The sequence below is a fragment of the Chiroxiphia lanceolata genome, chromosome 16 (assembly GCF_009829145.1).
Source record: "Chiroxiphia lanceolata isolate bChiLan1 chromosome 16, bChiLan1.pri, whole genome shotgun sequence".
Lineage (NCBI taxonomy): Eukaryota > Metazoa > Chordata > Aves > Passeriformes > Pipridae > Chiroxiphia > Chiroxiphia lanceolata.
Genome location: NC_045652.1, coordinates 2,112,263 through 2,229,174, shown reverse-complemented (window position 1 = coordinate 2,229,174; position 116,912 = coordinate 2,112,263). Strand labels below are relative to the sequence as shown.

The 116,912-nt window shown below is 60.6% G+C and overlaps 7 protein-coding genes across 14 annotated transcripts; 3 read left to right on the top strand and 4 right to left on the bottom strand.

Annotated features, from left to right (window-relative positions):
• Positions 1 to 7,312: 7,312 nt before the first annotated feature.
• Positions 7,313 to 33,066, bottom strand: SRL (sarcalumenin). 2 transcript variants are annotated; one of them, XM_032704243.1, is made up of 6 exons: positions 32,960 to 33,066; positions 22,382 to 22,480; positions 21,324 to 21,419; positions 13,087 to 13,203; positions 12,174 to 12,407; positions 7,313 to 11,001 (listed from the first exon to the last, which is right to left on the bottom strand). In XM_032704243.1, the coding sequence occupies exons 1-6, from the start codon at positions 33,018 to 33,020 to the stop codon at positions 10,190 to 10,192; spliced, it is 1,419 nt and encodes a 472-aa protein (XP_032560134.1). In that variant the 5' UTR covers positions 33,021 to 33,066; the 3' UTR covers positions 7,313 to 10,189. The 2 variants fall into 2 exon arrangements, with proteins under 2 accessions (XP_032560134.1, XP_032560133.1); XM_032704242.1 differs by lacking the exon at positions 32,960 to 33,066 and adding an exon at positions 24,391 to 25,108.
• Positions 33,067 to 34,477: 1,411 nt separating this feature from the next.
• TFAP4 (transcription factor AP-4) lies at positions 34,478 to 42,751 on the bottom strand. The gene is given in 8 exon segments (XM_032704441.1): positions 34,478 to 35,796; positions 35,907 to 36,034; positions 36,037 to 36,061; positions 37,101 to 37,238; positions 37,466 to 37,636; positions 38,140 to 38,238; positions 38,721 to 38,886; positions 42,508 to 42,751. Coding segments are annotated over 8 exon segments (1,011 nt in total). The 5' UTR covers positions 42,597 to 42,751; the 3' UTR covers positions 34,478 to 35,601.
• Positions 42,752 to 46,420: 3,669 nt separating this feature from the next.
• On the top strand, positions 46,421 to 54,614 carry GLIS2 (GLIS family zinc finger 2). The gene is given in 7 exon segments (XM_032703932.1): positions 46,421 to 46,460; positions 50,178 to 50,371; positions 50,374 to 50,555; positions 50,992 to 51,168; positions 51,546 to 51,679; positions 52,276 to 52,394; positions 52,503 to 54,614. Coding segments are annotated over 6 exon segments (1,578 nt in total). The 5' UTR covers positions 46,421 to 46,460; positions 50,178 to 50,193; the 3' UTR covers positions 53,291 to 54,614.
• LOC116794824 (mitochondrial import inner membrane translocase subunit TIM16-like) lies at positions 54,556 to 93,597 on the bottom strand. 4 transcript variants are annotated; one of them, XM_032703928.1, is made up of 31 exons: positions 93,482 to 93,597; positions 90,279 to 90,375; positions 89,912 to 89,986; positions 88,309 to 88,379; positions 87,777 to 87,960; positions 87,208 to 87,284; positions 86,054 to 86,104; positions 78,242 to 78,328; positions 77,929 to 78,011; positions 62,138 to 62,192; positions 61,743 to 61,800; positions 61,501 to 61,646; positions 60,967 to 61,062; positions 60,733 to 60,891; positions 60,476 to 60,609; positions 60,220 to 60,394; positions 60,038 to 60,146; positions 59,852 to 59,938; positions 59,616 to 59,758; positions 59,435 to 59,539; positions 59,228 to 59,313; positions 59,011 to 59,152; positions 58,812 to 58,901; positions 58,618 to 58,734; positions 58,395 to 58,530; positions 58,199 to 58,290; positions 58,027 to 58,113; positions 56,543 to 56,627; positions 55,870 to 56,009; positions 55,421 to 55,486; positions 54,556 to 55,275 (listed from the first exon to the last, which is right to left on the bottom strand). In XM_032703928.1, the coding sequence occupies exons 1-31, from the start codon at positions 93,539 to 93,541 to the stop codon at positions 55,189 to 55,191; spliced, it is 3,180 nt and encodes a 1,059-aa protein (XP_032559819.1). In that variant the 5' UTR covers positions 93,542 to 93,597; the 3' UTR covers positions 54,556 to 55,188. The 4 variants fall into 4 exon arrangements, with proteins under 4 accessions (XP_032559819.1, XP_032559818.1, XP_032559816.1 ...); XM_032703925.1 differs by lacking the exons at positions 54,556 to 55,275; positions 55,421 to 55,486; positions 55,870 to 56,009; positions 56,543 to 56,627 and adding an exon at positions 57,715 to 57,935; XM_032703926.1 differs by lacking the exons at positions 54,556 to 55,275; positions 55,421 to 55,486; positions 55,870 to 56,009; ... (6 more) ...; positions 90,279 to 90,375; positions 93,482 to 93,597 and adding exons at positions 57,715 to 57,935; positions 83,454 to 83,525.
• Positions 64,739 to 71,971, top strand: VASN (vasorin). 2 transcript variants are annotated; one of them, XM_032703931.1, is made up of 3 exons: positions 64,739 to 64,821; positions 69,325 to 71,357; positions 71,408 to 71,971. In XM_032703931.1, exon 2 carries the CDS (start codon positions 69,335 to 69,337, stop codon positions 71,342 to 71,344), a length of 2,010 nt encoding a protein of 669 aa, XP_032559822.1. In that variant the 5' UTR covers positions 64,739 to 64,821; positions 69,325 to 69,334; the 3' UTR covers positions 71,345 to 71,357; positions 71,408 to 71,971. The 2 variants fall into 2 exon arrangements, with proteins under 2 accessions (XP_032559822.1, XP_032559821.1); XM_032703930.1 differs by having other exon boundaries at positions 69,325 to 71,971.
• A 624-nt stretch (positions 93,598 to 94,221) lies between the features above and the next one.
• On the top strand, positions 94,222 to 105,998 carry DNAJA3 (DnaJ heat shock protein family (Hsp40) member A3). The gene is made up of 13 exons (XM_032704299.1): positions 94,222 to 94,466; positions 95,326 to 95,507; positions 95,630 to 95,757; positions 96,158 to 96,241; positions 96,867 to 97,079; positions 98,173 to 98,325; positions 99,152 to 99,299; positions 100,049 to 100,113; positions 101,007 to 101,135; positions 101,559 to 101,674; positions 102,022 to 102,119; positions 104,121 to 104,237; positions 104,942 to 105,998. Exons 1-12 carry the CDS (start codon positions 94,222 to 94,224, stop codon positions 104,222 to 104,224), a joined length of 1,665 nt encoding a protein of 554 aa, XP_032560190.1. The 3' UTR covers positions 104,225 to 104,237; positions 104,942 to 105,998.
• On the bottom strand, positions 101,826 to 110,701 carry NMRAL1 (NmrA like redox sensor 1). Of its 3 annotated transcripts, none has more exons than XR_004359930.1 (6): positions 110,306 to 110,539; positions 109,871 to 110,057; positions 108,812 to 109,061; positions 108,152 to 108,342; positions 106,383 to 107,086; positions 101,826 to 101,835 (listed from the first exon to the last, which is right to left on the bottom strand). XR_004359930.1 is itself a non-coding variant. In XM_032704237.1 (6 exons), the coding sequence occupies exons 2-6, from the start codon at positions 110,343 to 110,345 to the stop codon at positions 106,916 to 106,918; spliced, it is 891 nt and encodes a 296-aa protein (XP_032560128.1). In that variant the 5' UTR covers positions 110,346 to 110,371; positions 110,548 to 110,701; the 3' UTR covers positions 105,658 to 106,915. The 3 variants fall into 3 exon arrangements, 2 of the variants coding, with proteins under 2 accessions (XP_032560128.1, XP_032560127.1); XM_032704237.1 differs by lacking the exon at positions 101,826 to 101,835 and adding an exon at positions 110,548 to 110,701 and having other exon boundaries at positions 105,658 to 107,086; positions 109,871 to 110,109; positions 110,306 to 110,371; XM_032704236.1 differs by lacking the exon at positions 101,826 to 101,835 and having other exon boundaries at positions 105,658 to 107,086.
• Positions 110,702 to 116,912: the final 6,211 nt, after the last annotated feature.

Below are 116,912 nucleotides of genomic sequence, written 5' to 3'. Positions count from 1 at the left end.
GGGAATGCCTGCTTCCACAGGGAAGGGGGAATAACAGTTCTGGGAACTGAAAACACAGCCAGTGTTTGGTAAAAAGGGCACATAGAACACAGTGAAAGGTCGAGGAGGGAGAAATGCTACAATCCAGCATTTATTGGCTAAGTGTAACCAGGCTTTAGGAATGGGGCCCTAATCCTTTTATAAACCAGGAATCTCCTTGAATTGGGTTAAGGGGAGTCACTGTTGATAGGCAAAAATCAAATAACCCTCGTGCTTCGTGGCACATGTTAAACTCTTAGTGACACAGGCAGGAAAAATCCCATGACAGGCTTTTCTGCAGTTTCCCACCAGAGGTTCCCTCCAGCTTCCAGAGGCTCTGCGTGGTTTGTCCCTGCGAGAACTGCTCGGAGATTGTGGTGGTGGATTCAGAGAGATGAGTTATTTACCAAGGATGCCTCAAAAAGGGAATTTGATGCAGGCCATGCTACTGTGTGTGACCCCATCTTGTCACCTCACACCTGAAACTGTTCCACATCTTGTCTGTTAATTTGGGAATTCCCAGAACACTTGGGAAAACAAACCAGGAGCTGAAATTTCTTCAGTACGAACAAACAAACAAACAAGCAGATTGTGTTTCCTTATGCATCCAGTCAAAAACATCTCAGTTATTAATGTTAAATTCCTGTGTGCCTGAAGAACCTGCTCCTAAATAGCTACAAAGCTGAAAAAATTAAAGTAAAATATGCCACCATCTCAGCTGAAGGATGTTCTACACTTCTGTGAGTCCCTTCCATGATTTGGGAGACAGAGACGTGTGTTTCAGAGAAAGAGAAAAGGCCTCCAGCCAAGCACCAGGGAAGTGAGGGCTGAGAAGCAGATTTATTGTGCTAAGTGGCTTTTTCCTGTCTTCTCCTTTCTCCTCTTTTGCCATCCTTGTTTCACTTCCTTCCTCAGCTTTGGCCTGTGGACAACCAGGAAAATATTCCATTCCCCTTTACACGGTTGTAACAAGCTTGTTCTATTACAGCTCCAAACAATGATTGCCATGTTTGCTTTTTTTATGTGGACCAGTAAACCCTTAAAGAAGGATTGTTCCTAATCTGGGTCTCTCGCTTCCTTTTGTCATTGTGTTCAGTTCACAGTCAAGGCCTGTGGACTACTCTAGAGACACTTGGAGTGGAGGTTGTGTTGATTTTTAACCAGGTCTTTCCTCCTGCCCCTGTCTTACCCACCAGAGCAGGAGGCACTGAGTCCATCACTTTGCTGCAACCTCAAACTCCTTTTTCCAAGCCGGAAATGTGGGCAGGGCTCTCGGAGATAATGTCATGTTCCTGACCTCCTCCTGACTGCAAACCAGCCCAGAAACCCACCTCTTCCCCTAGACAAGAAACTAACCATGGAAATTTCAGCGACACGGAATTACAGCCTTGATTTTGTCCAGAAAGGCGACACACGGCAGTGAGAGCTGAGTGGGAGAATCTCTCTCTCCTCAACAGGACAAAGCTTCAGGTGGTCACTGCCTGGAGCCCACCACCTCTGCCTGCTCAGCATCCTAGAAGAGTATGAAGAGGTCGAGTTTTTGGCCCGAAGTCTTATTTCAATTTTATTTTAGGCTGAAAAATGAACACCCAGGAATGCAGGATGCTCCCAGTGCCTTTGTTGCTGACAGCAGGGATGGTCTGGGCTGCCCCCATCCACCTCCTGCATCTCAAGGCAAAGATGTGGCAAACACTGTGTGCTGAAAAATCTCCCTTTTTTTAAAACCTGAAATATTAAAGAAAATGCAAGCAGGGCTGAAGAAACCTCTTAGTAAGCTGATAATTGTTGTATTTAGTGTTTCTGCAGCATAGGGAGAGCTCAAAGCTTCACTTAGCAAAAGCAGCCAACTACTGGAGGTTGGAGGACTTTTATGTCCAGCAAGTAATACTGTCTTTAATTAGCTTATTTACACAATAGATGTCGATGTTGAGTTCTTCTCAATGAAAAGGGCAGAATGTCCCTAGTGGGAAATGGGATTTTTGAAGCCTGACAACTTAAACCAGTGGGAAGGTTTGTGCTCAGGCTGCCTGGGGAGGGAAAAAATCACCTTTGGCTCAACAAAACAGGAAGGATTTCAAGTCCACAGCAGAACTTTTTCAATAAACTAATGAAATGGAGGATTATAGTTTAAACTGTTTGCAATCACTGGCCTCAATCCTGCAGACACTTTTCACATGTGCCTTGCTTTATATCCATGGTTGGCTTGCTGACCCTCATGGGATTATTCACACCTGGAGATAAAAGTGAAGGCCAGAGTGTTTACAGAGCAGAGTCCAAACTATATCATTTTATCAGAAAAATAACATCATGTCAAGATCTCCTTAATTGGTTCATTGGATCCTTTACGTTTGAAAAAAAAAAAAAAGTTGAGAATTCAGGAATTAAGATTCCTGAGGGCAGTCTCAGATCTGCTCCCCTGTGTGAATAGGACCTTTTGTTGTGCTGGATCACAGCACTGGGCCATGAACTTTTTCAGCAGCTATAAAACCCCCCACCACCTTATATAATTTGAATCTACTGCTCACCTGGAAACACTGCCTGCATTTCTTTCTGCTCTCTGATGTATGTCAAAGCTAAAAGTATGTTTGGCCACTTGCTGAGACTGAAAGGTATCCCCTCATCAACAGGAAGCAACTAATTGAAAAAAAATCGTTTTATAAGTTTTTTAAATTTTTTAAAACTATTTTTCATGTATATCACTGGTGTATATTGAACCTGCCATGAAACTACTTGTTGAAACCTCTGAAACAAGAGTAACCTCCCCTTCAAACTCTCTTTCCACCATTTCTCAGGCTGTTCTTGCACAGGAGCCAAACTGCCCTTGTGCTGACTCACATCTTGGCATTTTCTGTTTATATACGTGACGACGATGTTTGCAAGCAAAAGGGAAAAACCCCCTGTGTCCCTGTGGTCCTGGAGAAACCTTTCCCTCCTCGGCTGCATCGGCAGAGCCCGGGGCCGTGGCCAGAGCCGCGGTGTGGGCACTGCTGTCATCGCTGGTTTGCCGCCCAGCGCGGGGCATTCCTGCAATCCCCACATTCCATCCCACTGCTCGGCCATCCCCATCTGCCCTGTCCTCAGCTGGCCGGGCTCTGTGGCTGCCAGAGCCCCAGATCTACCCCAAATTTAGGCAGGCCTAGTGCCCCCCCCCATCCCTCCTGACCCTCTGTAATTCTACACACATCCTTCACAGCTCTGGGCACCTTTCACATGATCCCACCAGGTCCAAATTTTCAATGTATTATTCCTGGCACCAGTATTGTCCTTGCCACAGGGTTTATTTTTCCTTGCTGCCCATTTGTATCTCCAGCTCCCTGCCCTGAGTCTTACCTGGGATTTTTTCCCTTTCCCCAGGCAATGTCTGGGCTTTAAGGACTTTCTGTGTAAGGAACAGCAACACAGGACGTGCCATGACCTGACATACCTGGCTTTTCATTGCTATCACTCCCACCTGCCTCTCTTGGCATTACCTAAATTTCAGCCACAGCTTCTGGTCACTTTGCAATGTCACTTTGTGGGAGAGGCAGAAGAGGGTCTCCCTTCAGCTCCCCCCACCACAGCTCCTCTTGGTGTCCTCTGGCTCGGGCTGACCCATCTCAGCTGCTGAAAGTCCCATCCAGACCCACTGCAAGGTGGGAAATAGTTGTTATTGGGGCAATGGCACCTGTTCATCACACAGAAAGCACCAAGCATTTGGATTTCTGCCCATGGAAAGGAGCAAAAGGAGCATTGGGTCCAACTAGGTGAGCAGGTACCCAGTGCACAGCCTGGATTTTGGCCAGGGCTGAGGCTGCAGCTGCAGCTGACATGAACTTTCCATCAGTGGCAATGGGTCAGAGGCGGCTGAGGCTCCTTTCCTCCCTGCTCTGGCCCTCACTGTTGGGAGCTGTGGGCAGGATTAAGAGAAAAAGCAACATATGGGTCATGGGAAGAGGGAAAACAGAAGCGGCTCGTCCAGCCGAAGAGGAAAAGGGGGACACAGATGTCCATGGAAAGCTGGAAGCCACTACAGAGGATGCGTTTACTTGTATTTCCTTCCACTAGAGCTTAATTGCAGTGTTTTTAATGACAGGTAGGACAGGAGCTGGGCTTCTGCCTAAGCACTTCTGCGTCCTGCATAAAAGTGCTGAATTTAATATTAACAACAATTAATCACAGCTACTGGGAAGGAGCCGGCAGCGTTCCCTGCCCGGGAGCACTTGGTTCTCATGTTCAGCCCATTAACTCCCATCTCCAGGCCAGTGGCACTGGAGAGTGCAAAGAAGCAAAGGGCTTCCCTGTGCTGCTAAATTTCGATCCGGAGCTGAAGTGGTGGTGGCACTGGCACTCACTTCCCATTGCCTCTGGCAGCCTTTGCTGGGAATATGGGTGGGTTTGGACACCCCACGTTGCTCCCAGGGGTAGGAAACGGCCACTCACCACCAGCTCACTCACCCACATGCCATTTTCTCCTCCCTCCGCCCCAAAAGCTGCTGGGATGATTCCAGGTCACAGCAGGCCGGCTGGGTTAGGGTGGGTCGCAGGATTGCTGGGAGACTGGTGGATTTCTCCTGTTACTGGTACCACAACTCCTCTCTCATTAGCAGCACTGATTGCTCATTACATGTTCTCTATAGGTATAGGAGTGTTTTGGAACAGCTTGATTTTGCATCCTGTAATTAAATACCACTAATGAGTGTGTTAGAGAAGGAGCAGCTGAATGCACTACCCCATGTGGGAATGCTGGATATCCATATAATAACTGACAGGAATTCACTGGCTGCCCCAGCTCCTGGCTGGTGACAGCAGCATGTCAGCACCCTGCCATCCCTCTGGCCTCTTGTCCACTTTGAGGGAAACTCCAGGCCCTGGCTCACCAGCCCTCCACCCCCCCATTTTGCAGGAATAACATATTCTGGATGCCCCATGGGTTGAAAATCCCCTTCCTGGGGTGAAAATCCCCTTCCCAGGGCTCTGGGCTGCCCTGGCTCCTCTCCTCTTGCCCTGAATGTCACCCAGGTGTACTAAAGTGAATGGTGACCCCTTGGGGCCGATGTCCAGGCTTTACCCATCTCCTTCAAGCAGACAATCCTTTGGGACATCCTGTTCCCCAGCCCAAGGCTCTTCCAAGGCAGGCAGCCCCAGAAGTGGGCTCGCTCCCCATCCCTCACCCTGTCTCCTCTGGGAAGCACTGATGTCACATGCAAACCCAATTTTGGGTGTGCAAATCCTCCTCCAGTGGAGGATTGTGGAGATGTGTGGGTGTGGCACTTGGGGACACGGTTTAGTGGTGGCTTTGGGAGTGCTGGGGGAACTGTTGGACTTGATGATCTTAGAGAGCTTTTCCAACATTAATGATTCCACATTTCTCTGGGATCGTGGGAGGAGGGCAGGGGGTCCAAAGCCCCTGCATGTTCTTCAAGACACAGCTTTTACTGATTTACCTCCCTGATTTTACCTCCCTGGTTCAGTGTCCTACACATACACATCTGGGGAAAAGTGTGCATTTTGGGGCTCTCTGCAGACACAACGGGCTGCAGTGCTCTGGTTTGAGGTGGGACGTGTCCTAAAGGCACACTCTGCACATCCACGCTCAGTGTTGCAACTCTTCTGACTCTGAGCAGGGAAGTGGTGGTGGAACTGAGCCCAGCCTCTGTTTTGGGAGGGATGCTGGAGGGCTGGGGTCAGGGCGAGCCAGGGAGTTCTCGGTGCTGCACAAAGCTCCAAAGTCCCAAAAAGGAGGGACTTGCAGGGAAAGGGTGTTTTGTTTGCTCTGGGAGCTGTGTCAAGCATCTGCTGCCAGCAGGGAAGGTGGCAGCCCCAGCTCTGGGGTAGACAAGCAGATGGGCAGATTTTTGTGACCATCTGGGGAGGGATGTGAGTGGCTCATAAACATGCCATGGTTACTGGGGTCTTGCAATTGCAGCACGGGACATTTTTGGGTGGGGGTCGGCCCCAGCCTTGGGTGCATGGGGACAGCAGGGGTCAGGCTGGATGGGGATGGTGGCAAGGGTCACCTCCAGCATGCAGCAGGCAGAGCACCAGGGCTGCCTCCAACTCCCAGCAGACCTTTCCAAAGGGTTTTGCTCCTTTTCTGATGATTGGATACGGGTTATTTTCATCCCTGAAATGCAGGGATGCCGCCGAGGGGTTGATGTTGTGGAGGACAACCAAAAGGGACTGTAAACCCCTTGGCTGGTGTTTGAGGAGCTTTGGAGACCTTTGGAAAACCTGCAGGATGCTGCCCTTGGCAGGAGCACCCTGGGCACAGGCAGAATCCCGGCCACCACGGGGCTCTCGGCAGCACCAGCAGCTCTCCCCCAGCAGTGTCACGATGACAAATGTTTGTCTTTTCCGTCCAAGAGATTACAGCGGAGCCGCTGCCAGCCCCACGTCTCAGTGGAATTGGTGTGTGCTCTGCCAGCAGCGTTACCGGCTCATGATCACATCTTTGCAGCAGCTTTGGAAGGAAATGTGCTTCGCGCCAGGCAGACCTTCACGCACATCGAGATGCCACGGTTTTTCCAGACTTTCCGAAGGAAGCCAAGTGAGACATTCCTTCTCTTCTTCCAGCTTTCTTGGAACAATCTTCTTTGATTAGTGAGCGAGACAGATAGTTGGAAAGACAGACACACAGGCCAGGAATAGGGTTGTAATGAGCAGTTCACATGAGCCCCAGTTGCCAGTGGGAGGGGAGGGTCCCTCCCTCTGCCCCTCGCTGGGTGGTTGGTGAGAGCCCCTCCTGTTCTCTGTGGTCCCCCACCCCTGCCCTCCTCCATGGTCCCCAAATCCCTGCCCTCTTCCATGGTCCCCAAGTCCCTGTCCTCCTCCATGCTCCACAACCTCTTGTCGTCCCCCATGGTCCCCAACCCCCCACCCTCCTTCATGATCCCCAAATCCCTGCCTTCCTTCATGGTCCCCAACCCCCTGCCCTCTGCTGTGGACCCCATCCTCTGTTTCCCTCCATGGTCCCTGACCTCTTCCTTCTGCCCTGGTCCCCAGCCAGCATCTCCTGGGGCGAATTGGAGCAAGGATTTGCCTCACCAGGAGGATCACTCTGCCCTGAGGCACAAAGCAAGAGCTGGTGTTTGCTTTGCCTGTCGGGCCTAAGGCACAGGAAGCCAGGTTGGAAAAGCAGCACAATGATTGAGGCATGGCTGGCAGATCCGTGCAAGGGATGGGGATAAGGCTGGGGTTCAGGGAAGGAGGTGGGACTCCCTGCCTTGCTCCCTGCAGCTGCACCCCCCTCAGCCTCCCCAGCCCTGGCGCTCACTCCCACACCAGCAGGAGAAACAAAACAAGCATCTCCAGGGAAGTGTTTGGAAAATACCAGGTTTTATTAGACAGGTTGATGTTCAAGCTGACAGTTTTATCCCAATGCACACGATCATGGGCAGCTACACAGGCCTGTGTTCCAGCTCCCTCCCTCCCGCAGTGCTCTTGGGTGAGATGCTCACCGCCCCAGTGCTGTGGGTGCTTGGGGTTTCTTAGCAGAACGAAAAGGCCTCCTTGCTCCCCATTTTCAGTCCCACATTCCCAGAGATCTCCCAGGAAAGCTCAGCAAGAGCTGGGCTGGGAACTACAATCCTCTTGGGACTGACAGCCACTTGGAGCCACGGGAGAGGAAGCATTGCAGTGGTGTCATCTCCCCGAGCCAGCACGGAGCAGAGTCATCGTGCATGGCGGGGAGCAGGGAACAGACCACCACTGCTGAAGCCACTGATTCAGAAAGAGAACCCAAGCACACTGTATTAGAGGGGAAAAAAGGTTTTTGCTGTCACAGAGGAGGCACATCCAAGACATGGGCACAGGGCTTTGCACGGGGCATGCAGGTGCCGAAGGGCAGAGGAAGGGAGGAGAAGAGGCGATGAGGGCTGGAAAATAAAACAAGAGAAAAGGAAACCAGAGAAAGGATGGGGAGAACAATGGGAGCAGCCTGAGAACAGAGCAACAGTGCCTTCAGGATCAATCCTCCTTCTGGGGTGGGGGGCCTTTCCCTGGCTACCCCACGGGCTTTAGGAGGACAGGGCAACAAGGACAGAGATGGTGCGATACAAACCTCGCAAATAGAAATGTTTGATGGCCTTTGCTCAATGTGACAGTGACACACAGTGCAACAGCAGGAACAGTGGCAGCATTAGCCTGTTTCTGTCAGTGTTTCAATTCCATTACCTCTGAGAAAACCATGCAGACCAGCCGAGCGGAGGGGACTGAGCAGTGAGGTGGAGAGGGACACCGATGGGCAGCAGGACCATGTACAGGAAAGAAGGACAGCAGTGGAGGGGCAGCAGCGCTTGGGCAGGTTGAAACATCACTTTGAGCTCATGCACTGACTCATGAGCACATCATTTCTCTCCAGGCTGCTCTGGCTGCTGCTCTCTCTGACATTCTGCTCGCCTTCCCTTGCACCTCCAGTCCCTCTGCACTGCAGGCAAAATCCCTCTGCCTGCGCTGTGCCCCTTCCCATGCTTGGAAGTAGATTTGGATCTTGGCTTCATTAGTTCAAAAGTAAAGTCCTACCTCAAGCAGAGGTCAGCAGCATGGAAGTCCCTGGGGCAGCGTCCCCCCAAAACTCACCTGGACTCAAGGAGACCTTTTCTTTGCAGCACATGGGGAATGTGAGCTCCCACAGTTCTCCTGCCTTAGCTCACATCCCGCTGCACAGGTGGAGATGTGGGTGCTGCCCTTCACACCCTTCCCATCACAACACAGCCTTCCATTCCCAGCTTTCTCTTTCCCTCTTTCATTCCTTTTGCCTTTTTCTTGCCTCAGCCAGCCACCTCCATGTCCTCTTGTTTCTGTCAAAGGTAAGTCCTTCAGCTCCAGAGGTTTCACCATGGACGTTTGGCAGGAGGAAGGACAAGGATGTCAGCAGGTCCAGGGTGGGCTTGAAGGTGCCAGTCTCCATCCAGGACAAAAAAATCTACCTCCTGGTTGGTTTGGGCTCGGGTCAGCAGCCAGCTGTGCTGTCCATGAGGGCCAGGTTTCAAGGTCAGCTGTCCATGGGGAACCTCACCCTGCTCGGGTGCTTCCAAAGCAATACTCCTTCAGGACTGAGCAGCGATGCTCAGAAATGAGCCAACAAATGGCTAAAATGGGAGGAGTTTGGAAAACAAACCCCAGAAACCTGCCTGGACTGTCCTGGGGAGGGCAGAGCAGCAGGTGGGCAAAAGGGATGTGACCTTTTTCACTTCACAGCTAGTGACCCCCCGTTCCTGCCTCCCTCCATGGAGCACAAAAACATGGGGGTCTGACTGAGAAATCATCAACATGGACTTGAACAAGGTCAAACTGCCAAATCCTCACCCTCAGAGCCCTGCTGGTCCACAGGTAGGACTTGCCAGTGTGGATTTTGAGTTAATGACACTCACAGGCACAAAGTGCCCTCTCCTGTGCTGACACAGGGGAAGAAAATCCTGCTCACAGCTCCTTGTGGGACCATCTGCTCCTCCTCCAGCACAGCTCAGCAAGTGCTGGCCGCTCCTTTCCAACCCACTTCCTCCTCTGACATGGACTTCCAAATCCCATCATGGCTACTTGTCTGGAGCTAAAAACACCCCTGCAAATGCCCCTCCTTAAGGTGAACACCCAGGTGAAGGCTGCAGAGGATCAACTCAGCTGTTAAATGGAAGGAGAACTCACCAGGTGACCTAGAAGTCTTGGAAAGAAAAACAAGATCAATATTTGCCGAGATTTGTAGCGTTTTTGTGCGAGAAAACAACAGCTGGGTCCTGGCCTCTCTTTCCTTGAGCAACACTTTGTCCCGGGGCTCCCGGTGGTGCCTGGGTTAGTGTGTCACTGCTCTCCCCTGTGCTCTCACGCCGTGCCCTTGTGCTCACTCCCTCGTGTCTTCAGGGATGCAGAGGCTGAAATTCCTCTTCACGCACTCTTGGCATCAGTGGAAAAGCAGCTGCTGCTCTAGCTCCCCGTGCATTGCTCATACTTACAGCTTAAACATTGCCTTCTACTCGAAAGAACAAAGGTAAAATGTCAGGAATTCACAGTTTTTATTCTCTTTCTTATGCCCACCCATCTTCCCCTGCCATCGAGGTCAACGACTCAAAGTCCTCATCGTACGGCAGCCTTTGCCAGCGCGGCACTCAAAGGGTTAACAAACCATGGCTTTTTGGACAGATAAGACATAAGCTCATTCACCAGTAGGAACATGTGGACGGTTGGGTTACGGATCACCTTAGGGTTTCCTGTAGCGATTCTTTGGGGTTTCACCACAGCCAGTGACGTCGCAGGAGAGGACATTGGGCTTCTTCCCCAAGCCGATGCTTCCCAAGAGATCGGGAAGTTCGCGGGTGATGGCCTTCTCAATCTTCTCCAGGAAACACCCTCCCATGTAGGAACACTGCTGAGACAGCAGCTTAAAACTGGTGATGGGGTTGATGCCAAAGAAGTCCTTGTAAGCCTCACGGTTGGGGAGGTCAAATTTGCTGACATTGGTCTTTGCCAGAATGGACTTAAAGATAAAGTACCTGTCAGGATCTTCCACAATGTCCCTGAACACCAGTTCTCCATCGCTAAAGAAGGTCATTTTGTCCTTGTAGGTCTGTAGGTAGCGATCGACCAGGAGGGCGTGGATGCGCACCCGGATGGCGTGCTGCCGGATGAAGGCGATCTTGTTTTCCATCCTGTTCTCAATCACCTGGTTGAGATCCTCCAGGAGTGATATCTCTTCCTTGAGGAACAGGTCTCTGTGGGTTTCCGGGTGGTAGTCGTGGGGCCAGAAGGAGCTAACGTACACCCTGGGTGGCTCTGTGACGTTGATGAGAGGAGCCAGGCTCCAGAATAAGGCGCCGTAGACTCTCATCAGCTCCTGGGTGGCCAGGCTGTCGGCTTTGTTCAAGATGATTCGGATCTGAGACTCGCGGCCCTTCAGCTGGCGAAACAGCATCTCCAGCTCCAAGCCCACGTCCAGCTTCGTGGGGTCAAAGACAACGAAGATGAGATCGGCTCTGTCAATGAACCACTGGCACACATCGTTGAACGGGTAACCTTTAGGAGAGGAAAGAGAGAAATCCAGCAGTAGTGGCCAGCACAGGGTGAGTCCCTTCATCAAGAGATAGATAAACCTTGAGCCTGTCGTGCCTTGTGCCTCATTCAGGTTGGATGGGGTGTGAGGCACAGCAGACTTCCCCTGCAGCCTAGAAACTGTTTCTCACGTGCTAAAACACTTCAGAGATGTAAAAATCCATCTCTGGATGTCTGAGGCTGTGACTACCTGTCTCCCTCAGCTCCCCTTTGAAACCTTTCTCCCTTATGTAGGCCACAGGTTCCTGCTGCTCCTGTGAGCAGATATTGAATCAGAGGATCACAGAATCCTTAAGATTGGAAAACCTCTCTGAGATCATCAAGTCCAGCCATTCCCCCAGCACTACCAAGGCCACCACTAAACCATGTCCCCAAGTGCCACATTCACATAGCTTTTAAATCCCTCCAAGGGTGGTAACTATGCCACCGCCCTGGGCAGCCTGTGCTGGTGCCTGACCACCCCTTCAGCGAAGAAATTTTCCCAAATAGCCAACCTAAACCTTCCCTGGCACAACTTGAGGCCATTGTCCTGTCCCTTGTTCCTGGGAGCAGAGCCTGACCCCCCCCGGTTCCCCCCTCCTGTCAGAGGGTTGCAGAGCAAGAAGGTCCCCCCTGAGCCTCCTTTTCTCCAGGTTGAACCCCCCCCAGCTCCACCAGCTGCTCCTCATCAGACTCGCGCTCCAGCCCCTTCCCCAGCCCTGTTCCCTTCTCTGGACACGCTCATCAGCCACGTCACTGCAGATATCCAGGTCAAGGAGCACTGCTGATCTGTCCTGGCACCCCAAGTACTCTGGGAACAGACTGCTGCCTCTCTGGGCTCCACTGGAGCACCAGCCATTGGCCAAGCCTGGCTCCAGGGGTGATAAACAGGGCATTAACCGGTGAGCTGAGGTGGACAATCAGCAGCCCAAGGAGTTCTGAGGAAATAACAGCAGAAGTGTCTGCTCTGTGTATGTTCCCCAGGTCCGAACTGCTGCTGCCACAGCCATGGGCATACAAACGCCACCATCCCCTCCAGTGCAAGACCCCTTTTGTGGCCCAGGGCTCTTCCCCATTGTGCTTCAGCCACCTTTGTCACCTCAGATCATTATGGCATCTTTTCTGGGGTCCCCCAGATGAACCCAGTGAACCCCCACCTCGTTCTTGCTGCTTGCGGTTTTCGATGATGCCCGGGGTGTCCACAAAGGTGACTCGCTCCAGCAGTTTGTGGGGCACCTCGATCCCTATCAGCTTCTCCAAGAAGTTCTGCCCGAACTTCTCCAGGGGCGAGAAGGATCGGGCGCTGTCAGCAGCCATCACGATGCCCTCGATGGTCTTCAGCTTGGGGCCGTGCATGATGACAGTGAACTCGGAGGTGGTGGGTTCTGCCCCTGTGCAACAACGAGAGGAGCAGCAGAGGTGTGAGATCCATGCTAGGTTATGGACACAGCAGGGCTGGCCTGAGACTGGGAGCATCACGAGCATCAGGAGCATTGTGTGCTTTCCAAGAGATGGGGCAGGGCTGTGAAATTCCTGCCCAAACTTCTTGGGAAAATGCCAGTAGGGCTTTTCTGTTTTCTGTGGAGGGTGGTTGCTCTGGAAGTGGCCTGACTGCATAAGGTGCCCTGGGAAACCACCTCCCAGGAGCCTTATTACCTCAGTGCTGAGGTGGCCATGGGCATCTGCTCTCGGCTGTGAGAGGACATCTGTGGGAGAAGGGAGGAGGGGAATGACTTTTCTCCTGGGAGGGTGCATTATCTGGCTCCATGTGAGGAGGGATGGGGGGAAGAAAAAGGCAACTTGCCTTTGTGATGTGACCGCTGCTGTAGGGGTTGGGAGCCTCATCCCTGCACTGCAGGATGAGGATGATGTGGGAGAGACACCTTCCTCCACCCTGGGGAGTGGGACAGGCCCTGGGCTGCGATGGGGAACCTCTCCCTCCACATGGCACCGCAGCCAGGTGGGATGGAACAGATCCCAACCTCCCTGCTGTAACAAGGGGGATCAAAGGCACGTGGCTGGGAATTGTTGGCCACAAGGTGTGGAAATGCAGAGCAGTGAGCGTGGTACCTGTGTACAGCTGGTAGGGAGTGTTGTCCAGCCCCAGGAGGTAGTTTATCATGGAGGATTTGCCGACGCTCCACGGTCCCAGGAATAGCACCATAGGCTTGGAAGTGATCTCCCCATCTGCGGAGAGGGGAAATAACAAGAGGAAGTGAAGGAACAATAGCGGCCGCCGCCGTGCGATTAACTCCCGGCTGTAACGAGCATCCCATCCGAGCAGCGCGGTGATGCTGCCGGGGCAACAGCCGGCCCTCGGGGGCCACCAGCCATTCACCAGCCAAGGCACTGCCCAGCGCCGGCCCCGGGACGTCCCCGTGCTCTGCGGCAGAGCCCACCTCGCTGCCTGGCGTTCCCCGAGGTTGGCCCTTCTACTGCGGAGGACTGGACGGTCTTTTTTAAACCTCGTCTCGGTTCAGTCCTGGTTTAGCCGGGGTGAGTCCGGGGCTGGCTGCGGGGCGGGGGTGTTGTTCGAAGGCAGCCGCCGCAAAGCACGGGACGTGCCGAGGAGGAGGCCATGCCTGAGCCGGGAGAGCACCTCGTGCAGAGGGAGCTGCTGTGGTTTCGGGAGCTTCGGGGCTCGGTAAGCGCGGTGCAAGCCCGGTGTCAGCTGCCTGCAAGCCTTTCTTCCGTATCCTCACAGGGATCTGCCCCCGGGCCGTGGCTCCCAACCCTCTGGCCAAACAGGAGGTCACACTGGGTGTGAGCCGGGTGTGGGGAGGGCAGGCCGGGCAAACAGCCCCACTTTGGGCTTGGGAGAAAGACAGGAGGAGAGTGAATTATAGTCCCTATCCCACACTCTTCAAGTCCAGCAGTTTTCCCCAGGAGCCTGGTGATGCACCCACAAAGACCTGTCCTCATGCCATGTGTCCAGGAGCACGGAGGTCCCTGGACACACACAGCCAGTGCCTTCCCCAGGAGCAATCCCTGCTCAAATGGGACTCTTGCAATCAGCCTGTGCCCACAGTGCCCAGCCCTCCCAGCCCCCAGGACACCGAGCAGGCAGTCAGCAGAGCCGGAGGAGGCCCCGGCCCATGCCAGCCCCCGAGCTGTGCCCAGGATAGCCAGGAGACTGATGGTCGGCTCAGGTCCAAATCAGGCCAGGAATGGAAGTAAAAACTGGGTGAGTGAGTTCCCATTGGTGGGAGCCAACCCCATCCTACACTCAGGATGGGAGAGGGTCCATCCCATTGCTGCCAGCAGGACTCCAGCCAGACAATGGGCTGGAGGACACCAGAGGGGCTGGGAGCTGCTGTCTCAACCAGAGCTGAGCCTTCCACCATGACCCAAGGCAAGGAGATGCCCTTGAGCTGTGCTGGCCTCAGCACCTTCTCTTCATCCCTACACCTAAGGCAGAGCTATTTTCCCTGGGGTAGCTGAGAGACCCTGCTCCTCCATGGCTGCTGCCCACACAGGAGCCAGCAGCTTTCCATAAAGCCAGGGATCCATCTTCGGTGTGGGGGAAGCCACGAAGTCCCCATGGTGCTGAGCTCCTACCCCGAGGGCACTGGAGGGCACTGCATGGCAGCTCCACACTGAACCCATCTGACCATGGGCACAGGAGCTGGGCAGAGTGTTCCAGTCTTCTCCTGCCCTCCTGCCCACTGCAGAGCCACCATGTCACCACCAGGCAAGGGAATGGGCTGGGGACATCTCTCCACAGGGCACTGCTGCATCCATGCAGCTCAGCCCTCCACCCCAAAGCAGAGCAGCACCTCCAAAGCAGGGGATGGACGGCCTTTTTTGCTGCCTAATCCCTGCCTGCAAGCCATGGGGATCCAACCTTGTCATCTCACACAGGACCAAACCAAATGTTGAAACCTCAGACTTTCATTATTAATCATTCCTTTGCCTCTCTGTCGCCGCTGCTCTGCTTGCTTGCCAGCTGTAATCGGGTTTCAGATGGTTGTTAGTATTATTATTATTCCCCTGTGATGTTGTGCCAGAGGTTTGGGGTGGGTCCCCGTGTGCTCTTTCATAACACGTCCCTGGCCAGGTGTGGCTGTGTGAACGTGGGCACCCGTGAGCTGCGGCTCCCTGCACGTCCACCCCTCTGCCAAGGGCATCCCCTCTGCCAGGTCACCCGCAGCTTGTGGAGCCCACCTCTACCCCCGTGGGCCATGTGGGCAGTGCCAGGCACTGGGTCCTTGCAGCTCTGCAGGGAGCACAGCAGCTCCCAGGACACGGGGCCATGTGTGGATTCTCCTGCTGCTGCCCAGAGTCTGCGAGAGCAGGGAGCATCTCCCACCCGGGAGGGTGTTGGCCTGGCATCTGTCCCTGCTATGTCCCCGTGCCGTGTCTGTCAGCAGCAATTTGGGTCACCTTGATGGTCTGGACAGCCGAAAAGAGCCAGAGCTCGCCGGAGGCTGTGCTGGGACGGCGGCAGCTCCAGCACGGCGGCTCTCTCCAGCCACCCTGTGGCTGCTCGCTCCCAGCTCAAGCTCAGACGAGCCTCCAGCTCATCCCCCCGCAGAGCCTGTGTCTGCTTGTGCTGCTCAGCTCTGGGGGTTGCAGAAAATTGCAATTCCAATTTGCCTGCCCAGGTAGTTTTTCTTTCCTAGAGCAGTGGCTTTCTGGGAGGTTTTTCCCTGTGGCAATGCCAGGCTGCCCTTTGTTAGGAGCATTGCTGCTCTGGGGCAGGAGAATAGATAGCTCTGGGGAGACCTTAGAGCCCCTTCCAGTGGCTAAAGGGGCTCCAGGAGAGCTGGAGAGGGACTGAGGACAAGGGCCTGGAGTGAGAGGACAAGGAGGAATGGCTTCCCACTGACAGGGGCAAGGTTAGATGGGACATTGGGAAGGAATTCTTGGCTGTGAGGGCAGTGAGGCCCTGGCACAGGTTGCCCAGAGAAGCTGTGGCTGCCCCTGGATCCCTGGAAGTGTCCAAGGCCAGGTTGGACGGGGCTTGGAGCAACCTGGGCTAGTGGAAGGTGTCCCTGCCCATGGCAGGGGGTGGAAGGAGATATCTTTAAGGTCCCTTCCAACCCAAACCATTCCATGATTAACACTGGGCCAGGTGTTCCCTCTCCTTGTCCTCAAGCCCAGCAGAAGGGCCTGGTGCCAGCTCATCCCCCACGTGCAAGTCTGTCCTGAGGATTCTGGGCAAAGCAGAGGACCTGGCAAAACCTCCTTCCTCTCCTAGTTGAGACTGAGCCACAGACACAAAGGTCTTCTCTGTTTTCAAACCACCCAGGAAGGCTGAAACACCTGGAGAGACTCTCCCAGCATCACCCACGCTGCCACCCCATCCTTGAACCACAAACACCACCAGCCCCCCCTGCCCATGGCACGGATCCAGCAGCCCTTGGAGGGCTGGCCAGCTCGCTCCCAAAGATTCAAAATTCATGAGTATCTTCAAGACACATGTGCCCACAGATGGAGGGATGAGCCAGTGTGGCTGCAGATGGCCTGTGCCTCCTCCACACCGTGCCCCCCTGTGCCCACGCCCACCCAGGCAACCTGCAAGTGCCCGAACCAGAGATGCAGATAAGGCAGCTATCGGAATATGCTATAATACCTACAGCCCTCTCTGCTGCTGGCACACTGGCACAACAGGGAGCCAGAGGCTCTCCAGGCCCTGGCAGGGCTCTGCCAGAGCTGTATCCATGTCCAAAGGAGCCCAGTTCAGCAGGGTCTGGCAAGTGTGGCCATGGGGCAGGACAGGAGGGACAGAAGATGGGATTCCCCTGCTTGTATCTCAGCAGGAACATTGTCCCCGTGGTGCGGCACGGGGACTCCGGGAAGGGCTGGGTGTTGGCTGGCATTTCTTGGACAGTCTCCCATCTCCTGCTTCTCCAGCACACCCAGAGCAGGATAGGCAGGGAGAGGAGCCAGCTCAGGGGGGCTGAGGCCGCCAGCAGGGGCCAGCCCGAGTTACTGGGACAGCTGCGGCTTAACTGCAGCCAGGAGGGATCAAGGGTGGACACTCACTAAAGCTTCTGTGTGCAGGAAGATGAAGGGTGGGAAGAGGTCCCCACTATAGTGTGGGCTACTGGCTGGGCTCCTCCAGTTATGCAATGGATGAGAAATCAACCTATAGGTCCAACACACAGAATCATGGGAATTGTTTAGGTTGGAAAAGACCTCTAGGATTACCAAATCCAACTACTACCCCAGCACTGCCAAGGCACCACTAAACCGTGTCCCCAAGTTCCACATCCACATGGCTTTTAAATCTCTCCAGAGATGGGGACTCCACCTCTGTCCTAGGCAGCCTGTGCCAGGGCTGACCACCCTTCCAGTGAAGAAATTTTCCCAGATATACAACCTAAACCTCCCCTGGCACGCTTGAGGCCATTTCTTCTTGTTCTGTTCCCTTGTTCCCTGGGAGCAGAGCCCGACCCACCTGGCTCCCCCTCCTGTCAGGGAGTTGCAGAGAGCAAGAAGGTCCCCCTGAGCCTCCTTTTCTCCAGCTGAGCCCCCCCAGCTCCTCAGCCAATTCCCATAGGAACACCACAAACTGCCATGGCCAGAGGAATATACCCAAGAGGGAAAGGGCCGGGGCGAGAGTGGGAATTTCAGGAAGGAGGGGGCTGTTGGGACGTGGAGTCGGGCTGGGATAAGTGCAGCAACACAGGTACCAAGGCTCTGGAAGGCTGGAACACCGGCCCCAGTAGGTGCCACGGCATGGTGGGTGCTGGGTCTGCTCGGTGCCAGGGAAGCGTGGCTGTGCTGAGACAGCTGCCTGGGGAGCCGGAGGGCAGCGGGAGCTGAGGCAGCACCGCAGCATGCAGGGAACAGGGCAGCGATACCAACCTGTGGCCGAGGAGCCCAGGGTGCGTCCGGGGTAAGCTGTTAGCAGGGGACACGGGGAGAGAGAAAAGGAAATGTGAGTCCGAGGAGGGAGGCAGCAGCCTGGGTCTGGCCCAGGACAAGGAGGGAGCTGGCGGCCACATTCCCAGCAGGAGAGATGGAGTTACAGCCTGTGAGCGACCTGCGGCTCCCAGAGTAAGCGCTGAACTCATCTTCCTGCACGACGGGGATGTGGCTCGGGGTGTTCCTGCACCCCAACCCTGTGCTGCTCAGAGGGTTTATTGCCTTCCCCAGAGGGGTTCAGCCGAGCACACAGAGCCCAGCCAGCCAGGGCTAGGACAGCCACCAACCTGGCAAGTGTCCTGGGGTCATCTGTACCCCACCCCCCCCTGGCTGGTGATGGCAACTGGGAGGTCACTCCTTACAGGGGGACACTTGCTAATTAGCACATATCAGTAATTAGGTCCACCAGCATGCACCACAACCTGGCATGACCTCACAGCAAGCTTTCCTTTGCCGGACTGGGAGATTCCCTGACCCTCAGCTAGGGACAGTCCCTCCAAGCACACAGTTGGACCCAGCTGGAGCGTGCCTGCATCCACGTGGGATGACTGAGCGGAGAGGCGGGAGGGTGGCAGGCAGGGAGAAGGAGATGGCATCTGCCAGGCTTAAGCAGAGGGTGTGTGGGAGCTCTCTGGGATGCACCCTGACAATTCAGAATTGATGGTGACAGTCACAACTCCCCCAGGACAGGTGACACTCAATTCCATGGGTGTTTTCACATGTTGTGGGGAGCAGAGGGGCTCCTTGGACTACACTGCTGTGAACAGAGCCGATGGGAAGGGAGACAAAATGGAAGGCTGCTGTGTAATGGAGGGTGAGGGTGCCTGCGATGGCACCCCTCTATATTGGCTTACAGCTCCAAAGGTCACACATATTCCGTGACAGTCCTGCCTTGCTGCTCTTCCAGCTTGTCCCACTCTTCCCGACCAGCTGAGCCAGCAGCTCTGCAACCTCCAGCCTCCCCCCTTTATTGGGTGGCACAGGGGTGGGGGCACCTCCTCCCTGCAGGGACACCAGTGACAGAATGAACCCGCTCGGGACAGGGGCACTGTGCAGAGTAAGGGCTGAGAGGCCTCCAGGGCATCCTCACCTGCCATGCAAGGGCCAAGAGGGCTTCCCTGGGCCAACCCTGTAACTGAATGTGCAGGTTTCTCTAATTACACTGCTAATGAGGGACTGGGACAAGCTTGGATCCGTGGGTATGAAAGGCAAACTGCTGAGTGCTGGAGGTTTCCAGGATTGGGTTGTGCATGCCAGGGTATGGCTGAGCTGTCGAGATCCTCAGGAGTTTGGTGGCCGCTGAAATATTTTGGAGGGGAGGTATGTCTCGCAGCTGAAAAAAGGACCTGCAGGCAAGCGCAGCATCCCTGTGGTCCTGCCCTGAGGCAGCACTGGGGTGGCATCTGCACCATGAGGGTGGCCGTGAAGGGCACAGGGGTGTGTGCGGGGAGCTGACCTGAGAACGGTCAGCCCAAGGGTGGCTGTTCCTCATGGTGAGGTGGAACAGACCACGGAGCATTGAGGTGAGGCACACCAGGACCTGCTGTCTGAGGTGAGTCCTGCCCGAGAGCTGGGTTTGAGAAGGGCTGGGAGAGACACAAGGGTTAGTGGTTGTTTCCTCAGGAACTGAGAGGGAGGAGGCAGCAGAACCCAAGAAATGACTGCTTCCTCCCCAAAAGGGAGCAGGGAGGTTGGCTGCTTGGGCGATGAAGGTGCAGGGTTGGATGTCCTGAGGGCTGGAACTGAGGCTGGGGGCTGTGTCCTCTGGCTGTGAACAGCAGAGTAATAGGGTCAGAGTAGCCCATCAGCTGCCCGTGTAACCCAATTGTCCTCCTAAACTGTGTCCCAGGTTGAACAATGCCACCAGCAGGAACCAGAGCACCTTGGAGAGGAGTTTGGGATGTTGCTGGACTTGTGAGCTCCAGGATGGAGACAGGAGCAGGCTGTGGGGGTGCGTGCTGGGATGCCAGCCCTGTGTTCCTGGTGCTCCTTTCCCAGACATGTGGCAGTGTTGTGCTGGCTGTGCCAGGGGACAATCCAGCAGCTGTGGGGTGACAGTCAGGCTGCAGCAGGATATGTTGCTGTGACCCTCAGTTACTCTCTCACATGGCAAGTGAATCGTGGTCCCCAGCCACTGGCACCAGCACAGAGCAAGGCAGGTGAGGGCACAGCTCCTGTTCTATGAGACCCACTCCTTCCAGAACCCCATGGGTGGGTGGTGGGTGATGTCCAGCATGCTCTGTGTCTTGAGGGGCAGGATCTGGGCTGGTGGTGAGGACTCTACAGCCCTGTAGAGCTGGCTCCATGCTGGAGATGGGCTGGCTGGGTATGGAGGTGTTCAAGCCTGTTTATGGAATGTCTGACCCAGGTTTAGGAGCTGCAGTGAGGATGCTTGGAAAACAGGGGTTCTGCCCTACAGGGATGTATCCATGGATTTGTCCAGCTGAATGTAGGACCTCTGTGCTGGTGGAGCAAGTCCAGCTGTAAAAGGCAGATCTGTGGGGGGGAGGGGTGTACCCTGGTCCTGCCTCACCAGGAGAGAGGGCATGGCTTCAGGTGGTTGGGCCTGGAAAGCTGGGGATGCAGACAGAGCTGCAGGACATGGAGGACAGCTTGAGGACCTTGACAGGGGGTGGATGTGGGCATGAAGCCCTGGGTCCCAGCAGCTGGAGTCCCTCCAGCATCCCCTGGATGATCAGAGGACATCTGGCCTTGGCTCAGGACAGGGGTTGGGTAGGGGTTCATAGGAGAGCTACCCCAGTGAACACGGAGCTCAGATTTAGGATTGAGCCCTCTGTGCTTGGAAAGTGAGGCTGCCTGTAGTCACAAGAGCTTTTATACCTTGTGAGCACCTTGGGGCAGAGTTTCCTCTTCTGGAGGGACACGTGTGTGGCTGGGCTGAGCCACAGGAGCCACAGGGACCTGCTCACCCATCCAACGTGCCTGAGATTGCCAAGGGGTGGAAACTCCAGCACTCAGGATGAGTGAAGGCTGTGGAGCTTGAGGGACACCGTGCCCACATGGCTGCGTCCTGTACCATCAGGAAGGATGCCAGCTCCAGCCACCCCCAGAAGGCTCATCCCCAGCCTTGAGAGGTCCTGAGCTTCCTTGCCAAGGCTGTTTCGTTGGGCCGTGATCTCTGCTTGGCAGGGGACAGGGCATTGATGTTGAGCAGGTGGGGGACCCAGAACAGGCAGGGCTCAATGCTCAGCCCACACAGATGGCCCTGACAGCAGATGGGCTAAGGCAGATGCAGGAAACCCCGCCACTGGGTTCACTAGGGCATGGCCTCTAAGCCCAGATTGTGCATGGACTTCTTGGGAAGCTGCAAAGGAAGACACACTATCCGAGGCTTTCCATGATCTGCTCTCTGCGCTGTTATCTGCATCCCAGGGACCTGGTGGTGCTGGAGACCCCAGTGCCCGTGGCATTACCTGTGATCTCGTGCTGCCTCAGCTCATTGTATCTGTAGGAGTGCTCCAGGGGCTTGATGGAGGAGTGGTAGATCTTCCTCAGCCGCTGCAGTACTCCTGGGGGGGGGAAACACGTGGGCAGGTGAAAAGCAAACCCCACGGCCCAGGGGGAGTCCCTCCCTGGGGCATTCCCTGCAGGAGGGACATTCCTTGCAGGTCCTGAGGGTGGCTCAGCTGTGGATCAAGAGACTTGGCTCACAGCTGAAATCTTGGCCAAACTGATCCCAGTCACACATTTTGCCCAGGGAAGCTGTGGCTGCCCCATCCCTGGAAGTGTCCAAGGCCAGAATGGATAGGCCTTGGAGCAACCTGGGCTAGTGAAAGGTATCCCTGCCCATGGCAAGGGTTTGGAACGGAATGCTCTTCAAGGTCTCTCCCAACCCAAATCATTTTAAGATTCTACAATTTTGATGCCTGCTAATGTTTCCTGCTGGGCACTGTCCCCATCTGCTGCCAGCAGCTGATGGAAGGAACATCCCTCCTAAGTGCTGTTTAGCACTCAACACCCACGATCCCAAAAACCCCTCCACCAACGTGCCAGGGCTCCCTGGCATGGTCCTTAACTGCTCACTGGAAAAAAAGGAGGACCTTTTTCTACAGTATCTCTTATCACTGTCTTACCAGCCCAGACCACTCACGGGGCCTGCAGAAGAAATCCTTAGAGTAGCAAAACCCCAAAAAATTGGAATAAAAATCCCAGCCCTTTGTTATGAGCTGCCCCAGGTTTCTTTGGGCAGAGATGTGTCTGATTCGCCAGTTGCATCTTCCAACCTCTCTACCCTCCTAATTCTTTTACACCCATGGGGCTGTCTTTAAAACACCTAAAATACGCTAACCCAAGAGCAGCCAAAGGGCAGTTATTGAAGATGTGGCATTACTGGACCTGGAAGAAGGAAGGTTAAAATCAAAACACTCTAGGGAAGGAAAATCCCCTCCATGCTCTTAGTGCAGGGTGGTGAGGAGCCTGTCCTGCAGGGATGGTGTGGGCTGAAGGAGCAGGGTGTGCATGGCCCCCTCACCTGAGACATCATCGGCAGGTTTTTCCTCGTTCAGCTTGAGGGTGTTCTCCAAGTGGGACCGGTCACGCTTGGTCGGCTCGCTGGCATCTTCAACCTCTTCTGGAGGAGAAAAGCAAGAGACCTGTTACTGCTGGAGGGAGAATGCACACAGCAGCTCACGCAAGCGACCACCGGGGAGAGGGCGGGGGAGCACACACCCCCCGAGCCCACGGCATGGGGAGCACACACCCTGAGCCCGCAGCGTGGGGAGCACACACCCCCCGAGCCCACGGGAGTGGGGAGCACACACACCCCGAGCCCACGGCATGGGGAGCACACACACACCTCGAGCCCACGGTGTGGGGAGCACACACCCCGATCCCACGGGAATGGGGAGAACACACCCCGAGCCCATGGCATGGGAGCACACACCCCCCGAGCCCACGGCGTGGGGAGCACACACCCCCCGAGCCCACGGTGTGGGAGCACACGCACCCCGATCCCGCGAGAGTTGGGGAGCACACACCCCGAGCCCGCGGGAGTGGGAGCACACACACCCCGAGCCCGCGGGCGCGCCGTGCACCGCAGCAGCCGCTGTCACCCTCGACATGCCGCGTGCCTCCCCTGCTGCACAGGCTCCTGTGCTGCCAGGGCTGTGCCTGCTGGGGAAGCATCGTGGGCAACTGCTTGGCTCCGAGGAGGGGCCGGCCGCTCCCGGGGAATGCGAAGGACGTGCCTGGGAGGTACTCCCAGGGTTGGGACGCGGAACGAGCGCGTGGCAGCTGCTGCCCGACGGGGCCCTGGCGCTTCCCCCGGCGCTGTGGCTCCCCGGGGGCTCAGCCCTGAGTGCAGACTCTACGCTGACATCTCTCTTTGCCCATTCCCCGCAAAAACTACACGTTGAGCCGGGATTCGCGAGGCTGGGGCTGGCTCTGGCTCCTGGGGGACAGCCCAGCCTGACACGTCCTGGCTGCCTCGCCTTTGCCAGCAGGACCATTCCCTCCCAGTTCTCCCACCTCTGCCTCCATATCACCCCGGAGCCCTCTGCGTGGTGCCCTGTGCCTTGTGGCTCTGTCCCAGATGTGGGGAGCATGAGGCAGCTGCCTCCATCCAGGGAAGGCACCTCAGTTCCCCAAAACTTGGAGACAGAGGTGTCCTCACCATGGAGGTGCTGGCACACCAAGAGCCTCCAAGAGTTTTTCAGTAAGGGAGCTGGGCTGGGCTGTAAGGAGGGTTTGGGGACAGGGCTGGGGACACCAGGGCCAAGGGGCACCACCAAGCCACGGGACTGTGTTGAGCATCTACAGCATTGGGCTGAGGAAGACCTTTTGACTCGCCAAGTGAAGCCACAGAGACCAAACTGGGCTTGCCTTTTGGGAAAAATGGGAGGTTTTTTGAGCTGGCACGTTAGTAGATGAAAGAGAAAAAAAGACTCAGCTGGGTCCGAAGGTCGCTGCCCAACCTGTGGGCCAAAGTCTACAAGTATTTCTAGGAAATCATGGTGGGGGGTGTCCCTTTTCCTTAGTTAGCCTTTCACTGATCGAGCGGGGCCAGTGCATTGATAACTCATTGGCCTGGATTAGCTCTTCACACCTTCCCTATGAGCCAAGAGCTGGTGGAGAAGAGACCCACCATCCCGGGAGCATCCTGCCCCTGCACCGAGCTGAGGGTCCAGAGGACTCTGCAGGTGGAGAATAAAGAGCCTTTAAGATGTCTGTGGGTGCTGGAAGGGGCCTGGGGCTTAAAATCTTATCCATGTCCACATCCCTGAGAAGACATCATGGCCTTAAAGTGGAGCGAGGGGAACATCAGCCAGTTTTGGTACTGCTGTGCCGAGCGCCCCACGACGGGGACCTGCGGGCTCCTGCTGCACCCTGGCTGCCCACGGCTGTGTTAGGGGCAGGTGGGGAAGCACAAGCGTTAGGACAGGGCCATGCACTAGGCGAGGTTTAATGTGCCAAGCTCAGCTCCACCGGGGTTGATGGTGGGTCACTCTTGCCGCTAGAGCACACCCAAGAAAAGATTCCAACCTATCTGGCTGTGCCGGGGCTCGGCAGCGGCTGGGGGGGTGATGGGGACCTCTGTTTCTGCCAGTGGGGGATTGTCTGCAGGGGGTCTTCTGCCACTGCTGGGGGGTCTTCTTTTGCTGGTGGATCTTCCACTGCTGGAGGATCTTCTGCTGCTGCTGGTGGATCTGCTGCTGGCGGTCTTCTTCTTTGTCCCCACAGGGTGGGTGATGGCAGCTGGCAGGACCATCCCTGGCTTTTCCCGTGCCAGCAGCTGCTGGTTTGCCATGGCTCTCTTTGTCGGAAGTGCTGGCTGCTTCCTTGTCACCCTCTTCACTTTCATTCTCTGACCTCTCACCATCTTCCTCAGATTCTTTCTCCTCCTTAGAGTCTCCCTCCTCCTCAGACTCTCCCTTGCCTCCATCTTCCTCACGCCCCGTCTGACCTTTGTCAGACTCTCCTTGTTCATCATCTTCCTCCGAGCTCTGCTCATCCCCTTCTTCTCCCCCCCCAGAGCAGACACTCCTCTTGGCTCCTCTGTTTCCTCTTCCCCAGGCTGCCCTTGCTCCTCAGAGCCTCCTTTCTCCATGCCGGGCTCCTCATCTTCCTGGGCATGGTTGGCAACTTGTGTGCCAGACCCGTGGATCCCTCTGTGATGTGCTGCCATGGCATCCTCCCCTGAGCTCTGTCCCTCCTGGCCCTTCTCCTCGGTGGTCTCCTCTGTCCGGCTGTCCCCTGGCCCCAGGCCCCTGCTCAGGCTCCGCGCCGGTTCTTCCTCCCCCTCTCCACGTCCCTCCTCAGCGGTGCCGGGCAAGGAGGCGTTGGCAGTGCCACTGTCTTGCTCCTCCTCAGGGCTGCCATCAGCCACCTTCTCCTCCAGCCGGGGCTCTGTGGCTGGCAGGGGGCTTTCGGCAGCACCGTGGTCCGTGCCGGGGACGCGCGGCTCTAAACGATGAGAACAGCTCGGTCAGTCTCACCCGCGCCGGCACGCGGCTACTGGGGCACCCACCGACCCCTGCCAGCACGGGGGGGCCCTGAGGGAGGAGTTGTGCCTGTTACCAAGAGGTTTAAACTCAACCCCAAACCTTCTCTAGTCCCAGCTCAATTTTCTGTCCCCGTCGCAAGAGGTTGGGTGCAAAGATGTGTTTGTGGGGCACAAAGCCGAGCCAGCAGGGAGCTCTGTGGCTGTGCTGGCTGGGGCTGCCACCCACCACAAAGCACTGCAGGAGGGTGGCAAAGCAGCCCTAAAAAAACACAGGGGAAAGCAGTAAAAATAACAATTCTGATGGGGGCTGTGGGCACTTGGCAGGTTAAAAGGGTCCTTCCCCAGCCCTGACTCGGGAGAGCATCACACCAGCCATGGTGAGTGGCAGGGCGAGAGGGAGGAGGAGGAAGGAGATTCCTGGCACAAGGGGCTTCCCAGCACGGGGTCCTGCCTTTCCCCAGGCAGGGATTGACCCTGGCTGCAGGGCTCGGGAGCTATTTATTGTGAGTGTCCCTTCACTAGGAAAGCATCTCCCTCGCCGTGCCGCTGGCGGGGACACAATGAGTTTGTTCTGTGGCCCGGGAGAATCCATCCGTATTTTCCATAGGCTCCAACTGCAATTTAACATTAGTCAACGGGTGCCAAAAATAAAAGATCATGGCTATACTGTCTCCATTACAAACAGTTGCTGCTAGTCTAAATAATCCCCCCAAACGCCCAGTGCCAGGGGAGCATTTCAGAGGAAAGTAATTCCTTTGTACACCAGCTGGCAAGCAGATGCCAAGCAAGAAAAAATACCATCTCCACCCAGGCTGCGGGAGGAGAGTGGGCAGTGCTGGGCACAGACAGCCCTCTGCTCCAGCTCCCACGCCGTGTCCGTGCAGGAGCCGTGGGACAGTGTCCAGTGGAGCATCAGCAGGACCTCAGCAAAGCTGGGGCACAGTGGCTGAGTACGGGAGGCTCAGGGCTGGGCAGCACGGTGCCGCCCCAGAGCACTCAGCCCAGTTTGTCCTGGCTGGGATGCTGGGTGGGTGGTTGTATCCCCATTGTGCCCGTGGGGCTGTTATCTGGGATCGGGTTGCACTGGGAGGCTCGTGCCATGCCAGCAGCGGGCACTGGGAAGGACAGGCTGCCCCCAGCCTGCCTGCATTCCCAGCGGCTCTCGGCTCCCTGGCACGACAGAGCCGCCGCCACCGCCACGGCTCCTCACCGTGCCCAGACCGGATGCGTGGGTCACCCTGTCCCTGCCCTCACTGACCTCCCTCTGCTTTGCTGGCACATGACCTGCAGGTGCATCTGGGCTCCCAGTTCAGCTCCCAGATGGAAGGGATGGGTGGTGTGGGTAGCTCCCACCTCCTCCCTCCTGCCCTTGTCTTTCAGGCAGCACCTTCCTGCGGGACCCTGCAGGTGCTGCTTGAAGGGGAACATCTTAGGTTTGACCTGCAAAACCTGGGTGACTGAGGGCCAACATGCCCCTGCCTGGCCCTGGTGGTCTGGAACCAGCCTGGGTCACTGGAGGGTCCTCTAATCTGATGGGAATGGGGATATTGTAAGCTTGGGCCCAAAATAGCTGCTGACCTGGAGGGCGGGAAGAGGAGTGATGGTCAAAGTGGAGAAGGGGGGCAGGACCAGGCAGAGGAGACCCTGAATGTCCTGAGGGCTTTGTCTGGGGTCTGTGTGTCTCCTCTGACCCAGAGGGGCCATCACCCACCATGGCCAGGTGCAACTGCAACCCCAGTGCCCACCCAGCCATCCCTTGCAGAGAAAGGGAAATATCCCCAGGCGCTCTGACGGGGATGTCCTGCCATGTGCTGGTCATGGCTTTTTGTCTTGTGACCTTCAATGTCTTACACAAAGTCCCTGTCCCCTTTGCACCTCCTTCTCCCTCCTGTTTCCCCTACATGGTCTCCCAGTCCCTGGTGGGGTGAGTTGTGCTGACCTGCAGATGGCCGGGCAACGAGCGTGAAATGGGCCGAAGGTTACGGGCTTAACACCCTCCGTGCACCCGCCGGGGGCTAAAAAGGGCAACAGCAACTGTACGTGGGGATCAGGAGGAGCAGTGGCAAAGCCCCAGCCCCCTCGGCCGCTGGCCCTGGCCCCTCACCCTGCTGTCAGCCAAGGGTGACGTCTGCCCCTGGGGGCCCCCGTGGGCTCCGGGAGGGGACAGCCACGGTGTAAAGTGACACTGGGGCTCCCTGAGTTCACACCTTGCATTGTGCCAAGCAGATGGGTGGCATAGGAGAGGAGCCCTCGCCCTGCTCCCCTCAGGGACCTGACCTCCCAGAGGATCCTTGTCCTGCACTGCCCTGCCACCCCCAGTCTCGTCCTGGGGGGCTGTCAGCTGCCTGGGGACCCTTTTCCCGGCAGGGACAGCAGGGATGGAGAGCTCACAATGGGACTCTGCGTGCCACAGGGTGCCACAGCTTGTTTGCACCCGGGAAAAGCCCATGAGGGAAGGATAGGGATGGCTGCTGGAGGCTGAACACCACGGAGTCCCCTCTGTCCCTGCACAGGGATGTACAGAATGGCACAGACCTGGTGCCGAAATGGATCCTCCAGGAGGACAGTGAGGAGGGACTGATGGGCACAGGTGGCCCTGGAGGGACAATCTCCCCCCCAGCAGAAATCAGAGCCTCGAGCGTGGGGCCAGTGATGGCAGGGAATGGCTTTTCACACGCCCCTTCCCCTGCCTGGATCCCAGCCCCTGCAGCCCTGGGGTATTATCCACTGGCTCTGCTAGTCCTGTACTCCCCACATCCTCCCTGTGGGATCCTGGGGGGACCTTGCATTGTCCATCCCTGCCTTTGTTCTGACAAAGCTCTTTGAAACCTCATGGAGAATGACAGGGCACAAAGTCTGGGACTTCCTGAGATTTTCCACCTGGACCTGCTGCAGATCCCCCCCCCTTTCCACAAGATCCCATTTCATGATGATGTCCTTGCCCACTGGACTCTATGAGGTCCCCATAGTTTCTACTTGGGATTGAACCCTGGTGCTCCTCTGGCTTGTGGCCCAGCACCAGTTTGGAGCCAGCCAGGTCAACACCTTCAGAGGGAAGTGTCCCACAAGGGCTCAAGCAGCCAAGAGGACACAAAACCCTTGTGCACCTCAAAAACCAGGATGCCCAGACACATCATCACATCCCAGAGTCTTCATGATCCCAAATCACCAGCATAAAGCAAATATATTCCATTTTTTCAATGCAGAGAGAGGTCTAGGAAACAGCTTTGTCGTACTAATTGGCTTCATCTGTGCAGGAGATTTTAAGTTTAGTTGAAAAAAGTTAAAGTTGATTGATTTCTATGAAGAGTTGGATAGAACCGCATGATATTTTGATTAGAAAATGGTAAAAAAACCTCGCCAGGATCTACCAAAGGGATTAAAACCAGGCTTGAAGCTTTCTAAATACAGAGATGAAAATGGGGAGTGAATGCTGCGGGGTGTTTGTTCCAGTCTCCCCACCCTAAGGATCTGGAAGGAACCCTGAACCCCTGACTTGCAGAAGACAGGAAGATGAGGGAGGTGGGGGATGAAGCACCCGCTGCTTCCTGGCCGAGGAGATCTGGGTCTGTTGGTGAGAAGACAGCCCGGAAGCATCAGGTATTTTGGCACGGGCAGATGTCACGCTGTACATCGAGGAACATCAACCCTTGCAGGGTCTGCAGCCCAGGGAAATGCTGAGGGACCTGAGGGACATGCTGTGGTATGGCTGGGGCTGGAGGAGGGACTTCCAAGTTGTCACACTGGGCCTGTCCCCTGGCCTCCAACCACGGGAGGCTTCACCAACCCATCCCAGGAGTGTCCTGTGAGGAACACGCTCCATGCACTCAGGGCGAGCCTTCCTGAGTGAAGGAAGGCTCCCCATCCCTCTTTGGGTCATCCCAAGCATTCTTGGTCACCTGGGTAGCCCTTGGACTTGCCAAATTGGATTCTAATGCATGATGACCCATTTTCCCAAAGGATCCTCAATCCATGGGAATGTCTGGGCAGACACTGCCTGCCGGAGCCAAGCAGGGATACCCAGCCCTGGGGGTCTGACCCGGCAGCAAGGGGGACTCCAGTACAGAGACGGGGTCACACAGCTCTGAGCCTGTCCCATGGCATGCCCCATGTGTGGGGAGGGCTGACCCACGTGCCTGGCTGGCACCAGGGTTGTGCTGGCACTGCCAATGCCCCATCCTGGCTCGGGGTGCCCGCCCGGAGCCTCCCCGGCCCCTCCGGCAGCCCCCACCGGCACACGGGCTCACGGCTTCCTCCAGCTATCACTTACAAGGGAAATGTCCCGTGGGCTGAAAATAGCCCAGCAGAGCCCTGCTGTTCCTGCAGAGCCCAGGGAACAGGCAATTCCATGAGTGATCTGGTCACCCCCGACCTGCTGCCGGCTGGGGTTTTGATGCCCCGGGTTGGTGAGTGGGACACGGTGGGAACGTGGAAAGAGTGTTTCCCTGGGCACAGCACGGCCCTCCCAGACCAGTGCCACCTCACAGAGACCTGCTGATGTCCCTGTGCCATCAAGGCCATGCACAGGGAGCCTTCTTGCTCAGCTGAGTCAAAAGTGGCTGATGGAGACAGTGTCCCAGCACAGCCAACCTGCCCAACATCTGCTTTGGTTTGTTCAACCAACAGCTTGGGAGTGAGATGGGGCACTCACAGGGACCAGGGTCTCCTCCAGGTGTGGCACCAGGGGTGTGACAGGGATGCAGATGGCACAAGCACCCAAAATCCATGGGTGCCTAATGCACCCCCAGCCCCTTGTCTCACTGCAGCCACCCAACGGCAGTGGTGTCCATGGCTGTGCCAATGCTGGGGAGTGGAGTGAGTCCACTGGGGTGTCACTGGGACACCTCTGGGGACACTAGTTGTCACAGGCAGCATTGGCCTGGGATGGTCAGGGTGGAGGGTCTCCATGGGTACTGTACCTGGGTCCCACAGTCCCACTCCCAAGATGTTCTGTCCTGGGAAGTGAAGCCCACTGTGAAGTGACACATTCCATGGTGGAGGACACCCCAAGTTGACACATTCCATGAGAAGGTGTGATGTCCTGGGTGATGGGGAACAGCCCAAGATGCCATGAGGATGTGGTGATGGAGCTCATCCCGAGGTGACCCAGCTGATGAGGCTGAGGCGGGATGAGGACTCCCAGGGTGATGGCCCATGCTTGCTGTCTGTGCCGCCCCACAGTGCCTTGCAGGAGGACACCATCATGCCAGGGCTTTCCCCAGTCCCTCTCCCAGCTTGAAGGTGGTGATGGCATTGCCATCCCACTCAATCTGTGCTGGCTGTGGGGCCAAAGACTCCCCAGAGCAAAGCTGCCAAGCGTGGTCTGGGCACTGTCCTGCCAGCATCCTGGTGGCCACGGGGTCACCCGGCCTGGGATGGCCAAACTCTGCCCAAGGTGTGAGTGCAGGAGGAGGAGACCTTCCTGGAGGCAAGAGTGGATGGAGCAGTGGGTGAGTGCTCTCAGCACGAGCCACCACCCAGCCCTGCAGTGGGTGCTGGTCCCTGCTGGGGCTTCTGGCCACACTGGGGAGCTTTACCAGCCCTGGTCATGTGGGCCATGGGTCATTTTGGCTGGGACTGTAGGAGCACAGGCACAGAGCAGTTCCCACACCTGGCCTCTGGGAATGGTGACAGGGTCCCAGTTGCCCCAGGCATCACTAAATCCCGAGGACCACGCCTTGCCATGATGCCTCAATGAAGGCCTTGGTTCCCCATTGGACTCCCACACCCTTCTCTTCACCAGACAGGGTTGAATGGAAAGACATGGCCCAGAAACAGAAGAAACACCCCCCAAGCCACTTCTTGCACCCCAAAGGAGCTGGGTCCAAGAGCCTGGCTTGGCACCAAAGGAAAAGCACAACTCATCCTGCAGATACCACCAGTCCCTGTGGAGCAGAACCATGGGCAGGTGCCACTGCTTACAGTTTTTTTTCCAAACCTACAGGATCAGAATAAATTATGGGACCCCTCAATAAGCAGGAGATGCCAAGTGTGGGGACTTGAGGGGCTTCAGCCACCCCTTGGGGACCTCAGGGGCCTCCTTTGAGAGGGCCATGCCAGCCTCCATGCCAGCCTCAGCACAACCAAGACCTGGGCTGGTGGTCACCCACCATGGTGACAGCCCCCAGATGTCCCACAGGGCCACCAGCCCAGCAGAGGTGGCACCTGCCACCAGCTATGCCCATAGAGGTCCTTTCCAACCCCCACCCACAGGCCTACCGGTGGCCCCATGGAGGTCACCCCAGCACTGTCGGGGTGTGTCACTGGCCCCCAAGCCATTCATTCCCAAGAATGGCCCAAGATGCCCTTAAAAGGCCAGAACTCGGCGGGGCGGGGGTGCCGGGTGCTGGAAGGCGGCAGCTGCGGGTACTCGAGCGCGGGGCTGCGGCGGCGCGGGGCGGGGGGGGGCGGCCGGGGGGGCTGCGGGGAGCGCAGTGTCCCCTTACACGGCTGTTTCCATACATAGCCGCCCCCCTCTCCCGCTGCGCGGCCGCCGGAGCCCGGCCAGGCAGAGAACCAGCCCAAATTAACTCAAGGGCAAGCAAGGGTACCGGCGATGCCGCCCCACCACGCGGCCCCAGGGATACCCGGCCGCGGATCGGGGTGCTGAGCGGGGATGGGACAGCCGGGAAGGGGTCCGGGGTCATCAGAGATCCCCAGCGCCCTGGCAGCCCCCCAAGTCCTCACGGTCCAAAATCAAGCCACCACGGCACCCACGGGTGACACTTGCCCCCAGGGCGTGGTAGCAGCAGCACAGCCCGTGCGCCCACCCTGACTCCATAGGAGGGACCCCAGTCTGCACCCCTTGCCATCCCCTCCTGTCCCTGGCCCTACAGCACGTTTTGGGATGACTCTGCAGCCCTGGCAGAGCTGCCAGGGAGCCCAGCCGGCTGTACCCCTGCTGCCCTGCCCTGCCCAGCCCCTGGGGACAGGCTGGGCTCACCAGGCACCCCAGAGCCTCATCTGCACCCTCAGCCCCACAGACACCCACAGTTCTTCCTGCACCTGCAGCCCCACAGGTACCTGCAACCCTGCAGGACACCCACAGCCCCACACAGGCACCTGCAGCCCTGTGGGGACCCCACAGCCCCCTTGGGGACCCCCAGCCCCATGGACACCTGCAGCCTCACAGACCCCCAGCCCCATGGGATCCAGCATCCCTGTGGGGACCCACAGCCCTGTGAGGACCCCATAGTCCTGCAGGAATTCACAGTCCCATTGGGACCCACAGCCCATGGGATCCCCACAGCCCCACAGGCACCAACAGCCCCTTGGGAACCCTATAGCCCTGCAGGCACCCACAGCCCTGCAGGACCCTCCACCCAACCCTGGATGACCCCACAGCCCTGCTGGTATCCACAACCCCATGGGTTCCCCAAAGCCCCATGGGGTCCCCACAGCTCCAAGGGCACCCACAGCCCATGGGGACCCCATAACCCCACGGGCACCCAGACCCCCATAGGTACCCACAGCCCCGTGGGGTCTCCACAGCCCCAAGGGCACCAGCAGCTTTGTGGGAACCCCATAGCCCTGCCAGCTCCCACAGCCCCACGGGCACCCCACGGGTGCTCCAGCCCCCAGGAGCCCCCCGGCCGCTGTGTGCCGTACCTGCGGTGCTGAGGAGCAGGAGCGAGGCCACGCAGCAGCAGAGCAGGTTGAGACCCTTCATGGTGGCTGCCAGGAGCTCCCTGACGCTCGCTGCCTCTATTTATACGGCGTCGGCGCGGGCAGGCAGGCAGGGCACAGGGCAGGCAGCTGCCCGCACAGATGCTGCCGCCGCCGTTCTTCCGCTCCCAGGGGCCCTGGGAATGGGGACAGGGACGGGGATGGGGCACAGCAGCAGGACTGCAGCGCTGGGAATGGCTCGTGTCGGGATGCGATGGCACAGGACACCTCCTGGCGTGGGTCCCTGGGGTGGCATGCCCATGTGGGGTCACTGTCCCTGTCACGGTGTCCTGCTGGCGTGGTGTGCGGAGCTCCTTGGGCTGCCTCAGCTGCAGCCCCTTTTGGGCTGAAGCAGGATTTTAGGAGGGGAAGTGCTGAGCAGCACAGCACTGCAGTGTCCCCGAACGGGGGTGTCCCCAGGCACCTCGTCCTGGGCTGATTTGATGTCCCCTCAAGGCACCACAGGTCACAACCCGATGCCACACACCCCTAGGTGAGGCATGTCCCTTCCACCCTGACAGTGCCCCCACTGTCACTGGCACTGTGCTGGCAGCGTGGCACGGTGGGCAGTGTCCCCTCCCCACAGCCAGAAGCACAGGGTCACCAGCTCCTGGCACCTTTGTATGGCCAGTCTTCGCAACGAAGATTTGGGAAGGGTCTTTGCCCTTCGAGCCTGCGCAGTGGATTTTTTAGGTGAGACACAGTGTGCGCTGAGCTGAGCCCACCCTTTAATCCTAAGGTTCATCTGCCTCACTTGTAGGAAAAGCCACCCAGTGCTGTCCCCAAAGTCTGGCTGTAGCAGAGTGGCCACTGGCTCCATCACTGCAGGAGCCGCTTCTGGGGGCTGTGACCCAGCTTTTCCTTGGGGAAGAGGCCGAGTGTGGGAGCAGAGGGAGCCCCTGACCCCGAGATGGGGGTGGGAGGGAGGGGGTGATGGTAGGGAGCAGGCAAGACCTAGCCCTTAGCTGGACACCATGGATGGCCACAGCATGGAGGGAGAGACCCACAGCTATGGGGGGATGCAGAGAGGTGGGAAAAATGGGTGCCCCCCCAAAAAAAAAAAAAAGCCACAGAGGTGGGTACCTCCCACATCCTGGTACAGGGACACCAGAGGTGCCATCCCTGAAGCAGGGGGACACTGACCCTGCCCCAGCTGTGGTGTGTTTAAATCCAGCCCCAGCCCTTCCTGCCATCTCAGCAGTGAGCTGAGCCCTGAGGTGCTCATCACACATGTGGGCAGCTCCGGCAGGGCTGAGCCTTTAAATTTAGCCCGGCTGCTCAGCGGGAAACCTCGCCAGGGGCACCATCCTCTGCCTCCTGCCTGTGATTCCCAAGGCAGGCAACACTCCCCTGTCCTCCCCACCCTTCCTCCTGGAGGGACCAGTGCCATGAAGGTGGGATCCATCCCTGTCCTGTCCCCAGCCCTGCCACAAATTAACACCGAGGACCGAGCTTCTAAAAAACCAAGTACAAACTTTATTTTGTTTCTTTACAAAGGCACGAGCCTCTTTTTTTTTTCAACTTTCTTAACAAAATAGAATAGCTTCTCATCAACACAAAGACCTGAAAATCGTAAAAAAAAAAATACAAAAAAACCCCAAAACAAAACAAACAAAACGAAAAAAAAGGGGAAAGGAACCGAGAAACAGCTGCGGCTGGGGGGAACTTACCAAATACCACCGAGGCTCTACACACGACTGGCCTAAAACCCTACAGCCGGGAGGGGGGAGGCAGGGCGAGGGGGGGATCCACAAACAGGGGCCCCCCCACCCCCCACGACAGACCCAAGCGACACAATCACGAAATAGAAAAGCTCTTCGGAGCTGATGGACCCCACAACTGATTAAGTGCTTAAAGGAGGGATGGGAGCAGAGTTGGGGGACAGGGATGGATACAGGGATAGGGGTGGCGTTGGAAAAAATCAGCCCCCAACCCGCCACACCCGTGCCAAGGAAACGAGGGTTGGAAATACCAGGGAGGGGTGGCACGTGCCGACCCTCCTGCCTGTGCTCCAATGGCATCATCCTGGGATTATTTTACTATCCAAAGGGGTTATTCCTGCCCCACGTGGAGTGTGGAGCCGTGGTGGGGCTCGTCGTACCCTGAAGCCAGGGGTCCCTGTCCCACCTTTGCTGCCGTGCCACTTGGCATCTCCCCCCTGCTTCAAAAATGAACATTTAATTAAACACACAACAACAAAAAAAAAAACACAAAAGAGAAGAAAAAACAAATTAATCCCAACCAAAGGCCCTGTCCCAAGGGAACACCATCAGGAACAGCGGGGCTGCTGCTGGCTTGGCAGGATTCCCTGTGGGTTGGCAGGTGGGGGAGTGATAAAAAAAGGGTGGGGAGCTGTGACTCCCATCCCAAAGCCCCCCCCCCATGCCCCAAGCCCCCTGCATCCCCCAGTGGCTGCCCCCCGGGAGCTGAAGGGTGACCTTTGCCTGCCTCTGGCGCTCTGCGTTACAGTATTGGAAAAAGGTCATAAAAGAGACCCAAATCGTGTATTTTTTAAAAATTTCAGCATATTCTCTGACATTTCCCCCCCCGCCCCGGCTCCCCTCCTTGGCTGCCGGCTGGGGGTGTCAGGGCAGCTCCCCATCCCCCGAGGGCTCTTCTTTGCTCTGGTCCATGGAGTCACTGTCGTTGCCCTCGGTGTCGGAGGCGGTGTCGGAGGCAGAGGGCTCGGGGCAGGCGCGCACCGGCGTCACGATGACGGCGCGTCTCTGCTCCTCTTCCTGCAGCTGCTTCTCCTGCGTCCCCTCGATGTGCTGGATCGCCTGCCGAGGGCAACCACCCGCCATCAGGACGTGGTCTGTGTCCCCTCCGACACAACCCCGGGGGTTAGGGACTCTCTGAAGCCCCCCCGCTGCCACCCTCCCCGACTCACCTGAACGATGGTGTCCAGGTTTTGCCGGGATGTGGAGACTGTGTTGATGACCGAGGACGGGCCCATGGTGACCACGGTGACGTGATGGGAGGGAGGCGGTGCTGGAACGATCACGGTGGGGTGGTGGGGGGCGCTGGGGGAGCATGTGATGGCAGCTGGGGAGAGAAGCAAAACCCCCCCGTGAGCAGGGACCCGAGCAGTGGGGAGAGCATCGTGCTTGTTCACTGAGCCCAAACTCCATAAAAGCTGAAGCACCACTTGGCTGCTCCAGTTCTCCATCCCAGTGGACGCAGGAGGATGCCAGCTGAACGCTGCTGCCACCTCAGCTTTGGCAGAGTGGAATGTGAGTATTCCCGTATCCCAAGAGGGAATGATTTGGGCTTTGAAGCCAGGAGAGGCAAGTGCCAGGCCTCCCTTCACCCTGACCTGCATGGCCAGGAACCCCCCCATGCCCCTGGGGATCCTCGCTTGAACAGTGGATGGGAAGATCCGCCCAAGCAGGAGGCTACGTAGAGTTCACCTAAAAATAGGCTGAGCTTCCCCAGGAGGCAGCCAGCGGGGACTCTGTGGGGATACGGCTTCTGAGAAGCCCAAGGAGGGTGGAAGCTGGTGTTCCTCTCTCCTTTTGAAGCTCCCAGAGCGGTGTGGCCATGGGCTGGGCTCGGGGGTGGCAGTGCACAGGTGCTGGCACAGCGCTCGCCTTCTCCCTGCACCTGTGGCAAATCCAACTGTGCTGGAGGAAAGGCTGAAGGCTCCCATCCCCACTGCCTGCCTGCTCACTGCTCCCCTTTCCCAGCCTGGTGGGTCACAGGGAGTGGTTTGGGGGTCCCTAAAGCTCAGTGGGAGTCACTCAGTGAGAGGAACCCCCAGGAATGAATCCCTGCCCACCAGCAAGCCGACCTTCCCTGTACAGAGCCCTCCGTGACGGGGAGACGAGTTGCTTGGAAGCCACCACAGGTGGTCCAAGCCATAGTCCTGCTGTGAAACAAGGGGTGCACACAAGTACAGCCCCCTGAGCACTGGGGGGACTTTGGGCCGACCCTTTCCCAATTCGCCAAGGGTGAGAGCTTTGCTGGGACATCACTGCCCAGAGGAGGGGCCAAGCCCATCACTAAACTGCCCCAACCTCCTGTATTTCACCACCTGGGGGGATCATGGGTGGGCTATGGGCAGGATGGGCTGGGGTGCACTCACCTGGGTTCGGATCTGCTGCTCACGCTCGAGCTTCTCCTGGTGCAGCAACCTCACCTGCTCCTGCTGCTGCTGGAGCTGCACCTGCTGAGCGATCACCTTCAGCTTCTCGGGGTACATGTGGGCCTCCAGGGAGCGAACCTGCGGGCGAGAGAACCCTGACATCAGTGAGGGGACGGGCACAGCACCCCTGAACCACGGCTGTGGGCTGTGCCCTGCATGGGGTGGGCACAGCAGAGCCAGGGAGCCCTGATGGAGCGTGGAGCAGTGGTGGCCAGAGCAGATGTCTGGTGGTCCCGTGGCAGTGCCGGTGTCCCGGGGATCTGCTGGGGCCGTGGCAGAGCCTGCTCGAGGGCACCCAGCCTCACCTGCTCCTCCAGCATCATGCGGACTGAGCGCTCCTTGTCCAGCTGCTGCCGGAGCTCGATCATCTCCCGACGCAGATCCTCGGCCTTCTCATCTTCCCAGATGTCCGGCGAGCCGATCCCCTCGTCTTTGTCCTCTGCCCGTCGCCGTTTCGGGGAGGAACCACTGAATTCCTGCCGTGGGAATGTGGTGTCAGGGGACAGGGACTAGCCTGGATGGCCTCCCCACCATCCAGACCACACTCGGGTGATGCCATCCCCCACCACAGCTCCCTGCTGGGAAGGGTCTCTGCAGGGTTGTCCTTGATGCCTGGGGATGGACAGGCTCCTCCATCTGCCCCCCATCCTGGTCCTCACCCCCCCAGCCTTGTGCCAACCCAGGTCTCACACTGTGATACCCAGAACAGTTCAAGCTGGGCACCTCAGCACCAGAATTGCCACCGGGCCGTACCCCAACACCCCAATTGGAAAGTGGGACCCCAGCCCTTCTTCCCCTGCCAGGTAAGGGATGCCAGGTTGAACGGGGCTCCCTGCCCTGCCAGGAGGGTGGAAACATCTCTGTTCCCCGGCTGATTAGTGTAGAGGGTCTTGCCCTGACCCCAAGAAACAGTGATGATGTCCCCTCCCTGGCCAGCTGGGACTGTCCCATCTCCTCCATCCCATCCCCGGGGCACTACCTGGATGAACCGCTTGAGCTGGGTGTTCTGCTGCAGCAGCCGAGTCTTTTCCTGCTCCAGGGAGAATATGTACTCGGCTGTCTGCTGAAGGATGGCTGCCTGTGGGAGAGCCAGGAGGGGCATGCTGAGGCAGGAGACATACTGTCCCCCCAAACCTCCTCTTGCTGAGCTCCCTCCCTGCCCGGGAGGCAGCACTGCTCCATACCCGGCCCTGGCACCTCCCTTCAGGGTCTGCTTCACCCGCAGGTCCCCTCTGGGATTTCCACCACAGTGAAATCCTCCAGTTCCATTTCAGGAACCTGCCTGGCTGCCGAGCACCTCCTCAGCCCACTCCCCTCTGCAGCAGGGTCTCCTCCTCACCTGGGCACAATACCCTGTTCCTGGGGCACCGGGGGCTGCCACACGCACTCAGCCACTCCAGGTTGGTGATGCAAACCCACTCCCACAGGGAAAACACCCCAGGAGAGACCTTGATCACTGAATTAACATATGCAAATATCCCCAATTACACTTTCAGCCCCTCCCCGTGAAGGACCAGTGCTGCACCCACACCACCACAGCCCTGGTGACATCCTGCTCACCTTGCTGAGCTTCTCCCCGTCCGTGTGTGGGATGAGGGTTTTCAGGGACTGGAAGCCAGCATTGATGCTCTGCATCCGCCGTCTCTCGTTGCTGTTGGCGATTTCCCTGCGTATCCGCCGCTCCTGGTCCCGCTGGGTCTCCGGAGTCAACGGGATGTTGGCCAAGCTGCGAGAGAGTCGTGGGGTTAGGGAGGAGGGGGCTGCACCCCTGCTGCCAGCTCACCCCGCTGCGTCCCCCCTTGCTTTGCAATGATGATTCCAGCCATCAAGAGGATTGCCGACGCAGGTGGGTGGGTTTCTCCAGCCCTGTATCCGAAGCTTTGGGGGATGAGTTGACCAAACGGTGGCCCCACTGCAGCCCCCCAACTCCGCTGGGCTCGGACACGCTGCCCAGTGCCAAGCCCGGGCGAGGGGAGCCGGGGACCCCCGGGCGGGTGAGGGAGGCTGCGGGCCGGCCGGCTGTGTCCCCATGGGGCCGGCCGGCGTGTGTGGCCCTGGGAAGGCGGCTCCCTCCCTCCCGCCCCGCTGATGGCTTCCAGATGACAGCTCCCAGCAGAGAAGCCCCTGTCCACCCCAAGCCGCAGCTCCTGCCTGCTTCCTGCCGCTGCCTCCGCGCCCCCCACGCCCTTGCCCCGCAGATGTGCAGGGGAATGCCTCCGGAGCCAGCGATGACACCGGCGTGGAGGGCTCTGGACAGGCAACACCCGAGGGTCCAGGGCACCGGACCCCAAGCAAAGCCCACCACTGCAGGGTCCAGCTTCTTCACCCACCCTGCTCCTTCCCCTAGGGAAGTGGGTAGGGGGTTTGGATCACAGGGATGGTGAGCCTGCTGGGCTGTCATACCAGCTGGCCATCCTGCCATGCCAAAGCCACAGGCAGCCACACCCAGCACCCGCTGTCGCCGGGGATGTTGCAAGGCACCAAAGACTAAACACAGGAGCCAGGCTGCCGCCACAAGGAGAGATAAGACGGGCTCCAGTCACCCATCCAGGTGCCCGGTGGCTCCGGGACAGAAATGGGAATATTCCACCCAGAGCCTTGCCAATGCCAGGCCGGGAAGAAAAGCCCAGCATCCTGCCCTCACTGCCCTCCTGGTGAGGCCGTGGAGGAACCAGAGAGATTTGGAACCCAGAGGTCTAAGCGATACTTGAGGTACCACTGTGTGCCCAGGCAGTGCCTGGAGGCTCCCAGGCAACCCATCATTGCTTGTTGTGACCTGGGAATGCACCACAACTCCTCAAAGATATACAGGGATGGGGAAAGACCCAGTTCATCTCAGAGGGGTGGGGAATGATCGTAACTCAGCCCAAGGGGAAGGGAATGGATCCCAGCTCAGCCCAATAAGATAGAGAAGAATCGCAGCTCATCTGAAGCAAACAGGGAAGGATCCTAGATTACCCCAGATGGATGGGGAAGGATCCCAGCTCAACCCAGAGGGACAGGGAAAGATCTCAGTGCATCTCAAGGGTATGGGGAAAGGCCCCAGCTCAGCCCAAGGAGCCAGAAAGACATTTGTCCCCAGCCTCCAAGGCAGCATCCCAGCACAGGCTGACACTGGGTGTGCCAAGAACCCACCACACTGGTTCCCTCACGTGCAGTTCCCAATGGATGTCCCGGGGTTGTGGATCTGGGATGGGTGCCCAGGGGTCTGCCTCTCTCACTGGGAGCAGCCATCTGTCACATGGACCAAGAGCTGTTTGCAGTGGGATCATGGCACAGGGCTCCCATCTGGTGGTGGCTGTCACCCACCTCCCTGCTCCTGCCGAAACCAGCCCCAAACTTGTTCCTAAAACATGCCAAACCCTGCAGGTCTTGGGGGCAACGTCCCTCGTGGGGACGTGGCCAGAATGCTGCTCCGGGATGTTGGACCACCAGACACATAAGGGGAACGGGACAGAGAGGCCCAGGACTGGGCAGCACGGAAGCAGCTTCTTAAATACCGGGGAAGGAGGAAGAGCCTGCTTCCTTACCGACAGACCTCCCGCAACCTGCCCCAGCTGCTCTTCCTGGGAAGAGACCTGAGAAATGACAGAGAGATACAGAGAGGGCAAAAATCCATGGATTCAGAAGCCATCCAGGAACCCAGCATGACCAGGGATGGGGCAGGACAGAGGTAGGGGGAGCAGGGGACAGCCATCAGACCCCTCAGGGTATCCCCAGCCTGGTGCTGGTGCTGTGGGGTTTGGGTCAGGTAAGCAGAATTTGGTCCTTCCCACCCTGGTGAGAACATCCCACATGCCTGGACCTCCAAGGAAACAAACCCACGGGGGTGTCAGAGCAGGGCGCATGTCCCATGGCAGATGTCCCCACTGCCCACTCACGTCCACCACTGCCCACTGGTGCTGAGGGTTGTGCTGGTGGGCAGGGGAGGCACAGGCACGTGGGCAGGATGTCTCTGAGCTCCCTGGGGTCACAGGTAGGGTGTCCCTGAGCTTGCAGGCAGGGCGTCCCCACACTTTCATGAAGGGCATCCCCATGCTGACTGAGCTCAGGATCAGGGTATACCTGAGCATACAAGTAGGGTATAGGCAATCCCACATGTAGAATGTCCCCCAGTACCCCAGTTCACAGGCAGGGTATCCCCCAGAACCCTAAGCTTGCAAGCAGGATGTCCCTGAGCTACTTGAGGTCACAGGTAGGATGTCCCTGAGCTCTCAGGCAGGGCAGTCCCCAGCACCCCAAGCTCCATGCAAGGTGTCACCCAGCACCCTGAGCTCGCAGGTAGGGTGTTCTCCAGCTTCTGGAGCTCCACATAGGGCATCTTCTAACACCCCAAGCTTGCAGGCAAGGGGTTCCCCAGCACCCCAATCTCGTAGGTCCCCCAGCACCCTGAGCTCCACGCAGGGTGTCTCAGATCTCGGGGCAGTGGGAAAGCTGCGCAGCTCCCCGAGCTCTGCCCCGTGCCGGGGCTAGTGAGGGACCACGCAGCCCCCCATCCCCGGGCAGGACAGCCGCATCGCCCTGCCCATGCCGCCACCCCCCCCCCAACCCACGGGCCCGCAGTGACTACCGCGGGGGACCCCAGCGAAGGCAGCCCCCGCCCCGTGTCCCTGCTCCACCGCTGCACCCCCGGGAGAGCTCAGTGTGGGCACCCCCCGAGATCACCGTTACCGGAGCCCCTCACCCCGTGGGCAGAGACAGCACCCCGAGGGGCCGGGCCCCCAGCACGTGCCGTGGGGCCCGGGCTGCCCCACAGGGACTTCACGGGGCCGCCGCACGGAGGGCCGGGCCTGGTGGGGGATCGGAGCCCCCGGGGGGCTCAAGGCCCGGGGCGGGGGCGGGGGGGAGCTCAGGGCCGCCCCGCGTGGCCCCGGGCTCGCACCGCCCCCCCACCCGCCGCCCCCCGCAGCCCCGCGGGCACAGCCCCCATCCCCGGCCGCCCCTCCGCTCCCCGGGGCTCCCCGCGTGCCCGCGGGCTTTGTGCCGCCGCTCCCGCACTACATGTCCCGGCAGCCCCGGCCGCGACCCGCCTCCTCCGGGCGGCTGCAGAGTCACGGCCAGGCCCGGCGGTAAACACACACCCCCGCGCCCCGGGTGCCCGGACCCCCCGCCCCCCGCCCCGGGCGCCCCCCGCCGCCCCGCGGGGGCCGGGCCGGGCTGCGGGGCCGGCGCTCCCCGCCCGGGCCACGCGCGGCCGCCGGCCCCATGTGCGCGGCCGGGACCACGTGCGGGCGGTGGGGCCGCGGCGGCCGCGCCGCTCCCCCAGCTCCCCGTGCGCCCCTTCCCCGCCATCCCCCCGCGGCTCCCCCGGCGCCCCCGATCCCGGGGTCTCCCGGCGCCCCCCCACCTGCAGAGCCCGCCGATGACCTCCTTCTCGGATTTCCTGAAGTGCTGCAGGGCCGGCACCTTGGGGGCCGGCACCATGAAGTACTCCATAACGGGGGCGGGGGGCCCGGTTCAGCCCAGCCCGGCTGGTCCCGGCCCGGTTCAGCCCCTCCCGGCCTGGCTCCGGCCTCTGCCCGCGGCCCAAGGCGGGAAACAGCTGGAGCGAGCGCGGCTCCCGCCCGCCGCCGCCGCTCCCCCGCCCGCCCGCCCGCCCGGCGCCGCCCCCGCCCGCACCGGCCCCGCGTAAACAAAGGCGGCGGGAGGGGCCGCGGCGCGGCCGGAGCGGGACCGGGACACGGCGGCGGGACGCGGTGGAACACGGCGGGGTGGGGGGAGACCGGAGCGGCCGGGACGGTACCGACCCGTGCTGGCACTGGCCCGTCACAGCGCGTCCCGCCCTGACCTGGCTCTATCCTATCTTATCGTGTCCTGCTCTATCCCTATCCTACTCTATCCTCTCCTATCCTATCACCATCCTGTCCTGTCCCCATCCCATCCCACCCCATCCCACCCGGCCCTGTCTCCATCCAATCTTATCTCGCCCTACCTGACCTGTCCCCATCCCACCCCATACCCATCACATCATATCCTCATCCCATGCTACCTCATCCCATCTCGCCCTAGACCTATCCTATTCCATCCTATCCTATCCTATCCTATCATACCCTACCTGACACCATCCTGTCCCATCCTGACCTGTCTCCATTCCATCCCACCTCATCCTATTCTGCCCTAGCTCCATCCCATCCTACCCTATCCTATCCTACTCTATGCTATCCCACCCTGACCTGTCTCCATTCCATCCCACCTCATCCCATCCTGCCCTAGCTCCATCCCATCCTACCTTATCCTATCCTACCCTATCCTGCTCTATCCTATCCCATCCTGACCTGTCTTGTCTCCATCCCATACAGCCCTCAGCACATCCTGTCTTCATCCCATCCTAACTCATCCCATAGCCCTAGTCCTATATCCCATCCTGACCTGTCTTGTCCCCATCACATTCAGCCCTGTCCCCATCCAATCTTATCCCATCCAATCCTAACCCATCCTACCCTGACCTGACTTGTCCCCATCCCATCTCCATCCCATTCTCCTCACTCCATCATAACTCAACTCATCCTGCCCTAGTCCTATCCTACCTCAACCCATCCTGACTTGTCTTGTTCCCATCCCATCTCATCCTGTCCCATCCTATCCCCATCCCATCATCTTCCATACTTTCCAACCTCATCTGATCCTGTCCCATTCCATCCCATTCTGTCTTGTTCCCATCCTATCCTGCCTTATCCCACTCCTGTCCCCTCATTTGCCCTATCTCTATCTTATCTCTACCCTATCTCTATCTTATCTCTATCTCTATCCTGACCTGTCTTGTCCCTATTCCATCCTGTCCTATCCTATCCTGTCGCCATCCAATCCTCCCCTATATCCAGCTTATGCCCCCTCATTCTGCCCTATCCCCACCCCACTCCATCCTATCCTACCCCATCCTGGCCTGTCCCATCCTGTTCTACCTCATCTGATCCCATTGCCATCCCACCCCATCCCCATTCCTGTCTCCACCAGGCTGTGGGAGGGCTCAGGGAGCTGCCAGGGGCTGGGGGGGGGGTGTGCACCACAGCAGCCTTGGGGCTCAGGGGGTGGGGGTGACAGGGGTCATGTGTCTGGCAGGTGGCTTTTGGGGGGGGGCTCTAGGGGCTGGAGGGGTGGTGGGGGGCTTGAGGAGCTGATGGGAGGGTCTGAGGGCTGGCAGAGGCTGTGGGGGCTGGTAGGAGGGCACAGGCCTTGTGGGGGGCTTTGGGGGCTGGCAGGGGCACAGAGCTCACAGCAGCGTTGAGGTTCAGGGGTTAAGCGGTTACAGGGGTCATATGGCTGGCAGGAGGCTTTGAGAGGCCTCTGGGAGGCTGCAAGAGGGGCTCTGGGGGCTGATGAGGGTCTCTGTGGCTGGCGAGGGCTTGGAAGCTGATGGGGGTCTGGGGGGATGACAGATGCCATGGGGGGCTGGCAGGAGGGTCTGGGGGTTGGCAGGGGGACACAGAACTGGCAGGGCCATGGGGGGCTGGCAGGGGGGCACAGGGCTATCAGGAGGGTCTGGGAGCTGACAGGGGGCACAGGGCTGGCAGGGGTCATGGGGGGCTGGCAGGAGCCATGTGGTACCTGAGGGACCCGCCTGTGGGGTCGGGGCCATCAGAGCAGGGACAACAGGGGGGCCGGGTGGTGGCCTGTCACCCGGAGGGGCAGGACCCGGCCCTGCAGAGCAGGGTGGGCTCAGCTCTGCCTCTCAAGTCCCCCCGGCCCGGCCCCGCCAGGAGCTGCAGGACAGGTTCTGCCGGGCTGTCCCCTGGGCCCCCTGCCCCGTCCCCCGCGGGGGCCCACTGCAGGGGCTGCACATCCCCCCACGGCACAGGGACCACCGTGTCCCCCCTGTTTTGTAGTGGGACTGTTAGGGACACAACAGCCTCCCCCGCAAAAAAACCACGGGTAGGATGGGATTTCTGTCACCTGCGTGGGACAGTGCTGCCCTCCCGTGTCTCCCCCCACTTGTGGCAGGGATGTAGGGGACACAGCAGCTCTCCCCGCCTCCCCCCAAAAAAACCCCAAACCACGGGTAGGATGTGGCTTCAGCCACTAGCATGGGTCAGGTCTGCTCCCCAGTTCGTGTCCCCCTTCTGGGGTGTGGACGCTGGGGACACGGCAGTGCCCCTCCCAAAAAAACACCAAACCACGTGTGTGGTTTGACTTCAGCCGCCCGCGGGGGACAATTCTGCCTCCCACTCGCGTCCGACCTTTTGGGGTGGGGCCGTTGGGGACACAGCAGCTTTCTCTCCACCAAAAACCTGTGTGGGACAGTGCAGCCCTCCCGTGACACCCGCCCCTCCCCTTTCCTAATGGCCTGTTGGGGACACAGCAGCCCCCCCCCGCAAAGAAAAACCAAGGGTGGGGTGTGACTTCTGCCACCCGCCTGGGGCAGTGCTGTCTCCCACTCGTGCGCCTCTTGTTACACAGCGGGGCTGCTGGGGACACCGCAGATCTCCCCGCCAAACAAAAAACCCGCGTGGGGGCAAGGGTTCCCCCCCCCATTTTGGGTGGGGGGGCCCTTGGGGACGCCGCAGCTGCATTCCGTCCCTCAAACAAAATCACGGGTGGGGTGTGACCAGCCACCCGCGTGGGCCCCGGGGGAGGGACCCCCCCCGGCGAGGCTGCAGCATCCGGGCCGGCCCCGCCACATCCTGCCGCCGGAAGGAGCCGCGGCCCCGGGACAACCCCCCGCCGGTGACGTCATGCGGGGGCCCCCGCCAGGCGTGACGCCAGCCTCGCTCTGTGACGTCACGCGGCGGGCGGGCGGCGCCGCTCCTGCAGGGAGGGGATCCCCCCACCCCCTTTTTCCCCGGTGTGACCCCCCCCTTCCCCCTCGAGCCGCCCCGGCGCGGGGTGTGGGCTCCGGGGGGTGCCGCCCCCCCGCCCCGCCACGTCCCCGGTGGGGACACGGACACGCGGGGGGCGGGGGTCGGCTGTGCCGCAGCGCCGGGTGACCTTGTGCGGGGGGGTGGCGGGTGTCCCCCCGCGGGTCCCCCCCGGGGCGGGGCTCGGTGCCCCCCAGTGCCCCCCGCGGAGGCGGGGAGGGGCCGCCGCCGCCCCCGCCCCCGCCCAGCGCCGCCCGCAGCCGGGGCCGGGCCGCTCGGTGCGGGGCGGCCATAAATCACGGCGGGCAGAGCCCCCGCCCCGCCGCCGCCCCCGGGACCGGGCAGGGGGGCCCAGCCCCGCCGCCGCCACCCCCGCCCCAGCCCCTGCGGATGTGGCGGAGCGGCTCGGCCGCCCCGCACCGGCCCCGGCACCGGCCCCGGGGGGCCCCGCTCCGCCGAGCCCCGCACCCCGCCCCGCTCCCCGCCTGGCTCTGAGCCCCCACCGCAGGTACGATCGCGCTCCGGGCGCCGCGGAGGGGAGGAGGATGAGGATGATGAGGATGCTGCCACCGCCGGGGGAGGGGGAACCCTCCGGGGAGCCCCTTCCTCGCCACCCCGTGGGGTGTGGGGGGTCCCTTGGCACCTGCAGCCCCCCCGCCCTGGGAGCGGGTCGGGAGGGGACGTGGCCCCGCTGCACCCCCGGGGAGGTGAGGAGAGGGGACCCTCTGCTGCCCGGTGGGTGCCGGGGGGGTGGCCGCTACCCGCTGTCCCCCCGCACCCCAGGCGGGTGTCCTGACCTTGGCCGTGGGGCGGGGGCTGCGGCGGGGACGTGTTGGGTGCCTCTGCCCGGCTGCGGCCACTCCCGGGGACACACCAGTGTCCCCACGGTGCGGGGAGGGCGAAGGGTTGGTGTCGGGTGGGGGGCACAGGGCGGCCCCATCGCTGTCCCACCCTGACGGTGCCACCGCCCGAGCAGCCACCCGTCACCCCCGTCCTCTTCGCGGGGTAAACTGGTCCCAGTCATGGAAGGTGACAGTCCAATCACTGGGGGTGACGGCTCGTGGGGCTGAGTTGTGGGGTGGCCAAGCCAGGCTGTGCCGTTGAGGGGGGTTTTGAGAACTAGGTTGGGTGACCCCCTCCCTGAGGTGCCAGCAGCAGGGACCAGGAAATTGTCCCCCCAGGTCCCTGGGTACTGCTGCAGGGACTCGTTCCAGCCCAGCATGGAGAAACCCTGTGCTAGTGGCCACTCCTCTTCTCCATGCCTTGTCACCCTGCCTGATTACCACCCTCACCCCCCCAGCCAGGGTCCCCAGGTCCCCCCATCCCCACGCTGCTGCCGCACCCAGGGTGCTGATTTGCTGGCACTGGGGACCACCCTGCTCTGTCACCCGCGTGCTCCAGCCGTGTCCACCAGGCAGACGGTAGCAGGGTCCTTGCTGCTGGTGGCACTGCTGTGGGCTGGCCTCCTGGAGGGTGGGTGGTGTCAGCCCCACTGCCAGGATCCACACGAACTCCACATGCCTGGGGAAGGGGGGACCTGGCACTGGCTCGGCTTGTGGACTGCAAACCGTGGCACTCCTGGGGAAAGCTCTGGGGGCTGCCCATCAGCCCAGATGGCAGGGCGGGGACGGGTGCTGGGACCCACAGTGACAAGCTGGAGCACCAAGCCAGGATGTGACCTCTCCCAGACCCGGCGTGGCACCGGCGGGGCTCCAGTGAGGAGTGGCAGTGCCAGCACCGTCCGCAGTGGGACAAGGAGGGATGCGGGTCCCACGGTGGCAGCCGTGGGGACAATGACCCACATCCTGCCAACCCACCCACGCTGCCCCGGCACGGGGGGCTTCGGGAGCTGCCTCCCGTCGCGGCGGTGCCAGTCTGCCGCTGCCAAGTGCCACGGCGGCGGGGACCGAGCCTTGCCTGCAGCGCTGGCGCCGTTCCACTCCCCGAGCCCCAGGGTCACCGTCCCCTGGCCGCGGCACTCGGCATCCCTCGCCGCCGCCATCCCCGAGCCCACTGCGCTGCGGGAGCCTCTGCCCCGCGGCCCTTCTGTGCTATTCCTGGCGGGTTTGGGGCTGGGGGGGACACACGACACCCCGGCAATGCCAGCAGCAGGGAGACCTGGCACCCTGCCGGCTGCACCAGGGTCACCCCGGGTCCCCCAGCCGTGCCGGCGGCCAGGCAGTGTGGGGGTCCCAGAGGACCCCCAGCCCGGCCAGCAGAGATGGGGGACTCCCCCACGCCTGGGCTCCATCCCAACGGCCCCCACCCGGACTGGGAAGCCCCTGGGCCCAGCGCCGCGCCGGACTGGTTTGAACTGGTGTGGCGGGGGGGAAGCTGGGCTGGGGCTGGGCTGGCAGCGCCTGGCGCGGGCAGGAGAGGCCGTGGGGGGAGAGCCGGCAGGAGCGGCCAGGGGCCGCTGCGCGGGGGCCGCAGGTGCCGGGGCGTCCGGCCAAGCCACCCTAGGGCTCGTCCCCGTCCCCATCCCGGCGAGGCCCCGCGGCGCCCCGTTCCCGAGGCCGCGTGGTTTGGCAGCTGCCTGCCCGCCCGCCCGCGGCCCGCGCTGGGAGCCCTGGCGTCAGCGGCTGGAGGCCCCTTTCCCACCCGTCCCGCCCGGGGATGGCTGCCGTCCCCACCCAGCACCGCCCGCGCCGGGACCCCCCCAAACTCCCAGCCCGGAGGACGTGGGGAGCGCGGCCGCCACGGGTGGGACCAGCCCTGATGTCTTGCCTGGCCCCACTGTGGGACCCCCATCGCTGGAGGGCTGCCAGCGCCCTGTCCCACCTCCCTCGGCTGGGGGTTCCACTGTGGAACCCCAGCTGTGGTGCAGCACCCCACAATCTGTCCGTCTGTCCTCGAGCTGTGCCACCAGGCTGTGGGGCACATGGGAAGCCGCTGTAGCCTGAAAACCTCGGGGGGCTCAGGGTGGGGACACCCCATGGGCAGGTCCGGCAGTGGGGCTCAGGCTGAAGACCCCCAGAGTGCAGGGACCCTACTATGGGGCAGGCACCGTGGTCGGAGGGGCTCAGGAGGGTGCCTTGCCCCAGGGGAAGGGTCAGCCCCCACAGCGGGTGGGAGGAGGCGGATGCTTAGGCATGGACCCCCCACTGGGAGAGGAGGGACCCCGCTATGGGGCCGGGGGTGGGGGCTCAGAGTGATGCGATGCTGTGGGCAGCTCCTCCCTCCGTGGGAGCCTGGGACAGGAACCCCCCCTGGGGCCGGCCCCTCAGCCAGCACGGGGGTGCAGGCAAGGGGTCCCCCGCCCCGCCGCCCGGGCCCCATGCCCCCCGCGGCTCCTCCGCATTCCTCAGTGTCTGAGCCGGGCTGGACCCCCGCCAGCGCGGGGGGCCCCTCCGGCGGGGCAGGGCGGGGGACGGGCCCCCCGGGGCGGGGTGGGGATGGAGGGGGGGCCCCCCGCTGCCACGTGTGCTGGGTGCGCCGTGCCCCCCGACACGGCCCCTCGGCCGCCCCCACCCTGCCCTGGGCGATGCGGGTGGCCGCGGGGGCACAGCCGGGGGACCGCAGGGGCTCTGGTTCGGGCGCTCACTGCTGCACCGAGCTGCCGGTTCTCAGCTGCCTGCCAGATGTGTGGCGGCCGAGCCACGAGGGTGGCATTGTGTTGTGCCATTCCATGCCGTTCCATGCCACGCCGTGCGGCCGGCAAGCCCCTGCCCGGCCCCGGCAGCAACGGCGTTGGCCAGCGGGGAAGGGGCCCCGACGGGGGAGGAAGCTCTGCCGCCTCCGGGCTGGGGCCAGCGGGCTCGGCTACCCGGGTCACCGCCGGGCTGGTGGCCGCCACGCCCTCCTCTGCCGCTGGGAAAGGCCTCGCTGGGGCAGGCCCGCGGGGACGGGACGGACGGATGGATGGACGGACGGGCCGGGGGGCGGAATGGGGACACCGCGCTCCCGCGCCGCGGGTGCTCGGGGGATTTGGCAATCCCCGGCAGGGTTTGGTCGGGGCCAAGGGGCTGTGCCGGCGACACGAAGAGGACATGCTGGGGACACCGAGGGGCCGGGGTGGGGGGGGCAGTGCCATGCGCTGCCCTTTGCCCGCTGGCTGGGAGGGGGGCCGCTGCAGGGTGCTGGAAGGGACGGCACAGTCCCTGTGCCAGCACCGTGGCCTCCGGACCGGAGCAGAGCTGGGCATCGCCATGGGGCCGGGCTGGGGCGAGCTCCGGGTGGCACGGGTGCCCCCCACCCCTGCGGTGACCCCCGGCTGTCCCCGCAGAGTCCACCCCGGCACCATGCATTCCCTGGAGGAGCCCCTGGACCTCAAGCTGAGCATCTCCAAGCTGCGAGCTGCCCGGGAGAAGCGCGGTCCCTCCGGGCCCCGACCCCGCGCTCCCCAGCGCCCGGACACCCCGCCGGTCGGGGATGGCCGAGGGGGCAGCCGAGGGGGTCGCCGTGCTGTGCCGGCCTCGCCGTCCCCGGGCTCCTGGCACACTCCAGGCTGGTGGAGCCGCGGGATGGGCGCTTCCCGGCTGCCGTGCCGGTGGTGGACCTCAGCCTCTCGCCCCGCTCCGGGGGGGAGTCTCCGGCTGGCAGCACTTCGCTGTCCCCTGAGCGCCAGGGCAGCGGGACCTGCCCGGCCCCCCTCACCCCCCACGTAAGTATGGCCGTGACCCCCCGTGAGGTGTCCCAGCCATGGGGACTGTGCCCAGACGGCGTTCCCAGCCTCGGCAGCGTGCCCAGTGCTGCCGGTGTACACACACCCTGGGGTCAATGTCCTGCCTGCCCTCCCCCCCTGCCCCCTGACTCCAGTGGCATCCCCAGGGTGCCTCCTGGAAGCTCTCTCGGGGGGTATCTGTGAGGTTTTGGGATCCCTGGGGTGGGGGAGCAGGAGGCTTAGGGGGGGTTCTGGGGAGCATGAGGGGATCTCTGGGGGGGCTGTGGGGGATCTTCAGCATCTCTGGGAGGCTTTGGGGTCTCAGGGGGGGCTGGGGGATCTCTGAGGATCTCTCTGTAGGGTTCTGGGGTCTCCTGGAGTCTCTATCCAGCTTGGCCCCGTCCCCTACCGGCTCCTCATCCGGGCTCTGCTCCAGGATTTCCAGTCCCTGCGCTACATCGATGGCCTCCCCAGCTCCTTCCAGTTCTTCCTGCCACTGGGGGCTGGGGGGGGCCCTGCATCTGCCCCCCACTGCCTTCCTGCCCCCAGCAAGGAGAAACGCCTCGCCCCTGAGCTGCCCCTGCCCAAGCAGCTCATCTGCCGCTGGTCCAAGGTCAGCAGGAATGGATGGGAGGGAACCATGGAGGGTTGTGGGGCTGGTGGGGTTGTGTGGAAGCTTTGAGGTGGGGCTGGAAGGCCATGGCAGAGCTCTGTGGGACTGGGGCGAGGTTGGGGGCTGGAGGGCCGTGCAGGAACAATGTAGGACTGGAGGGGGAGTCATGGGGAGCTGGGGGCTGTGCAGGGTGATACAAGGCTGGAGTGGTCATGCAAAGGGCCATTTCCATCTCCCCAAATGGTGGTCCTGCTCTGCATGTGGTCCAGGTGGGAGCTGGGGTGGGATGGGGAGCAGGGGCTGGCCCTGCTGGGTGTCTTGGCCACCCCTAGTGCCCACCCCACCAGGCCTCCTCACCCCCAGCCTTCTGCCCACAGTGTAACCAGTTCTTTGACCTCCTGCAAGACCTTGTGGACCATGTCAATGACTTCCATGTCAAACCCGAGAAGGATGCAGGGTACTGCTGCCACTGGGAGGGCTGTGCCCGCCATGGCAGGGGCTTCAATGCCAGGTGGGCATGGGCAGCTCCGGGGGATCTCTGGGTCCCTGGGGAGGGTGTTATGGGAGGCAGGAGCCCAGCACTGGGCCTGTGCAGGGGGAGTGTCCATCTCTCCCTCCTCTCATCCCTCCTTCCCTCCCCTCATCCCTCCCTTCCTCCCTCCCTCCCTTCCTCTGGTGCAGGGTGTGAGGTCCTGGCAGGCTGGATGACCGTTCTGGCCTGGATGTCCCTGTTCCCACACCCCATAGCCAGGGTACGGGGACAAGGACATGCCCTGGAAGTCAGGGCTGACCCCCTCCCTGACATTCCCTTACTGATACTTCCACAGGCAGACAGTGATAGATCAAGGGGAAATGGTTTTAAACTAAAAGAGGAGAGATTTAGATTAGATCTTGAAGAAATCCTTCCCTGTGGGGGTGGTGAGGCCCTGGCACAGGTTGCCCAGAGAAACTGTGGCTGCCCCATCCCTGGAAGTGTTGGTGCTTGGAGCAACCTGGGCTAGTGGAAAGTGTCCCTGCCCACAGCAGGTGTGTTGGGATGAGATGAGCTTTAAGCTCCCTTTCAAATCAAACGATTCCATGATTCTGTGATTCCCCTGATCCCGGCAGGTACAAGATGCTGATCCACATCCGGACACACACCAATGAGAAGCCACACCGCTGCCCCACCTGCAACAAGAGCTTCTCCCGCCTGGAGAACCTGAAAATCCACAACCGCTCGCACACAGGTCAGTGCAGCCCCCACACAGCGCTCACCGGGGAGCAGCGGGGCCCAGGGGGACACAGGGGACCCAGCAGGGCTGGTGCCCCCCGGCAGACCCGGTGCTGTCCCGCAGGTGAGAAGCCCTACATCTGCCCCTACGAAGGCTGCAACAAGCGTTACTCCAACTCCAGCGACCGCTTCAAGCACACCCGCACCCACTACGTGGAGAAGCCCTACTCCTGCAAGATGCCGGGCTGCCACAAGCGCTACACTGACCCCAGCTCCCTCCGCAAGCACATCAAAGCCCACGGGCATTTTGTCTCCCCCGAGCACCCAGAGATGCTCAAGGTCCATCCGCCTCCCAAAACGCCCCTGGGCTCGCCAGAGGTGCCCTATGTTAATGGGGCACAGCTCGTCATCCCCAACCCCGCTGCCCTCTTCGCTCCCCCGGGGCTGCCGGCGCTGCCCATCCCCTTGGCACCGGCACCTCTCGACCTCAGCGCCCTGGGCTGCGGGGCTGCGGGTACCCTGCCCGCCCTGCCCGGCCCCGTCCTACCCCTCAATGGCGGCCCCCTGAACTTGGCCAAGAGCCCGCTGCTGCCCTCGCCCTTCGCGGCGGGGCTGGGGCTGCCTGTCATGTCGCTGCTGGCCGGCGGGGCCAAGGCCGAGGGGGAGAAGGGCAGCGGGGCTGAGGGGCGGCCTCCCAAGGCAGGCAAGGGACCGGACACCCGGAAGGAGAGGGGAGAAAGGACGGAGCCGGGGCGGCCGCGGGTGCTCCCTGAGAGCCTGGCACTGCTGCCGGGGGCTGTGCTCGACCTCTCAGCCGGTGTCAGCTCAGGGGGCAGCCCCGAGGCGCTGCCCCCTGGCTGGGTGCTCATCCCCCCCGGCTCCCTGCTGCTCAAACCCGCCGCAGTCAACTGAGGGGCTCGACGATGCCCAGGGCCAGCCGCCGGCCCCGTGGGCAGATCCTGCTCCTGGGGACGGAGGGGCATCGCTCCCTCCTCCCCCCCTGCAGCCCCGGCGGGGCCTCGCTCGTGCTTTTAACTGTCACGAAAGAAGAACGGACTCTTCTGAGAAAAGCAATAATCCCTTGGCGGCCAGAGCCGGCTTGCAACCCTGCGCTGGGGGCACAGGGGGGTCCCCCTGCCCTCTCGGCCTGGACAGCCGGATACGCCGCTATTTATTTCTTGACCAGCCCCTTGCTCTGACAGGGCCCTGCTTGGGCTCTCCTGCTTCTGCTGACACGGCGTCTCCCTGCCCGAAGCCTTGGCGCTGCCGTGGGGGGCTGCAGCCCCCCGGGCTCCCGCCGCACAGACAGCGGGGTGACAGCTTGGGGACCGCCCGCTCCCGCCGCCCCGAGCTGTGCCCGGCCGTGCCATCCCACCCCGCACGGCTGGCATGGCCACGGGCAGTGCCGCGGCCATGGCCCCTCGTGCCAGGCCCAGCTGGCTGGGCACACGCCGGCCTGGCGCCTGCCCACACCCTCCCGCCGCCTCCCCGGCCCTCCCGTGACAAGGCACACGGCCGCGTGTGCCGCTCGCCGCGCCGGCTCCGCGCCGGGCACAGACCCCTCTAGCTACGTTCATACCTAACCACGCACCGTGAGCGCATGCGGGCGGTGCGGGCACGGCTCCGGGCACTGCCGGCACCGGCTGGCGGGGCACCCGCTCCTCGGGATGCACCGGTGGGATGCTCCCAGGTGAGCCCCCAGCCACGGGGCAGTGGTGGGGCGGGCAGCGTGCCCAGCCTCAGCGTGGGCACAGCTCAAAGCCTCTCCCGGGGGTCATATGTACGTCCCACTGCCGGGCAGGACCCCCACCCACGACCCGCTCCGAACCGTGGGGGTCTCCCCAGTGCTGCCCCTCCATGCTGAGGAGCCCCGGCCACGTGTGCCCCGCAGGGAGCCGGTCTCCCTGCTCTCACCGGCGGCCGCCCGGCGCTGCCCCAGCCCAGCATGGCCGCGGGCCATCGACCAGGCCACCCCGGCCGGTGTAACGTCTCCTCGCTCCTCGTCGGTTTGTTGTTGCACATTCCAGGACATCAGTATTTTAACGGTCTCGAAGTGCCTTTCTATCGTAGTTTCTGGGTTGTTTTTATTTTCCTCCTGTTGGGCTCCATCGCTGTTAGCGTAGCGTGTAAGGACTGCACAAGTACGAGATAAGCTAACGACTGTAACACTATATTCGTCCAGGGGAGAGGAAGTTTATTAAGAAAACAATAAAGTTGAAGTAAGTTCCTGTTTCAATGCCGCGGGTGTGGTGACAGCAGTGAAGAGCCCATGCTGGGGGCAGAGGAGTGCTGGAGAGGGTGGGTGTGACCTGGGGGGGGAACAGCTGGCCCTGACTGACCCCTGGCTGTGTCCCCACACTCCAGCTCAGGGAGCCTTGGCACCAGTGAAGCCGTGCAGCAGGATGAGCTGCAGGTGGGGACAGCCACAGCATGTGTCCCCCCCTCAACCCAGCAGTCATCCACGGTGGGAGAAGGGTAATGGCACAGCACCCCTGGGGTATGGAGCCAGAGGTATCCATGCACTCAGTCCAAGAGCATCCAACCCCGCCCAAAAATAGCTCCCACAACCTCCCCCAGTGCCATTTGAGCCCTGGCAGCCCTTGATGCCCCGAGGACACCCCTTCTTCCCCAGCTGCCTCCCTCCTCCTTGTCTCCAGGGCAGGGGCTGATCCCTCGGGGGCAGCAGTGGGCAAGTCCCTGCTCCCTCCCCAGGGAATGGAGCAGCCAGGCCAGGTGCTGGAGGACACGGTGTTTATTGGCCACCTATAAGTTAAGGGTGAGAGGGACACGGGGTCCAGGGGTGGCGGGAGTCACGTCTCAGCTTTCCGCTCCTTCTCCTTGTCGCCCTTGGCCTGGATGCGGAGCTCCTCGTCCAGCCGCTCCTTGGCTCTCACCACCTGTGGACATGGGGTGACACACAGGGATGGGGTGACACCTCCCCTCACTACCTCACCCACAGGGGTGCTCGGGCTCTGCCTGTCCCGAATCCCAGGCAGGGGAAGGTGCCCACACAGGTGCAGCCCCCGCTGCTCCCTCGCTCACCTTGGACTGCAGGTAGAAGGAGCCTCCCACAGACTTGTCGTTCACCTTGAACAAGTGGTCGTAGTTCTGCCGAGAGAAGCTCTGGCTCAGATTCATCTCCACCTTCCCCATTCTCAAACCCTGGGGGCCTCCTGCTCCCTGCAGCATTGCTGGAGGTGACAGGTGTGATCTTGGGGACATGTTGGCTCCGCCTGACTCCACTGTGAGTTCCCACATTCCTGGTCGGGCACCTCTGGGGATCCCATGTCCCCTTTCCTGAGCAGCCCCACTGGGCAGATGCAGAGGCCAAGCCCCGAGGGCTGTTCCAGCCGGGGCAAGGAATCCTCCAACTGGGATTAACTGGGCCTAGGACAGCACTGGGGAACAGCTGTCACCCCCATGCCAGGCAGCACCCTCAGGGCAGACAGGGCCCTCTGGCCCTCCCTCCCCAACTCTGAGGGGCCCTCTACCTTCTGAATCTCCTCAGGGTTGAGGCTGGAGACGTTGAGGATCTGCTGAGCTTCCTGGAGGCTGATGCCGATGATCCTGGAGGCGGCAGCAGACTGGGGCCTCTCGGAGCGTCCTCGTGCATCGGCTGCTGCCCGGCTCGCTGCCGGAGACACCCAGGCCATGAGACCCCCACACTGATCCCCGCGACCCCCAGGCCTTGGGGGGGGGTGTCAGGCAGCAAAGCTGTTGGGCTCTGAAGTGCTCAGAGCCCAGTGTCCCCCTCTGCCCCCCTCCAGTCACCCCTGGATGTGATCCCAGTGCCGGGGATGTGTCAGGGGCTGGTGGGGCACTGCTTGCTGTAGGCAGGGCAGGGTTGGGGTTCTCCTGTCCCAGGGATTATCTTGTTGTGTCCTTTGGGGTGCTGGGATCTCTGGGAGCCTGGCAGCGGTGCCAGAGCCAGGCTGGAGCCTGGGAAGGCTGCTGGGAGCCTGGGTTGAGATGAACACCATCAGGCCAGCGCTGGGAGGCGGGTGAGGACTGTCACCCTGTGACAGCCTGGCAGGTGTCCCCTGTGGGCACAGTGTGGGCACGGGGAGCACTGGGGTTCCTGGGGAAGGGTGGGGGTGCAGAGCAGAGCTGGGGCAGGGCAGTGTGGGCACACAGAGCACTCGGAGCAGTTATACCAGCTCCTACCTGCGAACTCCTGGCGCAGCGCCCGCATGAAGGCCCGTCCCACCACCTGGGCCCCCACCAGGATGATCTGTGCCAGGTACTTGGCCTGCGGGGACACCCTGCTGTCACAGCCACCACGGGGCCCCATCCCCACACAGGGCCTTCACCCTGTCTCCTGGGGCTTTGCCCTACCCATCCCTGGCCCTGTCCCCCCTTCCCTGGCCCTGTGACCCCCTCCCTAGGCCCTGTCACCTCTCCATTGGCCCCGTCCCCCTTCCCGTGTTCCCCCTTCCTCTGCCCTGTCCGCCCCGTCTCCCCCTCCCCAGGCCCTGTCACTCCTTCCGTGTCCTGTCCCCTCTCTCCTGTCCCTGCTCCCCTTCCCCAGGCCCTGTCACTCCTCCCGTGTCCTGTTCGTTTCCCCCTGTCCCTGTCCCCCCTCCCATGGTCCTGTCCGCTCTCTCCTGTCCCTGCCCCCCAGACCCAGCTCCCTCGCACACCCGCGGGCCCGGTGCCCGTCCCCGGTCCCTGCCCAGCCCCAACCCCTCCGTCCCCCCGCCCCGTCCCTTCTCACCATGTCCCCACCGCCTCTTCCGCCCCCGGCGGTCACGTGGCCGGGGGCGAAGGTCACGGCGGGCACCGAGACGGCGGCGGCGCGGGGCGGAGCGTCCCCTCGGCGGGCTCAGCGCCCCCTGGCGGCCGCGCCCCGCGGGAGGTCCGGGCAGTAGCAGGCGGGTGGGGCGCGACTTCCCTCCGCCCCGGTCCCCGTGTCCCTCCCGATGCCGGTCCCTGTGAACCCCCGCTCCTTGTGTCTCCCCGGTTCAGGTCCTTCTGGTCCTCCCGGTGCCGCACCCTGCGTCCCCTCGGTCCCTGTGCCCCTCGGCGCCGGTCTCCGGGTCCCCCCCGTACCCGTGTCCTACCAGTGCCTGTCCCTGTGTCCCCCGCACTCCCAGTGTCCCCCCGGGACCAGTTCCTCTGCCTCCCAACCCCCAGTCCTTGTGTCCTCCCGGCCACGGTGTCCCCCCGCTGTCGGTCCCTGTCCCCCACCCCGTCCCTGTGTCCCCCCGGCTCCACTCCCTGTGTCCCCTCCAGGGCCGGTCCCTGTGTCCCCCCAGTCCCCGTGTCCTCCCTTGTGCCGGTCCCGGTGTCCCCCGGTCCCTGTGTCCCCGCGGTCCCGGTGTCCCCCCGGTCCCCGTGTCCCCCTCCGCCCCGGTGTCTCCCCCCGGTGCTCCCCGCGGTGTCCCGGGATCACGGCAGGACGCGGTGCTGGTGCAGCGGCTTTAATAGCGGGTCCTGCCCGCGGCAGGCCCTGCACATCCTGCTCCTCCTCCTTCTCTCTCTCCTCTCGGTTCCCCCGCCGGCCCTGCGGGTGCGGGGTTTGCCGGGTGGTCCTTGGGGTGCCGGGTCCAGCCTAGTCCTGCGGGACACTCGGCGTGGGTGAGGGGCATGGCGGGGTCTGACGGGACCCGACGGGGGTCGTGTCTCCCCTCCCAAGTCCCCGCACTTACCCACTCGTCCTCATCCACCCCCTCGAAGGAGTCCTGGGGCAGCGGGTCATCTCGGTTGCCCAGCCGGGCCACCATGGCACTCAGGAGCTGTGGGGAGGCCGGGCAGAGCCGTGGGGCGCGGGACATCGCCCCCAGCCCCACTGCAGGGTGGTCGCCCCTCCCCAGCACCCACCTCCTCCTTCTTCTGCTCGTCCGACTTCTCCTCCAGGTACACGGATGCAGGGACGAACTTCCGAGCCGGAGCCTCTTTCGGGGCCTCGCTCACTGGGAGAGCGGCATAACCGTGGGGCGGGAGGGCTTCGCCCCGTGGCTGACAGCCCCCCACACCATCCCCGTGGGCTGGGCGTCCTGCCCTGCCCCTCACCCACCTGGCACCATGCCGGCCGGGCACAGGCTGGCGCGGCGCTGCTGCCCATCCTGCCCCGCCAGCCACGCACCGGCACCCAGGGCCGGCTCCCACCAGACGCGGGTCGGCGGGAAGAGGTCGTCCTGGAAATACTCCTTCTGTGGGGGCAAGTGATGTTGAGGGGCGTCCCCTGCCTCTGTCCCCATCCCAGAACACAGCCAGCCTCCCCCTTACCCTCCACCTACCTTGACACGTGGCACGTGGAAAGCCACGGGCTCCAGGGTGCTCTGCCCCAGGCGCAGCGCACGGGCGAACTCCACCTCCCGCACCTCACACGTCGTTTTGGGCAGGAAGACAAAGCCCTGGTGGAGTGGGGGTGTGAGCGGGGTCTGGCAGTGCAGACAAGGGGTCAGGGACAGGCAGCACTGCCCCTCTTTACCTTGTGGGGTTCGTTGGAGGTGAAGCTGTTGCACTCAAGGAAATAGGGGGGCTCAGGAGTCACCTCATAGAGAAAGACTCTGGTGTCGCCCTGGGGATGGAGTGAGATAGGGGCTGTCAAGGTGCATGGAGGGCCCCTCTGCACTTTTCGGGTGGTGTAGACAGGTAGCCCCCCAGTTTTTTGGAGGGCAAGGCCTCACCTTGCCAGTGAGGAAGACAACACTGGTATCCTCATCGTAGAAGGGCAGGAGGGTGGAAGGGGCCACATCGAGCCCGAGGACGGACAAGGGTCCCTCAGGCAGAGCCTGTGCCCGGTACAGGAGGATCCTCCTCTCACTGCGGCTGTGGGGAGGTGTCAATGAGGGGGAGCATGGTGTCCCTTGGTGTCCCTGCCCTGGCATATGTCCCCCTCTTTACCTATCAAAGCCGGACACCAGGAGGTAGTCGCCACCGCAAACCCAAACCAGGCGTGCTCCGCGTCCCCCCTCGGGACCTGGACCCTCCTGTGTGGGGAGAAGGTCATTCTGCCAGCTCAGAGAGAGCTGGGGGTGCAGGCAGGTGCCCTCAGGGTGTTCCTGCCTGCAGCCCCAGCTCTCCAGCCCACCCTCAGTGCCGTGATTGTACCTGTTGAGGCCGAGGGCTGCACCGCGGCTCGTAGAGCCGTATCCGTCCGTCTTTGCTCACTGTCGCCAGCTTCTTCCCATCTGGGCTCCAAGCCATGCTGAAGATCTACGTAGACAGATGTCGTGTCCCCTCAATGTCCTAAAGTCACCCCTCAGGTGTCCCCAGGTTTGTCATTCCTTACCTGATCTGTGTGTCCCTGCAGGCACAAGACTTCCTGCTCGGCGCTCAGATCCCAGATCCGCACGGTCATGTCGTAAGAGGAGGAAACCAGGAGATCGGATGCCACGGGGTGGAAGCGGATGGAGTAGATCTTCTCCGTGTGACCTGGGAAGATTGAGCAGTGCGTGGTTGTCCCCAGCTGTGGACACCACTGGGCTGGCTTGTCCCCAGTGTAGGGTGCTCGGTGTGTCCCCTCACCTTGGAGAATGGCTTCAGGCTCCTGCAGTGTCTCCTGCAGCCCTCCCTCAGGGATCCGCCACAGCCGGATCTTGGCGTCTTCACCGGCTGGGGACCAAAAAGGATGGGCAGTGGTTAATGCGGTGACCAGCATGCCCGGAGCCAGGGGGCTATCCCGGCACGCTCCAGCGGGGCTGGCACACGTACCCACAGCGAGGCGCCGTGGGTCGAAGGGGTCCCAGGAGAGGTCGGCCACTGCCACGCTGTTCTGGATGGTGGGCACGGCTGTGTCAGGGAGGCGTCCGGGCTTGGAAAGCTGCAGGAAAGACACAGGGGTCACTGGCATGGTACTCACGGTGCCGTGCTGGCCTCCAGCCGCTCCAGGGTACCTCGAGCACGGCGATCTGGCCGCCGGCAGTGAGCAGGGGCAGGGCGACGCGCTGGTGGTTGGCACAGAAGCCGTCGCACTCGCCCGGCGTGGTGAGGCTGAGCCCCCGCAGGTTGGTGAGGTGGGAGTCGCGGTGCAGCACCCGGCCCTGCGCGTGCCGGAAGCGGGAGCTGGGCCCTGGAGCGGGTGAGGGACAGGTGAGTGCCCCGAATCCCTCCTCAGTGAGGGACCCCGAGCTCACCCTGCTGCCTGCTCACCCCAAAATGCTCTGCAGGGACTTCTGGCTGGGGCTGCTGGCAAAGCCGCTGGAGGGGCCGGTGCTGGCTGAGAGCGAGGTGGCTGCACTGCCCGGCGAGGCCAGCGAGGATGGTGAGGAGTAGCCACTGGCCTCCTACAGGAGAGATAGCGGGTGGGCAGGGAGTGCTGGTAGCCCGGCCTTTCCCTGCTGTATAAAGGCGGCAGGGACCTCCACCCCCTCAGCATCCAAAGCACATTCCCAGCACCCCATGCTCACGCTCCGGTCGGCGTCGGTGTGGCCGATGTCGATGTCGGTGTGGCCGATGTCGGTGTTGGTGTCTGTGTGGCCAGCATTGGTGTGGTGGGTGAAGGCGATGACAGGGGAGGTGAAGGTCTCCGTGGATCTCCGTGCAGGGTGCAGGCTCACCCTCGCCACCTGCACCAGGCACAGTGGTGGGCATGGGGCAGTGGCAATGCCACCAGCAAGGACACACCCCTGGGTGACACTGACCTGCTGGTTGTTGCCTGCCCACCAGGCTTGGGCATTGGTGGCCGGCAGGTTTCCAGTGCAGTCAGGGAACAGATCCTCATGGAAGTCTTGGACAGACTGTGGGAAAAGGGATGGGGCAAGGTGGGTGTTCCTGAAGTCCCACAGCCTCCGCCCTGCTGCAGCTGGGGCAGTCCTGGACCCCCCCAGACACCTCTAGCACCCAGACTCCACCCAGCACCCAAATTTCATCCACTTTAAGCACCCAGCACCTATTGCACAACAGCACCCAGCAGGTGGCACCCAGCTATCAGCATCCACTCTCCAGCACCCCAATTCTGCATGCAGCACCCGGCTTCCCAAATCCAGCACGCAGCAAACTCACACTCCGTGACCCACTGCCATCTCCCAGGTTTGACCTCTTCTTCTGCTCTCCCCAGGCTGGGGATTGGGGTCCCACTGCACCCGGGTGCCTTTTGTCACCTGGTGCTGGTGAGGTGTCACCCATGAGACAAAACCAGGCATCCACGATGCAGTGCCACCAGCAGCCCCCCTCACCTTGCGTGGCACCACGTAGCTGACAGGGACGAGGGCGGTGTCGGTGAGCTGCAGGACACGGAGCACCTCGCAGGCCATGACGTCCAGAGCCCGGCGTGGCACGGCCGCCAGGCCCCGCGTGCTGCCCTCTGTCCGGCACTGGGTCACTGTGGGGAGGGGGGATGGACGTGAGGTGGGCAGTGCAGGCAGAGGTGAGCCCCTCAGGGCTGCTGCGACCCCTGTGTGGGGTGGGACCTGCTTACCCTGGGTGAGCGCTGGCTGCGTGGGGGTCACCTCAAAGCAGTACAGGAGGTTTTCTCCCTGGAAGAGAGGTGGAGTGGACAGGGAATGAGCGAGGCTGCAGGAAGCACCCCACCGCACCCACATGCACCTTCCTGTACCCCCCTGCACCCACGTGCACCTTCCTGCAATCCCTGCACCCCACTGCACCTTCCTACACCCGCATGGACCTCGATATGCTCCCGTGCACCCTTCTGTGCCCTCCTGTAACTGCTGCACCCACATGCACCTTGCTGCATCTCCTGCACCCCCCTGCAACCCCTGCATGCTTCTACACCCCACTGCACCCACATGCCCCTCACTACACTCCCCTGCATCCTCCTGTACCCCCCTGCACCCTGCTGCTGTGGGACCTCACCTTCCCTGCCAAAACCAGCAGCCCCGTGTCGGCGTCATACAGTGGGATGGTCACCCTGCAAGGGAAGGGGATGCTGATCTGGGGGTGCTGAGCTGAGGGCACCCCTCAGTGCAGCACCCCGAAGGCCGTGGTGCTGGATCCTGCTTCCCTGGCTGGTGCACACCCAAACCTGTGCTGGGGCAGTGCAGGGCAGAATCAGATCCTGTCAGGGGTTGGAGGGCAGTGGTGGTGTTGAGGGGTGCCCTCAGGGTGCTGGGCTGGTCCCCAGCTTACAGCTGGACCCGCACTGTCCCACCCTGGGGTGACACGTTGGCAGTGGGATGGCACTGCCAGCTGCTCCCAGCCCCGGATGCTCGGTGCCTGCTGCGAAGCCGTGCCCAGCTGTGGGGCATCCTGCTCCCAGCCCTGCTCCCAGCACCCGGACATTCCACTCGGCCTCACTTAGGGAAGCCACTGGCACCTGCAGGGGAGCCCCAGGGCCGGCCGGGCTGGCTTGGCCAGTTTTGGGTGGGCGCGTGGCACACCCTGGCACCTGCGGTGTTGACCAGCCCCGGGAGTGCCCTGAGGCTGGGCTGTGCCCGCTGGAGCGTGTCCCTGCTCCCTGTCCTGCACCCTGTCCCAGCCCGCAGCCCGGGGCTGCTCCACGGCTTGGGGGGACCACGGCTGGGGCGTGCTCGTGACTGAGGGTCTGGTGGTCAGGACATGCTCCGTGGCCAGAGGGGACCATGGCTGGGGGTCGCTTGGTGGTAGAAGGGGACCAGAGGGGTCTGTGACAGGGAATACTCAGTGGCCTGAGGGGACAGTGGTGACAAAAGCACGGAGTCACCTCTGTGCCTTCCCGTGTCGGGTTGAGGAGGGAGAGCCGCAGGCAGAGACTGAAGGGACAATCTATTACCTTTGTTTGACGTTTCTGTGGCTGTGCCAAGGGCAGAGAGGTGTTCCATGCCATCCCATGCCATGAAGGATAGGTGTGGCTGGTATGGCACTGTCCTGCCCCAGGGCTGTTGACACAACCCAGACAAACACTGATGGGATGCCCTTGGCAAGCACCAGGGTCCCCTGCCCTGCTGACACCACTGTCAGCAGCACTGCCACCACCACAGGGACATGGCATTGGGACAAGGGCACCCTGGGTGCCTGGTTGTCCCAGCCCAACCTGTGCCATCCTCACCATGTCTTGTCCTGCAGCACTGGGCACAGCTCTGCTGCCACCAGGGCACAGGGACAGCCCTGTGAGGGCCACCCACTGCCTCCCATCCCCCAGAAGACAGTGGCAGGGGCTCTGTGGATGCCAGGGGCATGGAGGGACCAGGATCCCAGGGCACTGGGTCCCATGGGTGCCAGGGACCCTGATTACCCTGGCCACACTGGATATGGGGGTGCCAAGGACACTCAGCCTTTGGTGTTACCACTGGTACCAGGGGTCCTGTGGGTGCTGGGGATATGAGGGAGATGCCTTCACCTGCACCTACCCCCTATACCTGTGTGTCTACACACCAGGGGTGCTGGGGTCCCTGGGACCCCAGCCTCAGGGATGCTGGAGGTCCTGGAGCTGGGGACATGGAAGGTTTGCAGGGTCTGGGAGCTGCCAGAACCCTGGGTATTCTCTTGGTCCTGGGTATTCTTGTGACTCTGGAGGTCCAGGAGATCTCATGGAGTCCCTGTGGATCCTGGGGGTTCCTGTGACTCTGGGGAGCCCTGGGGTCCCTACGACTCTGGGAAGCCCTGAAGTCCTGTGACTCTGGGAGCTCCTGGGATCCCGAGGTCCCTGTGAAAATGGAAGGTCCTGGGGGTCCCAGAAATTCCTGTGACTTTGGGGAGTCCTGTGATCCCAGAGGTCCCATGGAGTGCCCAGTGGTCCCTGTGACTCTGGAGTCGCAGATGTCCTGGGTGTCCCAGGGGTCACTGTGACTCTGAGATGCCAGAGATCCAGGGGGGTCCCTGTGACTCAGGGGTCCCGGGGGTCTCTGTGACTCTGCGATCCCAGAGATCTGGGGGGTCCCTGTGACTCCGGAGTCCCGGGGGTCCCGGGGGTCTCTGTGACTCTGCGATCCCAGAGATCCGGGGGGTCCCTGTGACTCCGGAGTCCCGGGGGTCCCGGGGGTCGCTGTGACTCTGCGATCCCAGAGATCCGGGGGGTTTCTGTGACTCGGGGATCCCGGGGGTCCAGGGGGTCACTGTGACTCCGAGATCCCAGAGATCCGGGGGGGCCCTGTGACTCGGGGGTCCCGGGGGTCGCTGTGACTCTGCGATCCCAGAGATCCGGGGAGTCCCTGTGACTCGGGGGTCCCGGGGGTCCCGGGAGTCGCTGTGACTCTGCGATCCCAGAGATCCGGGGGGGCCCTGTGACTCGGGGGTCCCGGGAGTCGCTGTGACTCTGCGATCCCAGAGATCCGGGGGGGCCCTGTGACTCGGGGGTCCCGGGGGTCCCGGGGGTCCCCGCGGTCCCGCCCCAGTCGGGCCCCAGGTGTGCGGGAGGCGGGGCCTCCGTGTCCGCCGTGCCCCGCCCCCCGCCGTTCTCTCAGCCAATGGGCGATCGGCGGGAGGGCAGGCCCCGCCCTCGCGGTTTAAAAGCCGCCCCCCGCTCTCAGCGCCGCCACTGCTCGCCCGGTCGCTGATCCGCCCGCGCCATGGTCTGACCGACCTCCCCGACGGCCCCGCACGGCCCCGCACCGCCCGCCACGGTGAGTCCCGCGGCCGCGGCACCGCCCGACCCTCCACGCAGCCACTGGGGCTCGTGCGGCGGCCGCCCACGGGCGAGAGGGGGCTCTGCCGGCCACCGAGGGGCTTAGGGGACGGCGGGGCCCGAGGGGCCCTGGGCCGGGCGGCACCCGGGGTGGGCTGGGCACCCACGGTGACAGGGTGTCACCCGGGCCTCGGCCGAAAGGCAGGACACCCAAGGCCGGCGACTCCTCAGGGCCTCGGATGGAGGTTGGTGTGTTCTGCTCCCTGCGAAGCCTCGGCTGAGCCAGGGGCATCCGGCTGGGTCCCGCCAGGGCTGGTGGCAGGGCCTCGGCCAGGCTGGGGGATGGCACTGTGGTGGGCTGGGATGAGGGTGCAGGCAGGGCCCCTGATCTCCTGTGCCTGTCCTGCCGTGGGATGTGCTGGGGTCTGGCCCAGGCACCTCGGCCTGGTGCTGAGGGTAAGGGGAGAGATGTGTCTGGGGCTAACATGGAGCACAGCTCCATCCAGCATGACTGGGCGGCAGTGACCCACCCTGCCAGAAGAGGTCCAGGACCCCCACAGGACTGGCACGGTCCTGGGGCCCATCCTGTGCTCACCCTGTCCTGGCAGATGTGGCAGCAGGGCTCTCCTGTTGGGGTCAGGCAGAGGTGGGAGCTGCTGACAGCCATGTCCACCACCACCACCTCCTCAGCAGAGGGCTTGGCTGGGGTGGGGTTTGGCTGCCCTTGCCCTGCCTGTCCTCGGGGGTCAGTGTCCTGGGTCACTGACCCGCCATGGGGCCAAGCGGGTCCCAAGGTGCTGCTAGTGAGGGTTTGTCCCTGGCTGGCGCAGAGGGACGTGTGCCAGCAGGGTCACCAGCCAGCCTGGCTGCCGGGGATACCCCACTGCTCCTCCTGCCGCTAACTCCCTGCATGCCTTGTCGTCACCCAGGGTGCAATTGGAGGGTGCTGGCCCCTGTCACCCTCTTTGGGTGTGACTTTGGGGCACCGTGGGGGTAAATGTTCCTTTCCACACCTGGCTCCCTCCCAGGCTGGCAGTTGCCACAGGAGCCAATGTATCTCAGCAGAGATGCTCCAGTTCCAAGACTCCTCTTCCCAACCAAAACCCCCCAGTCACGTCACCCCCACACACCCACTCCTGCCAACACGCCCTGTGCCGACAGGTCCTGCTGGGACCGGGGCGGCCAGGCCGCCCTGACCCAGCCGTGCCGCTGCCCACACGGCACTGGGCAGTGCCGCCGTCAGGGATGACACTAATTACTGTTTTCCCCTGCACCACGCCAAGGCCAGCCAGCCTCGCCGGGTGGCCCTGACGCAAGTCTGCCTGCCCGGCTGGCTCTGCCGGCGGGACACGGCACGAGGAAGCGCTCAGGGACAGCCGCGGCCACCCCAGTCACTCCAGAGGAATCTGCCCGTGCCGCCCGGGCCACGCGTGGCACCATCGCCGGCCTCCTCCCACCCTCCGCCGGCGTTCCGGCTCCTCCCGAGGCGGTTTGGCTGCTGGTGAAGCGGCTCTGCTGGTTTTTCTCCTTGCCAGCACCTGAGACGGGGAGCACGGCCGGGTCAAAGGGGCAGGAGCGGGATGGAGGGGCTGGCGAGTGCTCCCGGGAATGCAATAACCAGGCCTGCATTCCTGCGGGGCTGCTGCGGAAACTTTAATTAAATAGGGAGGGGAGCGGGAGGAGGTGGGAGCTGAGGCGGCGCAGGGTGGGTTGAAAGGGAGGAGGATTAAGGGCTTAATCCTGCATCCCCCCAGCTGGCTCTCGGGAGGGGGCACGTGCTGACATCAGCTTGCTTTGGGGGGTGTAAGGGAGGGGAGCAGCTCTGCATCCTGCCCGGCAAAGGCACCGTGTCCCTCCCTGTGGTGACAGGGATGGAGTTCAGGACCCAGCTGTGAGCAGGGCCCCTGTCCTTCCTGCTCTGGTGCCAACAGCCAAGGTGGCAACCCACCGGCCAGCAACAACGCTGGCTTTGTTTGGCCTTGGGGCCTTGCTTGCCGGTGCGGAAAGGGACATCCCGGCTCTGCCTGGTTCCCTGAGGTCCCCAAGCAGTGGGGAAGGGCAGGAACCCTCAGGAGGGCTCCTCCAGCCTGTCCTGCACAGGTGTCACCCTGCGGGGTGGAGAGAGCATCGTCCTTGTTGTTAAAATGTGTGGTGGATGCAAAGCAGGACAGCAGTGGGATTGCCCAGCCTGGGGGGCTGCAGGCAGGGAGGGGGGACACTGCACTCCCAACTCCAGCAGGCTGGCAGGGAAAAGCTGAGCCGGGACTGGGGGAATCTGAGCCCAGATCCTCCCCACAGCCGGAAAATATGAATAATACGGCAAATATCTGCGGTGCAGGCGCGGGGGAGCCCAGCCAAGGCAGCAGCAGGCCGCTGGCAGGGCGGCCCCAACACCTCCAGCAGAACCGGGGCCTCCTCTCCACCCTTGGGGACCCTGCCAGGACCTGGGGAGGCCGTTTCCCTGTCCCTCGTTTCTGGGGGTGACCTGGGCTGGGTTAACCTCTCGCTGCCTTGAAATAGCATCGGGCCGTGGTGGAGGCGGCGTGTGCCAGCGGAGCGGGCGGTGCCGAGGGGGCGGCGGCGGAGGCACGGAGCGGCCGTGCCAGCCTGCCCGGCGCTCGTGGCCGGGCACGGATGCGCGGCCGTGGCCGGGCTGGGCGAACCTGCCTGGAGCGGGGAGCCTGGCAGGCGGGGAGGAAATGCCAGTGTAATTAAAGGGACGAAAGAGACTTGGAGTCAGCAGCTGGTTGCAGCGCGGGACACGTCAGCGAAACCTGACCCTGGCATTGCAAAACCAGCCTCGGCCTCGCCAGCATCCCGCAGGCCTGGCCCTGCTCTGGGGCTGTCCATCCGGGCGGCCTGGCATGGTGTTGGCACTGCTGGCATGCCAGCACCTCATGCCATGGGCTCTCTTGCCAGCCAGCACACTCCAGCTGCTGGAGCCATCTCGAGGAGTGCCAGGTCTGCCCCCAGCCTCAAAAAACACTTCACAAGGTCTCCATGATGTGGTTTTGGTTCAACTCTGTCCTTGTGATCCTTGTGTTGCACACTGGCTGTGATGTGGAAGTGTGGGGGGACCCAGCAGCAGCGAGAGGACTGAGCTGGGGGTGCCGGGGAGGGGATGCTGTGATGGTGACCTCCTGGGTGACAGTGACCCCCTGGACGCAGCACAGCTCCTCCCCAACATCAGGGGCTGACGGCACAGGTCATGTCAGGGCAGGGCCGGTCAAGCCGAGTGACTCAGGCAGTTGTGGTGACCCTGCCCAGCCGTGGGCGCACCCCACCCTCCGGTGCACCCCACCCTGGGGGGGGGCTGGCTTGGGAAGAGGTGAGGACAGAGCCAGTCACCGTGTTAACCCTGGCTGACACCCCAGCAGGGGGACAAGGGGACACAGCACGGGTCCAGACCCTGCTGGCACAGGATGTGGTGTCCCTGCAGCGCCGACGGGCCGGGGCAGGCGGCACGTGCTGCTGTGTGACCCGGCAGCGCCCCGCACACGGAGAGGGCCCCTTCTGAGCTGCAGGGGGGGGCGTTTGCCTGGAGCTCTGACAGCTCTGAGCAGGGAGGAGGTAGGCCATGGCTGGGGAAGGGTTCGCCTCTTCCCTGCCTGGGGACCCCCCTCTACAACCTTCCTTTACCTCTGATGGGGTGGCAGGAGACAGTGGGTCCCTGGCCCAGCCTCGTATCATTAAAAGGGCTGAAAGATGGGGCTGAGAGAGGAACCAGCTCTGTGTGGCACAGGAGAGCAGCTGCAAGATTGGCCGGGGCATCCATGGGGGGCTGGGGCAGGGGTGGTTACAGCCTTGCTCACTCCAGAGCATCTTCCCCTCCATCCCGGCTGTCCCGAGTCCCCAAGGGATGAGGACACAGCCCATGGTGCTGTGCTGAGTCCCTGGAGTGCAGCAGGGAGGGGAACAGCAAGGTGACCTGTGGGGCCAGGGGCTGGCTGGGGGTGGGTATGAGCCCCTGCACTCTGTGGGGACACAAATGGCTTGTCCCCAGGAGGGATTGCTGCCACTGGTGATCCAGGCAGGAGCAGCCCCCGTGGATGCAGCTGCCAGGATAGCACAAGCAAAGAGTTAAGCTGAGCTCAGTGCAGGGAAGGCCGGCCAGGCTCCCACCCCTTCCCCCACCCCTTCCCGGTGCTCTGATTCTCCACATCCCCCGTGTTTGATTTGCACCCTGCTGAGCAGTGGGGGTGGTTGGGGCCCTTGTGTGTACTGGGGGGGGGAGGAAATCTTGGTGTGCCACTGGAGACAGTCCAAATACCAGTGGGATGTGTCTCATGGTAGAGCCTGGGGTGCACAATGGTACCATGTCCCTAAATCCTGGAGGTCTGGGGAGGGGGAAGGGCATGGAGCCGGGGTGGGCAGCCCACATGCTGCTTGACTATCACCAGCTCTGTCCCAGGGATTCAGAGGTGACCCACAGCCCTGCCAGCCCTGGATACCCCACAGCAGGGCCCGGCCCCTAACCCTGGCTGCATTTCTCTCTCCACAGAGCTGACACCATGAACCAGCTGATCCTTTGCACGCTGTTCCTCTTGGCCCGTGGGGAGCTGGCCAGGGCTTGTCCCGCGGGATGCCAGTGCCAAGACCCCAAGACCATCCTGTGTGCGGCCAGGCGGGGCCAGACGGTGCCCCAGGGGCTGCCCTCCAACACCCTCTCCCTCTACGTCTTTGAGAACGGCATCACAACGCTCAGTGAGGACAGCTTTGCAGGCCTGCCCGCCCTCCAGCTCCTGGACCTGTCACAAAACAAGATCACCAGCATCCAGAAAAACATCTTCCAGCCTCTGACAGAGCTCGTCAACTTGGACCTGTCCTCCAACCAGCTGCAGGAGATCACCAATGAGACCTTCCACGGGCTGCGGCTGCTGGAACGGCTCTACCTGCAGAGGAACAGGATCCAGCATATCCACGCTGCTGCCTTTGACACGCTGGAGAATCTGCTGGAGCTGAAGCTGCAGAACAACCAGCTCAGGGCTGTGCCCCCCCTTGACCTGCCCAACCTCCTGCTGTTGGACATCAGCTGGAACAAGATCCCCACCATTGCACCAGGGGCCTTCCATGCTGTCAACATCGAGTCCCTGAAGATTGCAGGGCTGGGCCTGACGAGCTTAAATGAGGAGCTCTTCCAGGTCCAGAACAACCTCCACGAGCTGGATGTCTCCGACAACCTGCTGGAGCGCGTCCCGGCGGTGCTGCGGCGGCTGGGCAGCCTCACCAGGCTCAGCCTGGCCGGCAATGCCCGAATCTCCCAGCTGCCGGCCGACAACTTCCAGAGCCTTCACAACCTCCAGGAGCTGGACATCAGCAACCTCAACATCAACACCATCCCTCGGGATTTCTCCAGCTTCTTCCCCAGGCTGCGGGCTGTGACGGCCGCCGGCAACCCCTTCAACTGCATCTGCCAGATGAGCTGGCTGGTGCAGTGGGTGAATGCCAGCGGTGTGGTGCTGCGGCGCCCCGAGGAGACGCGCTGCCACTTCCCCCCCAAAAACTCCGGCAAGCTCCTCCACCACCTGCAGTACTCTGACTTTGGCTGCCCTACCACCACCCCCACGCCCACCACCCCCCGCACCACCACGCTGCCGCCACCCGCACTGCTGCCCACCACCCACCGCCCACCCCCACCCGCCAGCACCGCTGCGCCCACCCCGGGGGCCAGGGACCCCCAGGGCAGCTCCACGCCAGTGCCCTTCAGCGGCACCCCGTCCCCCACCAGCTCCCCGCCGCCCATCTGTCCCCCTCGCACGTGTCTGAACGGCGGCACCTGCCACCTGGGTGCACAGAACCTCCTGCAGTGCCTGTGCCCCGCGGGCTTTGCCGGCGTGTACTGTGAGGTGGAGGTGAGGGGGACGACGCCCGCCCCAGGCACACCGGCCCCACCGCCTGGCCGGCGGATCAGCATCGCACAGGTGGGCAGCACCTCTCTCAAGGTGGACCTGCACAACTACGTCCAGTCCAAGGCACAGCTGAAGGGCATCCGCCTGAGCTACCGGAACCTCTCGGGGCCGGACAAGCGGCCGGTGATGCTGCGTTTGCCGGCTTCGCTCTCCGAGTACACGGTGCGGGCGCTGAAACCCAACTGCACCTACCGCGTCTGCATCGGGGCGCTGGGGGAGGTCCCCAAGGAGGAGCACTGTGCCGAAGCACAGACCCTGCCCCTCAGCCTGCAGCAGCATTCCCCTGTCACCCAGAGCCAGGACCCCAACCTCGCCCTGATCCTCGTCCCCGTGGTGGCCGCGGCGCTGCTGCTGGTGGTGGTGGTCACGGCCGCCATGTACTACCGCCGGCACCACCAGGCCAAGGCGCGTGCCGGCGCCGGGGTGGACGCCAGCCCGCTGGAGCTGGAAGGGGTTAAAGCCTGCCTGGAAAATGGGGACTTGAGCAGCCATGGCTGCAAGGTGCCGGAGGCGGCAATGCTTTCTGGTGGCTCGGAGTGCGAGGTGCCGCTCATGCAGTCGCACTACCCCAGCAACAACAACACCCCGGGGCTCAAACCCTCCTACTTCTGAGCCCTGGACACAGGAGGGCTGAGCTCCAGAAGCAGCACCTGGGCACATCCCTCTGGGATACAGATCGCCAAGGAGCTGACTGAATTGAGGCAGAAAACCCCCAAACCCACAACGTGCAATTTCCACGAGGCTGCCAGGCTTCGGGAGGAGACACGAATTTTACTGCTCGGTGCCTTGATTCCTGTGACTCTACTTAGAACATGGGTAGTGGAAGAAAGGGGGGTTTTAATTTGGGGGCTGGGAGGGGGGCTTCTTTTTAGCTACTGCTAAAGAGAAAGCTGCCGTGACTCGGCTGAGGGCTGCCCACGTGCTGGTAACAAGGGTCCTTTAGCAGAGCACAGCCCGTGACTCTCGACTCCCTGGAAGCTGATGTGAGCAATATGGCCCGGCCGAGGTGCTGGGACCCTCGGGACCCCCTGGGCCAAAGGAAGTGCCAAGCAGGCAAACCGGGAATTGAAGCTTTAAGAACTCAGAGAGAATATTTATACACCGTTATTTCCCATTTCTTCTGGGAAAACTTGTTTTTTTTTTAGTACAGGTTTGTGTACATCTCTTTTGTAAGACAGACCAGAAGGGTGTCTTTTTGTAAAAAAAAAAACAACCTAAAATAATTAAAATAACAACAACAAAAAGTTCTGTGCCGCCCTGAGCACCCTGGCAGGGGTGTGGGCAGGGCTGTGGGCAGCGTGGTGTGTCCCCTGTGGAGGAGCGGGAAGGTTGGAAAGGTCAGCCTCATCCTCTCATTGTTGTTGGCAAGCACTGGGATGAGTCAGGGCCATGGAGGGGGAAGTCTTCCCCACTCTGGGCGCTGCCCTCCACCACGGGCGCTGAGGAGGGGTTCCCAAAACAGAGGCCACGGGGTTCAAATCGGCCCCTGCCCTCTGCATCATCCAGCCTTACTTCATCCCTTCCCGCCTGCCAGATGGCTCTGGGGCCAGCTGCGGGACAAACAGCCCAGCCCAATCTCCTGACGTCACCCCCAGCAGCACTGGGACCCCCAGAGCACCCGTGACAAGTGTCAGCCTGCAGGGCCCCCCCACCCCGGGGGCTGCAGCCAGAGCCCCCACTGCCCGGCCCCGGGAACAGCCGGTTTCATGCGCTGGCCCTGGCGGGGAGGGCTGGGAGCTGGCGCTCGGCAGGTTCCCGCTGCCAAGTGGTTTCTGCTCCAACTCTCTGGTTTTAATCGTTTTCCAATCCTTTATCTTTCGGGCTGGAATTTTCCAGGTTGAGGCCCTGCCCGCCGAGGTATGTTTGATTTGGAGAGAACGAGCACAGCGCGGGGCTGACGCCGAGGGTCACCGCCGTGCCGCACCGCGCCGGCCGCTCCGCCACAGGACACGGCCCTGACCCCGCCGGCCCCCTGGTCCTGCTCACCCGGGGCAGGGAGAGGCTCTGGATGCAATTAGGGGCGCGGGGTGGCGGCGGGGGCCGTCTGGCACAGCCCCCCCGGCTCCCAGGTGGGCTTCCGGCAGGGCTGGCTCCCATTAGGGCCAGCGCAGCGGCAGGAGGGGCCCCTCGCCAGCGCGGGCGGCTCGCTGCGATGGCCACGCTCGCCCACTCAAAGGGCCCATTGTGGTCCTCTCCCCACAGATTTTTCAAATTAACATCCCAAATTCCTCCCAAAATTGCTGCTGTGTAAATATTTTCACTGCGAGCTTTGTATATTTTCCAGCCTCGCGAGGAGGAGAGAAGAAAAGTCCCTGGCGGAGCCACGGCCTCATGCCGGGTGCCCCCGGCCGGCCGCCGCCACAGCCCCCCGAGCCTGGCCCAGCCCTGGCTGCAGGGACCTCGCAGGGCCCTCCAGCCCCTCCTGGCCCCTTGCTTCCCCCCTCCTTTGCCTTCGTGACGTGCCCTTCTCCTAACAAAGCTCATTTCCCCACTCGCAATCAGCTGGAGGTTTGCAGGGAACCCCCCACATGCCAAGTTTGGTGGGGACCCTCATGACGCCTCAGCAATTGCCACCATTCCGTGGAGGTTTCCAGCAGCTCCAAAGTGACGGGATCTACAGTGAAAATGCCAGCACAGTAGGAGCCAAGTGAGAGCTCTACTTTGGCAGGTGCAGCACCACTGGGGTGCCCCAAGCCAAAGGTTTCAGGGTGCCAGCCAGGGGGCTGGAGCAGCGGGGCTCAGCCTTGGCACAGAGGTGATGGGGACACTGGCCAGGGCAGGGCTTGGTCCCCACCCGACACCCATGTCTGCACCCGGGCAGCCCTGCAGGAGAGCAGCATTGCCCAAAATGGGACTGTCCAGCCCCTGTGGCTTCCTGAATCCCAGCACAAAATTCCCCCTGGCCACTGCCAGCCCCGTTGCATGCCAAGAGCGGCTCCGAGCGGCACATTGTGCGGCGCTGCTAATTCCTCCAAGCTGAATCAGCGCTGGGAAGGATTGCAAAACCCCCTGAAATGGACCTAAAAACAATCCCTCTCGCTAAGCAATTCAGCGGGGCTGGTAACTGAGAGCCCTGGCCAGAGCCACCGGCAGGATGGGGGGACCTGGTGGGAAGCCACGATGGGAGGAGCCTCCAGCTTCACTGGGGCAAATCCTGCCTGCACCCCAGCATGGAGGGCCCCAGTCTCCCAAAAAAACACCCCTGGCCCCATGGAAACCAAATCCAGGTCCCCTTGGTCCCCCAGGTCCCTGTGGCCAGAGCAGAGCCTTGAGGGGCCATGTTGCCTTGGTGCCATGGGTCCCCATGCCCACTCCCCAGGATGAGGACAGATGTGTACTCATCTCACAGCCCCCAGTGCTGCCAGGAATAGTTTTGGGCGGGCAAAAATCCTGCTGCCTTCCTGGAAAGCTGGGGAGGCCAGGGAGCACCCACTGGCCACAGAGGCTGTGTCCCATCTGGGAGTGATTTCGGTGCTGCCATCCCATCGCAGCTCCATCCACAGCACTGGGCTATTTTTACCCCGTAGAATTATAGGACAGGCGACAAAGGGCGGGGTGGCTGCCCCCACCTTAACCTCTTTGTGTATCTGCACAGCAGCCCCATGGGGATGGGTCCCGCTGGGGTGGCACCTGGAGGGTTGGGGTGGCCTCTCCCCCTCCTTGTGTGTGAGGTTCGCGGCCAGGTGGGGGCAGGAAAAGCCCCTTCCCCATGGATGGCAAGCAGCCACCAGCCCAGGCACCTATGGGATCTGCCCAGGGACTGGGTCAGGGTTGGGGACAGGGATGGACCTGATCTGCTCAGGGCTCTGCCTGCTGGGGTGGAAGAGACCCCCAAAGCACCCATCACAAACCAAAAGGGCTGCTAAGCCCCAGGAAACAGCAGTGCAAGGGGTATTGGGGCCAGGTGGGATGAGAGCAGGACTGGCCATCGAGGTCCCATTATGGTAGGTGCCTGGGAAGAGGTGGCAAGGTGACAGTGGGGACATGTGCCTCAGTTGGGCCATGTGCTCTGGTGCACACAAGAGCTGGAGCTGAGAGATGCCGGGGCTACAAGCCTGACCCCAGGACTTGGCTCAGCCACAGGCTTTGGCTGGGACAGGGGCAGTGGGTGGGCACTGGGGGCTGAGCACCCCTGGGCAGCATTCCCAGGGAGCTGCCTGGGCCCCTCTATGTCCTTCTTCGGCTCTGGGTGGGACAAAAAACCCCAAATCTCTCTGCAAACATCCTGCTGTGCTGGCACCCTGCTGTGGGCAGGTCTCGATTCCGGCACTTCCCAGTTCTGTTGGACTTTGCACTGTGAAGAGCAGTGGGGGTCTGGCTGTCCCCATCCCTCCCCATCACCGTCCTGCCCCACGGGGATATGCCCAGTGTCAGCACACACCACTGGGACATGGCTCCCTGGGACCTCTGCTGACCCAGGCATCTCATCCCTATTGATCCAGCCACAGCCCCAAGCCGGCTGTGGCACCCCCAGCCTCCCTGGGGACATTTTCGGGACACCAAAAGATGCAGAGACACAAGGGAGCCGCTGTTCTCCTGCCACCACCGTGGTGACAGTCCCGGGGCAGTGCTGTGCCGGCCGCTGGGCGTGCGGCAGTGGGGTCTGGTCGGTGACCCCGAGTCGGAGCCGGTAACCCAACCCCGCCGGTGCTGGTTACAATTTAGGGCAACAATAACCTATTGAGGCCCCTTCCTGGCTCCTGCCCTGCTGCTCCTTGATCTAATTAAAGGGGGCCGGGAGAGAGACAAAACCTGAGCCGAAGGAATGGCAGGTACCCGGAGGCGGCACATTGAGGACCACGGGGCGGGCAGGGGCCAGGGCCACCCACACCTTCTGCCTCCCGCCCTCTCAGGGGTCTGGGCATTGGCCCTGGCACTGTCGGGGTGCTTTGAAAATGAGGTTTGTGTGGTTGGAAACAACTCACCTGCTCAGGATTTGGGATGGGAACCCTCAAGGCACATGCTGATGTGGAGGTGCATGGGGCCAGTGCCCCCCGCTCTCAGCCCTCTTCCCCCATGGATGCTGGGCAGGGTGCAGCCACCCTGTAGGCTGTGGGCATTGGGGTGTGTGCGCTAGAGTCACCCCCACCTTGGGGCACGCCATGGCCCTGCCTTGGGGTGCCACGGGGACATGTGGTGCCGGCGCGATGGGTGCGGTGGGGACGCAGAGGGGACGCGGTAGGGACTCGGCGGGATGCGGGCTCCCCTTCCTGCCGGCCTGGCGTCAGTAATGAATGGTATGAGTTTCCTGCCCGCCCACTGATTGCTTCCTCAAAGAGCCTCAACGAGCTGCTGCCGCTGCACCCAGCTCCCCGTGCCTCGCTCACGGCATGGCCGGCACTGCTGGACCTCCCTCCATGCCCCACGCCGGGCACCCAGCACCACGGCTACTCTGCCATCTCCGGGGGGCTCAGTTCCTCTAGCACTGAGCCTGACCCGAGCAGTGCTTCCAGGGGTACCTGGTGACCCCCCAAAACTGCCACCCCCTGCCCCAGCCACAGCTCCAGGGCTCCCGAGTGTCGAGCCCCTGCTCAGGACGGCTCAGCCCGAGGGAGAGCGCAGCCCCCGCTCGGCACCTCCGCCGGGAGCCAGCCCAAATCCCCCTCCACCATTTGTCATCCCCGCCAGATTTACAGGCGGGAGCGGTCGGGGCTGGAAGCGCGGCGGCCCCGGCGCGGCTGCTTAAAGAAAGCACCTCCCCAGCACGGGAGGGTCCCCCCTCGACCCCGCCACCCCCAGCCCCTCTCGTGTGGCCCCACACGCAGCCGCAGGCCGGCAGGGCCCCGGCGTGACGCGCAGGCAGCGCCCGCCAGCCGCATTCCTGGGCCGATAAACCCGGCAGCCAAAATAGCTGCAGCCCGCGCCGAGCCGGCCGAGCGCAGCCGCGGCCCCGCGCCGGCATCACATCGAGCAGGGCTGGCTCACCCCGGCCTAGCGAGAAGGATTCGGGGTAATTCCCACTGGATTCTCCACCAAGAGCAATGATGGACCCCAAAGCGTCCCCCTGTCGCCCGCTGTGTGCCCCGGCCTCCCTTGGCAGCGTCCACTCTGGAACTAATGATGGAGGTCACTGAGGCTGCACCGCACAGTTGCCTTTGCCGATCGCGCTGGCAGAGCTGGGGAGCAGGAGGGCTGGGAGCTGCTCCCTGGGGAGCTCACAGGTGGGGAGAGTTCGTTTGCTCCCACCATGCTGGCACCTCCCCACTGTGCCCACAGCTGATCCTCTCCCCTCCTGTCTGTCCCAGCCCAGCGCTGACATCTCGGTGCAGCGGATGCCGGCGGGGCAGCCAAGCGCCAACCCTGCTGCAAAAGCTCACTCAGCCCCTTGCCAGAGACCCCATATTGGCACCCAGTAGCTGCTGACCACCCAGCTTGCCCTGGCAACTCAGCCTACCAAGGAGCCAGCTCAGTGTCCAGTGAGGGTCCTGGCATCCCAGTGCTTTGCCAGCAGCTCTGGGAAAAGCCAGTGGCCACTAGTACATACCAACAAGTAGCATGGCCCAAACCCCCATCCCTGTGGGATGAAGGCATAGCCTCCTCCTCCTCCTCCTCCTGTTTGCTCACCCACACTGTGACACCAGGCCAGCTCTGTGGGCAGTGTGGGAGAGGCCAAGCTGAGTCTAACTGGAGCATTCCTGGCCTTGGCAGCGCCCCACAGACAGGAGATGGCTCCATCATGCCGTGTCAAGAGGCGCTGACCCCTTAAGCTGCCAAAGCTCCTCTTCCACTTCCCCAGGGGATGCCTGGTGAGCACCAGCCTGGCCACGGCTGGCTGGGCAGTCACCACGGCACCACAGCACAAAGCACTACGGCGCCGCTGTGAGCAGGAGGTTGGGGCCGTGCCGCTCCAGTGCTCCAGCAGTGCCAAAGGGATTCACTCGCCCACAGCATCTTGTGGTACCGCCCCAGTGCACGCGCCCACCCAGCCAGCAGCCACCTCAGACACTGTCCCCAGCAGTGCCACCACCCACCACAGCGTCACAGAGCAGCTCTGTGCCCTCCCCAGCACTGCCACCCAAATGGTGATGGGGATGTGCCTGCGCTGTCCCCAGCCTCATCTGCAGATTAGGACCAAATGCCGCTGGTGCCGGGAGCTCTCTGCCACCTCCTGCTCCACCACCACACTCCCTGTGGGTCCCTGACCATGATGTTCCCACCACCCACCCTCCTGCCCTGCGGTGTGTCCCTGTCCCTACCCAGGAGAGGTGTCCAGTGCCACGGTGAGCATCGCTCCGCTGAATCGCCGTGTGTCCCACAGCTTCACCTCCCGCTCCCGCATCTGCAGGGATACAGACATGGTGTCAGTGGGCACTGGGGCTGCCCGGCCCTCCCCACGGTGCCACCGCCTTCACCACCCAGCCTCCTGCCATCCCAGCAAGGGCCAGGGCGCCTGGCTTTCATGCTTTTAGGCCACCTAAAAAGCACTTGGGGTCCTGGCACAGCAGCTGCAGGGAGTGGGGCTGGGACATCCTGGTAGTGCCAGGGCCACCTTCCCAGGGAGGACTGTACCTGGCTGAACCCGATGGAGATGAGGCAATCGCTGGAGCCCATCCAGAGCAGCCGGGAGTCCTTGTTGTTCTCGTGTCCCAGGACACTCTGCAAGGCACAGGAGACACGGCTGTCAGTGTTGCTGCCAGCCCTGCTGGGCACATTGAAGGGACATGTGCTGCACCAGCCACGGTTGTGAATCGCGCCAAGGCCGAGCACACGGAGCGAGCACTGTCTCCCACCTCTGCTGAGAGCTGCTGTGGGGACAGTGCAGTGGGGACAGCCCGCAAGCCATGACAGCCCTGAGCCCCCACCCTGGTTGCCTGTGGAATGGCTGGTCTGGCTCCCGGTGAGCAGCAGGGTGTGGCAGCAGGTAACGTGAGCGTGAAGGGGCACGGGATGGCTCCTGGGTCCCCAGGGCTCTCCCCACACCCGGCAAGGGGGTGACAGGGTCAGAATGCTGTGAGGAAGCCGCTCCGTGCCACAGGCACTAGAGGAGGCTTGGCCATGGCCATGATGACAGAGGGACTTACTTCCTCGGCTGCATCCCCGAGCTCTTTATCCATGCCGAATCCCATCTGCAGGGGCTGGGTGCCCCGTGTGTGTCCAGATGCTACCGAAACACATGGCAAACTGAGCCTGGCCACATTCCCTGCACCCTGCTCCACCTCTCACCTTGGCTGCCCGCAGGGACCCCCAGCCCACGCCACAGCCTCATCCTGCCCCCCATCCCAGTCCTACCGAGGACAGGAGGGGTAGAGTTTCCACGGGGCTGTCAGCGGGTGCGTCCCGGCTCCCATGTGTCCCCCAGATGGGCCCTGCGGTTCCTGGCGCCCAGCGGGAGCCGGCAGCCAGCCCTGGCCCCGCAGTGCAGGCAGCGCTCGCTGCCCCTCGCTCTCCTTGTGAAGCACCAATAAATGGCTGCTAACGAGTTCAGCGCTGGCAGGGAAAGCGGAGAGCTCTGCCAGAGCCAAACCCACCACGGTGCTTCCGGCACCACCCCGCAGGGCAGGGGGACCAGGCATGGGAGGGGGCAGAAGGGATAGGGGCACTGGGGGTACCCATGGAGGAGCCCTTGGTGTGAGCACATCCCCCTTGGTGTGAGCACTCTGACCATCAGCCACAGCCAGCAAGGCTCTTCCACCGTGGCAGCCAGCGAGGGGGCACAAAGGTATCTCCCACTTCCCCACCAGATAAACCCTGCTGGAGCACCTTTCTTCAGTCCCAGCCTCCAGCCCCAGAGAGATGCCACTCTCTGGAGAGTGCTGGGGTGGGAGGAGGCACATTGTGCCAAGCTCGTCCTCCCTGGCTCTGTCACACCAGCTGCCTTGCCAGGACAAACACGGCTCACTTGGAAGAGGCAGCACTGGCCGAGCTAAGCCCCGTGCTCCCAGCCACGGGAGCAGGATGTGGGGCAGGAGGGGCCCGGCCCCCTCCGCCAACATGCTGGCAGTGGACCCAGTGCTCAGCAGGGAAAGGACCTGGAGAAGGGAACATGTCCCAGGATCGGTGCCAAGAGGGATGGAAACTCCAGGAGCTGGGGCCAGCCCACTCGTCAGGCAGGAGAGCACTTCTGCACCTGAGCTGTGCGCCTGTGGCAGCCAGAACTCAACATCTGGAGATCCCATAGCTGATGGTGCCGGCTCCACGGCCCCGGGGCCTTGTGGGTCCCCTGGACCCCCTGGCAGTGGGTGGCAGCCCCCGGGGCGGTGGCAGGGCTGGCAGAGGGCAGGGCAGTGCCGTGGCGCTCCCAGCCCGTGGTGTGCCGGCTGCGGAGCAGGGCCATGTTTTCTGCATTAGTTCCATCCTGGCTCAGCAGTACGTATGGCAGCAAGTATGCGGGAGGCTGGGCTGCTCCAGGCTCGCTCAGACACCCGGCTGTGCAGATGTTGCCAGAGGTGAGCCGGCGGACAGCAGTCACTCCTGGGGACCCCCCGCCCCATGTCTGGTCCCCTGGTGTGGGGGGTCTCGGCAGGGCCAGGGCGATGTGACCTGGCACTGAGGGTGGACACTGGTGTGGTTTGGTCAGCTCAGAGCCCTGGGGTGGCCATGGGGCTGCTGCAGATCTCTGGGGCTGGCAGAGCTTGGCAGAGATCCTGGCACCCTTCCTGGAGTGATGTTGGAACCCCCCGTGTCCTCGGAGCAGGGGAGCAGCCGCAGCCCAAAGGACAGGTATCCCTTCCGAGCTGCTTGTCCCAACAGCAGGCTGCAAGGGGCCCACCAGCTCCAGGCCAGAACGTGGGGATCTAAGGAGGCCTCCCAGTTCCCTGCCAGTGCCCAGGCAGCCCAGCTTCCTCCCACCCATTGCATGGGTCCAGCCCAGGTGGTTTTGGGCAGCCCAGGCTGCGGGCAGCCTGTGCTCCCTCCTCAGAGCCAGATCAGCTGCATGGGGAGAGTTTCCAGCACCATCCCCCTCCCAGTCTCGACCCATCCCTCCCACCACAGGCTGGGGTAAGGCGCTGGTACCCACGGGGGTCCCCAGCCCTGCTCCCTGTGCAACACGGAGGGGGCTGCGGGGGGGGCCAGGCCTGGCGTGTGGGATGCAGCTGTTGGCAGCGATGCAGCGGCGGGGTCGGGTAAGCTGGTAACAGCTGCCCGCGGGGAGCGGCTGCCTTCGGCTGCCTGGGAGAGCCCCACACAAAGCCAAGGCTGCTCCCAGGCGATCCCCGTCTCCACGGGAACCATCCACCCTCAGCCGGATGCAGGGCAGGGAGGGCATAGCCGTGGGGCTGGACAGGAGGCAGATGGTGGGGGGGGAGGCCCAGCTGTGCCCTTGGCAGAGCCCCCGTGGATGGCAGGGGCTGGGACAGCTCAGCCGTGCCTGTGGCTAGCAGCCTATGAGCATGGCTAGCAGCCTGCAGGCTTCTGATCCCCGTGGGAAGCAACCCCAGCAGCAGGATCTGCGTGGGCACAGGAGGCACCAGAGCCAGGCTGAGCCATTTCTTTGCCAGCGGGTGCCAGGGCAGGAGGGGTCTTGCCTGGCCAGGGCACTGTGGGGGGCTCCAGGGACTGACACCCTCCAGCTCCATGTACATGGGGAAGCCATCGCTCCTTCCACACCCTACGAGGCAGCTGAGGGCAGGAGGAACAGATTCCAGGGAGCTGAGGGGGTTAACCACGCACCAAATCCTCCTCTCTGAACAAGAATGTGAGTGATCTCCCTTCCTTGCCAAGTCCCAGTTACTCCAGAGGTGGCCAGGAAAGCAGAGCAGCCTCTCCCAGGCCAGCCCCACTCCTGGTCTCTGCCTGCTCAAGGAGACCAGGATCTATCTGGTCTTTCCAGGGGAGCAAAGGGATCCCACATAGCAGCAGGGATGCTCCAGTAGCCACCACACTGCCAGCACTGGCCCCTGCCCACTGCTGAGTGTGGGGTGTCTGTGTGATGGTGGGGATGGAGTGGGACAAGCCCCCTCCTGCCCATGTCACCTCCCTGATCCCACTGGCCAGGGCAGTGGTGGTGGCACACCATTGCTGTGGTGACCCTGTGACCCAGGGAGCTGGGCATCCTTAGGCTCTGCCTCTCCCACTCACTGCCAGAGCAGCCCCCCACCTCCACCCAGGATGCTGCCAGCCCAGCAAGGGCAGGAAGGTGAGTGGGCTCCTACCCAGACAGCCCCTACCTTGGCACGGATGCCAGGACACAGGACCAGGATGGAAGCATGACCTCCATCCCTGGGCAGGTGAGGGGGAACTCGCTGGCCTTGTGGGGTGGGCAGGCTGCAGCACCCATCAGCACCCATCTATCCCTCCTCTCCCACATCTCATCTCTACCTGCAGCCTCCGACCCCACCAGCTGTGAGGCTGTTATCAAATCCCAAAACACCTCTGCCCTCTGGAGTAGGAGCCTATCAGGAGTCCCAGGTCAGACATAGGCTTGGGCTTCCAAAATGCTGGGAGGGAGATGCCAACTCATGTGGGCCTGAGCTGGCGAGGCCATTCCCAGCAGGAGGGACCGGCATCCAGGCCTATCCATCCGGTGCCACCACACACCCACATCCTTTGAGATGCCTCTGGCTCATCCCGAATCCTCCTCGACTTCCCCATCTCTTCCATACCAAGCGGCATTCCTGGGAAGGACGGCCGAGGGGGAAGCAGAGCAGAGGAAATATAAACAGTCCTGTGCAGCTACGCTGGGGAACAGAAGCATGAGAGCGCCGAGTGTGCGGTGCTATAAATAGGCAGCCCAGAGTCAGGCCAACTTTTTCAAAGCTTCCCACGGTCTCCTTGGGAATGTGGGATGCTGTGGACCTTCCCCCAGCCCGGAGGAAGCCGCTGCCGAGGCTGGGAGTCAGGTACCCCCAGGGTGACCCCAGCGTGGGATACCATGATGATGAGGTGTCGGGGGAGGAAGGCTAAAAGTCTCTCTGTCCTGATGCGCCTTCCACTGACAATGACGAGTGGTCCCCAGCCAGCCCCGGACTGACAGCTGGACCCTGGGCAGCGGTGGCATGTTGGGGTCCATGGAGTCCTTCCTGGCTGTGGATACAGCCAGGTCACCCTAACCTGGATCTCCACCTTGCCGCAGCATCACCCTGCCACCACAGTGATGCTGCCCATGGAGACCCTCTTCCTGCTGCATCTCCCACTGTGGTGGGGACTGATGTGACCCATGGGACAGTGGCCACGGTTTGGGAGAAGGGCTGGAGCCCCTCTCCCACCCCTGGGACTTGGAGCTGGGCTGGGACAGCACCAGGTGTGCTTGGGCTGTGAGCCCCAGCTGCTCCCTGTCACCGCATTCTGCCCCCAGCACAGTCCACAGGGTGGGGGGACAAACCCACAGTGGGGACGAGCCTGCAGGGACACTCTCCCAGCTGTCCCCAGGCACCCTCAGCCCCAGCCCTGCTCATTAAAACAGCTCATTACAACACGAGCAGGAGCGTGCGCCGGCCCGGTGCGCGCGGCCGTTCCCTCGCCCCCGGTCCTGCCGAAACGCCGGCAGAGGAAGTTTCTCGTGAGAACAGAGCCAGCTCCTCTCCATCCCACACCAGCCGTGCTCAGCAGCAGCCCCACAGCTTCCCAGAGACAGCTCCTGTCCTGGTCGTGTCCCTGTCCCGGGAGCCAGGTGCTGGCCAGTTGCACACACAGCCCCTGGCACGAGCGTGTGGGGGACAGAATGTGGCCCATGGGCTCTGTACCCAGGAGAAGGTGGCCAGGGCAGTGGGCAAACGGAGATGCCACTGTAGAAGCCCACACCGTACCCAAGTCACTGCCCTGCCCTGTGCTGGTGACACACCTGGGGATCAGCCGGAGTATGGGCACCTTCCTGGTGCTCCAACTCCCTGCTCAGCACTGTGTCCCCTGTCCCACCAAGGGCACGGCCCAGGGGGACATGGGACAGAGGTTTGGTGAGGTTGGCACAGGAATTGCAGGAAGGCGAGGGCAGGAGCAGCGATGCTGAGCCCTGGCAGAGCTGAAGCTGCGCGAGAGAGGATGTGACTCACTTCCAGGGAGAGGGTCAAGGAGAGGAGGGCGACCACCAGCACCTGTGGGAGGGGAGAGCAGGCGGCTGGGGCAGCGTGGCCTCGAGGGGGGATAAGGCAGTGGACTCACAGGATTCTCTGGAAGGACAGCAGAGCTCGAACCTGGACCCAGCCAGGCAGCAGCAGCATGGCTACATGGGGTGGCACAGCAGGACCCACTGCAGCCCTGGCACCTACACCACCAGTACAGGGGCACCACGGAAGCACGGAGAGCAACAACAGGGTGTGAGCACAGCCCTAACGCTCAAGTAAGGGCGTGCAACGAGGGGCTGAGCGTCCAGCAGGATGAGGCCACTGCTCTCCCAAGGGAAATCATGGCCCCGGGTACATACCAGGCACCCCATGGGGTCAGCCAGACCCCGTCCACGCTGCTCTCACTGCGTCACACACTCCTGCCTGCTACTGGGACATGCTCAAAATAGCTGCCACGGGCGTAGCCAGGAATGGGGGGTCAGGCCCTGGCGAGGGCATGGCTGGGGTGTGGGCAGCCTGCCAGTCACCCTCCTTGTCACCCACCCTCAGTCCCCTGCCCCACGTGTGCTGCATCCACAATACCTGAGAGCAGCATCAGGTATTAGGAGGAGAGACCCCTCCTCCCTGAGCCTCTTATTTTAGCTCCTTCTCATTCTTCTCCCCCTGCTCTAAAAAAAGGAATGTTTAATGAGGCAGGCTTGGCAAATTAAGAAAACCAGCTGGAGGAGCAGCCCAAGGCCGAGGCCGGCTCTTGGCACCACAGAGTGCCGCGGAGAGCCGGGGGAGAGCCGGCGGTGCCGAGCCCTCTGCCTGCTGCAGAGGAAACCCAGCCCGCGGTGCCGTGGGGGCCAGCCTGGCTGGAAAAACCATCCCACCGTTCACCTCTGCAAAAAAACAGGCAACTTCTAAGCCAGGAGCTCCCGAGGTGCTGGCACCGCACCGCGGCTGTGGCATCACTGTTTCTGTAACCGCGCTGGCCCGGGGGGAGAGAAGGAGCATTTCCAAATTAACCAGCCCTCCAGCAATGGGGAAAAAAAAGAAACAACAAAACCCAGGAGTGTTAATCCCCTTGGCTAAGCAAGCTCTGCGCAAACTTCCAGAGGATTTATGGCATTTTAAAGTTTCCCCCTTCAGCACAGTACTTCTCGAAGACTAAACATCTCCATCCACTTGGAGCTGGCCGGGGCAGGGCCGCAGCAATGAAGGTGCATATTTCTCTTGGCAAACATGGATCCCCAGCCCCAGGCTGGATCAGACAGCGGTGGAGGGAAGTGAGCTGCCTGCTTTGAACAGCCACCATCATTCACACGTTATTTTTAATAGCTCAGCGAGACAGAGTCCACCCTCCCCAGGAGACTTGGCTCGAGCCCATCGCACTCACGGCTCCGCCGAAGCACTGTTAGACAAGCTGACAGGTCTGGCAGGGGGAGAAGTGGGGGGAGGCGGGGAGGGGAGCACTGGGGCCACAGATGGATAGGCACAGGATGAATTTGGGACCAGGTAGTGGGACCTTCCAGCCCTGCCAAGTGGCAGCTTGGAGCAGGAGAGTGTCACGGGGGCCACTGGAGGGCTGGAAGCACTTTGCCCTGGCTCGCCAGCACGTGTCACCACGGGGTTTATGTTTATATATTGTGGTGGGGTGTTTATAAGGCTGCCTGAAGGGTTAGGGCACCATTTGTACCCACAGGAAGCACCCAGGGGCCTTACAGGAGCTCAGAATCCAGGTTGTGGGCAGGAGCAGATGGAAAGTCCTGGTGCAGTGCTGGAGCACTGGCTCCCTCCAGGGTTACCACTGTGCCTGATTGGCTTCCTGAGCCCATGGGCAGCAGGAGAGGCACCAAGAGCATCAGAGCCTGCTGCAGCCATCTCACCCTACTCTCCACTGCATCCCTCCCTTCGGGCCCGCAGCCATCAGCAGCCAGAGCCCCCAAGCCACAGGAAACCTCTAATAAGAGGCTGTTTGAACTTGACGTCAAGGCTTAAGTTCTCTGCTTATTTCCTAATTGCTGTTATTTGCTGAGCTGTGCAGATCTGGCCGCCCAGCCCTCACCCTTGCCAGGTCCTCATCCCCAAGAGCCTTTGGTCCAGCTCCTGCAGAGCAGGACAGAGCCTGAGGGCCTGCAGAGCCCAGGAGCCCACAGCCCCTATGCCCCCTGGGCTTGGGATTGCTGCCTGCAGTGTGCCAGGGCACTGGGGGAGATCACCAAACTGGGTGGGAGGGCAGTGGCGCCAAAAAGGAGGCAGCCCCATTCCCCCTGCCTTCATGTTGCTACTCCCAAGTCCTGCCCCAGCTGGGGTGTTTTAGGGGACCAAAGCCCACCCCCCAGCAGACACCGGAGCCGGGCAGGGCTGCCTGCAGCACACCCAGAGGGGATGGTACCTGGGAGGCAGCTGGGCTGGCTCGGGGGTCAAAGATCCGCAGTTTCTTGTCCTGGTGAGATAAAAGAAAACAGAGGAGGGTTAAGGACCCTGGGGCCAGTGGGAGGTCAGGATGTATTAGGCAGAAGGCTGCAGCGAGCAGCCCCTCTCCTTCCTGCCCATCACTCTCCTGCCTGAAGTGTGTATTCCTATGGATGGCTCGCATTGTGCCCTCCTAGTCCTGTCCCACATTGTGGGCAGGGGTGCACCCCCAGCACCCCCAGAGCCTCACTAGGACTCCAAGACACACTACTCCCAGAGAAGGAGGGAGCCTCCTAAAGTACAGCCAGGGTCGGACATCCTGGCAGTGCTGGAAGGGAGCAAGCCCTCTCCTGCCTGGCATCCCTGCACCAAAGGGGGCACGGGACCCCCTTCACTAGGGTTGGCAGGGCACAGGGGCAGCAGAGGGGTGCCCTGGTGCCAGCCTTACTGCCAGGGCGCTGTTTGGGGAGCACACACTGTGTCAGCCACGCGGCACAGCACGGGGGCTGCCCCACATCCCGGATGGCACAGCTTGGTGTTGTACCCTCTGTGCTCAACCCGCACGCTTGGTACGGGGCTCCAACCATCGCCGGGACTCCAGCTTAGCCCACACCCTCTGCATCCTTGGCCTCCGAGCGCCACCCCGAGCCCACCGGCTCCGCAGGACCGCCTGCGCCCTTGGCGCGGGGAGGGGGTCCTGCTCTCAGCCTGCGGGCTGGGTCTGTGTGCTCAGACCCGCTTGCTCAGCCTCCAGGCATGGCCTGGGGGGCTTCTGGCTCGGACGCTCATCTTGCCCGCCCGCCTTGCCCGCCCTGCCGCCGTGCGAGCCCCGCGAGCGGCCGGCGCCATCTAGTGCCGCATCCCAGCGGTACCGCCGACCTCACTCCCGCCCTTCCCTACCCCGAAACTTCCCGTCCCTCCACACTCCCCGCCCCTGGAAGTGTTCAAGGCCAGGCTGGATGGAGCTCTGAGCAGCCCGGTCTAGTGGAAGGTGTCTCTGCCCACGAGATGAACTTTAAGGTCCCTTCCAACCCAAACCAGTCTGATTCAATGAAACCAAGCACACCAGGGCGCAGCTGGTGGCCAGCCCTGTCATGCTGTGCCACAGTGAAGTCACCTGTGTGTGCCACTCACCTTGCAGGAGGTGCCAAGGAGGTGGCCGTCTCGCTTCCAGGTCAGGCTCTGCAGCTGGTCCCCGTGGGAGTCCAGGGCTGCAGGAGGAAAGCAGGGTCAAGAAGGGTCCCTCCCACAGATGGGGCAGAAGTCATCGCTCTCCCACCTGGAACACTTCCTAGGGGAACTGATCTGTCCTTTCTGAAGGGCTGGTGGCAGCCAGGACCCAATGGGATGCTGCTGTGTCTGTGCAGGGAGCATTCCTGTGCCGCTGGAGCCCCACAGGCCTGTCCTGCCACCCCCCTCCTCTGCCTCTCAGGTTAGCTGAGGTCTGGGCAAGCAACCACCCACTGGCACCCATATCTGCCCACGCCCTGGGACGTGCAGGGAGAGGGACCCCCTGGGCAGCACCGGTGCCTTTTACACCACGGCACCAAAGTGTAGGGAGCCTGTGCACAGGCACGAGGGACTGCGGTGCTCCCGGCCCAAAAAGCCACCCCAGCTGCCTGTTCCATGCCACCAAGGTCAGGACTTGGGCTCAGGCACCAGCTCTGCAGACCGACATTTCAGGCAGTCGTGGCCTTGCCTACCTGTCAGGGGCTGCTGCTGCCCCACGTCCCAGACGGTGACTCCCTTCCCTGCGCCGCTGGCCAGGACTCCGTCCGCCGTGGGGTGGAACTGCAGCACATCCACTGGGGCCCCCCCAGGGCCCAGGGTCAGCCCTGCGCCACTGGGCATGTCCTGGCCGCTCTCGGGCAGGCGCCACACCTTCACCTGCAGCCCCAGGGAGAGGTGGGTCAGTCCCCAGGCAGGTGAGCAGGACCCAGCTGGGTGCCTGGGCTTGCTGCTTTTCCAGGCTTTGGTCCCTGAGGACACCAGGTGACCCCTGGTTGCAGCTCAGATCTCAGACAGGAGAAGGCTGATCCTTGTCTGATACCATCTGCTCTGTTCTCCACAACCTGGGAATGTCCCACTCTGCTCCCCAACCTGGCATGCTCCACCCCACACTCCTCTTACTCCCATCATTCCGACCCCATCTCCTCCAGGGCTTCACAGTGAATCCCAGGAACATGCTGGAGGACACGGGGTGTCCCCTTGGGACCCCTATCACTGAGCACTCACCATCTCATCAGCAGAGCCTGTGGCCAGCAGGAGCTGATCAAAGGGTGAGAAGTCAAAGTCTGTGACCACATCTGGAAGGAGAAGGGCAGAAGTTTGTCCCCACCTTCCCCCTGCAGACAGCGTGGCAGCCCCTTCCCTCTTCCCCAGCCTGATTCCTTCCCTACACACACATGTGGGCAACCAGGGGCAGATCCAGACCCACTGAGGCATTTTGGAGCAGCTCAGCTTTGCTGTGAGCGCCTGAGCCCCTCCACACTGTCCATCAGGTCTTGCACCCCTTTGGCAGGGGATGGGGGCCCTGAAGGCATCTCCCTGTCTAACCCATCACCACCCACGCGTGGCTACGATGTCCAGATGAACATCCCTCTGAGGCACAGGGAGCAGCACGGACAGCACAAGGCTGTCTGTGCTGACCAGATGCTGGAGACCATGGCCTGCTGGAGCCATGCTGGTAACAAGGCTCCCTTTGTAACACCCTGGCTCAGGATGCCAGCAGCAGGGACGCTCCTCGCAGCTCCGGCAGCAGGGCCCGGCGGGAGGAACGCTGGCACCATCAGCAGCAGCCCCTCGGATGCATTTGGCACGCTCGGAAAAGTAGGTCACTGTGTACTTTCCTGCTTCCAGGAGACAGGCCCCAGAGGCACGAAGAGCAGGCAGCTCGCTCTGCTGCATCCGCCTGGGAGGAGAGAAAATCCCTTCCCTGCTATGGAGGCACTGCTCTGGCACAGCACGGCTTCAAAGGGCTCGTGCTAATCCCATTAAGAAGCCATGGATGTTGGGCTGGCTCCCATGCACCCCTCTGGCAGTGCCCGGGAAGCAGCAGAGCTCAGTGGCCGGTTTGCCAACACAAGGAAGCTCCCGGTGCCAGAGGCCAAGGTGGCACAGGAGGGGCACGCTGCGCAGTCCTGCAGCCATGCCAGGGCACGCACACAGGAAGGCGGCGCTGGGACTGGGTCCCATCTTGCTGCTCTGGTGTGATTTTGGGAAGTGGGTGGTCAGCACGCCCCAGGCTGGCACTGCTGCTCCGACAACCAGGAGAGGGGCACCCTGAGATCCCCACAAACCCTCCCCGTGCCCGAGCAGGAGGCAGAGCCCTGTTCCTCTGCCAGCAGCGATGCTGCCAGTGCCTCTCCCCTGCAGCACTTGCTCTGTCCACGTCAGAGCTGCTGGTCCAGCCTGTTCCTCCCACCACTGCAGCCAGGTACAGCCGTGGTGATGCCATCCCCAGCCTGGCACTGGGTGTACTGGGAATTTCAGGGCGTGCAATGAGTAATGTGGAAAGAGTGTGTAGTAGAGCATGAGGAAGAGCTACATGTCCAGGCTTTGTTGCAGCTTGAGAGATGAGGGAACACGGATCAATTCGGCTCCAGCCTGGCAGAATCTCTTGTGGTCAGCATGGCTGCAGGTGCCTTGTGCCTTATGAGCCTCGTGAGGGTCACCCTGCCCATGGGTGATGGTTCTCTGGGAATCCAGCAGCTCCCCATGTCCCTTGCCTGGCAGGCAGCCCACCACAGCCTCCAGGGCTGGGACTCAGCACCAGAGCCCCTTGGCACAGCCCACATGAGGCCAAACATCTCCTGTGGAGGTGGGACCTGACACCCACCTGAGTGGCAGCAGAGCTGGGACACGGTCCTCTTGCCCCCATCCTCGCATTCCAGCGGCACGATGCCCAACACACCTACAGAAGAGGGCACAGGAGCAGGTCACCAGCTGCCCACCAGCCTGACCATTGCCTATGGGATGCTCCCAGGAATATCCCAGCCTGGCATACACTGGGGGGCACCCAGCTTTGAAATGCAAGCCAAGAGGTGTGGGACTTGCAGCACTTTCGAGGATCTCAGGGAAAGCCTCCTCCCCTCACCCTTGTGTCTCTGGTGTCCGTGGGGCTGACCCCCCATCCAGTCCCACAGGGACAACTGGGACAAGTCCATCCCACCCTCGAGCTGTGCAGGGGACCCCTTGTGCCTCACCTGCTGCCTCAGCATTGAATGCGATCCAGCAGCAGCTGGACTTCACGTGGTTCCCACAGGATGGGATGGAGCCTGCTCGGATACCCCCAATCCATGCCTAGGATGGAGAGAGAAAACCCATATCAGGAGCTGCCTCTGTTATGGTGGGGCCTGATGCCATGGCCAGAGCACAGCTGGAGGGGAGACATTGGCACTGCATGGCTAGAGACCCTCAGCCCCGGCGGAGCTCCCATGCTGATGGAGACCTGGAGGCTGCCAATACCAATGGGATTGTGCCAGAGGCACATTTGTAGGGCCCTGTTCTCTGGGATGGCCAGGGCAATGTGGCTGCTCCTGCTCCCAGCATGAGGTGCAGTCCCTCGCTGGGGCTGGAGGATGGCAGGCAGGAGCATCCTGGCTCCCAGCACTGCCTCTCCCCAGAACTGTCCCAGCCCTGGGCTCTGCCACTGAGGGAAAGGCTCAGAGGACTTTGTGATAAAAACTTAGGTCAGGGAGTCTGGGATGGGACAAAAGCCCTTGGGCTGTGAAGCACCATAGGGTCAGGCTGTGGCTGACTGAGGCAGCAAGCTTCCCACACGGACACACAGCCAAGGAACTTCATGACAGCTCCAAATCCAAAATCCCACTGTGCAGTAGTGGGAAACATCCCACTACTACTCCACAGCTGAGCACTGTACCCGTGGGGCACTGAGACACCCTGCATCAGCCAGACCTGCTCAGATATCCGACCTCAAGTTGCCACCAGGACCAGGAGCTTCCTGGCACACCCAGAGCCAAGCCCAACCCTCGAGCAATGGCAATGGCAGGTGTTTCACGGGTGCCACCATGACTGTGTGCCCATGGCAGCCACTGGCATCACAGAGAGCTGCAGCAGGTGTCTGGAGCAGTGGACACCCCACAAAGCCAGGCAGACACCCTCGAAGGGGAGGGAGCTGTGTACATGAGCCCCGGGTTTCCTCTCCTTGCACAGCTTCCTTTTGAGGCCTGACAGGGAGCAGCAGTTCCTGCAGCACTTCCTCCAGCCCTCACAGCTTGGTACAGACCTCTTAACCCCTTACCTGCCAGAGGGAGGTTCCTCTGCCTGCACCTGGTGGGTGGGCAGGGGGGCTGCAGTAGGGATGGGGAACAGGTCTGGAGCATGAGCAAGACCCAGGAGGAAGGGTCCTACAAACTGCATCCCATCACTCTGCACTGGTCCCTCGAGGGGACCACCTCTGGTCCCCAGCTTCCAGGGGTCCCACACAGGACCCCTGCGCTGAGGTTTCACAGAGAGACCACTGAGCTGGTCCATCCTGGCCCCGCAACTTCCCTGTGCACAGGCAGGAGCCCTCAAGGAAGTGATCCTTTCCTCAGCGTGCCAGCACAGCCGGGAAAGCATATGGAACCATCCTGGCTACATCCCTAGAACAAACTGTGAGCTCTCAGGGGGCATTTGCCAGCAGAGCCCCGCAGACGCTGCCTGAAGAGACTCAGATGTGATCCCTCGTGTTTACACTGCGCTTCCTGATCCGGCCAGGTCAGGTGTCTGCCTGAGCCTCCACAAACAACCCGCTCAGCCAGGGACCCAACAGTGTTTCCCGCCGTGACACCTGAGATGGGTTTTGAGACGAGACATCCACCTCCCACCTCCTGCCCTGCAGAGCTGGGTGGTGTGGCCTTGATTCCCAGGGATATGTTTCATGCTGCATGGCCTTTTGGAAAGGCCACCTTGCACAGTGAATGCCTCCTTGCACACAGGGGCAAGAGCCCACTGTCCCTCAGAACAACCCCACTGTGGGAATCGACCCCAGGGCAGTGGTGACGGGGACATCCCTGCCTGGAAGATGCTGTATCCACACAGCCAAGTGTCCCAGCACCCACACCCCCCAGGCACACACGCTCCGCCCTGCCAGGGGCTCATCTGAACCCTGAGGGTCGCAAACATTTGTCCAGCTGAGATTTTGATGACCTGGCACCTGTCCTGCAGACACACCAAGGCTGGCACACCATGGGGAGGGGGGGATGCTCAAGGCTGGGACAGTGGCAGGGGCCACTACGTCTCCTCCTACAGCTGAAGCTCAGAAGGATGTTTTTGGGTGCTTACCAGGTCTACAGAGTTGTGTGAGCACAGGTACAAGGATGGCTTGGGAAGTTACAGGGAAGGAGTGCACTGACATCCAATGGTTGGGAGAAGCACCAGCCTCACGAATGGTCACAGTGCTGAGGAGATGCTGGGAGTTCCCAGCTCAGGAAGCCCCCAGAAGGGCTGTGTCCTGATAACAGTCCCCAACGAAGCTCATCTGGCATAACCCACCCCTGACCCCACATCTCTGCCAGACCTGCAGGGACAGAGATCCAAGGAAACGCCCTGGCCAAGCTCCACAGCCTTGTGGAGAGCACGGCAGGATTACCTACTGCCAACACCACGCGAAGAGGTGGATCATGACACTTGGCACGATTGGGGCTGGTTATTCATGGGGCTGAGACTGGAGCAGGGCACCACATGTTGCCCAACGAGACCCCCCGGACCTGCCTGGCCTCAGCAGTGCCGAGCTGTGCAGCTCACGGGCAGGGTGAGGGAGCTCAGCACCATCCCGTGGGGCCCAGCGCTTCCTCTTTGCCTGCGGAAGTGGGGCAGCAGGAGCGGGGTGGCAGGAGCGGGGTGGCAGGAGCGGGGTGGCAGGAGCGGGGCCCAGCATTTCACGCTCGGGATGCATGGCTCCCGGCTGGGTAAGCCCGCGCTGCCCGAGAGGGCCGACCGAGCACAGGTGAAGCACCGAGCCGAGCTGGGGTGGCGGGCAGCAGGAACCGGGGATGAACTGCCTGTGGCCACCCGTGTCCAGCGGCAGGAGGGTGCAGCACCGCGGAACAGGTACCCCACGCCAGCAGCTCCCGGCCGGGGGGGCTGCACCGCCCCGGGACAGAGCCGGGGCTGCCCACCAGCTCCACCTGCGGAGCGCCCCGGGGCCGGCAGCCTCCGGCGCCAAGGTGTGCCAAGGAAGGGCCGCCCGGGCGACGCACTCTGAGCGCGGCCGGGGGACCCGGGCACGGCCCTGCCGCACCGGCGGTGCCGCAGCCAAGGGAGCTTGAGCCGCGCCCTGCCGGTACCGCGGGGCCGGTCCTGCCCTGTCCCTGTCCGTGCCCGTGCCCGTGCCCATGCCCGCCGGCAGCCCCGGCCCCGCCGCCCCCGCCCGCACGGTACCGGCCGGTCCTACGGCGCTCACCTCCCTGCGGGGCAGCCGGGCCTCGGTGTGCCGGAACTTGGACGCCTTGAAGCGGTTCATGGCGCTCCGGTCGCGCCGCACCGAGCCGTGCCCAGCCCAGCCCGGCTAAGCTAAGCTAAGCCCAGCCCAGCCCAGCCCAGCCCAGCCCAGCCCGGCCCCGCAGCTCCGCCCGCCCCGGGGCTGCCGCCGGTCCCGCCCTCCGGGTCCCGACACGCCCCCGACACGCCCCCTCCGGACCCCCCGCCCCACGCGTGTCCCGTGTCCCCGCTGTCACCGTGAGCGGGGCACAGACCCCCACCCCCAGCTCCTCGGGACCCCCATCAGAGCCTCCAGCCCCGGCGTCGGAGTCACTCCAGGGGCGACTGTCCCGAGGGGTCGCCAGCCCCTTCCCTGTCTCCCGCAGAGGATCGGGGTCACCGGCCCCAGGGGCACCCCGGCTTGTGATCCCCGGCTGTCACCCAGCTCTCCTGCCAGACAAGGGCAGACGTTCCTTCGGGCTCTGGGCAGGGAGGATGAGGGGAGCGGGAAGTTTCCAGTGCCGTGGGCACAGTGTCCTCATCCCCTATGGCCTCGCAGCCGGCAGTGAACAGAGACCTTTGTGTGCACACACAGCTGCCGGGGGGGGAGGAGAAGGAGCTCTGGATCTGAGCCCGCTGAGCCTTCTGGGCCCGGCTCTGCCATAGCCCACGTTTGCTGGAGCCTGGGTCTCACCCATGCTTGGTAGAGCCTGGGTGTCACCCATGCCCGGTGGAGCCCAGGCCTCTTTCTCTGCTTTCACCCGGGCTGTGACACGCCAGCAGGAGCCGGCAGCATCTGACACATCCCCCTCGCTGCTCAGCCCCGCTGCTGCGGCCTCCCACGCTCTGCAGGGCCGAACCTCCGCTGAGGAGCGTTCCGAGGCGCCTGGTGACGGAGGTGGGAGAGAGACGCGCTTGGCACGAATTATCCTCCTCCCTAGAGAAAAGCTGCTGCCTCAGTGTGGGCGGTGTGTCAGGACAGGCGGTGTGTCAGGGTGCTGTGTCAGTGTGGGTGCTGTGCCAGGGTGCTGTGCCAGCGTGGTGCGTCAGGGTGGTTGCTGTGTCAGAGTGCTGTGTCTGGGTGCTGTGTTATGGTGGGTGCTGTGTTATGGTGGGTGCTGTGTCAGGGCAGTGTGTCAGTTTGTACGCTCACCTTGCCTGCCTGGCCACTGTGCAAGTGCTGTGGGTGGGCGCTGTGTCGGGGTGCTGTGTTATGGTGGGTGCTCTGTCAGGGTGGGCACCGTGTCGCTGCGGCTTCAGAGCCTTTTTTCCCGACCTATGACAATATTTCCCCTGCTAGGGGGACGAGAGCAACCCCGGAAGGGCGCAGACCCCTGTCCCAGAGCACCGGGCAGGGTTTCCCAGCCCTGGCTGCCCCAGCGTGTCGCAAGGGGTGCGGCATGGCCGGGCACGGTGGTGCCTGGCAGTTCCCGGCTCACAGGGCTGAACTGTCCCTGCCCTCGCCCCGCCGGGGACTCCGAGGGTGTCGTGGGGGGCTCTGAGCGACCCCGGGGCTCTGAGGGTCCCCCCGGCGGCTCTGAGGGTCCCCCCGGGGGCTCTGAGGGTCCCCCCGGGGCTCTGAGGGTCCCTCCGGGGGCTCTGAGGGTCCCCAGGCGGCTCTGAGGGTCCCCCCGGGGGCTCTGAGGATCCCCCCGGGGCTCTGAGGGTCCCCCCGGGGGCTCTGAGGGTCCCCAGGCGGCTCAGACGGTGCCCTCACGCTCCGACCTCGCCGCCTCAGCCGAGCCCCGCGCATGCGCAGCCATAGCGCCGCCACAGGCGCGGCGCTGCCGCGCACGCGCGGTCCCTCCCTGCCGCGGCTGTGCGCAGGCGCCGCGCGTGGGCCAAGATGGCGGCCGTGAGCGCGTCGCGGTGGGTCGGGGCGGCCGCGGGGCGCGGGGCGGGGAACGCGCGGCCGCCGCCGCTGCTGCTGCTGCTCCGCGGGCTCCGCGTCCCGCCCGCCCGTGCCCCGCGCCGCCTCCTGCTGCTCCGAGCTGGGCTCTGCGCCGCGGGTGAGCGAGGCGGCAGGGCAGGGACGGGGGACGGCGGTGGGGCGCGGGTCCTTCCCCCGGCTGTGTCCCTCCTCTTGCCCGGCCCGGCCCTCACCGCGGCCCCTCTGTCTCCCCTCCCGCAGGGACGAAACGTGCTGCCGCCGCCGCCGCCTTCCACAGCAGCGGGGCCCGCACCAAGGAGGACTATTACCAGGTGCTGGGGGTGCCCCGCACCGCCACCCAGAAGGAGATCAAGAAGGCCTATTACCAGGTGCGTCCGGCCGGAGCTGCGCGGGGACAGGGACAGAACTGCCTCGCTGCCTGTCCGGTGTGGCAGAGAGCAAATCCCCCCTTGAGATCCCCCCTGGAGACAAGGAGAGGGAGCAGTGGGACAGCTCAGCACATGGCATTGGGGATCTCTTCCAAAGTGTAGTCTGCCTGTGGTGTCACCTCACGATCTCCTTCCAGAAAGATCTAGGCTTGGTGGGAGGATCAGGAGCAGCTCCTGTAGTTCCTTATATTGGGTTGATAATGGAAAATGAAGGGATTTAGTTCCCTGAAATAGAGATAGTGTATTCCGAGCTCTGCCCAATGTGTTTTTCCTGGCATGTGAGATACACTGAAGTAAATAACTCCTTGCTTGTCTCTAATGGTTTGTTTTTGTTGTTTAGTTGGCAAAGAAATACCACCCTGACACAAACAAGGATGACCCCAAAGCAAAGGAGAAGTTCTCTCAGCTGGCAGAAGCCTACGAGGTAACAGCAGGATTTCATCGTGATGAAGAGGAGGAAAGGTTGGAGGGTAGATGAGGGGAAACATTTCCTGTAAAACCGTGGCTGTTTTTTGATGCACTTCAGGCTGGAGCACCTCTGTCCTAACGGTGTCTCCAGGAAATTACTTGGCCCAAGTATCTGGTTTAGGTGCTTTGGGCTCTTTCAGTTTGTGCTCTTCCTTAGGAGTAAGTCACTGGCATGGATGCAGCAGTCACTTCCATGGGATCGTTGTCAGCTTAAAATAAATAATCAAATAAAAAACCTGTCCATAGGTGTTTGAGACAGAGGAACCTTCATTGTGCTTCCCCAGCCCTGTTTTTTTTTTTTTAACCCCAGCACTGTTACCAGCTTTCACCTGATGTATTAATGACTGATTACGTAATAAGCAAGTTATTCTTGCTTATTATAAATCAGTAAGATTGTCATTTTCCTGATTTTGAGCCAAGAGAGGAAGAAGCAGCTTGTGGCACTGAGAGCTCAGCGAGCCCTCCCGACGGCAGGAGAGTCTGATAAGCTTGGGCTCGTGGGGGCAGTGCCAGAGCCAGGGATTCTCCAGGGCCCTGGGGATCCGTACCATGCCCAGATGGCACCGTTCTGTCCCCCCCAGGTGCTGAGTGACGAGGTGAAGCGGAAGCAGTACGATGCCTATGGCACAGCGAGCTTCGAGGCCGGTGCTGCCGGGGCCGGCGCCGGCACGGGGCGGCAGTACTGGAGCGGCGGCCCCTCCATTGATCCCGAGGAGCTTTTCCGGAAGATCTTTGGGGAGTTTTCGGGATCTCCTTTCGGCGATTTTCAGAGTGTCTTTGACCAGCCACAGGAGGTAGGAGGTGCCTTTGTTTAGAAGTGGAATTAAAAACTCAGAAGCTGGGGAGGGACGCACTGGTCTGTCACAGAGCACTCTGGGAGCAAGAGCTTCAGCAGAGAGTTATTTCTGGGAATGTCACTCTGTGAGTATCCCATGGCATGGGGGGAGAGTCAAATTTTTGATAAGCTGCATCTCCAGACAGAGTTGTTTTTTCTGGACTTGAGCTCCTTCCTCTGGTGTTTACTGACACCAGTCGGTGCTGCCCAACAGTTCCATCGCTGTAGAGGCATCTTTGCTGCTGCAGGTTGATTTGCATATGCCTGCTGTGATCTGTAATGCTAAAACCCACAAAACACCTTGTAACTGTAAACCAGGCCTTCCGGCGATAGGTTTGGCTGCTTAATTGCTTTAATTTTGCAACCTAATTAGTTTAACTTTGCAGTGGAGCCCATAATAGAACGTGTCTTGTTCTTTGTGCTGCAGCTGAATGCTCCTTTATTTCATGTGCTGTCTTCAAATACCAAGTGTTTCTGGTACTTCTGGCTTTACTAAAAGTGACTTTTTTACTATAAAGAGAATGTCCTCTTATGTGCAGTCATCTTTGCTGATGACTTCACTTGACAAAGAAAAAGTTAATTGGGAAAGAGCAGCCACTGCCATTGGGATGGAAACCCTTCAGCCTCACTTGTTGCTGCATTCCCATGGAACAAAACCTTTAGAAACAAAAAAAGGCTTTTCCTGAGAGCAGGGAAACACTCGACTTCTATTTTTACTTCTTTCTTTTCTATTTTTAAATCTTGTTGCTGCTACACAGCATTTTCATAAAAATTCTCATTGCTGCCACACAACCTGATGCTTATCAGCCGGGGGTAACCATCATTCCTATAATGTCTGCGATCCTTTTGCATCCCTTTTTTATTTATTTCAGATAGATTATTGATTCTTCAGATTAGATGCACAGTCATTCAGAAGGGTTTGCCTGTCTGTTTCTTCCTCCCGCTCCGTTACCTGGATCTATTTTCAGCATTGTTTGGTATTTGGCCTAAACCAATCTGTTTAAGACCCTATCACACATCAGTCACAGATCAATACTGTGTTTCCTATGCAGTATATCATGGAACTGACGTTCACCCAAGCTGCAAAAGGTGTTAACAAGGAGATTGTGGTGAACATCCAAGACTCCTGCGAGCGGTGCGATGGCAAAGGGCACGAACCGGGCACCAAAGTGCAGCGCTGTCACTACTGCAACGGCACAGGCATGGTGAGTGCTTTGTAGGACACCAGTTCTGCTGTGCTTTTCCTTGTTGGGGCAGATCAGTTCAGTCCATGGTGAAAAATTCTCACCCCGGTCAACAGCTGATCTCAGGTAAAGCCGAGTTAATGTCAGCTTGATGCTAATCAGCCCTAGGAAGATTGTCTTAGTGTTAAAGGAGTGCTGTGCTCAGCTGAAAGCACAGGCCCTCAGGATGGATTCTCTGCTATTGTACAAACCATATTCATGCCACGTAAGGGCTCTGAAATTGCTTGGGCGTTAAATGGGATCCTTTGACTTGGGGGTGGAGGAAGGTAATGATAGCCCCAGGGTAACCATGAAGTAAGGAGATGCAGGTAATAATGGAGCTGCCAGGCTTTGAGTTTCCATGCATCTGATTCCTCATGTACTACGGTCTGGAGGGCTGCTCTCACAGTTCACTCCAGAGCTTAGTCTCTGTAACGTTTTCCTGGACACTGCAGGAAAGTGGATTGTCCTTGGATTCCTCACAGCACAGATGTCTGTAGCACTGTAAGGAGCTTTGTTCCTTCTTGTGTGTTAAAGGCTGGAGATGGAAGGTGTTGTGTTTCCCTTCCCCTTGTTTGTAGTAGTGATGGTGTTCAGTGGAATTTGGAATGCGCTGGCAAGAGAACCTCATCCAGCTTCTCCCACCCAGCATCCTCTTAGGATTTCAGAGCCAGCTTTCTGCTCCAGCCCTTGCTAAAGGATATTACTGTCCTTACAGGCTGTGTGTGTGTGTGATTAGAACTCGAACATGCTGGGTGAAAAGTACCACCGTGGTACTCAGTGCTTGTACAACCTTTTCCCTCCCCAGGAAACGATAAACACGGGCCCCTTTGTGATGAGATCCACGTGCCGGCGCTGCGCCGGCCGGGGCTCCATCATAACCACGCCCTGCGTCGTGTGCCGGGGAACGGGGCAAACCAAGCAGAAGAAGACAGTGATGGTTCCTGTGCCAGCTGGTCAGTGTTGTACTCGTGTGCTGCTCTCTGTTAAATGAATGTAGTTATTTCCTGCCACTTGGCCAACGGGTACGAACGCGAGAGCAACGAAAGGAGTTCTGCTGCAGAGAAGTTTGTCTTTCAGACAAAGCAGGTCAATGGAAGGGGCTAATGATGAGATGAACCTTCTGGCCATGGATAGAAATGTTGGCTTTGCCCTTCCTGAGCTTTGGTTCTTGTCTGGATCCTCCTAGGCAGGCTCTGAAGAGTGAAACTCTCCAAAGGTTTTGTTGCCATGGGTCTTCCATTTGTCCTTGATAAAGCGTGGGGAGAGGGTGGGAATCCTGAAAGCCTTGGCTTGGCTCAGAAGGGTGTGCTGATGGCCTTCCTCACCAGAGAGGATGAGACAGTGGTGGGACTGAAGACTTCTTTGAGACCACCCTGGGTGAGCAGCCTGAAGTTTTCCTGCAGCTCGTTGAGGCTGCTGTGTTCTTTAATCTGATGCATTTCTCTGAAGAATTCTGTAGGGATTGAACCAATGAGCCTGCTTGGGGCACAGTGATCACCTCAGAGGTATAAATACCTTCTTCCTTGGGCCACAGCTCCTGTAGAGTGTCACTGTGATGCCTGCTGGGAGATCTCATGCCTTGTGCTCCAGGATGTGCATGTGCTGCAGTGGTGGGCAGCTCTTGGGTTTGGCAGGGTTGTAGATACATGTGTAACACATAGATTGTAACCCAAGGTAACATTCCCTCTTGTTCCAATTGCAGGAGTTGAGGATGGGCAGACAGTTCGGATGCCTGTGGGGAAGAAGGAAATTTTCATTACGTTCAGGGTATGTATTGTAAGTTGTATGTGTAAGTTGTTTTTTCCCTTTCAGCTGCCTGGGAAGTGGCTGCAGAATGGGCAGAGGAGGGAGAGTGAGTGATCCTTTGGAATATCTGATGAAACACGATCCCTGTGAACTTTCTGAGACAGCAGGAGATTTGCATTGTAACAAGGGGGGTCACTTTGAATCTGCTCATGAAGAATCCAGCTGCTTGTTCCAGGACCAGGCCCTGAGGGTAGTGTGAATAAAAATGCAGAGTAGGTTCTTCATGCCTCGAGTTTTTGACTTGGAAATGTGAAGGAGCTGCCTGCAGGCAGGGATGAGAGTGCTGAGGAGGGCTGTGGGAATGCCTGCAGCAGGCTGGCTGGTCGAGTGTCCTCCAGCAGATCCACCTTCAGGGCTGCTTTGCACCTGTGCTGTAGCTGGGCCTCTTCTCTTTGCAGAATCCTGTCACACACATCTCTGTCAAGGAGAAAATTTTTTTCAACACCTCTTTTGTGGTGCAGGAGGATTTAATTCTCTTCCAGCTTGTGAAGCCACTGCAGAGGTGCTTCCCTCCCTCTTCCCTTCTGGCTTTCTCCTGTTCAGGATACTTGGAGAAGGCAGTGTCTGTCTCTGCAGAACCATATTGACACAGATAATTTAATAGCAGCATTAGGGGAGGGAAGTGCTGAGGCAGGAAGCAGGGATCCTCCTAAGCTTTTGGCTAATTATGGTTGTGTCAAGATCTGTGTTTTTCTAAAAGACCAAATATTAACTCACAGTTCTTAGATGAGCAGTTTGTGGATGGTATAAAGGGTCTGGCTGGTTTATTTTCTTCTGAGACCCTTCAGAGCAGTTTACCGGGAGAACTTTGTGGTGGTGTGCTCACTTCACCTTGGAACTTCCCTGCCTTTTAGGTTCAGAAAAGTTCTGTGTTCAGAAGGAATGGAGCAGATATTCATTCGGATCTCCTGATCTCAGTAGCACAGGCTGTGCTGGGAGGCACAGCCCGATGTCAAGGCTTGTACGAGACAATCAACATCACAGTAAGTACCATTATGTTGGGCATGAATCAGTGGGGCAAAGGAGAGGCTTCTCCTTTGCTGCAAAGGTGGGGAAAATCTCCCAAGTCTGCCAGTATCATGTTTCAGATTCCTTCAGGATTGAGCCTCGGGTAGCTTGTGACCTGCTGTGTCACAGCTCCTTTCTTGTCACTGTGAAGGGACAGGGAAAGGAAGGGATTGCTGGACAAATCCCATCCAAGGGCTACAGGCTGTGCCAGGTTCTTTACTCATTCCTTGAAAAGCTTTTCCATCGTTACTGACACAGCTTCAGCATGTGTCCTGAGTGTACCAGAGCTCTCCTATCCTACTTTGAAGCTTGCTGGTGAAGTAGATAATTTTTATAGACACCTAATTACTATATAAATGGTTAAACTAAAGTAATAAATGTGGCATCTGTGTTTATAGATACCCCCTGGTATTCAGCCAGACCAGAGAATTCGAATGAGTGGGAAAGGCATTCCCAAGGTCAACAGTTATGGCTATGGAGACCACTACATCCACATAAAGATAAAAGTCCCTCAGTAAGTAGAGCTAAAGCAAGTTTCTGCAAAATCTTGAACTTCTTGCAAAAAGACAGTCAGAATTTGTGAAAATTCTTATTCCTTATGGTTCCTCTCAAGCACTTCAAGATATTTTTTGATTTTCACTGCAGTGGAGTGAAATGCAGCGGATCCTGTCTCTCCTCTTCCACTGTGTGGTTATTATTTATAGATGGCTCACTGTAGGGATTCCTGGTGTATTCCTGGTGTGTTCACCTTGTAATTCCAGTACCTGCCTCTCGTGGGTGCTGCTGGAGAGGTTTCAGGAGGGCTGTAGGTACAGCTGCCCCCGAGGACAGCCCTAACCATGCCCTGTGTCGGGCCCACAGGAGGCTGACGGATCGCCAGCGAGCCTTAATGATGAGCTACGCGGAGGACGAGCCGGACGTGGATGGCACAGTGAACGGGGTCACAAACACAGCGTCAGGTGAGCGGGGGATCTCCTGCTCCTTCCTGGTGGAGCTGGTGTGGGTGTGCAGAGCGCTTCCTGAGCGTTCCTGGGGAGGAAGGTGAGCCAGGGTCACCTCGAGGTGCTGTGACAGCGCTGCCTGCCGAGCCTGGTATTTTGGATGTGGTTGTAGTGTGGTGTTAACAGGCTGTAGCGCAAAGCAGGGAGGCAGCCTCTTCCCAGGAAGCTTTGCTCCAGTACTTGTCAAATCTGTGTGTGAACAGAGGGCAGGGACTGAGGTACTCAGGGTCCTGACGAGCTGTGGTGAATGCCTCCTGCTCCTGTGCCAGGACTCTCCTTAGAGAGGTAGGAAAAGACAAGATCCTTCAGGCCAGTTTTCCATGCAAGTCCATCTGCTGTGCTTCTGACTGTGCAGCAGGATGTTTCTCCTGGAATGCTGATGGGAAGTTCTGCTGTCAGGCTGTGCCCTGGGCACGTGGGGGAACCTGGGGTAGAAGTGTCCATTGGTGCCGAGTGTTGGCTGTCAGTAGACAGTGGCCACCGTGATGGAGGAGCAGAGTCAGCAGGGAGCTGCTCTTCCAGCTGCAGATGGAGAAGAGATTCAGCAATTGTTTTAAGTTTCTGGGGTGAGGTACCTGGCAAGGACAGCAGCTAAAGGCAGAACACATGGTGAAATAATAAGGAAGGAGCTTTGTCTTTCAGTACTGGAAAACAGTTTTTCCTTGCTTAATTGGAACAATGAACTTTTTAAAGCCATTTGGATTCCTTTTTTGGCTTGAAAGCAAACAGAGCATTTAAGACGAGGCAAAGGTGGGAGCCTTTCAGAGCTGCTCAATGATCCCAGGAACTCAGGTCTGCTGTACTACATGCCAAAGCCTCAGGAATATAGGCTCAGGTGTGGGATACTGGAAGGCAGCATCTGCCAAATATTTCCCAGTGTTCTGTTTTATAGTGCTTTCCTAATATAGAAGTTATGTCTTTCCCATGTTACAGTCACCCATGGGGGGAAGGGGAGAGTGCTCTGACCACTGAACTTCCATTCCAGCTTTTTAAAGGCATTTGTGTGCCAAAGGGAAAAAACCACTCTCCAAACTAATTTTTTTTAAAAAGCAAACTTTCTAGTTTTCATCGCGATGAAGCAGCAAGGTAGATTAAAACAACCCCCAGTAGGTTGCAGTGTAGAGACAGGCTGTTGCTGAAGGTGTGTCCTCGCTCCAGGCAGCAGCAGTGCAATGCCCCGGGTGGACAGAGGCGTGTTCTGCCTCGGGATTTCATTCCATTGCATCAGTCTGAGCCCAGCACTCAGCCCTGGGAGGATGGGGAGTGCTGGACTTTGTGTTCTCTGTGTGCAGAAAAAGCTTTAGGAGGATTTTGGGATCTTGTTATTGATGGATTTACTGTAGAAAAAGCAGATTAGCAAAGAGATCTCCTTTGTTCTTGCTGCAGCCACTTCTGGAGGGACTAACAACTTTTCAGGACCTCTATATACAGGACAGTTATAAGATTCCTTATCTGGACACTTGGTCTGAAATACTTGTAGTCTTTTTAATTCTACTTTGAGTTCATTTTCTCCTTGATACTGTTTGTCTGAGCACTGCTTGCAATGACACAAATCAGGCTCCTGGTATGGTTTTGCACTGCTTTGCAAGGACACAACCTTGAAACAGGACTAGCTTGTTCCACAGACCACCAGGACAGCTTTTTTAACCCTGTAAAGCCCTGGCTGGCTGTGATCGCTTTTTAGTGGCAGACTCTCAATTCCAAGTGCTTGCTTCCAAAGCCCGTGAGGATTTCCCTCATCAGTTGGAGGGCTGGGGAGAGGGGAAGGGAATGGTGGAACCTGAGCCCCTGGTTGGCTTTTCTGGGATCTCTCCAGTGCCAAGTGGTTGTGTGTATCTTACTGCCATGTGAGGATGCAGCACAACCAGCTGCCTTTGCTTGACCATTCCCTGTCTAAAATAACCCTCTGGTACTGGTGGGAGATGTCTCTGACTGCGGCCCTTTGCTGTTTGTGTCCAGGTGGCAGGGCCAAGGCTAGCGCTGCTACAGGCGGGGATAGGCCTGAGGCTGAGGAGAACAAGGAGGGATTCCTTTCCAAACTTAAGAAAATGTTTACCTCCTGACACCCCATCTGAGGTAGGAGGCCTGTTGTGTTTCACTGTTGTCTTTTCCCCGCACTGAGCACTTCTTGGGAGCACAAAAAGGTTGCTTCTCACTTAGCCTCAGGCCTTCCAGCCACGGGTGTGCAAAACCCTAGCTGTGCCCTGGGACCTGGAGCAACAAGCCAGGGATTAAACTGCATTGTTGCTGCAGCCAAAAGCTGCACAGATGCTGGGTGCATCCTTAGGGAGGTGGCTGGGCCTCCCCTGCAGCTCTGCTCCCGTGTCCACCCAGTAGCTGTGCCTGGTTCCGAGCACAGAGGTTGTTCCCGTTAGCTGGTCCCACTAGACCGGGTTCTGCCACGCAAAGCCCAGCCTTGCCAGAGGCACAGGGGTGCCAGCACACTGGGGTGGACTCGCCCCTGCCACGGGCTTACAGCACCAGGGAGGAGTCAGCCTTTGTCACAGAGCACAGCAAGGCCTTGCCACACACCAGACCAGTGTATAACTCACGTGCCTTCAGTGAGTCTTGGCTGCTCTGAGGGACCACTGGGACTTAGAATCATCTACAGCACACATGGTGTCTTGGATTCCAGGGGCTCAGCTTTGCATCTTTGTAGGCTTCAAACTTGTCTGTTTGGCGTGGCTGACTGTGGCAGGTTGGGAGGGGAGGTGCTCCCAAAGTTGGCAGTGTGCTAACTCAGCCAGGAAATCTAAACTTTCCTCTCATTTCAACCGCAGGGAAACGTTCTACTGGGAACTAGGAGCCAGCAGCAGCAGGTCATCTGTGCAGTTGGGGGTGAATCTTTCTGGCAGCAGGCTCTGGAGAGCACAGGATGTCAGTTGGCAGCACAGCAAGAATCTCAGCTGGAGAGGCCACAGACCACCGAGGCACCAACACCCATCGTGATACAACCCCCCCACACCATCCAAGGAACTGGCAGTGAAGGAAAATGCCAGCTTTGCAGAGATGGGGCTCTCTGGAGGCTGCTCCACAGCCCTACTGCTGCTGGAAGCTCATTGGGTAAAAATTAAAGTTGAAGTATTATTTAGAATCCAAACCAGAAGAAATGTGAAATAAACTGTCCTTCCAGCACAGAGCAGAGCAGTTTGCTGTATGGAGCCCAAGTCTCCACCTGTTGCTCTCTCAGGTGCCCTTTGCAATGCCAGGTGTGCTTGGTGAACTCACCACTGCTCACCTTCTCCCAGGAGACCTGGTGGGTCAGGGAGGTTTAACCCTGTCTTCACGACAGCCCTGCTGCCCTGCACAGCTCCGAGTGGAATCTCCCTGGGCCTTGTCCAAGCCCACGTGCCCTGTGGGCTTTCTCAGCCCTGCTGATTGCCTGCACAGAGCAGTGGTGGCATCTGCACTTTGCCTCAGGTTTAACCCCCAAATAACTAAAGTTACCACACAACTGCTGTCGCTTCTGAACGGGTACAAGTTGATCACCAAGCCCTTGGGGACAAAATCTTTTTATTACCTTAGCGCAACACCCGTAGCATAAAGGATTGGTCAGAGCATCGTTGTTTTACATGTGTGAGAGTGCAAGTGAGGTGGATCACTCCTTCCAGGTGCAGCTGAGCTCTTGCAGTGAGTATCCCATGGTTACTGTGTTAGTGATACCGTGCAGGTACCATCAGCCCACGTACTAATAACCAGTTAAATGGGGACATGTTGTAGTCTTGCCCTTCTTAATTTGCTGAAATAAAGCACGCGTTGCCTCCTGATTAAACTGTCTGTAAAGTGATTCTGTATCCATGTAAATAAGATGGACTTCATAAAAGATATTTAACATGTGCTGTGCCTTGCTGCCTTGTCTGCTCTTCCACCTGGTCTGTCACGTGCTTTCCCTGCCCCAGTAATAGGAATGAAGGTTTCTGGGACAAAGAGGGACAAGGGTTGGGGGGCTTGAGCATCTCTTGGGGCTGGGATTGATTTTAAGCACAGGAAAAGCTGCCAAATCTGAGCAGTACCTTAAGCATATAAGGGTGAGGGGGAAGGGGCTTTTCCACTGAGTCTTGAAAGACTTCAGTTTTACTCAACTCACGGGGACAGTGATTGAAATTAGCTGCATGATCCTAAAGTGATGGAAATTACCTCCAGGAGCCCAAGGGTCAGGCCCAGACCTGTATGACTTGAGGAATCAGGCTCAGCTTTTGTGTTACGTGCATAGGAATTGACTGCACAGTCCCTGTTTCACCTGCAGTGCCTAAATCAGGTCCATGGAGAAATCATTATGTTTTCAGCTTGCTTAGGAGCCTGCAGCAACACTGGCCATGGGTACCTGCTGTGAAGGTGTCCCAAGGTACCTGCCTTGGGGCCCAGGGATACACACCTTCAGCCCACCAAGTGCTGCCCTATGCTCAGAGCTGCCTGGGAAAGGGCATGACCCTGGGAAAATGAGCCACCACCAGCCTAAAACACCCAGCATGACTAAAGAAACACCTCCCTGAGGACAGTGTGCAAAGATAGCACTTCTCCCACCCGTCTACCTGTGCTGTGCAGCCCTTCCTCCTGTTCTGGTTGCCTAAATAGTCTCAACCAAGCTGCAGGAGCACTCGCATGGACCAGCACATGGACCAAGCTCTCCCCAGCCGGGGCAGGATCAGCCTCTCCCTGGGGCACTACTGGGAAGGCAGCGGTGCTCGGGGCACCTGAGCCAGTTTCCCCTACCTGGCACAGAAGCTGAGGAGGAAGAGCAGGGAGGGGAAGGCTCAGAAGGCAGCCTTGTTGTCTGCCACCCACTGCTGGAAGGTGCGGGCCTTGGGGTTGAGCTTCATGGTCAGGGCCACGTTTCGGTCGGGCTTCAGGGCATAGAAACGGAACATGGCAGCCAGCTCCTTGGCCCCGGGGAAGTCACGCTTCTCGTACTCCTCTGGGGAGATCTGCCAAGAGAATTGGGGAAAAAGCTCTTTCACAGCCTGCTGGGGCTTTCCCTCAGCCCGTGTGGGGAAGCTGAGGGCTCAGTTAGAGCAGCCTGTCACAGCATTGCCACCGGTGAGGAGGGCTCTGCAAGGCACTTCTGCTGGGGCTGAGCAAAGGAAGCAGCTCTGCCTGGCAGGGAACAGCCCTCCCAGCCTAGAGCCAGCACCTAGCTCTGGCACACAGCTGGCCTGGGCATGGAACTGACTCTTCCCTGAGGCAGAGGCCTGGAGCAACTACAAGGGAGCCCTTACCTGAACCAGGGCACAAGCTATGGCTAAGGGTGTCTTAGTTTAACAAGACTGCAACTTAGAAATTAAGAAACTTCAGGTAGAAGTGTGGAAAAGGAAAAAAAATCTGAATAAACAACAAATGATGCAATCAAAAACTTTCAGAAGAAACAAAGTCCCAGTTCCCCAGGTGGAGGGGGAGAAACCAGTGGCAACCTGGGGATCCCTGTGCTTCTGCACTGCGCTGGCGAGGAAAAGAGCTGCTTCTTTGTCCCGGGGTGAGGGGGCAGAACCTGCAGAGAGCATCAGAGGTGCTTTGTGCTGAAATGCACTTGGTTCTCAAAGCAGAGAGCTACCACACCTCTTGTCCATTGTACTGGCTGCCGGAGGCACAGCCAAAATGCAAACAAACAGTAAAAAGAAGTTATGCAGGGGCAGGGAGTGGCCAGGAGTGCTGTAATGGTGACACAGCACTGAGCTAGGAGTGCTGTAATGGTGACACAGCAAGGCCCTGGGGGAAGCCATGCTGAAGGGAAGGGCATGCAGCAGAGACCTGTTCTATAGGTGCTCATCCCTGGTTCCTCTGGAGACATCCCACTTCAGTTATCCCTTGGAGCCAGGCACAGGCCTGCCTGGGCACACCTGTGTGCTCCACGAGCATAAGCTATCCCAGTGACAATGCCAACAGGGCAATTTAGGTGCCAGGCTGTGCTCCAGCCGCACGCAGGGGCAGCAGGATTAACCCTGGGCACCAGTGCTGGGCTGTACCAAGCCCATACACTGAGCTGTGAGTCCTACCTTGCTGGCTGTCACAGTCTTGCCCGTCTGCTGGGAGAGGACGGCGGCGTACTCTGCCTCGGTGAGCTTGCCGGTGCTGAGCCCCATCACCTGGCCCATGTACTCCCCTGGGGACTTCAGCAGGGAAACCACAACAGGCCCAACGTCCTCCACGGCCATCCCGTCCATCGGGGTGTCCCCCGTGGGCAGCTCTGTACGGAGAGATTGATCCCAGCTGCAGTGCAGCCCAGCTCTGAGGAGGTACAGCTGGAGTTTTCAGCACTCAGCCTCTGAGCACAGGGTGAGGAAGGGATGAGAGCACCCATCCGTATGGTAAGGACTGAGCTATGAGGCCGTGACAGCCAGAGCAGCACCGTGACTCACCTGGATCTGCAGCCTCCCCACCTCCACCATCCCAAATGCAGGCACTTGGGGTGTCCAGAGCCACTGCAGGATCTGCAGAGCAGCCCTCAGCACCACAAACAGGCCCAGAATGTCACTGATCTCTTGCAGGCCACCAAACAGGTCTGAAGGACCATAATGCAGCAACAACTTGCTGTGGTCAAGCCTCTTTACCCCATCAGCCCACAGCCCTGGTGGTTCCTCCACCCCTCAGCCCCTGCATAGTGGGAGCAGACAAGAACACTTGTTACAGGACAGTGACCCACAGCTCCTGCTTACCCAGGACAAAGGTGTTTCCCTGCGGGGCCTTCTGTGGCTTGAAGATGGAGAGGAAGTTCTCAAAGTAGCACGGCAGCCGGATGACCGTGGTGGGAACACCAGTTCTCTGGAAATACTCCTCCACCTCACCTTTGCCATCAAAGTGCGGCACCTCCAGCTGGCCCCCCGTCAGCTTGTGCACGTTCTCCAGGCCACTGAACACAACGTGCTGCAGCCCCTGGCGCTTCGAGAGATCGGCCAGTCGCTTTCCCTGAGCAAAGGAAGAAGGTGGCCATCAAGAGGGGAACAGGACATTTGGGGGGGCTTTCATCATCCTCACACCCCCCTTCCCCTTTGCAGGGCTGGGCAGAAGGACAGGATCCAACTCACATCAGCCGAGCACCTTGAGCCCTCAGATGGGACCAGGGCTGAGCACACCAATGAACGCAGTGAGTTATCCAGGTGGAGCTGAGTCCTCTCCTTACACCATCCCACTTCAGAAAGACCACACATCCTCCAGCTTTGGTGTTCACTGCTCCACCAAGCACACAAATACCAGCCCAAAAAATCTGCCTGGCCAACATACCTGCCCCAACATATCTTATCTTTTGTTTGCTGCCACCCTGGGAAAACTGTCCTGAGGTGAGCACTGCCCTTGAGATCTCTGATACTACAGGATACTACAGCTGCACTTAGAGCTGCAAGTGCAGAGAACTACAGGACTGCAGACAGCAACAGACCCAGATCTGCCCCAGGCAGGCTCTGAGGAGCCAAGTGTTCACACTCCTGCTAGTCCAACTCCTGGGCAGTGCTTTCTGCCACATATTTAACAACTCCCTAAAGACACCACATCTTGCAGCCACGTGACTGTGAGGGAACAGGGAACAAGTTCTGGCTTTACGAGAACTGGAACCTGGTGTTCGTGAGGCCTCAGGGCTCTCCTAGACTCAAACCATCAGGGCTGGCATAGCTGCTCCAAGAGCTGTCCCATGCTCCCTACCCCGATGCCACACGGCTGTCCCTCGATCCCTGCTCCCTGACCATTCCACGTGTGGTCCCAGTTAATGCCAGCACAGGTACCTGTTCGATTTCCTTCTCTTTGCTGCAGTGCTCCCAGAAGTTGGTGACAACGAAGGCTCCGTAGGCACCCGCCAAGGCCTTCTCCAGCGATGGCTCATCGTCCTGATCCGCCTTCACCACCTCGGCTCCTCTCTGCTTCAGCTCCTCCGCCGCCTCCTTCCTGGGGCTCCGCGTCACCGCCCGCACCCTGAAGGTGCCGTCGTCCAGCAGCGCCCGGGCCACGCTGCCACCCTGAGCCCCTGCGGGTGCAGCCGGTCAGGGCCTCCCCGGGGCTCGGGGTGCGCTGGGGCCGCGGGACGGAGCCCCCCGGGCCGAGCTCTCCGCCCGCTCCCCGCGGTGCCGCTCGGCCGGGCGGGCACTTCTCACCCTCCGGGCCCCCGGCACCATCGGCGCCTCAGCCCCTCGCCCCCCTCGGGCCTCCCCCGTCGCACTCACCGGTCGCCCCGAACACCACGATCAGCTTCTTGCCGGCCATGAGGCAGCGTGGACGGTCCAGGGGCTCTGACAGGGCGAGAAGCAGCACGGCCGCGGCTCAGCCCCCGGCCAGGTCCCGCTCGGGAGGGTGTCCCTGGGCACGGGAGGGAGGGAGCGGGGCGGCTGCGGGGCCATCGCCTGTCCCGGCGGAGCCATCGCCGGTCCCGGGGCATCGAGCGCGGACCCCTCACACGGATCCTCACCTCGGCTCCGCTCCAATCGGCTCCTCCCGGCGGAATTCGGCTCGGGTCGGGGCTAATCGGCTCGGCTCGGCTCGGCCCGGTGACGTTCGTTCTCTGTTCGGCGCGGCCCGATTATATTCGGCTCCGTTCGGCTCTGCTCGACTCCACCCGACTCCTCACGCACTCTGGGCGGGGCTCCGATGTCCATCCCCCGCCCGGCCCCGCCCACCGCCGCGACAGCCGGCAGGGGGCTCCGAGCTCGAGCGCATCCCATCCCATCCCATCCCATCCCATCCCATCCCATCCCATCCCATCCCACCCCGTCCCATCCCACCCCGTCCCATCCCGTCCCGTCCCGTCCCACCCCACCCCACCCCACCCCACCCCACCCCACCCCATCCCATCCCACCCCATCCCATCCCATCCCATCCCACCCCACCCCACCCCACCCCACCCCATCCCACCCCATCCCATCCCCTCCCATCCCATCCCATCCCACCCCACCCCACCCCACCCCACCCCACCCCACCCCATCCCATCCCATCCCATCCCCTCCCATCCCCTCCCACCCCATCCCACCCCATCCCACCCCACCCCACCCCATCCCACCCCATCCCACCCCATCCCATCCCATCCCATCCCCTCCCATCCCACCCCCCCCACCCCACCCCACCCCACCCCACCCCATCCCATCCCATCCCCTCCCATCCCCTCCCATCCCCTCCCATCCCCTCCCATCCCACCCCACCCCACCCCATCCCATCCCATCCCATCCCATCCCATCCCATCCCATCCCATCCCATCCCCTCCCACCCCCTCCCATCCCCTCCCATCCCCTCCCATCCCACCCCACCCCACCCCATCCCATCCCATCCCATCCCATCCCCTCCCATCCCATCCCCTCCCATCCCATCCCATCCCATCCCATCCCATCCCATCCCATCCCATCCCATCCCATCCCATCCCATCCCATCCCATCCCATCCCATCCCATCCCATCCCATCCCCATTCCCATCACCCCATTCCATCCCGTCTCACCCCCATCCCTTCTTCATCCATCCCATCCCACCCCATCCCATCCCTTCCCCTCCTCATCCCTTCCTCATCCCATCCCATCCCATCCCACCACACCCCACCCCCATCCCCATCCCAGTCCCAGCTGCCTGCTCTCTCCCTAGGAAACCCGCTTAAAAACCCGGGACAAACCCCGCATAACCCACTGGGAGATGGCTGGGGTTGTGTCCCTTCCACCCCGGGGACCCCTGAGTCTCACAGACTCCTGTGCTGCCCTAGCAGGAGGGGTGGTGGGGCCTCTGAAAATGTACTTTCCATATTTTCTTGGTGTGGAAAACTGGCTGTTCTCCAGGAGCATCCCACTGCTCCCTCTGGGGCTGGGACTGTTCCTTATCCCCAGGCAGGTGACTGAGCAGGTGACAGGCAGGTTGGGCTGAGCTGGGGGTGGTTCCCAAGCACTCTCTCACCAAGCAACTTCATGAGTCAACAAGCAGAGTCAACTCTAGGGCTTTTCTCACTTCCCCTGTGAGCTCCCCTGTGAGCTCTGTGTCACCTCTGTGAGCTCCCCTGTGACCTCCCTCAGCTCCCCCGAGCTTCCAGAGGGGCTGCAGTCAAACCCTTCCAACTGGGAACACCACATGTTGAGCTTAGTAAATACATTGGGAAATTTGGGGTTGAATTAAGTAAACAGCCTGGAAAATGCATGCAGCATGTGTTATACACAGTGGCAAAGAAATCATTTGGATGCGTGGGGCTTCTGCACAGTCATTTTGGCTGGGAGGGATCTTTAGCTACAGATTATTGGGAAGGGGATGACCGGGGGGACTTCCCAGGTGCCAGATCCTCTTGAAACCAGCCTTCTGATATGGGACATTACCAACAGACCTAAAACTTTCCAGAGGAAAGGTTTTAACCCCTTACTGGGCACAGCCCTGGGACTGGCGGAGAGCAAGGCTTGTGCCAGAGTAATCCTTGGGAGACACATGGCCCAGTGTGGTGGCCGGAGATCCAAATTTCTGCTTGCTCTCACTTTTCCTCCCCCAAAAGGGTCAACTTGACCATTTCTGCCTCCTCCTTTGCCTACAGCTGGAGGAAAGTCTCCAACAGCCCCTCAGCTCCTCTGTCAGCCCCTAAAGGCCCTGCTCAGTCCCTCACGGCTCAGGCACTCATGGCCCCTTGGGCCCCTCATGGCCCCTCTCAGCTTGGCCCTTTTTGGGCCCTCCAGCCCCTTTTTGCCCCTCTCAGCTCCTTTGGCTCCTCATGGTCCCACTCAGCCCTGCCTGGCCTTTCATGGCTTAGGCCCCTCTTTCCAAATTCGGTCTCCCCTTATACACTAACAAAACCACGTCCTCCTGCTCTTCCGTCTGCCTGTATTTAATACAACACCCTATTACTCTACAGGCAGAGCAACACCTTTTGAGTGGTTTCTTATCCTCCTTTTCCAATGCTAGCACTATTGGATCTCTAGGTACATGCATAATGCATTCCTTCCAGAAACCAGGATTATTCTGCAGATCAAAACATAAATCAGTATAGAGAGCTTTGGTCTGTTTTCCTTCCCTTCTACAAAATGGCATTAGTTGCAGAATGTACTATAATTTACAGTCCCATTAACAGGCCACTTTTCGAGGTCATTAAGCTTATACGTCAGCCACCAAGAATTACAATATTCAACCAGCTGGTTTTGCATCAGGGCACTGCCCCCCAGCTTTTACCTGTTCCTTAAAATACAACCTGCAGAGGAGCTTTTTGGGGTCTCTTCTCTTGGGAATTGTGAAGACAGACCCCCTCCCATGTTTAACACCTCAGGTAAAACCACCCTTTCAGCATATTTCCCAACATTTCTCAACCTTTCTCAATGATGAGATTTCATGGGTGTTCCATAAACAACACACAATCTTGCCCAAGCCTGCAAATTTTAATCTGTTTTTCTAACAAATGCACATCCTCCAGAACTTGTCCATCATTCATTGTCTATTTCACCGACTAAATCTCTTCCCAACAATTTCTCCCCACTGCTGGGTGGGCTCCTTTTTTCAAGCAATAGAACTTGTTCGGTAACAGGCCCAGTCCTGTTGCATATTTATATTGGGGATCTGCAGGAGGGCATTGAGTCTTCCATGAGCAAATTGGCAGATGACACCAAGCTGGCTTGCAGTGTGGATGTGCTGGAGGGTAGGAAGGCTGTGCAGAGGGACCTGGACAGGCTGGAGCTCTGGGCCGAGCCCGTGGGCATGAGATTCAAGAGTGCCTTTGGTGCCTTTGGGGCCTCTGGCCACAATAACCCCCTGCAGCTCCAGGCTGGGGGCAGAGGAGCTGCAAAAGGGTCCCCGTGGGAGAGGCCCTGGGGGTGCTGGTGGACAGAGGCTGAACCTGAGCCAGCGGGTGCCCGGGTGGGCAAGAAGGCCAAGGGCAGGCTGGCCTGGATCAGAAAGAGTGTGGCAGCAGGAGCAGGGCAGGGATGCTTCTGCTGGACTGGGCACTGGTGAGGCCACAGCTGGAGTGCTGTGTCCAGCTCTGGGCCCCTCAATTGAGGGAGAACCTTGAGGGGCTGCAGTGGGTGGAGAGCAGGGCAATGGAGCTGGGCAAGGGTCTGCAGTGCATGTGCTGTGAGGAGCAGCTGAGGGAGCTGGGCTTCTCCAACCTGGAGAAGAGGAGGCTCGGGGCTGACCTTCTCCCTGTCCACAACTTCCTGACAGGAGGCTGGAGCCAGGTGGGGGTCAGCCCCTTCTCCGAGGCAACAGGCCATAGGACAAGAGGACACGAGGACCTGCCTGTCAGGGGGTGTTTGTCAGGGACAGGAACAGGACTTTTGGACATAAACAGAGATTAGGTATTGAAATGAGCTGACCAGGGAGGAAGCACACGACAGTCCTTCCACCAAGGAAAGAAAGCCCTTAGCCTCGGCCTCTCATGTGCAGTTTGTGGGACCACTCTTGGCTCTACCTGCATAGCCAGAGCTTTCCATCATAGCTCCAGCTATCTGGGCAGAATCATCGTCCACATTCAATTTTGGGAGTCAGACTGGCAAGTTCAGCACAGGACTCCTGCAAGGGAATGACTGACCTTCCACCCAGGGAAGAAAGCCCTTACGCTCAGTCTCTCATGTGCAGTGTGTGAGCCTCTCTTGGCACTCCATGGATGCACAGAGCTTTCCGTGCTGACACCTCTTGTCTGGGAGGAATCTTCGTCTGTATGGAGTTTTGGGACTCCAGCACAGGGCTCCTGCAAGAGAACGACTGCATTTTCACCCTGGAAAGAAAGCCCTTACCCTCCGTGTCTCATGTGCAGTTGTTGGGCCAGCCTAGGCACTCCATGGGCAGCAAGAGCTTTCTGCTGTGGCACCTTTTGTCTGGGAGGAATCTTCCTCCGTATTCAATTTTGGGAGTCGGACTGCCAATTCCAGAGCATTGATCCTGCAAGCGAATGACGGCGTTTCCAGCCAGGAAAGAAAGCCCTTACCCTCCATCTCTCATGTGCAGTGTGTGGGCCACTCTTGGCACTCCATGGACACACAGAGCTTTCTGTGCTGGCACCTTTCATCTGGGAGGAATCTTCCTCCGTGTTCAATTGCGGGAGTCAGAATGGAAATTTCAGCACAGCTTGTGCTGGAGCAATCCTTGGGAGACATATGGTCCATCATGGAGGTACAAATTCCTGCTTGCCCCCACCTTTCCTCCCCAAACATAGTTCACTGGCCATGAGCCCACTCTGATCCCCACCATCACTTCCACCATCAGTCATTTCAGCCTGATTTGATGAAGGGAAAGATGTGTAATTACACATCTACATTTAGATGTAGTTTAATTAAAACAATGTGAAAGAGAGAACTGGATAAACTCCACCACCACCCCCTCCCTCCAGGGCTAGTCTCCCAACAGGATGTTCATCTGCTCTCTGACACCTCCCAAACCACCTCAGCACTGGGAGCTTTTGGCCCAAAACCACACCACTGGGCACAAGGCAGGCAGCAAACCTCATTATCCAAATTTTTTTGTGGGATATGCTCCCCCCTTTCCCCAGGCATTGCTGCTTTGTCCCAGGACTCATGGAAAGCCAAGTTACTTGCCCTGTGTCTCGGAGCTGACATCCCACCCTGCCCACCTGCCCTCAGGGGTTTCTCTGCTCAGCACCTCAGAATTAAGAGGATTTGCCTAAATGCCAGCAAAATTTTTATAGGGTTTACAAATTAAGGTTTTTGTAGAGCGAAAATGCAAAATAATGATTGAGCCCACCTGCCTGTGTGGAGCTGGAAGTGGGAGATCCCACCGGTCCCACTGCTGGTGCCTCTGGCTCCCTGGGTGTGGACATGGCACTCCTTGGTGGGATGGGATCCACCTCTTTGGAGATAAACTCCTAATCCTAGAAAGCTTCAGCACCGGCAGGAAAATGGTTTTGGAGAAAGGGGAGGTTATTCCTAGCCTTTTATTCTGCTCTTTCAAGATACAACTTATGGAAATATTTCCATGCACAGCCCAGCAAAGGGCAGAGCCACTGTGACTCCAGCCTCTTCCATGGAATATTCCCAGCATTCCTGGTAACGGAGCAAAACCCAGAAGCTCTCCCAGGCCAGGTGGTTTTGCATGAAGGGAATTCCCAGTAATGTGGATGTTGTTGAGGCCGGTTTTGTGGCTCCTGGGAGAAAGCATCTGCAGCTGGAGAAGTGTCCATGCATGGAGCATCCCACCAGGACAGACCTGGCTGTTGCTGCTGGGAATCAGGGGGGCTGTGGGCAGCCATCACAATGCTGCTGGTTTTCAGCTGATAACTCACACTGATTTGCATAGTCGTCAGCCCCAGGCTGACAGGAAGGAAGATCAGCGAGACCCACAGTGCAGGAAGGAGGGAGGAAAGAACGGAAAGAGAGAAAAGCCACTGGGCTGGAACTGGCAGAGGGTGGTGGGGAACCCAGACCCACCTCCCCCGGGTGCTGCCCCAAGCATTGCCCCGGCCACCGGCTCCCACCGGCTCCACGTGTCCCCCAGGGACCATCAGCTGGAGGAGTTTCCATTTTCTACCTTGACCTTGAGCATCCACTGAGGAGGAAGCAAAGTTTGGAGGATAAAGAGGCGAGCAGGGCACGGAGGGGCTGCCAAGAGGATGCCCTTCCCATGCTCCTGCTCCCACATGGAGCTGGGGAAGGCAGCCCAAGGCCAAGGTAAGGTTTTGGGAGGGCTTTGGAGGGGTATGGGGAGAAGGGGAGGTGTCACTTGGTTCTCTTGTGTGGGGGGACAAGAGCTCTTGCTGTGATGGCCATGTGAAATGGAGTCACTGGGCCAATGTGGCAGGGCCAGGAGCTGTTTGGGGAGAGATTCCTGGGATGGGCAACATATGGTTAACTGCCAGCAGCACCCAGCAGGGCAGCCTGGCAT

Coding starts and splice junctions, on each gene's coding strand:
- SRL (XM_032704242.1), bottom strand. CDS start 25,033: ATGGCAGCACATCACAGAGGGATCCACGGGTCTGGCACACAAGTTGCC. Junction 22,481..24,390: donor GCCCCGGCACAGCCAGATAG/GTTGGAATCTTT, acceptor TTTCTCCTCCAG/AAGAGGTTGAAGATGCCAGC. Junction 13,204..21,323: donor GAGGCAGCACGAGATCACAG/GTAATGCCACGG, acceptor CCCTCTCCGCAG/ATGGGGAGATCACTTCCAAG.
- VASN (XM_032703931.1), top strand. CDS start 69,335: ATGAACCAGCTGATCCTTTGCACGCTGTTCCTCTTGGCCCGTGGGGAG.
- LOC116794824 (XM_032703928.1), bottom strand. CDS start 93,541: ATGAACCGCTTCAAGGCGTCCAAGTTCCGGCACACCGAGGCCCGGCTG. Junction 62,193..77,928: donor GCACTGGACACCTCTCCTGG/GTAGGGACAGGG, acceptor CTTCCCTTGCAG/GGTGACCATCCCACTGTATG. Junction 59,314..59,434: donor GCAGCCCTCGGCCTCAACAG/GTACAATCACGG, acceptor CTCCCCACACAG/GAGGGTCCAGGTCCCGAGGG.
- DNAJA3 (XM_032704299.1), top strand. CDS start 94,222: ATGCCCGGTGGAGCCCAGGCCTCTTTCTCTGCTTTCACCCGGGCTGTG. Junction 97,080..98,172: donor TCTTTGACCAGCCACAGGAG/GTAGGAGGTGCC, acceptor TTTCCTATGCAG/TATATCATGGAACTGACGTT. Junction 99,300..100,048: donor GATGGTTCCTGTGCCAGCTG/GTCAGTGTTGTA, acceptor TTCCAATTGCAG/GAGTTGAGGATGGGCAGACA.
- NMRAL1 (XM_032704236.1), bottom strand. CDS start 110,517: ATGCCCCGGGACCGGCGATGGCTCCGCCGGGACAGGCGATGGCCCCGC. Junction 108,343..108,811: donor GGGAAACACCTTTGTCCTGG/GTAAGCAGGAGC, acceptor CTCTCCGTACAG/AGCTGCCCACGGGGGACACC. Junction 107,087..108,151: donor AGACTGTGACAGCCAGCAAG/GTAGGACTCACA, acceptor TTCTCTTGGCAG/ATCTCCCCAGAGGAGTACGA.